Source organism: Cynocephalus volans, chromosome 4, assembly GCF_027409185.1.
Source record: "Cynocephalus volans isolate mCynVol1 chromosome 4, mCynVol1.pri, whole genome shotgun sequence".
NCBI classification, from domain to species: Eukaryota; Metazoa; Chordata; class Mammalia; order Dermoptera; family Cynocephalidae; genus Cynocephalus; species Cynocephalus volans.
In genome coordinates this window covers 154426733-154570911 of record NC_084463.1, presented here as the reverse complement: position 1 = coordinate 154570911, position 144179 = coordinate 154426733, and the positions used below count along the sequence as shown (strand labels likewise).

Here is a 144179-nt window from a genome sequence, read left to right as displayed (position 1 = left end):
TTTTGGTTTCTTCCAATTGCCTAGCTATTGTAAATAGAGCTGCAATAAGCATAGGAATGCAGGTACTCCTTCGACCTGATGTTTCCCAATCCTTTGCATATATTCCTAGTGGTGGGACTGCTAGATTATATGGAAGTTCTATGTATAGTGGATTAAGGAACCTCCATACAGTTCTCCATAACAGCTGTACTAATTTAAAGTCTTACAAACAGTGCAGGAGGGTTCCTCTTTCTCTACATCTTCACCAGCATTTGTTATTCTCTGTCTTTTTAATAATAATTTTGATAGGGATTGCATTGAATCTACACATTGCTTTAGGTAGTCAGACATTATCAAAATGTTAATTTTTCAATTAATGAACAAGGGATATCTTTCTACTTACGTGTATTTTCTTCAATTTCTTTTATCAATGTTTTATACTTTTGATTATAGAGCTCTTTCAGCTCCTTAGTTATATTTATTTCTAGATATTTATTTATTTTTTGATTCTGTTGTAAAAGAAATTGCATTATTGATTTATTTTTTCAGATAGTTTTCATTGGTGTATAGAAGTGCTACTGATTTAAGATTACATACATTTTTATTTATTTGTTCCTCCAATACTTTTTATCAATGGCGAATAAGGTTTTACAGAACACTTATGGAAGAGGTAATCCTTTCCTTATTATTTAAAAAAGTAACTTTATAATATACTAATTATTTTTCTTTTTTTGATGGCTGGCTGGCACAGGGATCTGAACCCTTGACTTTGGTGATATAACACCATGTTCAAATCAACTGAGCTAATCGGACAGCCCATTTATTCAATTCTTACCAGTCCTTAAATTTATTTCTGAAATTTCTACTTGTTCTTTTGACACGGCTATTATTACCAAATAGTGAATTATTGATGCTTATAATACATTTAAAAAATTCAAGTTCTTTCTCATTACTCATTTTTTTCAAAACTTTTTTGGCTGTTATCACTGATTTACTCTTTCGATCCAAGGAAGGACAGTTTGAGCATAGAGCATAGCCAATAAGTGTTATCTGTTACAAATCCAATAGTGAGCTCTAACTTGCTAATTGTATCTAGAAGAATAAAGAATCATGCTTCTGTAGTATTTGAGAACTGAAATATTTACTTTGACACTTCCTCTACATCAAGGCACATCATAGCTTGAAGCTGGTTGCCTGTTGAGTCAGTGTACACAAAGTCAGGCAAACTAAATATAAAATGGTGTATGCGGCTTACAAGTTCATGGCCCTGGGTGGTTGGACCTGCTTAGACACTAGGAGTGAATCTACATCTGTGTAGAGGCAATGATGCCTGACTGTGGGACTGATGATATCTCAGGAATTTTCTCAAATGAACCCATAAAAATCTAGCACTCCTTGCATTCCTACATACAGATATAGCTGTCACTCATGGCTCTCCGTAAGCAATCATTGATAGCAATAGCCAACATCTATGGAACAATTCCTATGTGCTAGATTATCTGCTGAGAATTTACATGGATTTCCTTTTATACCCTTTCCGGTAACATTACAGTTCAAAGTCTCTTACTGTCCATGCTTTATTATAAGTAAATCAAGCTTAGTGTGTTTAACCAATGGGAAAAGTATATAGAGAAGAGGGTATCAGAACTAAAACCAGAAAGTCTGAACCCTTAACCATAGAAGAATGCTGTTTCTGAAGAAGCAAAATACCCTCAACATAAGACATCATTGGTGCCAAGAGTGAGCTGTGCCAGCCTCCTGTTTGAATGCTTTGGAGGAAGGCTTCCTGAAGAAGACTTATGTCACAGCTTTATGGGCACACATGCATTGGCCTCCCAAAATATTATCAGAATTACAAATTATGATATTATTTTTCAGATCAGTTTGGAGCTATTGTGTTAAATACATTTGTAAAAAGTTTGATATATTATTTTTAAAAAGGTAAGTAATTTTTCTTCAAGGTAAAAGAAGAAATTTTAAAAATCTATTTTCATGAGAGTCAAACTTATTTAGAAAAGTTGTCACTTATTCTTTCATAATTTTAAAGTAGCAGTTACAGAATGGATTATCAGAGGTCTTTTTAAAACCATTTATTAGTTGCTGAAGTGTTTCACCTATATTTTCCCTTTGTAATTTTACAGTTTCAGGTCTTATGCGTAAGTCTTTAATCCATTTTGAATTGATTTTAGTATATAGTGAGAGATGCATATCCAGTTTCATTCTTCTGCATATGGATATCCAATTTTCCCAGCACCACTTGTCAAAGAGGCCATCTTTTCCCCAATGTAGATTTTTGTTGCCATTGTCCAATATCAGATGGCTGTTAGCCTGAGGGGTGATTTCTGTTAGCCTGAGGGGAGCTTACTGGATATGAAGGTCTGTATCTCTTCCCACACTTGGGAAGTTTTCTGTTACTATTTCCTTGAATAGGTTTTCAATACATTTTCCTTTCTCCTACCCTTCTGGAATTCCCACAATTTGGATGTCAGAGCACTAGAGGTTGTCTGCTATCTTTTCTTAGATTTTCCTCATTATTTTTAATTCTTTTATTCTTTTTTCTGTGTACCTGGCTTTTAAAAAAAAGACCATCTTCTAGATCCTAAGTTCTTTCTTCTGTTGGCTCTACCCTGATGCTCAAGCTCTCAGTTGTGTTTTTTTATTTTTATTCTGTTGAATGAAACTTTCATTTCTAGGCGTTCTGCTACACTCTTTTTAACGTTCTGCTACACTCTTTGAAAATTTCCTCCTTCATATTCTGGATATATTTTCTTGTTTCATTGTGTTCTCTAATTGATTCTTCTTTTATTTCTTTAAGTTTTCTTAAGATCATTGCTCAGAATACTTTTTCCGACATTTCAAGGTTTCTCTGGAGACTGAAACTTGAGCATTACTGTAATCCTTTGGTGGTGCCATAGCTTCCTCTTTATTTATAGTTCAAGTATTTTTTTGTTGATATTTGTTCTTTTGGTAGAGTATTTGCTTCTTCTATTAGACTGAGGTTGGCTATGAGGATATAGACTTCTTCCACTATTTGCAGGCTTTCCTGGTGACTCTTCTATTAATGTTGCCGAGTGAGCCGTAGGTTTCCCGTGGAGTGGTCCTGGCTGCTACTGTGGTGGTGAATTGTCTTTGCTTGACATTAGGTCTGGTAGTGGCTATATTAGACCATGTTGGTTCCTGTTCCAGAATCTGTGGCAGTAGAATGAGCCCCAGTGCCATGAATGTCTCCTTGATTCACCTTGGCGGGGTGGGCCACAGGTCTGGGTGTTTTCCTCTGGGTCCAAGTAGAGAGGAGGGGTTCTCTGCAATGCATGTCTGCTCAGCTCTCCTTTACAGGGTTAGGCCTTTGGTCCAGGTGCCTCCCTCTGGGTCCGTGGAAATGGGAGGTGTCCTCGGTGAGTTTTTATACAAGCAGTTAAAATCAAAATTTCAGAAAAAATTAAACATATTTGTGGGGTACAGAGTTGAAGGCAACTCCTTTGTACTATGTGTGATGATCAAATCAGAGTAATTAACATGCTCATTGTTACAAAAGGTAATCATTTCCTGTGGCCCTTAACCAATATCTCACTGGCTCGCCTTTCTCTCCTCCTTTCCCACTTTTAGTAATCACAGTTCTGTTCTCTGTTGGTAGCTCAGCTCATTATTGTAATTATTGTTTCTTTCCTTCCTTCCTTCTTTCATTTCCTTCTTTCACACCTACTTCTGATTGTGGGCAGGCAGTATTTCTCTTTCTGTGCCAGGCTTATTTCACTTAACATAATTTTATCTGAACTTATCTAAATACCTGAGAATAGCATTCTTTCTTTTTATAGTTGAATAGTGTTTCATTGTACATATGCAGCACATTTTCCCTATCCAGTGTTCTGTTGATGGAAATTTAGGTTGATTCCATAGCCTGGCTATTTTAATCAGAGCTGCAATAAACACAGGAGTGCAGGTATTCCTCTAACATGATGGTTTCCTTTCCTATGGACATATACATAGTAGTGAGATTGCTGGATGGTATGGTGGTTGTCTGAGAAACCTCCATACTCTTTTCATAATGAGAACTAATTTACAGTCCTAGTAACAGTGTAAAAGTGCTCCCCCTTTCTGCATCCTCAGCAGCATTTGTAATTACCTGTCTTTTTGATAGGAGCCCATGTAGCTAGGTTGAGATGATATCATTGTGAGGTTTTGATTTTCATTTCCCTGGTGAAGAGTGATCATGAACATTTTTTCATACACTTCTTGGCCATTTTATGTCTTTTGAGAAATGTCTATTGAGGGTTTTGGCCCATTTTTTCATCCGATTATTTGCTCTACTACTGTTAAGTTGCTGGAGATCCTTGTATATTCTGGATATTAGTCCTTTGTCAGAAGTATAATTTGCCAATATTTTCTCCTATTCTGTAGAATGTCTTTTCACTCTCTTGATTGTTTTGTTTTCTGTGCAAAAGAGTTTTAGTTTGATAGAATCACATTTGTTTATTTTTCCTTTTGTTATCTGTACTTTTCAGGTCTTATTCATAAAGTCTTTGCCCAGTCCTATATCCTGAAGTATTTTCCTTATGTTAACATCTGAGAGTTTTATAGTTTCAGGTCTTATATTTCAGTCTTTAATCCATGTATAGTTGATTTTGGTGTGTGGTGAGATATATGGATTAAGTTTAATACTTTTACACATGGATATCTAGTTATACCGGCACAATTTGCTGAAGAGGTTGTTTTTTTTCCCTAATCTGTGTACTTGGTGTTATTGCTGAAGATCAGTTGTTGTACATATGAGGGTTGTTGGTTTCTGCGTTCTCTATTATGTTCCATGGGTCGACATATCTGTGTTTATGCCAGTACCATGCTGTTTTGGTTAGTATAGCAGGGTAGGATAGTTTGAAGTCACGAAATGGAATGTCTCTGGCTTTATTTATTTACTTTGTTACTCAGGATTGCTTTGGCTACTCGGTGTCTTTTTGGTGTTCCATATTAATTTTAGGATTGTTTTTTCTATTTCTATGAACAATGTCATAGGTATCCACATTAAGGGGATTGCATTGAATCTTTCGATCACTTTGGGGAGTGTGGACATTTTCACAATGTTAATTCTTCCAATCCATGAACATGGAAAGTCTTTCCATCTTTTGGTCTACACATTAATTATTTTTCAGCAGGGTTTTACAGTCCTCATTATAGAGATATTTTACCTCATCGGTAAATTGATTCCCGTGCATTTTATTCTTTTGGTAGCTAATGTGAATGGGTTAGCTTTCTTGATTTCCTCTTATGCTTGTTGTTTTTGTTATGTAAAAATGCTACTGATATTTGAACATTATGTGCCCTCAACTTTAGTGAATTTGTTTAGTAGTTCTAGGAGTTTTTTGGTAGAGTTTGTAGGTTTTACTATATGTAGGATGATGTCATCAGGCAACAGGGACAACATGAATTTGTCTTTTAATATTTCAATGTCCTTTATTTCTTTCTCTTGCCTGATATCTTTGACTAATACTACCAATACCATGCTGAATAGGAGTGGTGAGAGTGGGCGTTCTTGTCTTGTTTTTGTTATTATAGGAAAATATTTAAGTATTTTCCCATTCAGAATTATGTTGGTGGTGGGATTTTCATATATAATTTTATTGTGTTGAGCTATACCTACCTTCTATACCTAATTTGTTGAGAGTCTTTATTAGGAAGGGATGCTGAATTTCATCAGACACTTTTTCTGTACTTATTGATATAATCCTATAGTTTTTGTTCTTCATTCTGTGTATGTGGTGTATCATATTTATTAATTTGCATATGTTGAGACATCCATGCATCCCTGGCATGAATTCTAATTTATCATGGTGTACAATTTTTTGATGTCCTTTTGTATTCTGTGTTTTAATTCTTTGTTAAGGATTTTTGTACCTATGTTCCTCAGGGATATTTGTCTGTACACAATTTTCCTAGTTCTTCCTCTTCTCTTCCTTGTCTCTGCCCTGCTTTATGTGCTCATTCTTTCTTTCTCTCTCATACTCTTTTGTTATTTTAAATTCAGAAGCTAGAGTCATGGGAGAGAATGGACCTGTTTCTTTGTCTTCTTCCTGAACACACTTCTTTGTCAGGACTTTCTGAACATGATTCAACCATGGAATCTCATCTAAAAAAAAGAAAGAAAGAAAAAAGAAAGAAAGAAAGAAAGAAAAATTAGTTAAGAGTAAAAAAGTATAAATTAGAGAAACTATCTTCTGCAGAGAGTCTAACTCAAAGTTGCCAACAGTTTGCTGCTTCCTGGTGTTTCTTCCAGACAGAGATTTCTGAGCATTGTTCCCATGCTATGGTGACATAGATATAAAAATATCTCCAAAGATTAATACCCCCAAGAGAAATCTTGGAGATTAATCAAGGGACCAATTAATAGAAGTGGTCTCCCTTCTATCACCCAGGAGGGAGGTTATTTACAGATCGCATGGTTTTAATTGCACCTTTTTTGTTGTGGGTTGTACTCCCAGGTCCTCTCTCGGACATGATGGAGAAGGCTCATAAGCATTTAAAGTCCTCTTCTTCTCTAGCTGGATGATTTCTGAAGGAGGTGAGTGAGTCAAACATTGCCAAAAATCGGTGTTCTCCTCGCAGAGTACTGATGGAGTGAAACACTGTCAGAAGCCAGAGCTGAAATATCTGTTGGCCAGTTTGAACACCTGGATACACCACATAGTAAAAGGAGTTGGATCACAGGAGAGGAAATCTTTCTCAGAACTCTTAGGTGAGTCACTAGAGACTCTGCTCCAAGGAATGTCAATGGCCTAGGATCCAGGCAGAATATCATGGATTTACAAATAGCTCGGCAGCATCATCCTTGATGTCTAAGTTTCATGAGGGGCCCTCTTCCATTATGGCTTATTTATTTATTATTTTTAAATGCAGAAAGCTCATTTAAGTCACTTTATGAAAGCATTAACAGATGATTTATCCATTCCCGAACTATTTAAAGACAAAGTGAGTTAACACTAACACAAAATGTAAACAGATTGATGGATAATGAACTGCAAGAACTCAGAAACCCTACCCAAATTCATAATGATAGTTAAGAGACAATTGAAGACACAGAGTCCCAACCGTGGCTTTCTATGTGTCACAGGACAGGTCAGGGAGTGACTTTCTGCACCTCACAACAGGGCAATATGTATTGGTTGAAGGTGGGGACTTGGAGGGGCTGGCTGATATGTTAACCATGGTACATAAAACTGAATCTTTCCAAGGGGAGGAGTTAAGTGCAGAAGATACAAATCTCTATCCTGTGGGGGTCATTATTTGTACTGGTAGTTCATGCTGTGGCCTGCATTTCTGTAGTACCTGCCCTGTAAGGACAGGTAAAAGTTGGTAGAGCAGCTGTAATTCTGGCCAGACCTGGGATCATTGTACTTGGACTGTGATGAGAAGCCTTCTTCTTTGCCTTTGTATGAAGAGCCAACCCCAGAAGATCCACCTTAGTACCCCTGTGACCCTGAGTTGTAGAACCACCAGCCTGCAATATAGCTGTACCCTCCATTGCAGCCTCTACTATTGTAATCAAATTTACTCTCTTAGTTGTAGTCAGAGCCACCCCTGATGAATGGGGAAATGTAGGAGTTGGGGTAGGAGGAGTAGTTGCCTTGTCCATGGTTATAGCCTTTTTGCTTCCATGACAGCTTTTCCAGCTTGGAAACCAAATTTGTAGAGGGATGACCTAAATGTGCAGGCTCTGTCAATACACTTCAGCATAAAGTAGCAGAGCTGTGGCTGGAAAACCTTTGACTGCTTTGGTTGGTGTAGAAAGCGAGACAACATAGATCCAGAAGAAGGTTTGTGGGTTATCTCCGAGGGGCCTATACTATCTGATTGGTTTCATTTGAAAAGTTAAACTCAAGCAGTCTATAGAACACTCCTCGGAGAGTATTGTTCTTGAATTCAGTGGATCCAAGCAGCTTTGGTGAACATGGCACGTTCTAAAGTAAGAGAGTGACCACTAGTGAATAATAAATGTAATACTTGGTTTTCTGAGGCTAATCCAGTCCAAAATGTTTCTGATAGACAAAACTCTTCAGATTTTGTTTGCTGGCCTACAACATGCTTAACTTTTTCTAAGTCAGCTAAGTAAATTTAAGGAAGGGCTGCAGATGAAATATTTTAAGGGAAAGGAGCATGTCAAAGGGGCCACTTTTTCATGCTGTCTTTCCATTTTCTTCTTTTTTCCTTGACTAAACAAGACTAAATGGAGGTAAGCACAGGGAGAAGTAATACATTATACCAAGAATGCTCTGAGGAAAAGCTGAGGAAAGAGAGCCAAGATAAAATTTATCCTGATATAAACTGTATCCAAAACAGAAGAATAAAGCTGGATAAATAAGAGGCAACCAAAAGTAAGGTTTAATTGGAAGTAGTAGAATGTGGGATGGTTGGGCAAAAAAATGACAATTAAAAAGGCCCTAAAAGAGTCTCAACAGTATCACCTGATTAACACAGTTCTCTGTGTATGGCAGGCTGTGCTTTAGTAATTCTCTCTCTTAGATACCTGTAGGAACAAGCTTTGCAGTGGTTACCATCTAAATGCTGAGGTTCTCCTGTCTCTCAGTTACACCAGCATGTTTTGCAAAACAGTTTAATACCTCATGAATTTTTTTCCTGGAAGAAGATGAATTCCCTTTCAATTTGTCTCACTTCCTTGGAAAGCTGTCAGGATTACTGTTTTTCTATTCATTTCCTGAAAGAGTATCTATGCGAAGAAATTTGGTGATTGTGTTATTGATGGCATGGTCAATTATGTTGTTCTTGCCATGTTCATTTGTGCTATGATGTCTCTGAAATAGACTCTGTCATTTTAGAGACCCTTGTGAGAAATTTTTGCAAAGAATGTGCAGGAGCCTTTCTTGGTCTCTAACTCCCTGCCTACATTCAGTTTGTGATCACTCACAAGATTTTTATCCCTGTCTTTCTCACATCACACATCTTCTCTTGCTGTATTATGCCTCCATGGGCACATTTCTCATCTTACTGGGCTACAGGCTCCTTATGAGATCATTTGCCTCGTGGAAACCACCAAGTATAGTGCTTTGCACTCTATATTGTTTAACAATAAGATCAATGTAGCAATAAATATATTTTAGTGAGGCAGTGGAGAACACTATTTTAAGATGTGGTTCTGAAGCTAGAGCATCTGGATTTGAATCCCAGTTCTGTTCTTCATGGGTTGTGTAATCTTGGGCTATTTACTACTGTGACCCAGTCTTCTTCTTATTAAAGAGAAGAAGAGTACATTACTCATAGGGCTGTAGGCCAAATTAAAATGTGATAAAATGTAGCAAGATTCATAATAGTACTTGGAATAGAGTATGCACTCAGTAAATATTAGGTATCTAATACCATGCCTTGCTTGCAAGGCAACCTTAATCACACAAGGAGCAAAAAATATAAGGAAATCAAAGAGCTTTGGAGTTTTAGAAAAAAAACAGCCAGTGATAAGATGCAATGACCAAGACTTGTATAAAAACTATTGTTTGTAGACATGTTTTGGGGAATATGGTGAAGTATATATTCACAGAAACCACTAAAAAAGGAAGAAATTGGTTAATGGAGAAAAAGAAAAATTATGAATTATAGTGATTGAAAAAAACTATCTTGATGTGACCACCACACATTGTATACAACTATTGGATGTCAACTTTGTACTCAAATTGCATGTATTATATATGACATTTAAAGAATAAATAAATACAAAGAAATGTAGGTAAAATCTAAAATGCATTTTTAATTGGCTCAACCAGCACAAGTGCAAATAAATTTATGAAAGTACAAAGATGACAAGAAAACGCAGACCTCAGAAGGGAGTGAACTGGGGCCAGCATTTTCCCAGGAGGGATCTACTAAACCCTGATGGCCTAATGCCTGGGTTTTAATGGACATATATATATGGGGTAGGTGAAAAAACACTTTGTGTGTCTGGATAAGAGACAACCCCCACACCACTGAAACAGGGACTCTCAAAAGGTGGCTGGAAAGAATAGAAAAAACCTGCTTCACAAAATGAGACAGGAATATATACAATTCTCTCAGCCTTAGATAGGAGACAGAGAAGAAGAAAAAAATCACCAGATGACGCTTAACCTTAATCCTCTCCTTATTTAGACATGTTGCCTTAGTATTATTTCTATGGTGACTGAGAAAATGTCCATTTCAAAATTGTTATTTAAAGGGATTCTGGCTTCTTATTACCCCCATGGTACCTGACAGAAATAATAAAACTCATTTCTGGAGGAAGACAATTTAAACTGTAGCTTCAATGTTCCCTGCAGATAAAGTTCAAAGGAGCATGTAATTATGATCAAAATTCACTAAACACATAGGTAAACTGTGCATCTTGACCAGCAATCAGCAATAACATTAAACTGTAAAATCAAATGTGTAAAAATAGGTATTTAATTATTAAATGGGCATTTAAAAATGTTTAACTAAAGAATGCTATGATAGTGTGATGCAAGAATAAGAGAATGTCACCTCTCCCAGGGTGACGGAATACAAATGATTATTCAAAGCCCATTTCTTCTGAGCAGTGAGAGGCCCCAAAGGGGTTAATTTCCAGGAACACTTAAGAGAGAAGCATTCCTCAGAAAATTAGTCCCAAACCAGTTTTCTCTCACAGTATTTTTTCTCCAGGCCCGAAAGTTACAGAAGAGGAACATCGGTGATTACAAAAAGAACAGTAAGATAATTGTCATGGCAGCAATCATTAGGTTTAGCTGAACCAAGGACATCTGCCCTAGAGCCAGGAACTTTGCTGTGTTTCAATTCTTTATGTACAACAGAGACTTTAGCCTGTGGAAAGTTTCCTGTCTTTTGCAAGCTTAACACTTCTATGTGTAATTCTAAAATGTTAGGCCCTGTGAAATACATTTGCTTTATAAATGTTAGTATTGTCTACATATTCCCCATTTTTATTTTACTTTTTTTAAGAGAAAAAGCAAAAGCTATAGATCAAGTTTTCAAAGTTAAGACAAAGAACATTTTGTTAAAGCAAAGGTAATATCATTTTAGCATGGCAAGTCCTCTTAATTCATCCCAGGTGGGGACTGATGATGTCATTTTGTCTCAGGGCTGTTGCATTGGCATCATTCCTGGTGGTGTGAATTGGGGTGTTATTGCCATTTGTTGGAACTCTGGAATGGGGTTCTGTTCTGTGTAATAGTTGATTTTGAGTCCAGAGAGTTTGTTGGTGTTCACCCATCTAGGACATCAGTACTTCCAAAGCATCTAATCTTTGTAAAATTTCTTGATCAATTACAAATCTTTTGTTTAAGAACAGGATGTCTCATCCAAGTCATGGGCACCCCCTTTAAGGCCGTGAAACTTTAGAGAACTGCATTTGTAGAGAAGGTATTATTTTTCCCTTATCAGTAAAGAATTCCTCATAAAAGCATTGATGATCAATTTTCTGATTGAAAAGGCTTCACTTTTCTTTGTTTTGATCTCTAGGTGCAGGGAAGGCTCATTCCCAGGTTATCTTTGTATAATCCCTCAGTGCTGGGAAGGCTCATTCTCAGGTTGTCATGTCCCACATCAGGAGGAAAGATGAAACAGCAAGATGAAACAGCAGGTAGGTCCAATTAGGGCAACATGAAGAGGGGTCAGGAACTTAGAAAAGACATGCTATTTTATAACTAAAGTTTTAAATTATATCCTGTTATAAAGAGAGAGTTGACTATTACTGAACTTATGAAAATAGCCACATTGCCATAGTAATCATAAAGGTTCTCAAAGTTTTTAAATTCTGGGGGATCAGATAGAGAGAAAATGAGTGCTTTTACCTCTGTTTAAAAATATACTTTTACCAAACTGTTGTTAGTTATAGATAGCTTAAGAGAGAGAGTTGCCTTCAATCTGGAAAACAAGACACTAATGAGTGATGTTTCAAAATAAAAATTGTAAAAACCTGTAATTCCTTTCAATCAGTTCATTAGTTTTATGTAATTAACGTTGGTTGTTTTGACCTTGGTGAGTAATTTCACAAAGCCATCAGTTTCTTCATTAAAATTTTGGAAATTCAGTTCAGTGGTGTGAAATCAAAGTTTGTCAGGAAACTGTACGTGTCAGAGATTTTTTGATGAAATTTTTGGAGATGTAACGTTTTAAAATTATAATTGAGTAAAGATTATGATTGGGTAGCATTTACATCAAGACAGATTTCCAAGAACCCTACAAAATCTTGGAACACATATTAATAACATCTTAGTATAAGAAAAGGTCAAACATTATTTCTTGTTTTGACAATGTTTTTTGTAGAGTCTAATTTATCAAATAAGCCAATTGGTTTTGATACATCTCTTATACATATCCTTTGAGAAGTTCCAGGGCCCTTGGAACCCCTCAAAGTTAGTTCTAGTCAAAACGTTTTCTTTAAGAATTTGGTTTTGGAAAGTTTGTCAGATAACAAAGGCTTAAAACACTTAGTTAAATAAAATCACAAATCACTACAAAAATAAAACCAAGCGACAAAGGATTTCAAAGGCAGAGAGCACAAGAAATTATCATGACAAAACATGAAATAAGTTTCCTAGGCCAGATATCTAAAAGATAAAGAAAACCTCTTACAATTTTCTTTTAAGAGCAATTAAGTGCTTTTAAAAAATGTGGCTTTTCCAATGTAGGAGAGCAAACTTTAACTCTGTATAGAATATTTTTGGTATTAATTTTTAGAAAAAGTCCCACATAATTTGCTTTCAAATTGAGTCATTCCTTTTACTGTAAAACCTTTTTTGCAAACTTGTCCACACAAACCATTATCATGACTTACTGAGACTTTCAATGACACATTTTAGATTTTTTATTTTTTCTATACTTTTTATTTTTATTTTTTTATTTTCATTTATTTTTATCTATTTATTTTGAATATTCATGAGATACAAACCTGATTTCCCCACCTCCTGCCCATGATGTGGGGGCCAGATTCATACTGGGGACATAACCATTAGCAGAAATTGCTTTTGTACCCTTTGTCCCCTTCCAATTATCCCCCAACCTCCCTCCTCCTTCCACTCTCCTCTCAACTTCAATTTGTAGCCCTAGGAATGTTCCCTTCCTCTGTTTGTTCATGGGACTACTGTGGTCTTCTTTTCCTGCCTTCCTTTCTCTCTTAGCTCCCACATATGCATGAGAACATGAGGTATTTATCCCTCTGTGCTTTGCTTGTTTCACTAAACGTAAGTTTCTCCAGGTTTATCCATGTTGTTGCAAATGGGAGTATTTCATTCTTTTTTATGGCAGAGTGGTATTCCATAGTGTATATACACTACAGTTTCCTTATCCAATCATCTATTAATGGACATTTAAGTTGGTTCTATATCTTGGCTATTGTAAATGGAGTTGCAATAAACATGGGAGTGCAGGTTTCTCTTCTCCATGATGATTTCCTTTCCCCTGGATATATATACCCAGAAGAGAGATTACTGGATCATATGGAAGATCTATCTGTAGCTGATTGAGAAACCTCCAAATTGTTTTCTAAGGTGATTGTACTAATTTACATTCCCATCAACAGTGCCGTAGTGTTCCCTTCTCTCCACACCCTCACCAGCATTTGTTATTCACCATCTTTTTGATTATAGCCAGTCTAACTGGAGTGAGGTGGTATCTAAATGTGGTTTTAATTTTCATTTCCCTGATGACTAGTGATGTTGAGCATTTTTTCATATATCTGTTGGCCATTTGTATGTCTTCCTTTGAAAAATGCCTATTCAGCTCCTTTGCCCATTTTTTAATTGGATCATTTTTTTTTATTATTGTATAATTGCTTGAGTTCTATGTATGTTCTGTTTATTAGTCCCTTGTCGGATGCATAGCTGGCAAAAATTTTCTCCCACTCTGTAGGTTGTCTTTTCACTCTGTTGATTATTTCTGTTGCTGTGCGGAAACTTTTTAGTTTGATATAGTCCTGTTTATTTATTTTTTCCTTTGCTGCTTGTGCTTTTTGGCTCATGTTCATAAAGCTTGTGCCCTGACCTAACTGCTGAAGTGTTTCACTTATATTTTCCCTTAGTAATACAGTTTTGGGTCTTATACCTATGTCTTTAATCCATTTTCAGTTGATTTTAGTGTATGGTGAGAGATGCATATCTAATTTCTTTCTTCTGCATATGGATACCCAGTTTTCCCAGTTTTTTCTATAGTTTTTATTTTTTAAATAGCCTGTTATTTTACTCTAGGACAAGAATAAATAGTACCAGATGTCGTTTCACAAAGAAATAGTTTTTCCCTTAGCCTTTCTAAGCACAACTACATCTTTACATCCATAGCTTTTTAAAAAATATCACCTATTTTTTTACATATTTGTTTCTTTTCTATCAGTGTTAAGTTGGCCTCATTTGTTTAAAAATTATAGAAAAGATTTTCTGGTTTGGGCTGAGTTTACAACTAAAAAACCTCTAGCAAAGACAAATGTAATCCTGTTTGATTAGTAAACCCAGGCAAAGATGTGTGTTGATAAGAATATTTTTATACATTCAGCTTAGTTAATGGGGATCCATTAGTCATTAGCAGGTTACACAAAGCCCAGGTTGAGCCTCAGTTGTTTTTTCCAAATAAATATTTATGGTTTCCCAGCCAAACACTTGGTGTATTAAATCTATACCATTATCAGTTAAAGTTAACTAGGGCCTTTGACCTGTTGGTCATAGGTCCTCTTTCACTAGCTATCCTGTGTCCCAAGTACCCATGTGACATTTAAGGCCATGTAGAATCCAGAGAGGCCATGTGGAACTTAAGGCAGAGAGCAGCATTCACAAAGATAATGTCTAAGAGATATTGTTTCTCTCAGCATGGTCAAGAGGCAGAGCTGAGATAAGGAGGACACATGTTGGGTTTTGTCCTGCAGCTGATGGCCCATGTAATGTGGACACATTATGTCCTCTGATTTTACCATGGCCCTCTGCTTAGTGTTCAGAATTTAGAGGCTAAAAACCAAACACAAGCTAATAACAAGACATGTGCAGGGCTTTGGGAGAAGCCCAGAAGCCAGTGCCCTTACAGCTTTTAGTCCTAAAACAAATTAATCAAGCACTAAACATACCACAAAATGTGTTGAACTAAAGACAAATTTAGGCAAAAGGTTTTAATCAATTTTTGAAAATATATTTATTTTATCAAAACTTCAGAAAATTAAAGTCACATGAACTTGAAATGTATATTTATCTATTTAATGAGAGTGCATTAATTTTAAGCCAATTTGGTACCATGCAGACAACACAAACACACATTCAGATATGAACATATGAACATGTAGACATAACATACATTTTATATACATGTAGACATAAACAAAAACAATAAGGATTCTATAAGGTTTGTTTTGAATATAATGAGACAAACAAAATCGAAAACTCATTAGTATGAAAGGACAGTCAGATTTAAACTGTGTTTCTAATGAAAGTTAAGGCTCACATTTGAGGTCTCACCCTGTTTTAGAGAAAGTAAGATAACAAAAACAGGTTGATTTCGTTCTAGATTTCATTTTTCAAATGGGTTTCTGAGCTTAAGGGCAGAGCTCTTAAACAGATAGAGATGAATCCATTTGACTTTTGGGATTTTCAGAGAAAGGCAGCTGACCCAAAATGAGGTCCAGTTGGCACCAGGGCTGTGTTTCTCAAGAAGCCTCAGAGACCCTGGTGAAGAAGAGAAGCACACACAGTTAAAAAAAGAAAACATGCTCAAACAAAATCAACATTTCAAAGAAACATTAACTTCTTTTACTTTAATTTGTACTATTTAAAGTTTTTTCAGCTACTGGCAAAGATTAAGTTTTATCCTTTTTCGGTGACATAAACATGTCTTTGTTTTTTGTTAAGGTCTGGAATAGATCTTAGAGTGAGTTGACATAGATTCCAAGTTGTTAGATGGGAAGCCTTAACAAGACCCATTGCATAATTGACCAGTGACCAATTCATTTCCAAATTTTTACGTCTAGTCTCCCTTCCTTGGGGTACCAAGGACATTGTTTCTAATAACCACTAACAGTTTTGCAAGCTGCCATTCAGTTACTTTACAGCTGGCTGCTTTAAGGAGACATTGGAGTTGGAATTTATGTTGAGTCTCCCTTTTTGTTAAAGAATTTTCGATATTTTAAAAATGAAAGAAAAAGAAAAAAACCTTTGGGTTGAAAGCTAGCTTGACCTGGTGCAGGCTTGCAACACTAATTGAGAGCTACCTGTGATTCACTTACCGAGATGAGTATTCCCTTACCAGGATGTGCAAATGTAAATATCAGACATCCTTTGCTTTCCAAGGCTTGGCAGGTTGATCTATGATCTGTGGAGTCAAAATTCCTCACATGGGGCACCATCTGTCACCTCTCCCAGGGTGATAGAGATGCAAAGGATTATTCACAGCCCATTTCTTCTGAGCAATGAGAGGACCTGAAGGGTTTAATTTCTAGGAACCGTCAAGAGAGAAGCATTCCTCAGAAAAATAACCCCAAACTTGGGTTTTCTGTCAGTATTTATTCTCCAGGCAAGAAAGTTACAGAAAGGGATCATAGGTGATTACAAAAAGAACAGGAAGATAAATGTCATGGCACCAATCATTTGCTTTAGCTGCACCAAGGACATCTGCTCTTAGAGCCAGCAACTTTGCCGTGTTGCAATTCTTTATCTACAACAGACACTTCAGCCTGTGGAAAGTTTCCTGTCTTTTGCAAGTTTAACATTTCTATGTGTAATTCTAAAAAGTTAGGCCCTGTGAAATACCTTTGCTTTATAAATTTTAGTATACTCCACATATCCCCCATTTTTATTTTACTTTTTTTAAAAGAAAAGGAAAAGCTATAGATCAAGTTTCCACAGTTAAGACCAAAAAATATTGTTAAAGCAAAGTTACTACTATTTTATTTAACATTTACATGTGTAATACTAAAAAGTTAGGGCATACCTGAAACTATAGGGCCTTGAAAGCTAGACCCTGTGAAATACATTTGCTTTATTAATGTTAGCATATTCCACAAGAGACTATCAAAATGGACTATTTGAGAAAAGAACAGAATGGAAATTCTAGAAGAGAAAAACGAATCATTATTATTGAAATGGGAAACACATGGATGGATTAAATGTCAAATTAAAAAAACTTATTATAGAATGAAACTATTAGAAGAAAGATCTGTTAAACTAAAAAAGAACAAAATAGAGAAAGAAAAATAATGGATATTTTAGTGATGTGGAGGGTAGAGCATGAAGATCTAATTTTGGTTCCAGAGACATATAATAGAAATATAAATGCAATTTTTAGAATACTAATACTTTATTTGCTAAACAGCACAACATCGCTAAGTTTACAATATTGAGTGAGTGAAAATTAGAGTAAGTTGTACGTATTTTCATGATTAAATATTTTCAGGATAAGATGAGTATTATTATCACTACTCAATAAATCTTTTGCTGTCATAGCTTTGTTGATGAACAATAATGAATAAAATTTCCTGCTCTTTCAAACAGATTCGCTCTCCATTCAGTCCTGCTGTGGACAGAATCAGCCTCTAATTCTGGGATAATAAATGAATTTCTTGTCTGCTACCATTCTGCCCTTCCGTGTTAGTTGCAATTTCACTTTGTTCTTTGATGAATCACCAAATTTCTTCAGAATTTTTCTCAAAAAAGTGCTCCAGGTATCAATGACTGATCTGATTTTGGAAAAAGAACATTAAACCTTTTCTGAATATAAGTCTAAGCTTTTATGAGGACTTTCTATTTTTATTCATTTTTGTAACTAGGAAACTGGGAAATGGTTGGGGAGAAAGAAGACATTTTGGAAGACTATTGTTAGAAAATATTTGTAGTTCACAGACTTAGTTTATTCCATGATTGTCCTAGCCTTTCTCAAGGGAAATGCTCAATACTTGAACTTCTACATTTAAACAAAATTCCCAGGCTGTATTTAACACCTGTTTTCCACCTCTCAAGGCTTTTCATGATTTTCTTTGTAACTTCCGCTGATCTCAATAAAAATGTGTTTGGGTTATGAGATATTCTAATGACTACTTAGAAAGAGTGACAGCTATTAGAGTCATCAAAAGAACACATAGTGATTGATATAAAAATAATCTTTCCTTTAGTTACCATTTAGCTTGAACGTTAGTGCTTTGCTTTCCCTGGACTGTCTTCAGTGTGAAAAAAGAAATGAACTTCCCAAAATCCTGCCTCAGTTTTCTAATCCCTATGTAATTGTCCAAATATCTTCAACTTTACGTGAGTTGAGGTCACTCACCCTTGTAGAAAAGTTATTAAGGTGGGCAGAAAGGATAGACATGAAGGTAATTGAGAATAAAAGAAAACTCCCAAAACAAAACAAAGCAAAAAAGCTATATTCAAAGGTTATAAGTGGTTGCAGTTTTCTGGGTCGAGGGTTCAGAGTTTACAAAAGCTTTTTAGAAGACACAATTAGAATTCCTTGAAGTCGATATAACAAGTGAACAGATAGGAGGTTGTTGGGTGGGAGGGGGGAGAGTGAAGAGGAAGGGAGGTTTTGGTAATTGGCCACAATAATCAAACACATTGTATATAGACAAAATAAAATAAAATAAATTTTTAAAAAGTGTCACTGACTGAAAAAAGATTAGGAATCTCTGTCCTAGAAAATATACCTCATTAATATCTCTGATTTGAGAAAAGAAAAATACACACATGCCAGGAAGGAGCATCATGGATCTTTCAACCCTCTATTGTTTAATTTCTCAGGGGCTTTCCTGGAGTCATTAAGTTGGTTAAGCCACATCCATTTCCAAGCTGCTTCTTAGTGTGTGATTTAAACCACTGTCCTCCCACCTTATTCTTTCATTTCTCCAGGGTTTCTGAAAGCAGAAAGGCATTTACAGAATTATCAGTTCTCCCTGATTTTCCATTAATTGAATGTAAGTTCTCAAAGATATTTTAAAGATCACCTAAAGATATTTTAAATAGCATCCTCATTATATACAGGAGGCCCAGCACAATTCACGGGTTTTGCAAAGCATTAAGTGAATAACACATTTATATCTGAGTAGAATTGTCCCTGTTTCACCATATAGAGAAATGACATTATTTTCCTCATTTGGCCTATCTCCAAAGTCTCATATATTTGCAAAATCTGGCATGAGAAAAGAAAAAATTAGGATATTTTAGGTGGTATCATACTAATGATGATTTACTGTCTTTAGTCAATATAGACAGAGTGATAATATTTATTAAAAAGAACTTTGTAGTTATGTGTGGTGAATATACATGGATAGCACAAACTCACTCAACCTTGATGATTTAAAGTTGTTTATATTGCCAGCAACAAGAATGTAAAAAAATTAAGTGTATTTCTTTTTATTTTTTTGAGAATAAAACCATTTCCTTCTCTCACCATTTCCCCAGCAGATGGCATCAAGCAGATCTATGCAAGGGGACAGAAACCACACTTCTGTGGACATGTTTATTCTCCTGGGACTTTCAGATGAAAAAGAGCTGCAGCTCATCCTCTTTCCAGTCTTCCTGGGAATCTACCTTGTGACCCTCATCTGGAATCTAAGTCTTATCATTCTCATCAAGATCAACTCTATCCTGCACACTCCCATGTACTTTTTCCTCAGTTCCCTGTCATTTATAGACATCTGCTACTCTTCTTCCATCAGCCCAAGGATGCTGTCAGACTTGTTACAAGCTGAGAAAACAATTTCCTTCATGGCCTGTGCCATTCAGTATTTTGTTGCTGCCTGGATGAGTCTGGCTGAGTGCTGCCTCTTGGCCACCATGGCCTATGACCGGTATGTTGCCATAGGCAGCCCTCTGCAGTACTCAGCCATCATTGTCCCTGGCCGCTGTTGGAAGATGATTGCTGTGGCCTATGGGACTGGTTTTCTCTGTAGCTTTATTGAAACAGTCTCTTGCTTTCATGCCTACTACTGTGGGCCAAATATAATTCAACATTTCTTCTGTGACATACCTCAGGTTATTTCTTTGTCTTGCTCCAATCCCTTCATCTGCCAAATGATTGTTTTTCTGGTAGCTATTTCTGTGGGTTTGGGTTCTTTGCTTGTTATCCTCTTATCCTATGGTTTCATTGCAGCTTCCATCCTGAAAATATCCTCAGTGAAAGGAAGTGCCAAGGCCTTCAACACCTGTGCCTCCCACCTGGCTGCTGTGATACTGTACTATGGCACAGCCCTCTCTGTGTACATGCATCCTGGCTCTAGCCACTCCATGAAGCACAAGGTGCTGTCTGTTTTTTATCTTATCTTTGTCCCCATGTTAAACCCTCTGATCTATAGTCTGAGGAACAAGGACATCAAAGAGTTCCTCAAAGGGGTGACAAAAAGGTTGCATCTTTACCTCAGTAGGAATAACATTTGGACAGCTTTTATTATTACTATAAGAAAGATGGAAGTAAGAATAGTTAAGTGACCTTTTCAGACCACAAGAATAGCTAGGTAAAGAAAGGTGTGCATCTGGCTTCCTTGATTCTTGGTGCCATTGTGTTTACCTGCCCCTCCCAAGTGATCTGTCTTATGAAGTGCCACCCACATTAAATACCATTTAGAAAGTCAGTTTTTGTGATTAGAATCCAGGAAGATTAATCCATAAAAGTGATTATGTTTTATAGAACAGAGATGCTGATATATACTTTATATGTAGAGAAGTGACAGGAACCCAGGATGCTGCACACCCTATTCTTTTCTTAACACAGTTTTAATTTCATTTTTCCTTTTAAATGTCTATTTATATTCAAAAAAATAAAACCAATGTGTGCATAAAACTAAATGTATAATTATTAAAAATATTTTTAGTTTATCTTTGAATTGAAGCATAATTCTTCATACAAATTTACGTGGTACAGAATTGACTCAGAATTTGTGTACAATATATCATGATGGAATCAATATTATTGGCATGTTCATTAATACAAGTAAAAATTATTTTTTGTGTCCCTTACCCAGTTACTCCCTAACCCTCTCCCCATTTCCACCTCTGTTAATGATAGGTTTATTCTCTCCTTCTAGAATTTCAACATTTTATTGTGGTCTCTCTTTCTTTCTTAGCTCCATCTTGTGAATGAGAACATGCAGTATTTCCCTTTCTGTGCCTGGCTTATTTTTAAACATTAACCAATTATGTTTAATTCCTAAAAGTAATTTTCTCCCTGCTCATACTTATTGCTACTAGTGGCAGAATTTCATTCTTTTTTATGGCCAAGTAGTATTCTGTTATGTATGTATACCACATTTTCCTTATCTAGTCATCCATCGATGGATATTTAGGTTGGCTCCATATCTTGGATATTGTAAATAGAACTGTGATGAACATGGAAGTACAGGTATCTCTTCAACATGATGGTTTGCACTTTTTTGTAAATATACCTAGAAGTGGGATTGCTGGATTATATGGAAGTTTTATCTGTAGTTATTTGAGAAACATCCATAATGTTTTCCATAATGACTGTAGTAATTTACTGTCCAACCAATTGAAAAAGAGATCCTTTTTCTCCACATCCTTGCCAGCATTTGTTATTCTCAGTCACTTCAATAATAGCCAGCTTAGACAGGGTAAGATGATATCTCAGTGTGGTTTCGATTGCATTTCCTTGATGATTAGTTATGTTGAGCATATTTTTCACATACCTGTTGCTCATTTTTCTTCCTTTGATAAATGTCTATTCAATTCCTTCACACATATTTTAATTGGATTATTCGTTTTTTTAAAGTGAAGTTTTTGATTTTCTTGTATATTCTGGATATTAACTCTTTGTTGAATGTATAGTTTGCAAATATTTTCTCCTATTACTTATGGTGTATTTTCACTCTGTTAATTGTTTCCTTTTCTGTACACAAGCTTTTTAGTGTGATATAATCCCATTTTTAAAATTTTCTTTCTTGTGCTTTTGTGGTCTTATGCATAAGTCTTTGCCCAATCCTACATCCTGAAGTATTTCTCTCTTTTTTTTTTTCATTTAAGAGTTTTATACTTTAAGGTGTTACACTTAAGTATTTATCCCATGTTGAGTTGATTTCAGTATATGGCAAGAAGAATGGATTTCGTTTCATTCTTCTCCACATGGATAACAAAAGAGGTGAAAATATCTAAATTGAGAACTACACAATAGTGCTCAGAGAAATTAAATGACACCGAAAGATGGAAAGACATTGTAAGTTCGTTGGTTTGAAGAATTAATGTGGTGAAAATGTCACTACCCAAAGCTATGTACAGAGTTAAAACAATCTTTTCAAAGTACCAATGGCATCCTTCACAAAAATAGAAAAAAAAAAAAATACCCAAATTCATATGGACCAACGAAAGACCCTGAATAGCCAAAGCAATTCTGAACCAAAAAACAAACAAACAAAAAACAAACAAAAAACCCTTGAGGCATTACACCACTTTACTTAAACCTATACTACAAATTTGTAGGAACCAAAGCAGCATTGTACTGGCATAAAAACAAACACATGGATGAATGGTACAGAATAGAGATCCCAGAAATCAACCCAGGTACTTACAGCCAACTGATCTTTGACAAAGACACCAAGAACAGACACTGCAGCAAGGACAGACTCTTCAGTAATTAGTGTGGGAAACTGAAAATTAAAAATAATCTCAAAAAGAAAATTTTATTGCAATGGCCTCAACCAGAGACACAAAAAGAAAATGTCAGTGAGGGAGAGAACAAGAGAAAGAAGAAGGAGAAGAAAAGAGGAAGAAAGAGACAGAGCGAGAGAGAGAGGGAGAGGGGATGGGTGAGGGCAGTGTTCATCCGTGTTTACCCCTCAAAAACCTTGCTCCTTCCACTCTACCCTTGAGCCTGTAGTAGAAAGTAATTTGTGAAAAAGGAATGGGAAGAAAGAATGGTAGAAGGAAGTGGGCACTTTTAAGTCAGTTGTTGGTCATATTCCTTGAGGCTACAAAGAAGTTAAAGTCAGCAATTTCTGGGTATAGGTGAGCCTGGAGCATGCTCAATGGTAGCTTCCTAGAGTCCATGCAAGGCTCAGAAATGATGGCTGTCCTGTGTGTATAGGAAATCAGGACCCAAGTCCCAGAGACCTGAGCCTCAATACAATAGAAAATACAACACAATAGAAAAAATAAAATAAAATAAGTATTTGTTTTTGAAAAGAAAAGCAATATTGAGAAACCTTTAAATAGACTACTTAAGAAAAGAAGACTCAAATAAATAATCTCAGAAATGAAAGAGAAGATATTACAACTGGTAACACAGATATAATAGTATCATGAGACTACTATGAGGGAGTATTTGCTAATAAATTGATCAATTTTGCAAAAGAGATAAACATCTAAAAATACATAACGTACCCAGATTAAGTCACAAAGAAACTGTAAATCTAAAGGAGAGTAAGGAGATATAATAAGTATTTAAAAGTCTCCCATCAGCAAAAAAGCCCAGGACTAGATGGCTTCCTGTCTGAATTCTACCAAACTTTTAAAGAAAAAGTAACAATAAATTTTCTCAAAATATTTCAAAAAGCCAAAGAGAAGAGAACACGCTGAAACTGATTTTACAGACAAGATCACCCCTAATACTAAAGAAAAAAAGACACAGATAAAGAAAACCACAGGCGAATATCAGTGATGAACATAGATGCAAATTTCCTCTACAAAATTCTAGTGAACTACATTCAGAAGTTCATCAAAAGGATGATTCACCATGTTCAAGTAGGATTTATTACTGAGATGCAATTTTGGTTCAACATACACAAATCAATAAATATGACCTACCGCATTAAGCGAATGAAAGACAAAAACCACATTATCATCTCAATAGATGTAGACAAAATATTTTACAAAATTCAACATCTTTTCATGACAAAAGCTCACAGCACATTAGACATAAAAGGAAAATAACTTAACACAATAAAGGCCATAAATGACAAGCCCTCAGCTGACATTATACTCAACAGTAAAAAGTGGCAGGCTTTTCCTCTAAAATCAGGAAAAAGACAAAAATGCCCAGTCTCACCTCTTCTGTTTAACATAAAAGGCATCCAAATAGAAAAGGATGAACTAAAATGTTCTTTGATTGATGACCACATGATATTATATACAGAAAATCCCAAAGACTTCACCATAAACTGTTAGAACTGATAAATACAGTAAACTTTCAGGATAAAAAAATCACCTTACAAAAATCAGTAGTGATTTTACACGTTAAAAATGAATGAAAAAGAAATTAAGAAAACAATTATCTTTATAATAGCACAAAACCCAATTCCTAGGGGTAAATTAACAAAAGTGAAAGATCTGTATACTGGCAGCTATAAAACATTAATGAAAGAAATGGAATAAGACATAAATAAATGGAAAGATATCCTGTGTGCATGATTTGGAAAAAATAGTATTGTTAAAATGATCATACTACCGAAAGCAATCTACAGATTTAATGCAATCCATATAAAAATCCCAATGTCATTCTTCACAGAAACAGAAACAGGTTTATTTTTCCACATATAGATTTGCAGTTTTCCAAGCACCACTTATTAAAAAGGCAGTCTTTTCCCCAATGCATGTTCTGGTTGCCTTTGTCCAAGATCAGTGAGCTTTAAGTATGTGGGTTAATTTCTGGGTTCTCTATTCTGTTCCACTGGTCTGTCTGTATTTATGTCAGTACCATGCTGTTTTGTTCCTATAGCTTTGGAGTATAGGTTGAAGTAAACTATTGTAATGCCTCCAGTTTTACTTTTTTGTTGTTCTGAATTGCTTTGGCTTTTGAAGGTCTTTTGTTTTTCCACATAAGTGTTAGGATTGTTTTTTCTATTTCTGTGAAGAACGTCATTGGTATTTTGATGGGGATTGTCCTGAGCCTATAGATCAGTTTGGGTAGTGTGGACATTTTCACAATGTTCCTTCTTCCAATCCAAGAGCATGGAATGTCTTTACATCTTTTGATGTCCTCTTTAATTTCTTTCAGCAGTAGTTTGTAGTTTTCGTTGTAGAGATTTTTCATCTGTTTGGTTAAATTGATTCCTAGGTATTTCGTTTTTTTTGAGACTAGGTTAAATGGGTTTGATTTATTCATTTCTTTTTCTGCTAGTTTGTTACTGGAGTACAAAAATGCTACTGATTTTTGCATGTTGATTTTATATCTTGGAACGTTACTGAAGTCTTTTATGAGCTCTAAGAGTTTTTTGATAGAGCCTTTAGCTTTTTCTTTAAATGAGGTCATGTCATCTGCAGATAGAGACAGTTTGAATTGGTCTTTTCAAATTTAGATGCCCTTTATTTCTTTTGCCTGATTGTTCAGGGTATTATTTCCAATACCATATTAAATAGGAATGGCATTCATGGGCATCTTGTATTCTTGTCCTTAGGATGATATCGGCAGTGGGTTTGTCATATATGGCTTTTATTGTGTTGAGATACTTTCCTTCTATATCTAATTTGCTAAGAGTCTTTATTATGAAGCAATGTTAAATTTTGTCAAATGTTTTTTCTGTATCTATCGAGACAATTATATGTTTTTTTGTTCCTGACTTGGTTGATGTGGTGTATCACATCTATTGACTTTCGTACTTTGAACAATCCTTGCATATATCAATACGTTTGGTTATATATCCTGTAGTGGGATTACTGGATCATATGATAAATATTTGAGAAACCTCCATAATGTTTTCCATGATGATGGTACTAATTCACAGTCCCACTAATAGTGTAGAAGTTTTCCCCTTTTCTGCATCCTCACGAGCATTTGTTACTGTCTGTCTTTTTGATAGCAGCCCATCTAACTGAGTTAGATGATATCCCAATGTGGTTTTGTTTTTCATTTCCCTGATGAATAGCAATCTTAGCATTTTTGAAGATATTTATCTGCCATTTGTATATCCTGTGTTGAGAATTATCTACTGAAATCCTTTGCCCATTTTTTTATTGTGAATAATCATGAGATACAAAGCTGATTGTTACCCCACATGCTCATCATGTGAGGGCCAGATTGATACTACAGCTTACCCACTACCACAAATCCCATTTGTACCCTGTGTCACACACCCAATTATTCACAGTCTGCCCCTCTTCCCCACCCCACCCCCTTGACTTTTGAGCCCAAGAAATGTTCTCACCCTCTGCAATACCAATGCACTACTGTGGTCTTTCTTTCCTTCCTTCTTTCTTTCTTAGCTCCCACATGTGTGTTGAGTACATGTGGTATTTATCCCTCTGTGCTTTGCTTATTTCACTCAACATAAGTTTCTCCAGGTTTATTCATGTCATTGCAAATGGGAGCATTTCATTCTTTTTTATGGCAGAGTAGTATTGCATGGTGTATGGATACCACAGTTTCCTTATCCAGTCATCCATTGGTGGACATTTAGGTTGGTTCCATACCTTGGCTATTGTAACCAGAGCTGCGGTGAACACGGGAGTGCAGGTATCCCTTTGACATTATGATTTCCATTCCTGTGGGTATATGCTATCAAGCACATGGTAAAAAAAAAAACCCAAATACCCCAATTAAAATATGGGCAAAGATATGAATAGTCATTTTTCAAAGGAAGTCATACAAATGGCCACCAGGTACATGAAAAAATGCTCAGCATCACTAGTCATCAGGGAAATGCAAATTAAAACTACATTGAGATAGGATCTCACTCCAGTTAGACTGAGTATAATTAAAAAGATGGTGAATAAAAAATCCTGGCAAGGATGAGGAGAGAAGGGAACAATCCTACACTGTTGGTGATATTGTAAATTAGTACAACCACTATGGAAAACATTACGGAGGTTACTAAAACAACTATAGATAGATCTTCCATATGATCCAGGAATGCCCATTTTTTAATCACATTGTTATTATTATTATTATTTTACTGCTAAGTTCCCTGTATAGTCTGGATATTAATCCTTGCCAAATGTAAAGTTTGCAAATATCTCCAACTGTTCTGTAGGGTGTCTTTTCACTCTGTTGATTGTTTCCTTTACTGTGCAAAAGGTTTTTAGTTTTTTATAATCCCATTTGTTTATTTTCCCTTTTGCTTTCTGTGCATTTGAGGTCTTATTCATAAATTCTTTGCCAAGTTCTATATCCTGAAGTGATTCCCTTATGTTTATTTCCAGTTTTCTAATTTAAGGTCTTATATTATAGTTTTTAATCCATTTTGAGTTGATTTTGGTATATGGCAAAATGAGTGGGCCTAGTTTCATTTTCCTACACATGGATATTCAGTTTTGACAGCAACATTTGCTGAAGAGGTTGTCCTTTCCCTAATGTATTTTCTTGGCACTTTTGTTGAAGATCTGTTGGCTGTAAGTATGAGGGTTGATTTCTGAGTTCTCTATTGTGTTCCATTGGTCCATGCATCTTTTTTTATGCTAGTACCATGCAGTTTTGGTTCCTGTAGCTTTGTAGCCTAGATTGAAGTCAAAGTATAATACCTCCAGCTTTACTTATTTAGTTTTTATCAGAGTTACTTTGGCTATTCGGTGTCTTTTGTTGTTTCACAGATATATTAAGATTTCTTTTTTTTTTTGCTTGAATCTGTAGATTGTTTAGGGTAATAGGGACATTTTCAGAATGTTCATTTCTCCAAAGCATGAACATGAAATGTCTTTCCATCTTTTGGTGTTCTCTTTAATTTCTTTCCACACTGCTTTTCGTTTCTCATTGCAGTGATCTTTAACTTCCTTGTTAAAGTGATTCCTAGGTATTTTATTCTTTTGGCAGCTATTGTAAGTGGACTTGCTGTCTTTATTTCTTTATCTCCTTATTTTTTTGTTCACATATAAAAACACTACTGTTTTTTGTGCATTGATTTTGTATCCTGCAACTTTCCTGAATTTGTTTATCAGTTCTAGGAGTATTTTTTGGTAGACTTTATAGGTTTTTCTATATACAGGATGATGTCACCTGTAAACAGAGACAATTTGACTTCCTCTTTACCTATTTGGATGCCCTTTATTTATTCCTTTTGCCCGATAGCTCTGGATAATACTTTCCATTACATGTTGAATATGAATGGTGAGAGTGGGAATTCTTGTCTGGTTCCCATTATTAAAGAAAAAATTTTCAGCTTTACTCAGGATGATTTTGGTGATATACATATGTTTTGTCATATATGTCTTTCAGAGATTTTGAGATACCTTCTTTCTATACCTAATTTGTTGAGAGTATTACAAAAGGATGCTGAATTTTGTCAAATGCTTTTTGTGTCTTTTGATGTAATTGTGTGGATTTTGTCCTTGATTTTGTTGATGTGTTGTATAACATTTATTGATTTGCAGAGGTTGCATGATCCTCATATCCCTGGGATGAATCCCACTTGATCATGATGCATAATATTTTCAATATGTTGTTGTATTCTGTTTTATAATCCTCTGTTTAGGATTTTTGTGTCTATGTTCATCAAGGATATTGGTCTCTTGTTATGTCTTTGATTTTGGTATCTGGGTAATTCTGGCCTCATTGAGTTTGGGAGAATGGCCTCTGTTTCAATTTTTTGGAATAGTTTGAAATTGACTGGTATTAATTACTCTTTAAAAGCTATTGTAGAATTCATCAGTGAAGCCATCAGAAACTGGCGTTTCTTTGTTGAGAGACTACTGATTACTGCTTCAATCTCACTGTTCGTTAGTAGCCTGTTCAGGATTTCTGTTTCTTCTTGGTTTGGTCTTGGTGGTTGGTATATGTCCAGAAATGTATCCATTTATTCCAGGTTTTCAAATTAGTGGGTTTATTGTTGTTCATAATAGTCTCTAATGAGTCTTTGTTATTTCTGTGGTATCAGTTGTAATGTCTCCTTTTTCCTTTTTTATTTTTGTTATTTAGTACTTCTTTCTTCCTTTTTTAGTGTGAAAAAAGACTTTTATTTACACCACAGGACTTAGGCTTAATCCCTGTTAGGGTCTTCAACTGCCTATGGATGTCTATTTTGTTTGTCTTCCCCCAAACCGACTTTTCTTTAATTGATTTTTTGTATCATTATTTTGGCCTGAATTTCATTTAGTTCTGCTCTCATCATAATTATTTCTTTGCATCTACTAGTTTTGTGATATGATGGTTCCTGATTTTCTATTACATTTAGGTGTGACATTAAGTTGTTTGATTGAAAACTTTCTTCTCTTTGGCTGTAAAACCATATTGGATGAACCTGGCCCTCACATCCGGGACACAAGGGGTGACCATTAGCTTTGTATCTCATGAATATTCTTAATAAATAATAAAAAATATATTGCAGTAAATTTCCTATTTAGTATTGTTTTTGAAGTATCCTACAGGTTTTAGTAAGTTTGCTTGTATTTTGAACTGTTTCAAGAAATTTTTTAAATTTCTCTCTCTATTTTGTCTTTGACCTATTTGCTGTTCAGGAGCATGTTGCTCAATTTCCATGAATTTGCAGTTTCCAAAATGTTGTTTTTTGTTAATTTCTAATTTTATTCCAGTGTGTTCTGAAATGCCAGGACATTTAGACATATCTAATGTCTTTGTACTGATGATATTAGATTAAACAGTATTGTCTGGAAGTAAGTGAGGAAAAGCCTTGATTCTCTACTGATTTCCTCTATTTATAGAATCAGGAGCACTAAGTTAAGGTAAGGTGAAGAGTAATCAGGAGAACTTTAACAATATAATCAAAAGAAAAGAAAACAACTAATAAATGCCACCCAAACAGAAAAAGGCATTTAAAATGGTGCAGAAACAAAACAAAATATAATATTTAAGACATTTCAATGATATTGGACAAAACAGATTGCATCATATTTCTAACCTACAGGACTGTTAGATAATAAATTTAAGTTGTCTTAAGCCACTATGTTTGTGGTAATATCCCTAAGATAATCTTCCCATGTAGTGTGCACTGTTTTTCCAATAGGAAGGCCAGTCTTGAATGACAACAGGACATGGGCTTAATCCCTGTTTGTGTCTTGGGCTGCAAAACTAGAATTGCTTCTAATCTTATTCAGTCAGGAGGAGAGATATTGAGGTAGAGTGGGGGGAAGTAGAAGGTTTCCTTCTTGGTGTTTGTTTGGGTGAGAGTGAATATAATTTGTTTTTCAATGTTTTCTACACACTTTGCTCGGTTCTTCCTATTTTCCTCTTTGTCTCGGTCCTGTTCTATATGATTCTATTGTACTTTTCTCCGACTCTTTTATTTCTTTAATCCAAGCATCTAGAGCCATGAAAGAAGAGAAAGAACCTGTTTATGTTTCTTTCTTCCTACTTCAAATCCCTTTAATTGCACAGTCTTTCTGAATATGATTCTTCTATGAAGTCCCATCTAAAAGGAAGGAAGGAAGGAAGGAAGGGTAAAAAGGAAAGAAAGAAAGAAAGAAAAAGAAAGAGAGGGAGGAAGGAAGGAAGGAAGGAAGGAAGGAAGGAAGGAAGGAAGAAAGAAAGAAAGAAAGAAACAAAGAAAGAAAGAAAGAAACAAAGAAAGAAAGAAAGAAAAAGTTTATACAGAATAAGAAAGTAGAGAATTGAGAACCCTTCTGCTGTGGAGAGTCTGTCTTAGATTTGCCGAGAGTTTGCTACTTCCTGGCATTTATTCCAGGAAGAGATCTATGAGGATTATTCCTATGTTCATGTGCCATAATTTATTTTATGGGTAATGAGGGTGGAATAATGCCTATATCAACTGCGTGGTTCTTTCATAGTGAAAGAGGGTTTCTTGAAATAAAAATGCCTCCAAAGATTAATAACTAAGAGGGAGTTCTTGGAGCTCAATTAAGGGACCAATTAATGGAGTTGGTCTTTCTTCTATCACCCAGGAGGGAGGTTATTTACAGCTTTCATGGTTATAATTGCTCCTTCTTTGTTGTGGGTTGTGCTTTCAAGTCCTCTCTTAGATGTGATGGAGAAGGCTCATAAGCATATAAGACCCTCCTCTTCCACAGCTGGATTATTTCTGAAGGAGCTGAGTGAGTCAAATTTGCTAATAATCGACTGTGTTCTCCTCTCATAGTACTGATGGAGTGAAACACTCTCAGAAGCCCGAACTAAAATATTTGTTGGTCCTATCTGAACACCTAGATATACCACAAAGTAAAAGGAATTGGATCACAGGAGAAGAAATCTTTCTTAGAATTCTGAGGTGAGTCACTAGGGATTCTGCTCTATGGAATATCAAGGGTTTAGGATCCAAACAGAATATCACATATACACAAATAGCTCAGTGTCATCATCCTTGAAGTCTAAGTTTAATGAGGGGCCCTTTTACCAAGGCAGCTTGTTGACTTATTTATTTATTTCTAAGTACAGAAATCTCATTTAAGTCACTTCAAAAAGGCATTAACAGAGACTTCTCCCTTCCATAACTATTTAAAGACAAACTGAGTTAACAGTAACACCAATTATAAGCAGACAGAGGGATTTTGAGCTGCCTGAATTCAAAACTCTATCCAGACAAAGTGATAATCACAACTAAGAAACCATTGAAGACAGAGAGTTAAAAACATGGCTAAATGTGTGTCACAGGATGGGTCAAGGAGTGACTTGTTGTACCTGATAACTCGGGAACACCCATGGGGTGGGAGTGGGGCCCTGGAGGGGTGACATTGATGAGATGGGGGTGGGGGTCTGAAGGGTCTGGCTGATATATTAACTGTAGTGCATAAAACTTAATCTTTCAATGGGGAGGAATGAGTGCAGAAGATACAAATATTCACCCACTGGGGAGCTTATCTGTACCAGTAGTTCATGCTGTGTTCTTCCTTTCTGCCATACCTTAACTTTAAGGAGTAGTGGGAGCTGGTTGGTTTGCTGTAAATCTGGCTTGACCATGGTGAGTTGTACTTAGGGTGTAGTGAGTAGCCTTCCTGTTTGCCTTGGTATGAGGAGTCACTCCCAGAACCTCCGACTTAGCCCCTCTGTAGCCCTGGGTTGTAGGATGACCCTCCTGAGCCCTAGCTGTTCCTGCTACTTTGGCCTCCACTACTGTAGCTGAACTTGCTCTCTTAATTGTAGTCCCAGCTGCACCCAACACCTGGGGAGCTGTAGGAGTTGGAATAGCTGGAGTAATTGCCATGTCCATGGTTATAGCATTTCTTCTTCCATGGCAGCAAATCTGTAGAAGGATGATCTAATTAGGCAGTCTGCATCAACACACTTCAGCATAAAGCAGCAGGGGTAGGGGCCGGAAAACCTTTGACTCATTTGATTTGTCCTTAAAGCCAGACAACATAGACTCAGAAGAAGAGTTGTGAGTTACTTTTGAGGAGCCTGATTTGTTTCATTTAAAGAGTTAAATTTGAGCAGCCTGAAGAAGACTCCATGGAGGGTATTGTTCCTGAATTGAGTGGATCCAAAAAACCTTTAATGAATAAGTCTGGTTCATCATATTTAGAGACCACTAGTCAATAATAAATGTAATATTTGATCTTCTGAAACTAATCCAGTCCACAGTGTTCCTGACAGACAAAATTTTTCCAATCTTGTTTGCTGGACTACAACACGTTGAACTCCTTTAAGGCAGCTCACTAAATATTTACAAGGGCTGTGGATGAAATAATGTAAAAGAAAGGAGCATGTCAAAGGGGCTACTTCGTCATGTTACCTTTCCGTTTTCTTCTTTTTTTAATTTGGTGAGCAAGATTAAATGGAGGTAAGCATGGAGAGAAGGAATATATGATAACAAGAATATTGCGAGAAAAAGCTGAAGAGAAGCAAGATAAAATCTATCCCAAAATAAACTTTATCCAAAACAGAAGAAAGCTTAGGAGTCCTTGTTAAATAAGAAATAACCAAACATAAGGTTTGATCAGAAGGGGTAGAATATTGGACGGATGAGAAAAACGTGGCAATTAAATGGTGCATAAAAGATTCTCACCAGTAGGACTGGATTAACATAGTTCTTTGTGTGTGGCAGGGATTGTTGTGGTAATTTTATCTCTTAGGCGTGTGTAGGAATAAGCTTTGCAGTGGTTACCATCTAAATGCAGAGATTCTCTTGTCTCTCAGTTGAACCGACACATTTTGGAAAGCATTTTAATACCAAAATAGTTTTTCTTCCTGAAAGAAGATGAATTCTCCTTCAATTTGTCTCACTTCCTTGTCAAGCAGTTAGCATGACCACTTTTCTGTTCATTTCCTGAAAGAACGTCTATGTGAAGAAATAGGGTGATTGTGTTATTGACAGCAGCTTCAATTACATTGTTCTTACCATGAGGATTTGTACAACAATGTCTCTGAAATAGACTCTGGCATTCTGGAGATCTTTGTCAGGAATTGTTACAAAGAATGAGCAGGAGCCTTCTCTGGTCTGTAAATTCTTGCTTACATAGAGGTGATTACCTGATTTTATCTCTGTCTTTCTCATGCCATACATCATCTCTTGCTGTATTATGACTCCGTGAGCACATTTCTCATCTCATTTAGATGAGATCTTTGCCTCATGCAAACCACCAAATATAGTGCTTTTCAGTCTCATGGTATTTAGAAAAAGATTAATATAACAATTAATACATTTTAGTGAGACATTGGAAAGCAGTGTTTTAAGATGTAGCTCTGGAGCTAGAGTTGGATTTGAATCCCAGTTCTTTCCTTCATGGGTTATGTAACCTTGGGCTATTTACCAGTCGGACTTACACCCTCATTATCACTGAAGAAAGAATAAAAAGAATACATAACTCACAGGGCTGTTGGCCAAATTAAAGTGAGACAGAATATAAAAGAATTCTCAAGAGCACCTGGAATAGAGTATGCACTTAATAAATGTTAGCTACCTAACACCATGCCTTCCTTTTATGGCGAATTTAATTATATTTTGAATGAAAAATATAAACAAGTCAAAGAAGTTCACAATTTTTAGAAAAACTGGCTAGTGAAAAGCTGGAGTAACCAAGATGTGGATTGAAACGTTATTTGTAGACATGTTTTTGGCAATATGGCATGCTATACCTTCAAAGAAACTACTAAGAAAGCTAGATATAATCTAAAACAGTTTTTAAATGGCTAAGCATGTGAGGAAGCAAATAAATTCATGAAAGAACAAAGACGACAAGAAAACACAAACCTCAGAAGGTAGTGAACTGAGGCCAGCATTTTCCCAGGAGGGATCTACTAAACCCTGATGGTGTAAGGCCTGGGTTTTAATGGGCATGTTTATAAGGGGTAGGTGTGTATGGTAGGATAAGAGACTACTCCCCACAGTACTGAAATAGGGTCTCCCAAAGGGTGACACTCTTGGGAAAACAGAAAAAAACAAACCCTAGAAAATGAGTCAGAAGTACAGACAACTCTCTAAGTCTTGGATGGGAGGCATAGGAAAAGAAAATATTCTCACGATAATTTTTTTATTGTAACATAGTTGATTGTACATATCTGTGGGGTACAGAGTTGAATATCAATACCCATGTGCAATATGTGATATTAGAATCAGGATAATTAGTATATTCAACAACATTCAATGTAATCGTTCTTTGTGACCCTCTACCTGTTCCTTCCTCACCTCCCCTTCCTTCTTCAAACCCTTGGCAACCTCAGTTTTGTTCTTTTCTTTTGAAAGTTCAATGCATTATCGGGATTGTTGTATGTTTCTTTCTTTTGTTTTTCTTATAATTTATTTGCTGATTTTTTAGCTCTTACTTATGAGTGTGGACATGTGGTATTTCTCTTTTAGTGACTGGCTTATTTCACTCAATAGGATTTTCTCTAAGTTCATCCGTGTTGCTGTGAATGGTAGGATTTCATTCTCTTTTATGGCAGAATGGTATTCCATTGTGTAAATATAATGCATTTTCCTTTTCCAGTTATCTGATAATAGACATTTAATTTGGTTCCAACTCTTGGCTGTTGTAAATAAAGCTGTGATACACATGAGAGCACAGGCATCCCTTCAACATAATGATTTCCATTCCATTGGGTATATACCCTACAGTGGAATTACTGGATTGAACGGCAGTTCTGTCTGTAGGTCTGAGAAATCTCCGTACCATCTTCTATAACAACTGCACCAATTTACAGTCCCACCAATAATGTAGAATGCTTCCCCATTCCACGCATCCTTGCCAGCATTTATTTTTCCATCTTTTGGATAATAAGCAGTCTACCTGAGGTGAAATGATATCTCAATGTAGTTTTCATTTGTATTTCTCTGATGCTAAGTGATGTTGAGCATTTTTTCATGTGTCCATTGGCCATTTATATATCTTCCTTTGAGAAATGTCTGCTAAACTCCTTTGCCCATTTTTCAATTAGGTTACTTGTTTTGTTACTGTTAAGTTGTTTGAGTTCCTTGTATATGTTGGAAATTAGTCTTTTGTCATTTGCATAGTCTGCAAATAGTTTCTCCCAATCTGAGGGTGGTCTTTTCACTATGATAATTGTTTCTTTTGTTGTGCAGAAGCTTTTTAGTTTGACATGATCCATTTGTTTAGTTTTCCTTTTGCTGCCTGTGCTTAGGGGGATCATATTCATAATATCTGTGCCCATCGATACTTCCTGATTTGCTTCTCCTATGTTTTCTTTTAGTAGTTTTATGGTTTCACATCTTATATTTAAATCTTTTATCCATTTTGAGTTTGTTTTTTTATATGGAAAGAGGTATGGATCTAGTTTCATTCTTCTGTATATGGATGTGTAGTTTTTCCTGCACCGTTTAATGAAGAGGCAGTCTTTTCCCCAGTGTATGTTCATGGTGCCCTTATTGATGATGATTTGGTTGAAGGTTTGTGGGTTGGTTTCTGGGTTCTGTATTCTGTTCCATTGGTCTGAGTGTCTTTTTATGTCAGTACCATATTGTTTTGGTCAAGCAGTCTTATGCCTCCAGCTTTATTTATTTTTGTTGCTCAGCATTGCTTGGTCTGTTAAGTATATTGTTGTTCCATATGAATGTTAGGAATTGTTTTTCTACTTCTGTGAAGAAAGTCATTTGTAATTTGATGGGGATTGCATTGAACCTGTAGATTGCTTTGGGTAGAATGGACATTTTCGCAATGGTTAATTCTTCCATTCTAAGAGCCTGCAATATATTTTCATTTTTTGTGTGTCCTCTTTATTTCTTTCAACAGTGATTTGTAGTTCTCAATTGTAGAGCTAGGGCTGGGTCTGGTGCTCACAGAGCCTAGCTCTAGCTCTATGATTGGTGTAGTCAGCAGGATTCTGAGCAGGTACAAGAGCCAAAAAGCCCTTGGAAGAAGGAGGAAATGTGGCTACTTTTGACCATGTTGTGCCCCGTGGTCACTTTCCTGTTGACTGGGATCTGCTGTTGCTCACTGTAATGCAAGGCAGCATAGACCAGGCACTGAAGCAGAAAGCCTCTTGGGAGGGGGTGGAAGTGTGTCTGTCTTTGAGCATGTGGTGCCCAGTGGCAACTTTTCTGCCAACTGGAGCTTGGTGTCTGCTCACTCTGTTGCAAGTTGATCAAGATTTGAAACAGAAGGCAGAGTTGTTGGTGGATGACGTGCAGCTACTGGAAGATTCAAAGAGGAAAGCAGAGTTGTTGGAAGCATGGACAGATGTCCTAGAGGATGACATGTGGTGACTGGCCACTCTTGCTTCTCACACCGAGGAAGACAATGAACCCAGTGATGAGTTGGGGGGGACCATGCATCCCCAGGCACAACCTGTCATGCATCAGAAAGTGAAACATGAGCAGCCTATGGGACCAGGAAGATGACCAGTGGGCAATCCACAGGTGACCCAATTTAACGCCTATGTCCCATATACCCAGGTTGAGTTAGTTGACATGGGGAGACAGTTTGGTCAGAAACAGTGGTAGCCCTTGGCTGCTTTGCTGTTGCAGTTATGGGACCTAGTGGTGGATAGTGTCATATTCTCCGGTGAGGAGATAGAAATATTGGCTTCCATCACCATGCACCCATCCCTAAGGCAGTGGCTGCAGAATAGCCGCAGGTATGCAGAACGGACATGTAATCACTCCTTAATGGAATAGGTGAGTGCAGCTTCCCAAACTGTGTGGGCAAATGTTGGAGAACTGCCCAAGATTGTTAGTAAATGGCAAATGTATGCTGAGGTAGGTCAAATAATTTGAGAGCTGAGAATGCAACTGTCCATGTTTAATGTGAACACTTGTGGCCCGGATGACAAAAACTTTACAGGCAGCATGAGAGACATAGTGCTGCAGAATGCCCCCATTAATGTCCTTTGGGTCACTGATGCCCATATTGGCCGCATACACTGGTCATCCTATACATGAGGTAATGATCATGATAGCCAGCTTGGATGAAGCAGAGGATAGGAGATAAGTAAAAGAGGTCTGAAAGGTGGCTAAGACCAAACTCCCAAGAAATACTTGGGATTTTACCCAGAAGGGACCAAGCAAGACTAGCCATAATCACATGTGGCCTGACTTGCTTGCAGCGGGAGTTGATAGCAAGAAAATTGACTGGCAGACAAATGCAGTTCTGTTTGCCTTGTGGCAGTAATTGTGCCCTGAACAGCATTTTGCTAAACATCTGGAAAAAGGTAATAAGGTACATTCAGTGGATTTAAAGGACTTTTTGATTGCTCCTGAGGAGGTGGATGAAATGTTCCATTTTTGACTAGGGAGCTGGCCAAGGTGTTCATCTTTTGGGGGCAGGTGAGGACTGGAGGCCTCATGTTGAATTGGCAATAATGTAGCTGATGCACTGGCTAAGGTAAGATGGCTGGAGAGAATCCAGCAGCTGATGTAGCTGGTAGCTACACTGGAGAATGCAGCATGCTTGCTACAAGACCGGGTGGTTGATGGCTTGCCAGGTGTCACATAAACCTGAGAAAAAGTGCCCCTGATGGGCAGTTGTGCTCCTGATGATCAGACGGGTGCCCCTGATGGGCAGATAACTCATGTGAGAGTGCCACTGACACAGTGGCAGGTGGATATTGTGGGACTACTGCCAAAATCAGAGAGTTACTGGTCTTCTGTTTGTATGAACTTGTGGGGCCCCAAACCAAGTAAGATACCTATTTCCACAACCATCCTTTCTTAGGATGGCAAAGTGGCATGTATCTTACCAGAGAGGTGAGAACTTCCCCTATCGGTACCAATAACCCTTCTGTCTTTTCACCCATAGTGTTCTGGCTACAGACAATGAACCAGAGGCAAGTGGGTACATACATATGTTGACGTGATCATCTACTGAATATGCACCGAACTTCACATCAGTATGACTACAAGATTCTCATGGAAAATCACACCAATGATGACTATTAACTGGACATGTGAGGCTAAAGGACAGAACTACAGGACAAGTCTTAAGGCCTATTAAAAAGACAATAGATTGTATAAATTTAAGTGTCATTTACTTGGTAAGGGAACATTGTGGAAGATGTTGAATGCACAGATTGTATGGTGAGGGATCCTGAATGGGTAGATTGTGGGGAAAATAGAATAGTTTGGTCAGGCTCCTTCTAATGAGGTCTGATTCGTGGTCGAGCAGCACATTTCTTGTAAACAAGTTGTGTATGGGTAGAGTTAGTGTGCACGTGCAGCTATATATCTTTTTAGTTAATTGCTCTTGTGTGTTCTTCAGTTTGGAAGCAGAGCTGGCTGGCAGAGCTCAAGTCTAAAAATAGAGCATGGTTACTCTGCTGGCAGCTGCTCAGTTTTCCTTTGGACTTTGCTGGTAGCAGTTGAGTGTCTGAGTTTCTCCTTTGAAGTGCCTAGGCCTGGCATTGCTTCTGTTGAATAAATCCTATTTCTACTTCAGCCAAGGCTCCAAGGACTGTTTTGTTCTGGTTACCTAGCTTGTAGACCTGCATGTGAAGGGTTTGTGAATGGGCTCGAGGGGTCTGTGAGTTCCAAACCCTATCTCTAGCTCTACACCATTGTAGAGATCTTTTGCTTCCTAGGTTAAATTCATTCATAGGACTTAATTTATTTTTTGTTTACTATTTTAAATGTGCTAGCTTTCTTGATTTCTTTTTCCTGTGTTCATCGGTGTAGTATAAAAATGCTTCTGATTTTTGCATTTTGATTTTGTATCTTGCAAGTTTACTGAAATTATCAACTCAAAGAGTTTTTTTTTTTTTGAAGAGTCTATAGCCTTTTCTATACATGGCATCATGTAATCTGAAAACAAGGACTATTTGAGTTTTTTTTTTTTTTTTCCATTATGGATGACTTTTATCTCTTTCTCTTGCCTGATTGCTATGACTAGTTTTTCCAATAGTACATTAAATAGGCGTGGGCATTCTTGTTTAGATCCCATTTTCAAGACATCTTTCAGTTTTTCCCCTTTCAGTATGATATTGGTCATGGGTTGGTTGTATATGGCTTTTACTTTTTTGTGATACTCTCCTTCTGTACCTAATTTGCTGAGAATTTTTCTCAAGAATCAGTGTTGGATTTTGTCAAATTCTTTTTCTGTGTCTATTGAAATAATAATATGGCTTTTGTCCTTGATTTTGTTGATGTGGTTTATCACATTTATTGACTTGAGTGTGTTGAACCATCCTTACATCCCTCGAATGAATCCCACTTGATTGTGGTGTATATTTTTTCTGATGTGTTGCTGTATTCTATTTGCTAACTCTCTATTAAGGAGTTTCACATCTATGTTTATCAAGATATTGACCTGTAGTTTTCTTTTCTTGTTGTATCCTTGTCTGGTTTTAGTGTCAGGGTGTTGCTGTCCCATAGAATGAGTGTGGGAGAATGGCTTCCATTTCAATTCTTTAGAATAGTTTGATTTGAATTGGCATTAATTCCTCTTTAAAGGTTTACTAGAATTTTGCGGTAAAGCAATCTAGTCCTGTGCTTTTCTTTGTTTGGGGACTGCTGATTGCTGCTTCAATTTCATTGCTTGTTGTTGGTCTGTTCAAATTTTCTTAGTTTTTTCATTGTAGTTTTGGAAGTATTTTTGTGACCAGAAATTTATCCATTTCCTTCTGGTTTCCTGATTTGTTGGCATATTAGTAGTGTCTAGTGATTCTTTGTATTTCTGTGGTATGAGTTGCAATGTTTCCTTTTTCGTTTCTAGTATTTTTCCTTTTTTTGTGGGGGGCAGTCTTTGCTTTTTTTTGGTTAAGCAAGCTAATTATTTGTATATTTTATTTCTCAAAAAACCAAATTTTTATTTCATTGATCTTTTAATTCATTTTCTGGGTTTCTATTTTATTTAGTCCTTCTCTGATCCTTATTTCTTACTGTGTACTAATTTTGGGATTGGATTGTTCTTGTTTTCCTAGTTCATTGAGGTATAGAGGTAGGTTGTGTATTTGAAATCTTTCCATTCTTTCGGTATAAGCATTTATTGGAATAAACTTCCCTCTTAGTACTGCTGTTGCAGCATCTCACAGGTTTTGTTATGATGTGTATTTATTGTCATTAGTTTTGAGAATTTTTTTACATCTTGTGTTATGTATTCTTGGATCCTGATGTTATTCAGGATTGTATTGCTTAATTTCCATGTGTTCGTGTAGTTTCCAGAGTTTCACTTGTTATTGATTTCTAGCTTAGTGAGAAGATACTTGAAATGATTTCAATTTTTAAAAATTTATCGAGTTTTGATTTTTGACCTAATATATGTTGCATCCTGGAGGATGTTCCATGTGCTGATGAGAAGAATGCACAATTCTCTGGTTTTTGAATGAAATATTCTATATATATATTGCAAAGTCTATTTGGTCTAAGATGTGGTTTAAATACAGTGTTTCTCTGTTGATTTGTTGCTTAGATTATATGTCTAATGTTGAGAGTGGTATTCAGTTTCCCAACTCATACCATATTTTGGTGTACCTATTTCCTTAGGTCTAATAGTTTTTGCTTTACATACCTGGGTGCTCTGATGTTGAGTACATGTATATTCAGATTGTTATGTCTTTTGGCTGGATAAATTCCTTTATCATTATATAGTGGGCTTCCCTGTCTCTTTCTATGATTTTTGTTTGAAGTCTTTTTTATCCAATATAAGAATAGCTACTCCTGCTGAGTTTTATTTCCATTTGTGTGGTATGTCTTTTTTCATCCCTTCACCATTAGTCCATGTGTGTCTTTACAAGTGAGGTGAGTCTCTTGTAAACAGCATATAGTTGGATCTAGCTTTTTAATACAATCAGCCAGTCTGTCTTTGGAGTGGTGGATCTAATCCATATACATTTAGTGTTGTTACTGTAAGGTAGTGTCTTAATCCAGACATTTAACTGATTTTTAAATGGTTGATTTAATTATATTTTGTTCCTTTCTTCCTCTTTCATTGTTTGTCTATGGTACTCATTTGTTTTTCAAGGAGGTATGGTACAGTTTCTTTCTCCTTCTCATTTGCATATCTGCTCTAATAGTGGTGTTTGTTCTTCCTTGTGTATACACAGTAGTGATTACCATTTGGGGGGTTTCAGGTGCAGGACTCCCTTAAGAATTTCTTGTAGAGCTTGTCATGTGGTAGTGATTTCCCACAGTGTTTGTTTGTCTGGGAAATACACTATTTCCCTCTCATTTCTGATGGATAACCTTGCTGGGCATAGTATTCTTGGCTGGCGGTTTTGTTTTTTCTTTTAGTACTTTGAATATTTTATATTAATCTCTTCTGGCCTGCAGAGTTCCTGTTGAGAAGTCTGCTGTTAGTCTGATTGGGATTTCCATATAGGTAACTTGATGCTTTTCTCTTGCTGTTTTTAAGATTGTCTCTTAATCTTTGACTTTTGGCAGTTTGAATATAATGTTTCTTGAAAAGGACCTTTTAAGGGTTGAATCTGTTTAGGGTCCTTTGAGCCTCTTGGCTTGGAATAACTTATCTCTGACAATACCTGAGACTTTTCTAGTATTATTTCACTGAATATATTTTCAATGCCTTTTCCTTTCTCCTCCCCCACTGGAGCACCCATGATTTGAATGTTTGTGTGCTTAAGGTGGTCTGTTATCTTTCTTTGATCTTCCTTATTTTTTGGATTCTTTTTTTTTCTTCTGTTTTTTTTTTTCTTTCGGTCTACTTGGGTTATTTCAAAAATACTGACTTTCTGATCAGAAATTATTTCTTCCACGTGCTCTAGCCTTCTGCTCATACTCTCAATTGTAAATTTTATTCCATTAAATAAGTCTTTCAGTTTGAGGACTTCTGCTATGTTCTTTTTTATGATATTTATCTCTTTGTAAATTTCCTCCTTCAAGTCCTGGATTATTTTCCTCATTTCATTGTGTTGTCTAACTGAATCTTCTTGTATCTCATTGAGTTTGTTTAAGATTGTTCCTTGGAATTCCTTTGCAGGCATTTCAAGGGCTTCCTGCTCTGTGGGGTCTGGTACTTGAAAAGTATTTTGTTACTTTGGTGGTGTCATATTTTGTTGACTTTTTATATTTCTAGTCCCTCTGTGTTGATGTCTAGTCAGCTAATAGAGCATTTGCCTCTTCTATGACTGTAATTTGGTCTTTGAGGATAGATATTTCCTCTTGTAGATGTATTTTGTATTGACTGCTGAGTAAGGTGTTTTAGTATTTGTTCTTGACAGCCACAGTAGTGCAGTGTCTTTGTGGATCATTCTGCCATATTTAATGTTTGAGTGCCTCCATGGTGTAGGCACCAGGGCATTTTGTGATTTCTTGTGGTGGTTAGTGACACTGTGTTGGGACATTGAGGACTCGAGTGAGCTCTTGAGGTCTTGGGCAAAGTGCCAGAGTTACTTGTCACTATTAAATTGGGGTGCGTGATGCTAGGCAAACTGTTGGCTCCTCAGCTAGTATCTTGTGACCCTGATGGGTGCACTGAACTATACTGTATCTCCCCATTTTGAATGGATGACCCTGGGTGAGCTTTCTCTTTCCTTGTTCCTGTAGGCCAAGGCTTCTCCTGGAACCTTGTTTCCGCTGGTTGAGGGATGGGTTGGTGGTGGCTGGAAATTTTCTCTGTACACTATTTGGCTATCCTGGGTTTTTGTACTCTCCAGGTTCTCTGTGTGTCTCTCCCTAGGTCAGGGCAGTTGTGCTTACTGCACATGAGTGTAATTCTCCCTGTGGTTTTGGCTGCTGAGATGTGGGTTTGTGCTGGCTTACCTCTTTCTGGAGGCTCTGTTTGTGAGTTTTCCTGTGTCAATGCATGGTGCCAGTTGTGGGTCCTGCTCATTGCAAGTCTGATTGGTGAAGTGGCAATGTTTGTAGTGTGTATGGCTTCCAGAAGTGGCAGCAATGGAAGCACTGGTGCAGGCAGTAGTAACCTGGGTCCCACACCCAGGGCTGGCTACTGCTTCAGTGCCAACATCAAGTCCCACCCATCACCAGTCTGACTGCTGCAATGATATGGGCAGAGATCGCACACATGGCCAGACTTGTTGGTGTGATGGTGGAGGCAGCAGCCATACTGAAAGTGGCTATGGTGGGAATTCAATGCTCAGCCTGTCTGGCTTGTGCAACAGCTTGGGCAGGGGATCTCACATACAACCTGGCTGGCTGGTGCAATGATGTGGAGAGGGATTGCATGTGGGTCGTCTGATTGGTGCACCGGTGACATGGCAGCTGTGGGAGAGCACTGTAGGTGGTGGCAGGTTGGCCCATTTCCTGTTGATCCACCTGGTGTAATTGCTAGAGTGGTAGCAGCTGCACTGCATGCAACTAGGTCTAGGGTCCACAGTATAGCAGGGCTTACTGGTGAGGCAGATTGGCGGGGGTCTGGTGCATGACTGGCCTGGCCTGGGCAGAGATGTGGACAGCTTCTGACAATGGCTGTCACTCTTCAGGCAGGTGTGGCAGGAGAACCATGTATTGTTGGGTTGGCTGGGTAGGCAGCTTGTGCAGGGGTCCTGCATGCAAATGGTCTAGTGGATGTGGAGATGTAGATGGCTGCTGGGGATGGGCCCTGCACTGCGGGCAGTGGTCCCAGGCCAGTCAGGCTGGCTACTACTTCAGCATCATCAGGGAGTCCCACACCCAGCTGGTCTGGCTGGTGTGATGGCTATGGTGGGGGAAACCACACTGTATGCAACTATGGCAGGGATTCCCATGCATAGCAGGGCTGTCTGTTGCGGCAGCTTTGGCAAAGGTCCCCAGTGTGGCTGATGTGTCTGTGGTGGCAGCGTGGACTCTAGAGATGGCTGCTGCACTTCAGGAGGCTGTGGCAGAGGTCCCAATCATGGCCATGCTGACTGGTGCAGCAGAATGTGCAGGGATCCTGTAAAAAGCTAGCCTGGGCAGTGCTACAGCACCAGTTGGGATGGCTACCAGAGGGAGCAACATTGTAGGTGGTAGCAGCCATGGACAGTGCAAAATTCACTGTGGGAAGGTGGGCGATGGTACTGGATCCTGACCAAGTCACCAGCGAGTTCAGCAGTGAGTGTAGTGGTAGTAGCACTGGGCCTATTCTGCTCTTCTTCTGAGGAAAGGACACATCCTGGGTTCCTCTTCTTCAACAACTTTCCATAATCTTCTCAGCTAAGTATCTTAACCTTTACATGAGTTCGAGTCACTCACCATTGTAGGAGAAAAGTCTTTAACTTGAGCACCAAGGATAGACTTGAGGGCAATTGAGAATCAAAAAAACAAACAAAACCCCCCCAAAAAACCCAAAAACAAAAACAAAAACGAAAAACAAAAAAACAACAGACAGAAAAACTGTATGGAAAAGTGGCAAGTAGTCACAGTTTCCTGGATAAAGGGTTCAGAGATTACAAAAGTTTTTTAAAAGTGTCAATGACGACAAGAAGACTAAAAATCACTGTCCTAGAAAATATACCTCATAAATATCTCTGATTTGAGAAAAGAAAAACATGCACCTGCAAGTTGTGATCATAATGGCTCCTTCATCATCTCTTTTTAACTTCTCAGGAGCCTTTCTAGAGTCATTAAGTCAGTTAAGTCACATCTATTTCTAAGCTGATTCTTGGTACGTCACGTTTCACATCATCCTGCTACATTATTCTTTTATCTCTCCAGGCTTTATGAGAAAAGAAAAGCAGTAAGAGAATTGTCAATACTCCCTGATTATAAATATATTGAATGTTAGTTTTTGAAGACATTTTATAGAGGACCTACTCCAGCATCGTCATTTTACACAGAAGGCACAGAATAATTCTGGGGTGTCTCCAAGCATTGAGTGAATGGCAGATCCATGCCTGAGCAATATTGTTCTATTACACCATATAGAGAAATGACAGTATTTTCCTCATTGACCAATCTCCAAAGTCTCATATATTTGCAAAACCTGGCACGAGAAACACAAAATTTTACATGGTATCATACTAATGATGATTTGCGGTCTTTTGTCCCATAGACAGAGTGATAATATTTATCAAAGTTTTAAAGTTACAGTTGTTGATTATGCATGGACAGCACAAGCTAACTCAACCTTGATGATTCAAGGTTACATATTTAGCCAGGAGCCTGACTGAAAAAAATTATTTGTATTTCCTTTTATTTATGGGAATAAAAATACTTCCTTCTCTGCCCCTTTTCTCAGCAGATGGCACCAAACAAATCTATGGAAGTGGTTGAGAACCACACCTCTGTGGCCATGTTTATTCTCCTGGGACTTTCAGATGAAAAAGAGCTGCAGCTCATCCTCTTTCCAGTCTTTCTGGGCATCTACCTTGGGACTCTCATCTGGAACCTGTGTCTTATCATTGTCATCAAGATCAATTCCAACCTGCACACACCTATGTACCTTTTTCTCAGTTCCCTGTCATTTATAGACATCTGCTATTCTTCCTCCATCAGCCCAAGGATGCTCTCAGACTTCTTAAGAGATGAGAAAATAATTTCCTTCATGGCCTGTGCCACTCAGTATTTTGTCGGGGCCTGGATGGGTCTGGCTGAGTGCTGCCTCTTGGCTGCCATGGCCTATGACCGGTACGTTGCCATAGGTAACCCTCTGCAGTACTCAGCCATCATGGTACCCGGCCGCTGTTGGAAGATGATTGCTGGGGCCTGTGCTAGTGGTTTTCTCAGTAGCTTAGTTCATGTAGTCCCTTGTTTTCATCTCTCCTACTGTGGACCAAATATCATTCAACATTTCTTGTGTGACATAACTCAGGTTATTTCTCTATCTTGCTCCAATCCATTCATGTGCCAACTGATTGTTTTCCTGGTAGCTATTTTTGTGGGGTTGGGTTCTTTGTTTGTTATCCTCTTATCCTATGGTTTCATTGCAGCTTCCATCCTGAAAATATCCTCAGTTAAAGGAAGTGCCAAGGCCTTCAACACCTGTGTCTCCCATCTGGCTGCTGTGATGCTCTTCTATAGCACATGCCTCTCTGTGTACATGCATCCTGGCTCTAGCCACTCCATGAAGCACAAGGTGCTGTCCATTTTCTATGTTATCTTTATTCCCCTGTTGAACCCTCTGATCTATAGTCTGAGGAACAAGGATATCAAAAAGGCCCTCAAGAGGCTGATAAAGAGGCAACATATTTACTTGAGTAAGATTAATATTTGGGCAGCTATTATCACTATAAGGAAGATGGAAGCAAGCATATGTAAGTAAGCTCTTGCAGATCACAAAAATTGGTAGGTAGGGAAAAGTGGGAACCTGGATTCCTTGATTGTTGTTGCCATTGTTTTGAGTTGCCGCCACTAAATGATCTGTTGCAGGTAGCGCCACCAACATTAAATCCCATTTAGAAAGACAGTTTTTGTGATTAGAACCGAGATATATTATACCCTAAAAGTGATTTGGAGTTTTGAAAACAGAGATGCTGACAGGTACTATATGTAGCAGAATGACAAGACCCCCGGATGCTGCGCATCCTGTTCTCTACTTCACAAACATTCTTGATTTCTTATATTTATTTTTAACTTTTGAGCCTTTACTTGTATTTCAATAAAAATATAGTCAATTAATGCACAAAATTAGATATACAATTATAAAAAAAATAAAGAAATATTTTATAACTTTGGTCTCAAACAGAGACACGGAAAGAAAGTGTGTGAGTGAGAGAGAGATCGAGAGAGAAAAAGAGAAGGGGAAAGAGAGAAAGAGCAGGAGTGGGACAATATTTGTCTGTGTTTCCTCTCAAATGACTTTGTTTTTCCACCCTACCCTTTGAGCATGTTGAAGGAAGAAATTAGTAAAAAAGGAATGGGAGGAAAGAATGATAGGAGGAAGGAAGCTCTTTTAATTCAATGGTAGGGCATATTCTTTGAGGTTAAAAAGAAATCATAGTCAGGAATTGCTGTGTATAGGTGGGCCTGGAGCATGCTCCATGGTAACTTCGTAGAGACTGTGCATGACTTAGGAAATGATGAGTGTCATGTGTGCAGGGAGGAAGTACCCCTGTTCCAGAAAACCAAATCGCAATACAACAGAAAATACGACATGATTGAAAAGATTAGCAAAACTCTTTTCTTTTTTTTAAAAAAAAATAAACTGTATTGAGAAATCCTTCAATAAACTAATTAGGAAAAAAGGAGAAGACTCAAATAAGTAAAATCAAAAATGAAAGGTAAGTCATCACAACTGGTAACAGAAATAAAAGGATCATAAGAAACTGCTATACACAATTATATGCCAATAAGTTGGACAACCTAACAGAAATGGATAAATTGTTAGAAATATATGCCTACCAAGACTGAATTACAAAGAAAATGGAAATCTAAATGAGAGTAAGGAGATGGAATGTGTAATTAAAATACTCCCATCAGGACAAAATAAAATAAAATGCCCAACAGTGGATGTCTTCATTGATGAATTCTACCCAACTTTTAAAGAAGTGCTAACATGTGCAGGATACCAACATGAATAATGCAAATGTATTTCATAGGGCCTAACACATAGAAATGCTAAGCTTGGGAAAAAGCAGGACACTTTCCCAGGACTAAAGTCTCTGTTGTAGATTTTTAAAAAATTGTAACACAGCAAAAATGCTCTAAGAGCAGATGTCCTGGGTGCAGCTAAATCTTATGATGCAAAAGTACGAAGATTCTCTGATTGTTTTTTTGTAACCACCTATGTTCCTTTTCTGTAACTTTCTTGACTGGAGAATAAAAACAGAGAGAAAAGCTGATTTGGGGCTATTCCCAGGATCTTTCTTCTATTGAACGAATTATTCCTGGGGGTAACCGCTTCGGGCTTCTCACCGCTCAGGAGAAATGGGTTTTGAGTAATCCTTTGCATCTCCATCACCCTGAGAGAGGTGACACTCACATAACTGAATTAAGTAATGTTGCAGGAAACAAAATCAATGTACAAAAATGAACAGCATTCTTATAGACCAACAAAGAACAAGGAGCAAAAGAAATCAAGAAAGAAAGCTCACTTATAGTAGCTACCAAAGAATAAAATACTTAAGAAAAAAATTAACCAGAGAGATGAAAGTACTCTACAATGTATGCTACAAAACTCTGTTGAAAGGAATTAGAGAGGACACGAAAAATGGAAAGACATTCCTTGTTCATGGATTGGAAAAATTAATGTGAATGTCCATACTACGAATGGAGACCTACAGATTGAGTGCAATCCACAACAAAATACCAGCAACATTCCTCACCATAATAGAAAAAACAATCCTAAACTTCATGTGAAACAACAAAAGAGCCTGAGTAGCTAAAGCAATCTGAAAGAGAAAAAATATGGAGGCATTATGCTATTTGATATCAAATCACACTTTAAGCTATAGTAACCAACACAGCATGTTACTGGCATAAAAATAGCCACATAGACCAATGGAATAGAATACAGAGCACTGACGTCACCCAAGTTCTTACAGTCAACTGGCCTTTGACAAAGGCTCCAAGAACTTACATTGGGCTTCTTCAGTAAATGGTGCTGGAAAAGCTAGATATCCATGTGTAGAAGAAAAAACCTAGAATTATAGCTCTTACCATACACAAAAATCAACTCAAAATGTATTAAAGACTGAAGTAGAAGACCTGAAACTATAAAATTTCAAGGTGCAAACAAAGGGGAAACACTTCAGGACATAAGACTAGGCAAACAATTTATGAATAAGAAAGAAAAAGCACAAACAACAAAATAAAAAAATAAATAGAACTATATCAAACTAATAAGCTTTTGCGCAGCAAACGAGACAATCAACAGAGTGTAAAGGCAACCAACAGAACGGGAGAAATTATTTGGAAGCTATCCGTTTCAACAAAAAATTAATATCCAGAAAAAGAAAAAACTTAAATAAGTTCACACTAAAAATCAAAAGATTCAATAGAAAAATAGGCAAAAGAGCTGAATAGATATTTTTCAAATGAAGAGATACAAACGAACAGCAGTTACATAAAAAAAAAGCTCAGCATAACTAATCATCAGGGAAATGCAAATCATAACCACACTGAGATAACATCTCACCCCAGTTAGACTGTCTATAATCAAAAAGAGAATAACAAATTGTTGAAAGAATTTGGAGAAAGTGGAACTCTTCTACACTTTTGGTTGGACTGTAAATTAGTACAGTCATTACGAAAAACATGGAGGTTTCTCAGACAGCTACAGATGCAACTATCATATGATCCAGCATTCCACTCCTGGGAAATCATCATGTCGAAGGGAAACCTTCACTCACATGTTCATCGCAGCTTTATTTACAATAGCCAAGATATGAAACCAAGCTATATGTCCATTGACAGATGACTGGATAAGGAAAATATGGTATATATACACAACAGAATACTACTCAGCCAAAAAGGAACAGAATTCTGACATCTGCAGCAACGTGGATGAGTTTAGAGAAAATTATTTTAAGTGAAATAAGCCAGACACAGAAAGAGAATTACCACATATCCTCACTCTAATGTGGGAGCAACAAAATAAAGAACGAATGAACCACAACATAACATTGAACTTTCTGAAGGAGAGAACAGGCTTATAACTACTAGAGACAGGAAATGGGAGTGGAGGGCTGTTAGGAAGTAATTGGGTAAGGGACACAAGTGTAATTACAATTTGTAATGATGAACATGCTAATAATACGGATTTGATCATCACATACTGTACCAAAATACTGACAGTTGACTCTGTATCCCATAAATAAGTAAAATTTTAAAAAGTGTAGAAAAAAATAAAAATAAAGAACAGCTAATACCAATTTTTCTCAAAGTATTCAAAAAAATTCAAGAGGCTGAGTACACTCACATTTTTCAAAACAGGATTATCCCTGATTCCAAGACAAACATAGACACTGCAAGAATAAAAAACTACAGGCCAATATCACAGATGAACATAGATGCAAATAACCTCAACAAAATTTTAGCAAACCATATTCAACAGTACTTTAAAAGGACCATTTACCGTGATCAAGTTGGATTTTTCCTTCGATGCAAATATGGTTCAACATACACAAATCAATAAATGTGATATACCCCATTAACAGAATAAAAGACAAAAGTGACATGATCATCTCAGTAGACATACAAAACTATTCTTCAAAATTCAACATCTTTTCATGACATAAGCTCTCAACACATTAGGCATGGAAGCAATATATCACTGCACAATAAAGGCCATATATAACAAGCCCACAGCTAATATATCTAATGGTGAAAAGTTGAAGGCTTTTCCTTTAAGATCAGGAAGGAGAAAAAGATGTGCACTCTCACCACTTGTATTGAATGCAGCACAGGAAGTCCTAGGCAGAGCAATTAGGCCAAAAAGAAATAAAAAGCATTCAAATAGGAAAGGATCAAGTGAAATTATCTCTGATTGCTGACTACATGATGTTATATATAGAAAATTTCAAAGGCTCCACCATAAAATATTATAACTAATGAACAAATACAGTGAAATTTCAGGATAATAATCAACTTACAAAATTGAGTAGAGGAGACGCCCAGTCAGAGAGGTCCAAGATCCATGGGCCACGTGCCCTGTGGTGCCAGTGTGTGACCCTGCAGGTAGGCCTCACTGTCACAGCCCGACTCCATCCCAAGCCTGGCCGAGTGCACACCAACCACAGAAGCACCCAGCCATAGAGGCCTAAGATCCATGGAGACCAGGTGCCCTGTGGTGCCAGAACATGCCCCTGTAGTTAGACCCACCACTGCTGCCTGAATCAATCCCCAGCCTGGCCAAGTGAACCAATCAGAGAAGTGCCCATGTAGAGAGGTCCAAGATCTGCAAAGACTATATACCCAGAGAGTCACCTCCTGAAAGAGGCCCAAGGCCCAAGGCGACCACGCACCAGAGGCACCAGCAGGCAACCGAGCAGAAACTGAGGCACTGATGCAGCCATGCTAAACTGGCAACCCCAGCAGCATCCTAGCCAGACAATAGTGTCGAACCAGTGGACCATGAAATCCCATGCCACAGTGACTAAACATCAAAGGAAAGATACCAGAAATATGAAAAATCAAGAAAGTACACCAACAAATGGTAATAATTCTCAAGCACTCCTATAGAACAAGAAGCCCTTGAAATGTCTGACAAGGAATTTCAAGTGATCATTCTAAGGAAACTAAATGAGATACAAGAAAACCAAGCTAGACAACACAATGAAATGAGGAAAAGAATATAGGATCTGAATGAAATGGACAAGGAATTGAATACCCTGAAAAGAAATGTAGCAGAGCTTGCCAAGCTGAAGAATTCATTCAACAAAATAAAAAACACAACAGAGAGTTTAACCAGCAGACTTGCAGAAGCAGAAGAGAGAACTTCTGACCTTGATGATGGGCTTTTTGAAATAACACAGACAGTCAAAAAAAAAAAAGAAAGAAAGAAAGAAAAAGAAAAAAGAATTAACAACATTGAAGAAAATGTAAGAGATATATCAGACAACCTTAAGTGCTCAAATATCTGAGACATGGGCATTCCAGAAGGGGAGGAAAAAGGAGATTGCACTGAAAACATATTCAACAAAATAGTTGCAGAAAACTTCCCAGGTATAGGAAAAGACACATATCTTCAGATTCACGAAGCTCAAAGATCCCCAGACAGATTCAACCCAAAAAAGTCTTCTCCAAGACATGTTATAGTCAATTGGCAAAATTCAAAGACAAAGAGAGAACCTTAAAAGCTGCAAGAGAGAATCATCAGGTCACCTATAGGGGAGCCCCAATCAGACTAACATCAGACTTTTCATCACTACCCCTAAAAGCCAGAAAGGAATGGGATAATATACCGAACACAGTAAAAGACAGAAATTGCCAGCCAAGAATACTCTATCCCACAAGGCTATCCTTCTGAAATGAAGGGCAAGTAGTATAATTCTCAGACAAAGAAGTAGTGCAGGAGTTTGCTACCACAAGACCACACTTACAAGACATTCTCAAGGGAATACTGGGTTTGGTACCTGAAAAATAAGTATAACTGCCAAAAAAAAAACTTAAGGAAAATCAAAACCCACAAGTAAAATTCAAATGCCAACAATGAAGAGAAAAAAAATGTTTATCTACAACCCAAGGAACAAACAAATACAGAAGACAAACATTAAATCAGAACGAAAGGAACAAAGACACTCAAGACAATCAAACAAAAATTAATGAAATGCTAGGTGTAAATCAACACTTTTCAACAACAGCTCGATGTAAAAGAATTAAATTCCCCAGTCAAAAGACACAGACTGGCTGGCTGGATTAAAAAGGAGAAACCAAGTATATGCTGCCTTCAAGACACCAACCTCACCTATAAAGACTCACATAGACTAAGAGGAAAAAGATGGAAAAAGATTTACCATGCAAACAGAAATGTAAAATGAGCTGGAGTAGCTATTCTTGTCTCTGATAAAATACACTTTAACCTAAAAACCATAAAAAGAGATAATGAGGCACACTACGCAATGATAAAAGGATTGATCCATCAAGAACACATAACAGTCATAAATACATATGCACCCAATGTTGGAGCAGCAAGATTTATAAAGCAAACTCTATTAGACCCAAAGAAGGAAATACCACAATAGGAGGCAAACTGAACAGCCCACTAACAATACTGGAAAGTTCATCCAAGAAAAGAATCAGCAGAAAAACACAAGATCTAAATAACACTCTAGACCCATTGGACTTGGCATATATCTACAGAACATTCCATTCAACCACCTCAGAATATTCATTCTTCTCATCAGCACATGGATCATTCTCCAGGATAGATCACATGTTAGGTCACAAATCAAGTCTCAACAAATTCAAAACAATTGGAATTATAACATGTATTTTTTTCAGACCATGATGAAGTAAAATTAGAAATCAATAACAAATGAAACTCTGGGAACTATACAAACACTTGGAAATTAAACAGCATTCTACTTAATGATGTATGGGTCCAAGAAGAAATCAAACAGGAAATCAAAAAATTACTGAAACTAATGAAAACAATGATACATCATATCAAAACCTATGGGATACTGCAAAAGAAGTACTAAGGGGGAAATTTATTGCATTAAATGCTTACTTCAGAAGAATGTAAAGATGGCAAGTGAACAACCTAATACTTCACTTTAAAGAACTAGAAAATAAGAACAATCCAAACCCAAAGTTAGCAGACAGAAAGATGTCATTAAGATCAGAGCAGAACTTAATGACATTGAAACCCAAAAATGATATCAAAAAAATGAATGAAAATTTGGTTTTATGAAAAGATAAATAAAATTGACAATCCATTAGCAGGGCTAACTAATAAAAGAAGAGAGAAGACACGGAAAACAAAAATTAGAAATAAAAAAGTGATATTGCAGCTGATATATCTGAAATACACGAATCATTTGATACTACTATAAACAGCTATATGCCAACAAATTTGAAAATCTGGAGAAAATAGATAAATTTCTGGACACACGCAAATGACCAAAACTTAGCCAAGAAGATGTAAAAAATCAGACCAGACTAATAACAGTAAAAGAGATTGAAGATGTTATCAGAAGACTCCAAAAAAAGAAAAGCCCAGGACCAGATTTATTCACATCAGAATTCTACCAAACATTCAAAGAGTAACTGACACCAATTCTCTACTAATTATTCCAAAAGATTGAAAAAGTACCAATTCCCCAAACTCATTCTATGAAGCAAACTTAACCCTGATATCAAAACCAGGTAAAGATACAAGTAAAAAAGGAAAACTACAGACCAATATCCTTGATGAATATACATGCAAATATCCTCAATAAAATACTAGCTAACAGAATACAGCAACACGTACGCAAAATTATTATACACCACGATCAAGGGAGATTCATCCCAGGGATGCAAGGTTGGTTCAACATACACAAATCAATAAATGTGATACACTATATCAATAAAATCAAACAATAGGACCATATGATCAACTCTATAGATGCTGGAAAAGCATTTGATAAAATTCAACACTCGTTCATTTAAAGACTCTCTATAAGGTAGGTATAGATGGAAAGTATCTCAATATAATTAAAGCCATTTATGATAAACCCACTGTCAATATAATGTTGAAAAGCTTTCAGCTTTTCCTTTAAGTACAGGAACTAGAAAAGGATGCCCACTCCCACCACTTTAATTCAATATAGTGTTGGAAGTACTAGCCCGAGCAATCAGAGAAGAGAAGGAAATAAAGGGCATCCAGATTGGAAAAGATGAAGTCAAACTGTCCCTGTTTGCAGATGACATGATCCTATATATCAAACAGCCTAAAACCCCCACACAAAAATTCTTGTAATTGATAAACAATTTTCACAAAGTAGCAGGATACAAATTCAACACACAAAAACCAGTAGTATTTCTATTCTCCAAAAGTGAACATGCAAAAACAAAAATCAATAAAGCTTGCCTATTTACAATAGCCACCCCAAAAAATAAAATATGTAGTGATAGAGTTCACAAAGGATGTGAAAAATCTCTATAATGAGAACTACAAAGCACTGCTGAGAGAAATGAACGAGGACACAAGAAGATGGAAAGATGGCCCATGCTCCTGGATTAGAAGAATCAACATTGTGAAAATGTCCATACTACCCAAAGTGATATATAAATTCAATGCAATACACATCAAAATTCCAATGACATTTTTCTCAGAAATGGAAAAACCTATCCAGACATTTATATGGAATGACAAAAGGCCACACATAACCAAAGCAATTCTGAGCAAAATAAATAAATAAATAAATAAAGCTGGAGTCATAACACTACCTGGCTTTAAATTATACTACAAAGTTATAATAACCAAAACAGCATGGTTCTGTCATAAAAAACAGACACACTCATCAATGGAATAGAATAGAGAATCCAGAAATCAACCCACACACCTACAGAAATCTGATCTTTGACAAAGGCACCAAGCCTAAACACTAAGGAACATACTGGCAATTCAGCAAATTGTTCTGGGATATCTGGATATCCATATGCAGGAGAATGAAACTAGACCTATACTTGCCACCATATACTAAAATCAACTCCAAATGAACTAAAGACTTAAATATACACCCTGAAACAATAAAACTTTTTAAAGAAAACATAGGAGAAACACTTCAGGAAGTAGGACTGGGCACAGACTTCATGAATACACCTCCAAAGGACAGGCATCCAAAGGAAAAATAAATAAAATGGATTATATCAAACTAAAAATCTTCTATTAACAGAGTTAAAGGACAACCAACAGAGTGGGAGAAAATACTTGCAAAATATACATCTGACAAAAGAGTAATACCCAGAGTATGCAAGGAACTCAAACAACTTTACCATAGAAAAACAAGTAACCTAATTAAAAAATGGGCAAAAGAGCTAAATAGGCTTTTCTCAAAGGAAGATATACAGATGGCCAACAAACACATGAAAAAATGCTCAACATCACTCAGCATTCGGAAATGCAAATTAAAACCACATTGAGATACCTTCTCACCCCAGTTAGGATGGCTGATATCCAAAAGACTGTGAATGATACATGCTGTAAAGGTTGCAAGAAAATGGAACTCTCATACACTGTTGGTGGGATTGCAAAATGGTGCAGTCTCTTTGGAAAATGGTATGGAGGTTATTCAAACTATTGCAGATAGATCTACCATATGACCCAGCTACCCCACTGTTGGGAATATACCCAGAGGAATGGAAAACACGAAGTCGTAGCTATACCTGTTCTCCAATGTTCTTTGCAACACCCTTTACAGTAGCTAAGTGTTGGAACCAGCCCAAATGTGCATCATCAGATGAGTGGATATGGAAAACGTGGTATAGCTACACATTGGAATACTACTGTGCAATAAAAAAGAATGAAATACTGTCATTTTCAAAAACATAGATGGACCTAGAGACAATTATTTAAAGTGAAACAAGTCAGGCACAGAATGAGAAATATCATATGTCCTCAAATATGTGTGGGAGCTTAAAAAAGATAAATACACAAATAACCTGGGGTGGGGGAGGGAAGGATACACAGCAATTACAATTCCTTGAAGTTGATATGGCAAGAGAACTGAAAGGATGTTGTTGGGAGGGAGGGGGGAGAGAGGAGGATAGAGGGAGGTTTCAGTAATGGGCCACAATAATCAACCACATTGTATATTGACAAAATAAAATTAAATTAATAAAACTCAGTAGAAATTCTATACATTAACAATGATGTATCTATGAAAGCAATTAAGAAAAAAATTCAATTTAAAGTAGCATAAAAAATGTTTAGGGATAAATTTTTTAAAACGAAATAAAAGATCTGTATACTGAAAGCTATAAAGCATTAATGAAAGGAATTGAAGTGGAAACAAATAAATGGAAAGTCATCCCATGTTTATGAATTGGAAAAGTTAGTATTGTTAAAACATTTATACTACCTGTATTAGTTCGTTTCTGTTTCTTATAACAGAATACATGGTACTAGGTGATTTATAGAGAAAAAAAATATTCCTTACAATTTTGAAGCTTGGTAAGATCAAAGTCCAGGGAATTCTTCTAGTGGTGGTGACCGTGACACAAAGTGTCACAATGCAAGGTGATGGAAGCACAGAGAGAGACTCTCATGTGCTCAGCTTTTAAAACAATCAGAACCATGCCCGTGACCACCATTAAACTATCAGCTTTATAAATTCTTCAAGACCCTGCCTTTCACTTTTTATAATAGGATTTCCCACCCTCGACAGTTAAAACAGGTTTTAAGCTTCAGTGTGTTGGGTGGCGGGAAGTTTATTGCACTGCACTTTCCAAGGAATTCAAGAAATTGAATGCTACCTGTTCAAAAAAACCAATGTTATTTTTCACAGAAAAAAAAAAACAAAACAATTCTAACATTTGTATGAAACCATAAAAGGCCAAAAAAGCCAAACAATCTTGACTAAAATGGACAAAGCTGGAGACATTACACTTCCCAATTTCAAAATATGTTACAGAACCCAACCATAAAATTCACTTAATAGTTACATGTCATTATTGGTTCTGTCCAGTTCAAATCAGTGTTGGTAAGTAAGGAAAGGAGCCAGGCAATGGGTTTGAGGCAAGCTTTAATGGAAGCACTCTCGGGTGAGGTTCTGTGGCTGTCAAGGCAGTGAGGCCAGATAATTCTCGCCCTTGGTAGATACAAACAGGTATTTATAAGGGAGGGCTGTTGGTGGGTTTTTTGCCCACATATGGTATGGAATTGAGCAGGGCTGAGTTTCTGATTCCCGCCTTCAGGGGAGGGTAAAGGGGTGGAGGGGTGCAGTTAACAAGATGGAGGCTGGTGGGGTTAACAAGATGGAGGCTCTGTTGCTACTTTGTTGCTGCCTTCCGGTCCCCCCAGTCCCATTGGCCCAAAATTGCAACCTTTTTGTTGTTATAGAGCGATGACTCAGATCTGTCTACTTCCTGCTGAGTAAGGGGCATCATAGGGGCTGTCGGAAGTGGGCACGTGGAAGTAAGAGTGGGGAGAAACTGGTTGATGGATACCCTAGTCACTTCTCAAATTTGTTCCTGAATGAAGCAAAGGAGACAAGGGACTGCAGTTAAAAATATCCCGAAAATAAGGAGTGGGCTTAGTTCATGGAGTAGCCGTGTGTTTAATGGGTTTTGCCACCAATGATGTGAGGTAGGGTCTCTTGGGTGGTACCAGGTCAGAAGGGCCTCACGAACTTTGGTGAGAGTGTGGAGATTGGTTTCGACCATGCCTGTTTCATTGATGTAGTAACAGCATTCTTTGTTGAGGAACATGCAGGTGCCACCTCTATCTGCAGTGAGGAGGTCCAAGGTGCATTGGTTCTTTAGGGCTATTCGAGCTACCGATGTGATCTGGCACTGCAGGGAGGCTAGAGACTCCGCTGTGGCCTCAATAGCCACCTGGAGTCTTTTGGAAACGTCCCTGTGGAATCTACAGAGTGGAGAAGAGCCCCTATGCCCGGCTCCATGGCCACGGGGTAAGAAGCCAGAGAGACCCAGAGGACTAGGGGGAGAAAAGCTGCATGTTTTTGTTTTTCTGGGGGATTAACTAGGACAATAATTTTGGCCTGGCTATAAACAGTGAGCTGTGGGACCAATGAAACAAGCTGGCAAAAGAGGGAGGCAGAGGCATTGAGAGACTTGGAGAGGTTGCCATTGCACCAAAAGAAAACTGCAATGGAGGCAAGTTGGCTGGTGGCATTTGGTTGGATTGTATTGCAAAGAGAGGAATTAGGGGAAGAGTAGAAGAAGGGCAAAATTGGAGCTTGGGGGTTAGTAAACAAGTGAATGTTTTGGAGAAAGGGTGAAAACCCCTGAGGAGTTGGAGTGGGAGTGGATAGATTAAATGGGCCAGGAAGGGGGACAGCCACCAATGGGGATTTACCTAAAGCCGCACACAGAATGCAGTGAGACAAGTTACCCATGCCACAAAGGTTGGTGATAGTGATGCCCTGTTGAATGAGCTTTACCCAGGAGAAGACGTCTTGACCTAGATGAGGGCCAAGCTGCAGGTATTCTTGGAGGAGTTGCTCCTGTGCCAGGATAACACTAGTCTGGTTACTGAGAACAGAAAAGACCTGAGGGATGACCTGTGTGTAGGCCCTGTAAATGTTAAGGGAAGTGGCGGGGTAAGACTGGAAAGGCCAACGGTACAGTTTGGCATTGACTCCAGTGGCCCAGCCATCATCCCATGGGTCTGGAATTGTTAAGTAATAGGTGTTTCTTCTGTTAGAGGTGAGGCAGTACTGGGCCCATTTGGTACCTGCAATATCCAGCTGGGCGGTGTGCATTGTGCAATAATGATAAAGGGCAACCACCATTAGATTGAACCCAGTAAGTGTGGCAGTTGTAATGTGTTTGGTCATAAACAAAACAGATAGTGGGGTTTGAGCTTCCTCATGGGGCAGAGTTAAAAGCGGGGATAGAGAAATTAACTGAGTACTGGCATCCCTGCAGTTGGCAGTCAGTAGTAGAAATAAGTCTGGCATGGGTCTGATGATTGATCTTCCAGGTTTCTGGTAAACAAAACTGATATCTGTACCCTGAATCAGTAGCAGTGGGACTAAGAGACAGGGTCAGGAGGAGAATGGTGATGTGATAGCTGAACCCGGGTAGGCCCCAAGGGCTGGGCTGTCCATACATCTTGGGAGGGGGCCTCAGAGAGGGGGTGCTCAACTTTGGAAAGGTGTACCCAGGGATGGTGTCCCAGGAGTTTTGCAGCTGTAAGTGTGGTTAGAACCACTGTGTAGGGACCAGTCCACCTGGGCTGTAGGGTTTTTGGATATGGTTCTTTTAGTAGGATGCCATCCCCTCGGGTTAAAGCCTGGAGAGTATCCACATTGGGGCCCACAGGGGTGGGAGTAATTGAGTCAGCATGAGCCCACAAAAGGGCCCTTAAAAGGGTTAGGTAGGGTAGGTAGGATAAAAGGGGCGGGGGTGAGGCTGGAAAGTTGTGGGTCAGCAGGAAGGGCCATCCATAGAGGAATTCAAAAGGGCTGGGGCCTGATGGTTCCTTAGGGGTGGTCCTAAGCATTATAAGTGCCAACGGGAGGAGGGTTAGCCAAGATAAGTGGGTCCCGAGGGAAAGTTTTGTAAGATGTTCCTTGAGAAGGCCATTGGCTCTCAACCTTACTCGATGATTGGGGATGGTAAGAAATGTGGAGTTTCCAGGTGACATTCAGAATTTTGGAGACCTGCAGGGTGACACTGGAGGGGAAGGCTGGGCCATTGTCAAATTGTATTGTAAGGTCTGTGGGAGGCCAAACCTTGGGATGATATGTTCAGTGAGTACAGTGGCTACCATGTCCGCTGTTTCTTGAGCTGTGGGGCAAGCCTCTATCCATCCTGTAAAGGTGTCCACCAAAGTTAGTAAGTAATGACAGGTTTTGTGATGTGGCATGTGGGTGAAATCAAGCTGCCAGTCCTCCCCCGGTTGATGGCCTCAGAGTTGATGGTTAGGTCCCACTCTGCAAATTCCCCCTTGAGAGTTAACAGCAGAACAGGTGTTGCAAGACTGATGAACCTCCTCAATGAGCTTTCGGGGGTGTGGGTTATGGAAAAAGGGTTCGAGGAACCGATATAAAGCTTTCGGGTCAATGTGGAGGGATTGGTGGACATCTGTAATGATGCTGCAGGCTAGATGTCCCAGGAGGGGGGCCTTATTTTGGATAAAAATCCAACCCTTGTCCCCAGTAATTCCCCCCAACTGCTTGAGTGTCTGAGTTTCTTCTTCGGTATATGAAGGGGAATGGGGTGTACTGAGGAAAATGAGAGGAGCTGGGGTGGAGCCTAGAGCTGTAGCCCAGGGCTGTGGAATCAGCTTTGTTGTTGCCTTTAGATATAGGGTCTTTAGAGTACTGGTGGCCACGACAGTGAATGATAGCCACCTCTGTAGGGATGCTAAGGGCCTCAAGTAGCTTTGAGATGAGGGGCTCATTGATTATTAGGGTCCACTTAGTAGTGAGGAATCATCAGTCTTGCCAGAGGACAGAGTGAGTATGGGTGATGAGGAAAGCATATCTGGAATCTGTGTATATAGTGACCCGTTGTCCCTTGGACAGGTGGAGGGCCTGAGTGAGGGCTATCAGCTTTGCCTTTGGAGAGGTTGTTCCGAGGGGAAGGGGTACAGTCTCTGAGGTGGTATCTAGAGTAATGACAGCATAGGCTGCATGCCTCTGGCCATCCAGGGCAATGAAAGAACTACCATCTATGAAAAGCACATAGTCAGGATTAGATAGGGGCATGTCAGAGAGCCCTGAGTGTGAGGGAATAAAGTCCTCTAAAAGTTGAGGACAGGAATGTAAAGGGTCGTGAGTAGTGCAGGGAGTAGGCAGAAGGGTTGCAGGGTTTAAGTGGTGTGAGGTGGATAAAGAAATCTGGGGATTTTTGATGAAAAGTAGGTGGTACAGTTGGATTCTGGAAGGAGTCAAATGGGCAAGGGATTTGTGGCTGACCAGGTTCCCCAATTGATGGGAGGAAAAGACAGTGAGGGTTTGGCCCAAGGTAAGCTTGAGAGCTTCTTTGGTCAGAGAGGCAGCAGCTGCTAACGCCCTGAGACATGGCTGCCATCCTTGGACCGTGACATCTAGCTGTTTTGATATGTATGCCACTGCCCGATAGGCCAGTCCTATAGGCTGGGCCAGGAGGCCGGTAGCCAAGCCAGAAAGCGCATCTGTAAATAGATGAAAGGGATTTGAAAGGTCTGGGAGAGCCAGAGTGGGTCCTGCAGTGAGACAATCCCATAGCCTATAGAAAAGGTGTTTAACTGTGGTGGGGTCAGTTAATGGTCCCTGCGGGTGTCCTTAGCTGCCTTGTATAAGGGTCATGCTAGGAGGGAGACACCGGGGATCCACTGTTGGAAGATACCCACAAGGCCCAGAAAGGAGAGGATGCCATCGGCACTCTGGGGAGGTTAGAGATCCTGGAGGAGGTAGATATGGTCCCCTGTAAGAGACTTGGAAGTGGGGATTAGGGATATGCCTAGGTAAGAAACTGTGGGGGTGCTAAGTTGAGCTTTGGAAGGAGTGACCTGATAACCCCTATACACAAGGAAATTGAGAAGGGTGGCAGTTTCCTCTTGGGTAGAGAATAATGAGGGGCTGCAAAGAAGGAGGTCATCCACATATTAGAAGAGGGTGCTGTACTTCAGAGTGTAAAGATTGCGATCTTTGGCTAAAGCCTGGCCAAAAAGATGGGGACTGTCTCTAAAGCCTTGTGGCAAAACAGTCCAGGTAGTTTGTTGCAAAGTATGAGTGTCAGGTCCTCCCAAGTGAAGGCAAAAAGGAAATAAGAGTCAGGATGAAGGGAGACAGAGAAAAAAGCATCTTTCAGATCTAAAATGGAAAAGTGGGAATTGGTAGGGGGAATTTTGGAGAGCAGGGTATATGGGTTGGAGATGCCTGGATGGAGTGGGACTATGGCATCATTAATAGTTCTTAAATCTTGCACTAGGCAGTAGGCTCTGGTGGGCTTTTTTACGGGGAGGATGGGGCTGTTGCAGGGGGAGCTAATGGGTATAAGGACTCCCTGCTAGTGGAGCTGATCTATGATGGGTTTGAGTCCTATTTGGTGGGTTTCTGAAATGGGGAATTGAGGATGGGAAGGAAAGGTGGTTTGATGTTTTAATTGTATTTTTACTGGGGAATGGTGAGAAGCTACTATTGGCTTAGAAGTATCCCAGACCTGGGGGTCTATCGGCAATGGGAAGTGGGGCAGTTGGGAAAGGTCAGGTGAAAGTAGGACCAAAATAAGGTGGGTGCAAACAGTGGGTGAGAGGGAAAGACAAATGGTGGCCTAGAAATTGTAAAGGATATCCTGGCCAAGGAGGGGGATGGGGCAGGAGGGTATTATTAGGAGGGAATGAGAAAAGGGAAACCCATCCAGGCTACAGGAAAGGGGTGGGGTGGTCCGTGGATTAGAAGAGGTGGCATCAATTCCCATGACTGCCACTGGGGAGGAGAAGCTGGTGCCCGAGTAGGAAGGTAGCCCCCATGTCCAACAGGAAGGAAATGGACTTACCTGCTAGCTGGAGCATGACCCTGGGCTCGGTGTGGGTGAGAGGGGTTTCTGAGTCTGGGACCCATCAGTTGTCATCCAGGCCAAGGAGATGGAAGGCAGGACTTACCTGCTCAGAGTTTCCTCTGTGTGGAGTTGCTGGGTACTTGCGATGCTGGGGCAGTCAGATTTCCAGTGGCTCATCCTCCAGCATTGAGGGCATGGGCACGTTGGTTCCTTTGGATTTGGACATTGACGGGCCCAGTGTCTGCCAGTGCCACACTTGAAGCAAGCCCCCAGGGGGGTGCACTGGGTTACCCCTTTCTGATGGCTCCCAGAGCCAGCCGGCCACAGGGCTGCTACCAAGGCTTGGGGTTGGAGTTGGACCTTCTGTTGGACCCAGGCCTGTCTTTTAAGTTCGGCTGTTTCCTCCCGGGCATTAAAAACTTTACATGCCATTCTCACCAGGTCGGGAATGAGAGTTTGAGGGTCCTCTTCAGTCTTTTTTAATTTTTTTGCAAATATCAGGGGCTGACTGAGAGATAAAATGGTTGGCCATGACAGTGGCTTCTGCTGGGGTAGAGGGATATCCTGGAGTAGGACTTCAGTGAATCCACTCAGAAAAACAGCGGGATTTTCATCTGGACTTTGGGTGATTTCCGGCAGTTTGTCATAATTGACAGCCTTATTAGCAGTCGCCCGCATTCCAGTGATGAGGCACTGAACCATGCGGTCATGGAGTCGGGGCCATCTTGGCCATTCTGATAGTCCCACACAGTGTTTGCGGTGGGAACTGCCTAAGCCCCTACTGGATCAGTTAAATGGACCTGATCTGCATGTTCTTGGGCAGCAGCCTAGATGTGATCCCTTTCCTTGGCTGTGAGGGTAGTAGTCTGGACGACATGTAAGTCATGCCATGTTAGGTCACATGCTTGGGCTAAATATTGAAACTCTTTGGTATAGTTTCCCAGGTTAGCAGTGTAGGAACCCAGCCACTTTTCAATTTAGGAGAGGTCTTGGAGTGAGAAGGGTGCATGAACTCGAACAACTCCCTCTGCACCAGCGACCTCCCTTAAGGGGCAAACTAGGTCGGGGGTAGGTGGGATTACTTGGGATGTGTCCAGGCAGAAATGAGAGGCAAGCAAGGGGGTGAAGTTACGGGGGGTGAAGGTGCTGGGTTGGCATGAGGCAATGGGGCAGGTGCTGAAGGAGCAGGGGAAGGGGGAGAAGGAGGCTCTGAATAGGGAGGAGGAATTTGCCCCCGAGCCAGCAGACTGGCCGGGTTTTCAGGGTGTTTGGACAGAGGAGAAGGGGGAAGGATTCAGGGGTTTTCAGGGCTGATGGAGCGGTGTGGTCTGAGCAAGGAGGACATGGCAATGGGTGGGTAGGTAGGGAGGGGTGTGAGCACAGCGGGGGCAAGGCTGTCAGAGGAGCAATATCAGAAACAAGTAGGAAGTCAGAGAAACAGGTAGAGGGGTCAGGAGGAAAAGGTCAAGTAGATAGGAAATCAAAGATGAGCTCCAGGAGCTCAAAGGCAAACAGGTAGGAAGTCAGAGTTGAGGTCCAGGAGCTCCAAGGAGAAGGAAGAAGTTAAAGTTGAATTCAGAAAGAAGACAGTTATTTGAAAATGAAACCTGGTCTGGTTCCAAAGCGGAAGTAAAAAAAAAGGGTCAGGAGGTTAACAATGTCTGTAGAAGATGGAGGAAGGAGAAACAGACAAGAAGTTATGATTGAGCTCCAGGAGCTTGGAAATGTAAGCAGAACTCCAGGCGTTTAAGAAGGAGAGGCCGGTGCACCCTAAAGGAATTTAGATTGGACAGTTTCCATAATTCCTGCTGGGCAACCCCAGAAAAAAGGCTCAAAACCGGTAAAGGTAAGGAAAATAACTGTGGATCCTGGCTAAGACAAAGAAGAAGAGAGAGAAAGGGAAAAAGAAAGTAAAAAATGTGGTCCAATCCAGGTGGGGGAACTTAAAAGACAAGAGTAGGGGAGAAACCAGCGAGCACATGTAAAATAGGTAAAGGGAGCTCCAGGAGCTCTGGAGATGGGGACAAAATAGTTACAGTAAACTGAAAGTAAAACAGGTAATGGATAAAGGGAGCTCCAGGAGCTCTGGAGACAAGGGCAGAGCAGTTACAGTTGACCGAAGGTGAAACAGGCAGTGAGTAAAAAGGGGGTAACAGATAGTGGATAAAGGGAACTCCAGAAGAAAGAATGAAGCAGTTGCAATTGACAAAAAACAAGACTAAAAAGGGGAAAGAGACCTCCAGGTGCCAGGAGTGGTGTAGCCAAAACTGAGCTAAGAACCCAGAAGACAGAGGGTACAGGAGAAAGGGGTGAGAGCATAGCCTCCAAAAGCCCACCTGTAAAAACTTTGGACCACTTGTCCTGTGGACCACAGAAATTATTTAAATTTGTGAAAACCTGATAGCTGGAAATACCCCAAAGGAGTCATTGAGACTGATTGTTTAATTGATATTGGAGGGTCTGGCCCCCCTCACACCCAAACAGCAATGCCTGAGGTGTCCCTCAAATCCTGTGAGAGGCCAACCAGTGTTCAGCCCGAAAGGGGTTTTAGGGTTAGATTTTTCTTGAGCAGTTTTCATGATTCCTTGTTGTGCAGGCCAGGGATTCAAATAGGCATCCCCGTTTGGATTCCCAGGCTACTAATGGATTAAAAGAAGCTACTGTGAAGATTGGGACATCTCACCACCTTCAGGTGCCAGATGGGTGTCACCTGGTGACTTGGTTGAATTGCCCTGATGTGGCCACGTTTTCAGGCAGGGCCACCCAGGTTGGTTCGTGGAATTGGGAACTTACCCAGTGTCTTGAGGCATGGGGCTCAAATAAGGTCCTGGTAACGAGAGGAGAGAGGCCTTCCACTGGAGTGGGGCATCAACCTCCTTCCAGGTTTTAGCACCAGATGTCAAGTTCAAATCAGCAGTAGTAAGTAAGGAAAGGAGCCAGGCAATGGGTTTGAGAAAAGCTTTAATGGAAGCACTCTTGGACAAGGCTCCATGGCTCAGAAGGGAGTGAGGTGGGGGAAGTCACGCCCAGGGTGGGGTGGGTATGGGAATTATCTGTGCTTTTTGCTCAATTTCTTCATAAATCTAAATTTTCTTTAAATGTAAAGTCTAGGGAGAAACAGATATATCACAAAGCTCTAGTAATCAAAACAGTGTGGTCCTGGAATAAAAACAGACATGTTGACAATAGTATAGGATAGACAATGCAGAAATAAACCCACACATCTATGGCCAATTGATTTTTGACAAAGGTGCCAAGAACACATATTGGGGAAAGGACAGTATCTTCAATAAGTTCTATGTGGATATCCACCTTTCACAACTGGATATCCACATACAGAACAATGAAAATTGACTCATTTCATCCCCTGTAGTAGAAGCAGTTAAAAATGATTTAAGGCCTAAATATAAGACCCAAAACTATAAAACTAGTAGAAGAGAACACAGGGGAAAACATTCATGATATTGGTGTGAGCAATGATTTGTTAAATAATATCACAAGCAACAGAAGCAGAAATGGACATATGAGATTTTATCAAACTTGAAAGGTTCTCAACTGCAAAGGAAACAATCAACAGAGTGAAGAGACATTCCATGGATAGAGAAAATGTAATTGTAGATTACACATTGAATAAGGGACTAATATTTATAATAAGAAAGGAACTCAAGCTATTCAATCACAAGAAAAAAACCTAATACAAATGGGCAATGAACTTGAAGAGACATTTCTTAAAAGAAAACATACAAATGGCCAACATATATATGAAAAATGCCTAAAATCTCTAACTATTACAGAAATGCATTGTTCTAATAGTAAGATAATTGATTATATATTTGTGGGGTATAGAATCTTATGTCAATACATGTGTAGAATATGAGGTGACCAAATCAGGATAATTAGTAAACTCATGTTTACAAAATGTAATCTATCATCGTGACCCTTAACTAGTTTCTCCCCAATTCCCCCCCAACACTTTTCCACCTCTAATTACCACAGTCTGTTATCTCTCTCTCTCTCTCTTTTTTTTTTTTTTTGGAAAGTTTAATGTATCATTATGATGCTCTGTGTCTGTCTGTCTGTCTATGTCTCTCTCTCTCTTTCCCTCTCTCTCTTTCTTTTATCTTCCACTGATGATTGAGGATGTGTACTATTTCTCTTTCTGTGCCTGTCTTAATTTACTTAACGTAATGTTCTCTAAGTTCATCTATGTTGCTGCAAATGGCAGAATTTCACACTTTTTTCATGACAGAGTAGTAATCAATCAGTATATACACTACAATTTTTGTACCGTCATCTGTTTATTTCTAATTTTTATTATTTATTATTAGCATATTCATTATTACAAATAGTGGCTTTTCTTTATTCCCTTTACCCTACCTATCACTCCCCAACCCATTCCCTCAATCCCCACCATTCCTAGTATCCTTATGTTTGTTCAATCCTTCTGTATGTTCAATGTATTTTTGTGGTCTTTTCTTAATTTGCTTCTTTCTTCCTTTCCTTCTTTTTTAGCACCAAATTAAGCCTGAGAACAGGTAGTATTTCTCTTTCCTTTTCTGACTTATTTCACTTAATTTTCTCCATACTCATCCATGTTGCTGCAAATGGCAGAATTTCATTCCTTTTTATGGCTGAGTAGTATTCCATCATGTATATTATACCACATTTTCCTTACCCAGTCATCCGGCAGTGAACACTTAGGATGGTTCCACAATTTGGCTATTGTAAATAGAGATGCAATGAACATGGGAGTGCAGTTATCCCTTCATCATGATGATTTCCAATCCTTTGGAAATATTCCCAATACTGGGATTGCTGGATCACATGATTGTTCTATCTATAGTTATTTGAGAAACATCCATACTGTTTTTTGTAATGGCTGTACTAATTTACAGTCCCCACAACTGTGTGGATGAGTTCCCCTGATTCTGCATCCTCCCCAGCATTTGTTAGTCTGTCTTTTTAAAAATAGCTCATGTAACTTGGGTGAGAAGACATCTAAAAGAGATTTTGATTTGCATTTCCCTGATGTTTAGTGATGTTGAACATTTTTTCATCTATCTTTTGGCCAGTCATATATCTTCCTTTGAGAAATGCCTATTCAGCTCCATTGCCCATTTTTTAACTGTGTTGTTTGTTTTCTTATTGTTAGTTTTTGAATTCCTTGTATATTCTGAATATTAGTCCTTTGTGGGTTGCATAGTTCACAAATATTTTCTCCCACTGTGTACGTTGTCTTCTCACTCTGTTAACTGTTTCTTTGGTTGTGCGGAAGCTTTCTAGTTTAATGGAATCACATTTGTTAATTTTTCCTTTTGTTCTCTGTACTTCTGGGGTCATGTTCATAAAGTTTTCCCGTCCTACTTCCTGAAGTGTTTCCCCTATATTTTCTTTTAGGAGTTTCATAGTCTCAGAATATGTATTTAAATCTTTGATCCATTCTCAGTTGATTTTGGTATATGGTGAGAGGTATGGGTTTCATTCCTCTATATATGGGTGCCAAGTTTTCCCATCACCATATATAAAAGAGGCAGTCTTTCCCCAAAGAATGCTCTTGATTGCTTTGTCAAAGATCAGAACTGGCCGTAAATGGCTTTGTCAAAGACCGGTTAGCTGTAGGTCAAAGATCAGTTGAGTTCCCAGTTGTCTATTCTGTTCCATTTGTGAGCTTTTATGCTGGTACCATGCTGCTTTTAGTTACTACAGCTTTGTAGTATAATTTGAAGTTATATAGTGTAATACCTCTGACTTTTTTTTCCCTGAGATTTGCTTTATCTCCTCAGGTTTTTGTTTTCATTCCATATGAATACTAGGATTGTTTTCTCATGTCTTCTCCAAGCAGGGACAGTTTAACTTCATCTTTTCCAGTATGGATGACCTTTCTTTCTTTCTCTTGTCTGATTGTTCTGCTAGTATTTCCAATACTGTGTTAAATAGAAATGGTGAGAGTGGGAATCATTGTCTTGTTCCTGTTCTTAAGGGAAAGCCTTTCAACTTTTCCCCATTCAGGATAATATAGGGGGTGGGTTTGTCATATATGGCTTTTATTGTGTTGAGATATTTTCCTTTTATACCTAATTTACTGAAAGTCTATATCATGAAGGGATGTCAAATTTTGTCAAACGATTTTCTGCATCTATTGATATAATCATATGGGTTTTGGCCTTGATTTTGTTGATGTGGTATATTGCCTTTATTGACTTGGTGAATGTTGAAACATTCTTGTGTCCCTGAGATAAATCCCATTTGATAGTAGTGTATATTTAAAAAAATATGTTGCTCTATTCTATTTGCTAATATTTTATTGTGGATGTTTGCATGTATGTTCATCAAAGACATTGGCTTATTGTTTTCTTTTTTGTTGTATTTTATCTGGTTTGGGTATCAGGGTGATGTTAGCCTCATAGAATGAGTTTGGGAGAATGGCCTCTGTTTCAATTTTTTAGAGTCTTTTGAGGAGAATTGGTATTAATTTCTCTTTAAAGGTTTAGTAGAATTCAGTAGTAAAGCCATCCAGTCCTGAAATTTTCTTTGAGTGGGCTTCTTATTTCTGCTTCAATCAACTATGCTTTTTCTTGTTCTGTTCTGGTTTTCTATGTCTTTTTTGCTCAGTCTTGGTAGTTTTTTATGAGTCCTGAAATTTATCCATATCCTCCAGGTTTTAAACTTGTTGGCATATTTTTGTTCGTTACAATCTCTAATGATCCTTTATATATCTGTTGTATCCGTTGTAATGTCTCCTCTTTTATTTCTAAATTTTTTCCATTTCAGTCTTCTCTCTTTTTTAGATAACCTAGCTAATGGTTTGTGTATTTTGTTTGTCTTCTCAAAAAACAACTTTTTAAAAATTGATCTTTTATATTATTTTGGGGGTTTCTATTTCACTTAGTTCTGCTGTGATCTTAATTGCTTCTGTCTACTCATTTTGGAATTGGATTACTCTTGTTTTTCTAGTTCTTTGAGATGTAATTTATTTGAAATATTTGTATTGTTTGATTTAAGGGTTTATTGCAATAAATTTCTCTCTTAACACTGCCTTTGCAGTATCCTACAGGTTTTGGTATGTTGTGCCTTTATTTTTATTAGTTTTGAGAATTGTTTTTAATTTCTTGTTTAATTTTTTCTTCGATTTGTATGTCATTTAGGAACTTGTTATTTAATTTCCATTTGGTTTTTTTTTTCATTTTCAGAGTTTTGGTTGTTATTGATTTCTAGTTTTCATCTATTGTGGTCTTAAAAGATACTTGAAATGATTTCAATTCTTAAAAAATTGTGAGGCTTGATTTGCGACCCAACAGGTTCTGTATTCTGGAGAATGTTCTATGTGCTGATGAGAAGAATGTATGTGCTGTGGTTTTATTATGAAATATTCTATAGATATCTGCCAAGTCCAATTGGTCTAAAGTGTGGTTTACATCCTGTGTTTCTTTGTTGTTTTGTTGCCTAGATGATCTCTCTAATGTTAAGAGAGTGTTGTTCAGGCCCCAGCTATTGTTGTATTTGTGTTTATCTTTTTTAGGTCTTGTAATTTATGCTTTATTTGGTGGGTGTTCAGATGTACGATGCATATATATTTATGTCTTCTTGCTGGATACATTAGTTTGTCATTATAATTTCCTTCTTTTTGTCTTTTAATTGTTTTTGGTTTAAAGTCTATTTTATCTGATATAATAATAGTTACTCCTATTTGTTTTTTATTTCCATTTGTTTGGTATATCATTTTCCATCCTTTCATTCTTAGTCTGTGCATGTCTTTAAAGGTGAGGTGAGTTTCTTGAGGACAGCACATTGTTGGGTCTACCTTTTTAATACAATCGGTCAGTATGTGTCTTTTGAGTGAGGAATTAAATCCATTTATGTTTAGGGTTATTATTGAAAGGCATTGATTTACTCTTGGAAGTTTGTTGATTTTTGTGTGCATGTTTTAAATATCTTTTGTTCCTTTCTTCCCCTTTTATTGCTTGTGTTTTATGTTTGTTGGTATTTCCAAGTTGATTAGAGAAATTTTCTTTCTTTTTGTTTGCATTTTGTTCTACTAGTGGGTTGTTTTCTTTCTCATGTATTCATGATAGTGATTATTGTTTTTCAGATTCTACATTCAGTACTTCCTTGAGAATTTCTTGTAGGGATAGTCATGTAATGATGAACTTTCATAGTTTTTGTTTTCCTGGATAATACACTGTTTGTCCCTCTTTTCTAAAGGATAGCCTTGCTGGGTATAGTATTTTTGTCCGAAAATTTTTTCATTGTTGTATTTTGAGCATATCATTCCATTCTTTTCAGGCCTGTAGGGTTTTGTTGAAAAGTCTGCTGTTAGTCTGATGGGGACTCCCTTTTGGTGACATGACACTTTTCTCTTAGTGTTTTTAAGATTCTTTCTTTGTCTTGGAGCTTTGTCAATTTGATCATAATATCTCTGAGAGGACCTTTTCGGATTGAATCTGTTTGAGGATATTTGAGCTTCCTGTATGTAAAGTTCCATATCTCTCTGTATACCTGGGAATTTTTTCATTATTTCATTGACTATGTTTTTAATGCCTTTTCCCTCTTCCTCCCCTTCTGGAACACCCTGATTAAAATGTTTGTTCCCTTCAGGTTGTCTGCCAGCTGTGTTAGATTTTCTGCATTGTTTGTTCTTTTTTCTTTTTTGTCCACTTTTCTTATTTCAAAAAGACCATCTTCAAGATCAGAAATTCTTTCTTCTGCTTGTTCTAACCTGCTGTTTAAGCTCTACATTGTGTTTTTATTTCACTGAGTTAATTCTTCAGCTCCAGGGGCTCTGCTAAATTCTTTCTTAAGGCGTTGATTACTTTATTCATTTCTTCCTTCAGATACAAGATAATTTTTCTCATTTTGTTGTGCCATCTAAGTTAGTCTTGTATCTCATTGAGTTTCCTTAAAATTGTTTTTCAGAATTCTTTTTCAGTCATTTCAAGGACTTCTTGCTCTATACGAGGTACTTGAGAATCGTTATATTCCTTCAGTGGTTTCATATTTCCTTTTTTTGTTATTGTTTTTTGTATTCCTTGTATCTCTACACTGTTGTCTAGTCAACTGGTAGAGCAGTTGCTTTTTCTATTACTCTGAAGTGTGCATTGAGGAGAGGGAACTCCTCTTGTAGGTATTTTTGATAATGACCATTGAATGGGGTGTTTTATTGTTGGTTCCAGGTAGACACAGTAATGCAGTCTCCATGTGGATTCTTCAGCCCAATTTAATGTTGGAATTGCATGTGAGTGCCTCCTTGGCCAGGGGTACTTAGTGATACTTTGCTTAGTTTGGTGACATCATGTTGGTTTCTCCAGGATTTAGACAATCTCTTAAGTTCTTAGGGGAAGTACTTCAGTGCCCTGTAACTCTTTTGCTGTGATGGGTGACCATGTGTGGGCATGTTGGCACCCTAGCTAGCATCCCATGATCCTGCAGTGGGGTATACTGGTGTTCCTCATTTGAATGGGTGATGCAGTGTGGGTTTTCTTTTCTTCCTTCCTGCAGGCAGAAGCTTTCCCTGTGACCTTGCTTCTCCTAGTTTGGGGATGTGTTGGTGTTGATTGGGAATGTTCTTCCTTCCTCTGTTTGTGTATCCTGGGTTTCTGTACACTCTGGGGTTCCATGTGTCTCTCTACCTGGATGAAGGCAGGTCTGTGAGGTGCACACATACCTCCCACCCCCTGATGTGCTACCACCTGTGACAGTATAACTCTCCCTGTGGTTTGGGCCACTGGGTCACAGGTCTGTCCTCTCTCACTTCTTCCCTTGTTTCCACATTGACTCACTTTCTTTTTATGCTGATGAATAGAGTGTGGGCCATCTATAAGGTGGCAGTGGCTGGCTGCTGGTGTGGCAACAAGGTACCCTTGTGGTGGTAGTTGCTGTGGCAGTGGCTGCTGTGGACCACTCATTCTGCAGCAATATCTGCAGCAGTGGCAGGAAGTGCTGTGGCTGGCAAGGTGGCCAATGAGCTGTATCTGTTAGTTCATGCTGGATGGGGGGCAGGGCCATTTTCTGGAGGGTAGCAGGGTGGTAGGATGCACTGCTGGCATCAGTCAGGGCTCTCATTATACGTATTAAAACTACTTGACTTTTTAAATTATGTACAACTAGTATTTACTACATGGGTAGTAATATCACAAAGATTGTTCATTTATTTATTTATTTTTGCTGCTTAGTAATCATAGTCAGTCTTCTCAGAGGATGATCTTGGAAGTTTTTAGGGGGGAGGGCAAAGGTCCTTTTATGCTCTCAGCCATCATTGTTTGAGTAGTATTGGTTCCAACTTTGGGTACAGGGATGAAACCTGGTCTTTAAGCCAATCAGAAAATATCTTCCAATAGCCATTGCAATTAGGTTGGGGCAGAAGTGGGGGATATAGCACAGTCAAAGCCATACAGATGCAAGGAGATGATCACAGGAGTTCGGGAATCAAAACATTCTCTCATCTGTAGTAGCTATCAGAAGAGATTCTCCATTCTTTTGGAAGTTGTGAAGGGGAACAGTGAGATCTTGAACTTGTACAGAAGTTTTGCTACCACTAGGAAAACTGGTGATAGGATGGAAAATTATTACATTAGGCATACTAAACCAAACACAAGAAACTTGACATTTGGTAATATTGTTTGAGCTACTGGATTAAGTTTTCTCTGACTACCTCCATTTCATGGGCCAACAAATTCACTTTATTGCTTCAGCCAATTTTTTTTTCCTGCTTCTAAAGATGAAAGAATTCTAAGTTTGAAAATAGGTTTGTAATCTATATCAAGAATCACAAAAATATGACTCCTTTTGAGTAAGTGGAGTGGGTTTTTTTTGCATATTAATTATCTACTGCTGTGCAACAAATTACTACAAAACTTTGTAGCTTAAGACATAAATAGAAATAAATGATTAAATAAATAAAGTTATAATCAGTTGTTCTATTATAATGCACCTGGAGAACAATAAAAGTTATCATGCACTCAAGGTATTTTGAGAATTAATTCACAAATTCAGGTATTCAAGAATTACAATTCTCATTATCACTCTGTAACTCCATTTCTACACTGGGAAAAAGTACTCAATTCTAGGTTCTTTCCTCGTCTCCCCAGGTTTGTGTCTAAGTTCTATAGGGCTTGAATGATGCCAAGCACTGGGAGTATTTGGTCTTTGACCTTTCCATACCAGTAATTCCTGAACTGTCTATTGCTTCCTCACATTCCCAGCTGTCAAATCACAGATGGATTGCTGCTGAATTCCATTTTTGTCATCTTCAAGATTTATTTGGACTGAGGCTCTGAGACTCTTACCCACTCTTGGTTAAGTGGCAATTGTACTGTTGCTTCCATCCTAAACTATGGCACAGGAAACTGCAGAACTTAAACCCTCACTACCAAAATTGATAAAGGGCCACAAAAATGATTACAGTGTATGAGGTTGAGTATAGTAATTATCCTGATTTGAGCATCACAGATTGCACAGAGGTATTGATATTCAATGTTGTACTCCACAGATATGTACAATCAAGTGTTTCCATAAAAAATAAAAACAAAATAATATTCCATTTCTCTCTTAAAAAATAAAAAAAAGGAAAACACTCTTTGTCCAGTGGCTGTCCAACCTGATACCCCATGACCATATTTCTCAAATTTGTGCCTGACAATCCAAACCCTAAATGATAGTTAGGGCCTATCTTCTTCAATGTCCCCAAACATATGTGATAGTTGTGCTTTCTCTCTTGGGCTATGTCTTAAACTCTTCTGAAGTCTCACTCATGTTTTTAACCTTATCACTTGTGCTTCAACTTCCTTTTACCGTCACATTTCTTCTGTGAGGCTTGAGAATCGAACCACTTACTGACATGAAAGAGAATGGTCAGAGATGCAGGGAAGGAAATATTAGGTAAATAGCTAGACAATATTTCCAAAATATTATCTTATTATATACAGCGAAGTAAAAGTTTTAAAAAGAGGGTTGGATGTGGATACAAGAGACTAAAGACATGTTGGAAACAAGGAGAACTTATTTTGCAATATATTATAACAGGCTGTTTTGTCTTCACCATAGCCTGATCTCTTTTATTGTCTCTAAGATTTTCTTTTCATCTAGTATCCACTGTTTTCAAAAAGAGAAGCCATACTTTGAGATCCCCAGGACATGGGCTTAATCTCTCTCTATTAGAGTCTTTGCCCAAAAAGTGAGAATTACTTCTCTTCTTTTTCAACTGGAGAGAGAAATTATCCAGGTAGAGTGGGGAGGAGGTAGAAAGAATCTTCTGGGGCTTTGTTTTGGTGAAGTTGACTATTATTTATTTTTTCAAAGTTTCCTATACGTTTTGCACAGTTATTTCTCTTTTCCTCCTTCTCTCTGCCCTTCTTTAGATAATAACTCCCACCTTCTCTCTCTTATTCTCTGATTCCTTTAATCCAAGCAGATGGAGACATGGAAGAGCAGAAGTGACCTGCGTCTGTGTCTTCTTACCTACCCCAATGTCTTCAAGGTCTTTCATCCTTCCATGGAGACACATCTAAAAGTTAAAAAAAAAAATTGCTCCAGAATATGAAAGTAGAAAATTGAGAACCCATCTGCTGCAGAAGGTCTGATTCAGAGTTGCCAGGAGTTTTCTGCTTCCTGGTGTTGTTCACAGACAGTGGTCTCTGAGGATTATTCCTATCCTATGGTGACATAATTTGTTTCATGGATAAAAAGGTTGGAAGTAACCTCTATATCAGCTGCATGATTCCTTGGCATGAAATTGTCTCAAAAGATTAATATCCCCAAGGCAGATCTTGGAGCTTAGTCAAGGAACCAATTAATAGAGTTGGTCTCCTCTCTATCACCCAGGAGAGAGGTTATTTACAGCTTGCATGGTTTTAATTTCTCCTTCTTTGTTATGGCTTTTGCTCCTATATCCTCTCTTAGATGTGATGGAGAAGGCTCATAAGCATTTAAGGCCATCTCCTCCCATAGCTGGATGATTTCTGAAGGAGACAAGTGAGTCAAATATTGCTAACGGCAAACTGTGTGCTCCTCTCAGAGTACTGATGGAGTGAAACACTCTCAGAAGCCCAAACTGAAATATATGTTCTTTATTTCTGATCACTTGGGTACACAACAAATGAAAGGAGTTGAATCACAGGAGAAGAAATCTTTCTCAGAACTCTGAGGTGAGTCACTAGAGACTCTGCTCTGAGGAATGTCAGGGGCTTAGGATCCAGGCAGATTATCACAGATTTACAAAAAGCTCAGTGTCATCATCCTTGAAGTCTAAGTTTCATGAGGGGTCATCTTCTATAGCAGCTTTTTTAGCCTGAAAAGCAATGGCCTAGAAGGATGATCTTAATATGCAGGCTCTGTCAATATACTTCAGCATAAAGTGGTGGGGGTGGAGGCTCAAAGACCTTTGAATCATTTGATCGGTGTTTAAATTGAGACAACATAGAACCAGAAGAAGAGTTGTAGGTGAATTTTGAGGGGCCTATACTACCTGATTTGTTTCATTTAAAGGGTTAAATTTGAGTAGTCTATAGGAGATTCACTGGAGGTATTGTTCCTGAATTCATTGGATCCTTCATAGCTTTGATGAACATGTCTGGTTCTAAAGGAATTGAGAGAGAATTAGCCAAGAATAAATGTAATACTTGGTCTTCAGAGACTAATCCTGCCCCCCTTGTCCCTGATGGAAAAATTCAGATTTTGTTTGCTGTGGATGAAATATCTTCAGGTAAAGAAACATGTAAATGGGGCCACTTCTTCATGTTCTCTTTCCATCCTCTTCTTTTATCATTTGATAAGCAGGGTTAAATGAGGGTAAGCATGGGGAGAAGGAATGTATTATATCAAGGATGGTGTGAGAAAAAGCTGAAGAAAGAGAGCAAGATAAACTCTATCCCAAAATAAACTTTTTCCAAAACACAGGAAGAAAGCTTAAGAATTCTTGATAAATAAAAAGCATTTTTTTTAAAGGTTAAATCGGAAGTGGTAGAATGTGGGATGGTTGAGAAAAACAGTGTAGCAATTAAAAGGTGCCTCTAAGATTCTCACCAGTATCACTGGATTAACATAGTTCTTTGTGTTTGCCAGGCTGTGCTGTGGTAAAGCTCTTAGGCATCTGTAGGACCAAGTTTTCCAGTGGTTTCCATCTAAATACTGAGATTCCTCTGTCTCTAGTTAAACCAGCGCATTTTGTAAAACATTTTAATATCTCATCATTTTCTCTTCCTGGAAGAAGATGAATTCTCCTTCAATTTTTCTCTCTCCCTTGGCAAACAAAGCATTGCTGTTTTTCTGTTCATTTCCTGATAGAGTATCTATGTTAAGAAGTGTGGTTATTGTGTTACTGACAGCCTGTTCAGTTTCTTTGTTCTTGCCATTTTCATTTCTACAAGAATGTCTTGGAAATTGTCTCTGTCATTCTAGAGACTTTTGTGAGATATTCATTCAAAGAATGTGCAGGAGCCTTCTCTGGTCTCTAAATCCCTGCTTACATCCAGTTGGTGATCTCTCACAGAATTTTCTCTCTGTCTTTCTCATGCCACGCATCATCTCTTGCTGAAATATGTCTTTATAGGGCACATTTCTCATCTCACTCAGCTATAGACTTCTTATGAGATCTATTGTTTCATGCAACCACCCAGTTTAGTGTCTTGCACTCTGTAGTGGTGTAGTGGATTGAATTATATCCACCCCGAACTCACAGAAGCTTGAAGTGTGTCCCCTGAGTTTTATGTATTAGAAACTTAGCCCCCACTATGACTGTTAAGAGGATGGGAAATCTTATTCTGGTAAGTGAAAGGTGGCACCTTGAAGAAGAGATTAGATTACAGGGTGATGCCACCACAAATGTATTTAAAATGGTGGTCAGAGGCGTAGCTCTGAGGGCTTTAAAAGAAGACTGAGGAGAGTCTGTCTCTCTCTCTGCTCCCTCTGTCTTCCACCATTTTCACAGTGTGATATTCTGCCATCACTGTCACCACCACCAGGGACTTCACCAGATGTATTCCCTGGGCTTCTGAATTCTCAGCCTCAGAAACTGTAAGCAATAAATTTTGTTTTCTTGAATTATATCCACCCAAAACTCACAGAAGCTTGAAGTGTGTCCCCTCGTGTTTTATGTGTTATAAACTTGGCTCCCACTGTGACTCTTAAGAGGGAAGGAAATCCTATTATGGTAAGTGAAAGGTAGGACCTTGAAGAAGTGATTAGATTATAGGACCACACCATAGTGAATGGTTTAAAAATCGTGGTCAGGGCCATAGTTCTGAGGGCTTTAAAAAAAAGAGAGAGGAGAGTCTGTCTCTCTCTCTGCTCCCTCTCTGGCTCCATTCATAGTGTGAAATTTTGCCATCACAGTCACCACCACCAAGGCTTTCACCAGATGCATTACCTGGACTTTGGACTTCCAAGCCTCAGAAACTGCAAGCAATATATTTTTTTTCTTTATAGATCACCCATCTTCTAGTATTTTGTTATAAGCAACAGAAATGGACTATAACAAGTGGTTAGAAAGAAAATTAATGCATGAATGAGCACATTTTAGTGAGGCAGTGGGGAGCAGTATTTTAAGATGTATCTCTGGAGCTAGAGCATCTGAATTTGAAGCCCAGGACTGTACCTCATGGGTTGTGTAACCTGGGGCTATTTACCACTCTGATCCACAGTCTCCTAATCATTACAGGGAGAATAATAAGAGTACATGTATCATAACGTTATCGGCCAAATAAAAATGTGATAAAAAGTAAAAGAATTCAGAACAAAAAATAGAAAGAATATGCACTCAATCAACTGTAGCTATCTAATACCATCCCTTCCTTTTAAGGCAAATTTAATCATACTGGGAGGAAAAAACTGAGCACGTCAAAGAGCTTTGGATTTTTAGAAGAACTGGTCCATTATAAGCTGGAGTAACAAAGATTTGCATAAAAATATTTTTTGTAGACATGTTTCTATCAATATTGTAGGTTATATAGCCAAAGAAACTATGAAGATAGCTAGATATATTCTTAAGCACATTTTTAAATAAATCACCCAGTGAGAAAGCAAATAAATCCTTGAAATTACAAAGATGACAAGAAAACACAAGGCTCAGAAGGTAGTGAACTGGGGCCAGCATTTTCCCAGGAGGGATCTACTAAAACCTGCTGACCAAAGACCTGGGTTTTAATGGACATGTTTATAAGGGGTAGGTGAAAAAACAGTGTATAAAGTTGGATAAGGGACAACCCTTGACCCCCACACACTACTGAAAGGGGTCTCCCAAAGGGACACACTCGGGGAAAATAGAAAAAAAAACCTACCTCAGAAAATAAGAGAGTTATGTGCATAGCCCACTCAGCCTTAGATGGGAAAAAGAGAAAAAGAAAAAGTCTTCTGATAATTCTTAACCTCACACCTCTACTTATTTAAATATGTAACTTAAATCTTATTAATGTGCTTATCCTGAAAAATCTCAAGTCAAGATTTTTGTTTAGATGGATTCTGGGTTGACATTGCCCCCATGATACCTCACAGAAGTAATATAACTCATTTCTGGAGGAACACATTTTAAACTAAAGCTTCAATGCTTTCTTCAGTTAAAGTTCAAAGGAACATGAAATTATCATCAACATTCACTAAACAAACAGGTAAATAGTACCCCTTGAACAAGTCAGTAATAACATTACAATGTACGATCAAACTTGCAAAACTTGGTTTTTAATTATTAAATGATAATATAAATAGGTTTGTTTAATATATATAAATAAAGGATGCTATTGAAAGTGTGATGAGAGAACAAGAGACTATGAAAACGGACAATGTGGGAAAAGAAGCAAATGGAACCTATAGAAAACAAAATGTTATGATTAAAATTTGAAACACGATGGTTGGGTTAAATGGCAAACTAACACAAGTTATGGTAGAATGAAATTATTGTTTTGTATCTCATGAATTTTCTTTTTTCTTAAATTTTACTTTATTTTGTCAATATACTATCTGGTTGATTATTGTGGCCCATTACCGAAACCTCCCTCCCTCCTCCCTCTCCCCCCTCCCTCCCAACAATGTCCTTTCTCTTTGCTTGCCGTATCAACTTCAAGGAATTGTAATTGTGTGTCTTCTGCCCTCCACCCCCCGCCCCAGGTTACTTGTGTATTTATTTATTATTTTTAGCTCCCACAAAGAAGTGAGAACATGTGGTATTTCTCTTTCTGTGCCTGACTTGTTTCACCTATAATTCTCTCTAGGTCCATGCATGTTGGTGCAAATGGCAGTATTTCATTCTTTTTTATGGCTGAGTAGTATTCCATTTTGTAGATATAACACATTTACCGTATCCACTCATCTGATGATAGACATTTGGGCTGGTTCCAACTCTTAGCTATTGTAAATAGTGCTGCAATGAACACTGGAGAACAGGTATACCTTCGACTTGATGATTTCCATTCCAATGGGTATATTCCAAGCAGTGGAATAGCTGGGTAATATGGTAGATCTATCTGCAGTTGGTTGAGGAACCTCCATAACATTTTCCATAGAGGCTGCGCCATTTTTTGCAGCCCCACCAACAATGTGTGAGAGTTCCTTCTTCTCCACAACCTTGCCCGCATTTATCATTGGCAGTCTTTTGGATATTAGTCATCCTAACTGGGGTGAGATGGTATCTCAGTGTGGTTTTGATATGCATTTCCTGAATGCTGAGTGATTTTGAGAATTTTTTCATGTTTCTGTTGGCCATTCATGTATCTTGCTTTGAGAAATTCCCATTTAGCTCTTTTGCCCATTTTTCTAAATTTGGTTACTTGTTTTTTTCTTGTTAATTTGTTTCAGTTCCTTGTATATTCTGGATATTAACCCGTGGTCAGATGAATATTTTTCAAATATTTTCTCCAACTCTGTTAGTTGTCTTTTAACTCTGTTAATTGTTTCTTTTGCTGTGCAGAAGCTTTTTAGTTTGATATAATCCCATTTGTTTATTTTTCCTTTGGTTGCCCATGCTTTCGGGGTCATATTCATGAAGTATGTGCCCAGTCCTACTTCCTGAAGTGTTTCTCCTATGTTTTCTATAAGAAATTTTTTTGTTTCAGGGTGTATTTTAATTCTTTACCGCATTTTTTTGTTGATTTTAGTATATGGTGAGAGGTATGGGTCTAGTTTCATTCTCCTGCATATGGAAATCCAGTGATCCTAGCACCATTTGCTGAAGAGGCAGTCTCTTCCCCAATGTATAGGCTTGCTGCCTTTGTCAAAGATCCGATGGTGGCAGGTGTGTGAGTTGATTTCTGGATTCTCTATTCTATTCCATTGATCAGTATGTCTGTTTTTATGCCAGTACCATGCTGTTTTGGTTCATATTCCTTTGTAGTATAGTTTAAACTCAGGTAGTGTTATGCTTCCAGCTTTCTTTCTTTCTTTCTTTCCTTTCTTTCTTTCTTTCTTTCTTTCTTTCTTTCTTTCTTTCTTTCTTTCTTTCTTTCTTTCTTTCTTTCTTTCTTTCTTTCTTTCTTTCTCTCTCTCTCTTTCTTTCTCTCTCTCTCTCTTTATTTGTTTATTTATTTATTTTGCTCAAAATTGTTTGGCTATGCATGGTCTTTTGTTATTATATGTTAATGTCTGGATAGTTTTTCCATTTCTGAGAAAAATGTCATTTGGAATTTTGATGAGGATTGCATTGAATTTGTATATCACTTTGGGTAGTATGGACATTTTCACAATGTTGATTCTTCCAATCCAAGAGCATGGGATATCTTTCCATCTTCTTGTGTCCTCTTTAATTTCTCTCAGCAGTGGTTTGTAGGTCTCATTAGAGAGATTTTTCACAACCATGGTTAACTCTATTCCTAAGTGTTTTATTTTTTTCGTGGCTATTGTAAATGGGCAGGCTTTCTTGATTTCTCTTTCTGCATGTTCACCATTGGAGAATAGAAATGCTACTGAATTTTGTGTGTTGATTTTGTATCCTGCAACTTTGCTGAAATCAATTATCTACTCCAGCAGTTTTTTTTGTAGAGGCTTCAGGCTGTTTGATATACAGGATCATGTCATCTCCAAACAGGGACAGCTTGAATTCATCTTTTCCTATCTGGATGCCATTTATTTCCATCTCTTCTCTGATTGCTCTGGCTAGCATTTTCAACACTATGTTGAATAGGAGTGGTAAGAGTGTGCATCCTTCTATAGTTCCTATTCTTAAAGGAACAGCTTTCAGCTTTTCCCCATTCAAGATGATGTTGGCAGTGGGTTTATCATACATGGCTTTAATTATTTTGAGATACTTTCCATCTATACCTAACTTATGGAGAGTCTTGATCATGAATGAGTGTTGAATTTTATCAAATGCTTTTTCAGCACCAATAGAGATGATCATATTGTCCTTGTGTTTTATTTTATTGATATGGTGTATCATGTTTATTGATTTATATATGTGGAGCCAACCTTGCATCCCTGGGATGAATCCCACTCGATCATGGCATGTAATTTTGCATATGTGTTGCTGTATTATATTAGCTAGTATTTTATTGAGGATTTTTGCATCTACATTCATCAAGGATATTGGCCTGTAGTTTTCTTTTTTAGTTGTATCTTTACCTGGTTTTGGTATCAGGGTGCTGTTTGCTTCATAGAATGAGTTTGGGAGAATTGCCTCTGTTTCAATCATTTGGAATCATTTGGAGAGAATTGGTGTCAATTCCTCTTTGAATGTTTGGTAAAATTCTGCTGTGAATCCATCTGGTTCTGGGCTTTTCTTTTTAGAGAGCCTTCTGATAACAGCTTCATTCTCTTTTATTGTTATTCATCTGTTCAGATTTTCTATATCTTTTTGGCTCAGTTTTCGTAGTTTGTGTGTGTCCAGAAATTTGTCCATTACCTCCAGATTTTGAGTGCTTAAGGTTGTCTGATTTCTCTCTTAGATTTTCTGTAATGTTTTTAGTTCTTTTCTTTTTCTTTTTGTCTGCCTGTGTTATTTCAAACAGCCCATCTTCAAGGTCAGAAGTTCTCTCTTCTGCTTCTGCAAGCCTGCTGGTTAAACTCTCTGTTGTGATTTTTATTTCATTGAATGAATTCTTTAACTTCACAAGCTCTGCTACATTCTTTCTCAGGGTATTGATTTCCTTGTTATTTTCTTCTTTTAGGTCCTGTATACTTTGCCTCAGTTCATCGTGTTGTCTACCTGAGTTTTCTTGTATCTCATTTAGTTTCCTTAGAATTATTACTTAAAATTACTTGTCAGACATTTCAAGGGCTTCTTGTTCTATAGGATCTGGAGCTTGAGACTTATTACCCTTTGGTGGTGTACTTTCTTGTTTTTTCATATTTCTGGTATCTTTCCTTTGATGTTTAGTCATTTTGGCAAGGGATTTCAGTTCACTTGTTTGACACTATTGTCTATCTAAGAAACTGCTGGGGCTGCCAATTTGGCACAGCTGCCTCAGTGTCTGCTCGGTCACATTCTTGCACAGTGGGCATGTGGTCTCTGCAGGACTCAGACCTCTTCAGGGAGGCTCCTCTCTGGCAAGTGCACACTTGTCCAGATTGGAGATGTAGTCTGGCAGTGGCAAGGCCTACCTATTTGGCCATTAGCTGGCACTGTAGGGTGCGTGGTCTCCACGGTTCTTGGGCCTCTCTGGGGATGCACCACTCTGGTCGGCACGCAGTAGACCAGGCTGGGGATGGGGTCTGGCGGCAGTGAGGCCTTCCTGCTAGGTTACACACAGGTGCCATCGGGGTGTGGTCTCTACGTATCTCAGGCCTCTCTGGGGAGACACCTCTCCGGTCAGTATGCATTCTGCTAGGCTGAGGATCCTCTTGAATATTCTTAATAAACAAATAACTTAAATAAAAAGAGATTACTGGAATAGAAATCTGTTAAAACAAAACAGAACATAATAGAGAAATGTGAATAATGGATGTTTTAGTGATGTGGAGGATAGAGCAAGAAGATCTAACAAACACCTAATCTTGGTTCAAGACATATAATAGAAATGTAGTGTCAATTTTCACAATGCTAATACCTTGTTTAGTAAACAGCACATCACGCCTACGTTTACAATATTGAATGAGTGGAAATAAGAGCAAGCTGTGTATATCTTCATGATTACAAGGGTAAGATCAGTATGTATTGCAGACTCCCAATAAATCTTTTTGATGACATGGCTGTTGGTGGTGATGATAATGAAAAAAATAAGGAATGCACTTTTCTGCTCTCATTGCACAAGAGTCTCTCTCCATTCAGTCTCAGTATGGACAGAATCAGCCACTAAGTCCGGGATGGAAACTACACTTTCTGTCTGCTATCATCCTGCCATTCCCTGTTGATAGCAAACACCTTCAGTTTGTTCTTCAATTAATCACCTCATTTCTTCAAAATTTTTCTCAGAAAAGTGCACCAGGAATCAATGACTGATCTGATTTTGGAAAAAGATCACTTTGATTTTAATTCTGTGACTATAGTCTGTGCTTTTACGGGGACTTTCTCTTTTCATTCTTTTTTTCATGTGGGAGACTGGGAAATAGTTGCACAGAAGGAAGACATATAAGATGACTAATGTTGGCATATGTTTGTAGTCCATAGACATAGTTTATTCCATGAATGTCCCAGCTTTTCTCAAGGGCATTGCTCAAGACTTTTACTTCTGCCTTTAAACAAAACTCCCAGGCTGTATTTGACAGCTGTTTTCCCCCTCTCAAAGCTTCTCATGATTTTCTTGAAAACTTGAGGAGTTGATCTGAATAAAAACATGTTTGGGTTAGGTTATGTTCTAATGACTACCTAGAGAGAATGACAGCCATAGCACCATCAAAAGAACACATAGAGGCTGATACAAAAATATTCTCTTGTATAGTTACCATTTGGCCTGAATCTTAGTGCTTTGTCTTTCCTGGACTGGCTTCAACATGAAAAAAGAAAAGAACATCCCAAAAGCCTTCCTCAGCTTCCTAATCCTCATGTAATCTCCTAAGTATCTTAACTTTGAGTTTAAGTCACTTGCCCTTGTAGGAGAAAAACCTTTAACCTGGGCAGCAAGGAGAGACCCGAGGCTAATTTAGAATCCAAAAAAAACTATGTGCAAAAGTGGTAGGTAATTGGTTTCAGTTTTCTGGGTAGAGGGTTCAGAATTTTCAAAAGTTTTAAAAAGTGTCATTGACCCAAAGGAGATTAACAATCACTGTCTTAGAAAATACACCTCATAAATATCGCTGCTTTGAGAAAAGAAACACATGAACATGCAAGGAAGGAGCATAATGGCTCTTTCACCTTTGTCTTATTTAACTCCCCTAGAGTCATTAGTTGGATAAGTTATATCCGTTCACAAGCTGCTTCTCTTTGTGTGATTTTTTGCACCATTCTTCTGCATTACTCTTTTAAATCCCTTTTGGCTTTGTGAATGCAAAAAGGCAGTTACAGAATTATTGATACTAACTAATTTTAAGTAAGTTGAATTTTAGATCTCAAAGATACTTCAAAAAGCACATACTCCAACATCCTCATTTTTCACATTAGCCCCAGGATAACGCAGAGTGTCTCCAAGCATTGAGTGAATAGCAGACCCATGCCTGTTTAACCATATAGAGAAATGACAGTATTTTCCTCATTTGGCCTATCTCCAAAGTCCCATATATTTGCAAAACCTGGCATGGGAAACATAAAATTGAGACATTTTAGGTGGTATAGTACTATTGATGGTTTGTTGTCTTTTATCCCCATAGACAGACTGATAATATTTATTGAAGAGGATTTTTTAGTTACAGTTGGTGAACGTACATGGACAGCACAAATTAACTCAGAATTTATGATTCAAGGTTGTATATCTAGACAGCAGCCTGACTGAAAAAATTAAGTGTAATTCTTTTTCTTTTGGGGGAATAAAACCACTTCCTTCTCTCCCTCTTTTCTCAGCAGGTGGCACCAAGCAGGTCTATGGAACAACATGAAAACCACACCTCTGTGGACATGTTTATTCTTCTGGGACTTTCAGATGAAAAAGAGCTGCAGCTCATCCTCTTTCCAGTCTTCCTGGGCATCTACCTTGTGACCCTCATCTGGAACCTGGGTCTTATCATTGTCATCAAGATCAACTCCAACCTGCACACACCCATGTACCTTTTTCTCAGTTCCCTGTCATTTATAGACATCTGCTACTCTTCTTCCATCAGCCCAAGGATGCTCTCAGACTTCTTAAGGGGTGAGAAAAGAATTTCCTTCATGGCCTGTGCCACTCAATATTTTGTCATCGCCTGGATGGGTCTGGCTGAGTGCTGCCTCTTGGCCACCATGGCCTATGACCGGTACATCGCCATCGGTAGCCCTCTGCAGTACTCAGCCATCATGGTCCCTGGCCGCTGTTGGAAGATGATTGCTGGGGCCTGTGCTAGTGGTTTTCTCAGTAGCTTAGTTCATGTAGTCCCTTGTTTTCATCTCTCCTACTGTGGGCCAAATATCATTCAGCATTTCTTCTGTGACATACCTGAGGTTGTTTCTTTATCTTGCTCCAATCCCTTCATGTGCCAAATGATTGTTTTCCTGGTAGCCGTTTTTGTAGGCTTGGTTTCTTTGCTTGTTATCCTCTTATCCTATGGTTTCATTGCAGCTTCCATCCTGAAAATATCCTCAGTGAAAGGAAGTGCCAAGGCCTTGAACACCTGTGCCTCCCACCTGGCTGCTGTGATACTGTACTATGGCACAGCCCTCTCTGTGTACATGCATCCTGGCTCTGGCCACGCCATGAAACACAAGGTGCTGTCCATTTTCTATCCTATCTTTGTTCCCATGTTAAACCCTCTGATCTACAGTCTGAGGAACAAGGACATCAAAGAGGCCCTTGAGAGGGTTAGAAAGAGGAAACACATTTACCTCAGTAAGAATAACATTTGGGCGTCTATTATTATTAATATAAGGAAGATGGAAGTACGAATATGTTAGTGACCTTTTGTAAACCACAGAATAGCTAGGTAGAGAAAAGAGGGAACCTGACTTCTTTGATTCTTGGTGCAATTCTGTTTTGCTGTCCTCACCAAGTGATCTGCCTCAGGCTGAGTAACCAACTTTAAATACTGTTTAGAAAGCCAGTATTTGTGAATAGTACCCAGATTGATTAAATTATAAAGGTGATTATATTTTTGGAAATAGAGATGTGGACAGATGTAGAGAAATGACAAGAACCAAAGACGCAACACAACCTGTTTTCTTCCTTCACCAACATTTTAAATTTATTTTTGACTGTTAAATATTTATTTGCATTACAATAAAAATAAAATAAAATACTGCATAAAATTAAATATATAAGTGATAAAATAATTTTTTAAAAAAACATTTTATAACTTTTGTGTCTGAGACAAAGATTCAGTGTATAAGAAGGAGACAATTAGAGAAAAAAAAGAAGAGAAGAGAAGGGAAGTCAGAGAGAGAAAGAGAGATAAAGGTAATGGGCATGCTGCCAGTATGAATCCGGTCTTCACATCTTGGGCAGAAGGGGTGACAATCAATTCTGTATCTTATTAATATTCATAACCAATAAAAAATAACAGTTGAAGTAGACATCAATACAAACAATATTATCAGAGATAAAGAGGGTCATTTTATAATGATAAAGGTGTCAATTTAACAAGAGGATGTATCATTTCTAAATGTTTCCAAACATAAAAAAATCCAAAAAACAAAAAACAAAAAAAAAAAAAAGAAAGAAAGAGAGAGGCAGAATCTTTTTGTTTTTATTCCCAAATAAGGTTGTTCTTTTTATCCTACCTCTTGATCCTGCAGAAGGAAGTAATTTTTGAAAAAGGAATTTGAGGAAAGAATCATAGAAGCAAGGGGGCACTTTTCAGTCAAGGGTTTGGCAGATTCCTCAAGGCTAGAAAGAAGTCAAAGTCAGCAATTTCTGGACATAAGTGGGCCTGAAGCATCCTCCTTCATGGCTTCCTAGACACCACGCAAGACCTCAGCAATGATGTCTGTCCTGTGTGTCTCGGAATACAGGACCCAAGTTCCAGAGATACGAGCCTCAATACAATGAAAAATATAACATAAGAGAAAAAATCAACAAAACTAAGTGTTGGTTTTTTTGAAAAGATAAACAATATTGAGAAACCCTTAAATAGACTAATTAAGACAATAGAAGACTCAAATAATATCAGAAATGAATGAAAAATACATTACAATTGGTAACACAGAAATACAAGGATCATAAGTAACAATTATGAACAACTATATGCCAATAAATTCGGCAACCTAGGAGAAACATATTAATTCCTAGAAATACATAACCTGCTTTCCTTGGGTTGGATGTCTTCCCAGAACTTAATTACTGCTATAACTGTTGAGGGTAGGAAATCCTATTATGGTAACTGCAAGGTGGGCCCTGAAGAGGTGATTAGATGCTGAGGACCATCCCTGGTGAATGGCTTAAAAACGGTGGTCATGGCCATGGTTCTGAGGGCTTTTAAAAGGAGAGGGCATGAGGAGCTCTCTGCTCTCTCTGTCCTGCCATTTTCTGCCATGTGAGACCCCTGGGTCACTGTCACCATCATCAAGAACTTCACCAGATATGTTCCCTGGAATTTGGACTTCCCAGATTCATAAAGTGTAATCAATAAATTTTATTTTCTTTATAAATCACCCAGTTTAAGGTATTTTGTTAAAATAACAGAAATGGAGTAATACACTAACCAATACTGCATAACAAAAAAAAAACTGGAAATCCAAAGGAGAGTAAGAAGATGGAATCAGTAATTAAAAGCTTCCCATCAGAAAAAGCCCAAGGCTGGATGGTTTCATAACTGAATTCTACGAAACATTTAAAGAAGAAGTAATACCAGTTTTTCCCAAACTCTTCCAAGAAATTGAGTAGGAGAGAATACACTCCAACTCATTTTACAAGACAGTATCACCCTTGATAGGCAAACAAAGATACTACAAGAAAGGAAAACTACAGGCCAATATCATTAGTGAAAATAGACACAAAAATCCTCAACACAATTCTCCCAAACCATATTCAACAGCACTTTAAAAGATCATTTACCATGATCAAGTCAGATTTATTGCTGTGACGCAAGTTTGGTTCAACACACACAAACAATGAATGTGGTATAGCTCATTAACAGAATGAAAGGCAAAAAACACACGATCATTTCAATAGATGCAGAAAAAGTATTTGACAACATTCAATATCTTTTCAAAATTCTCAACATGTTAGATATGGAAGGAATGTACTTCAACACGATAAAGGCCATGTATGACAAGCCAACATCTAACATCATACTCAGTGGGGAAATGGTGAAGCCCTTTCCTCTAAGATCAGGAACAAGACAAAGATGCCCACTCTTACCACTTCTGTTAGGCATAGTACTGCAAGTCCCAGGAAGAGCAATTAAGCAAAAGAAGAAAATAAAAGGCATGCAAATAGGAAAGGATGATGTTAAATTGTCTCTTATTGCTGACCACATGATATATTGTATAGAAAATTCCAAAGATTCTATTATAAACTATAAGAACTGATAAACTAATGCAGTAAATTTTCAGGATAAAAAAAATCAGCTTACAAAAATCAGTAGCAATTCTAGACATTAACAATGAACTATCTGAAAAAGAAGTTAAGAAAACAATTTCATTTCCAATAGCATACAAAATAAAATATTTAGTAAATTTAACAAAGGATGTAAGAGATCTGTATACTGAAAGCTATAAAACATTGATGAAAAAATGGAAGAAGACACAAATAAAAGGAAAGATATCCTGTTCATGAATTGGAAAAATTAGTTCTGTCTAAATGTTCATGCTATTCTTATCAATCTATAGATTAATACAATCTGTATAAAAATTCAAATGTCATTCTTAACAGAAATAGAAAAACATACTTCTAAAATTTGTATGGAACCACAAAAGATGCCAAATATTCAAAACACACTTGACCAGAATGGAGAAAGCAGAAGGTATCGCACTTAAAGATTTCAAAATATATTACAGAATGCTAATGTAAAATTGTGTTAATATGTCATCATTGGTTCATGATTTGAACAGATGTACCACAATAATGTAATGTGTTAATAATAGGAGAAACAGGGGGTGAGGTAGGGTGGGGGGGTATGGTGGTAAGAGAAATATCTGTACTTTCTGCTCCATTTCTCTGTAAACCTAACAGGTATCTAAAAATAAAGTTTATTACTTAGAAAAAAACAAGATATATTCTGAAGTTACAGCAAACAAAATAGTATGGTAGTTGCATAAAAACAGACACATTGACCAATGGAGTAGGATAGAGAGCCAAGTAATAAACAAACGTCTACGGTCAATTGATTTTTTGACAAAGGTGCCAAGAACACACACTGGGAAAAAGACAGTCTCTTCAACAATTGAAGAACAGTGAAAATGCACTCATTTCATCCCTTGTATAAAAATCACTTAAAAATGGAATAGAGACTTAAAAGTAAGACATGAAATTAAAAAACCGAGGGGAAAATGCTTCTTGACACAGGTCCGGGCAGAGATTTTTTGGTTATGACCACAAAAACACAGACAGCAAAAGCCGAAACAGACAAACGAAATTGCATCTAATTAAAAAGCTTCTGCACAGCAAAGGAAGAACAGAGTGAAGAGACAATCCATGGATTGAAAAAAAATTTTTACAAATTATACATTGGATAAGAGGCTAATGTTGCAATATGAAAGGAACTCAAACTATTCAGTAACAAGAAAATAGATAACCCTTTTAAAAATGGGCAAAGAATTTGAAAAGACATTTCTCAAAAGAAGACACACAAATCACCGATGTATATATAAAAAATGCTTAACATGTCTAATTATTATAGAAATTCAAATTAAAGGCACAAGAGAACACCTCACACTTGTTAGATTGATTATTACCAAAAAGACAAAAGATATCTAATGTTGGTAAGAATATGGAGAAAAGGGAAGACTTAAACACTGTTGATGACGTAAATTAGTACAGCCATGCTGGAGAACAGTATGAAGGTTCCACAAAAACCTAAAAATAGGATTATAGTATGATTCAGCAATCCCACTACTGGGCATGCATCCAAAGTAAATGAAATTAGCATGCCAAGGGGGGCGTGTGCATGACCATGTTTACTGCAGCATTATTCACAATATCAAAGATATGGAACCAGTCTATGTGTCCATAAACATGATGTGTGTGTGTGTGTGTGTGTGTGTGTGTGTGTGTGTGTGTGTGTGTGTGTGTGTGTATTATACATGCACAATAGAATACTACTCAGTCATAGGAAAAATAAAAAATAAAAAAACCAGAAAATTTTACCATTTATGAAAACATGCCTGAAACTAGAGGACCTTATGTTAAATGAAATAAGCCAGGCACAAAGAGTCAAAAGTACTGTATGACCTCACTTATATGTAGAACCTAAAAAAATCAAAGTCATTGAAGTAGAGAGTAGAGTGATGTATGTTTACCAGAGGCTGGAGAACAGGGGAGGGTGAATGGTGAAAGGGAAGACATTAGGCAACAGATACTAAGTTACAGTTAAATAGGAAGAATGAGCTCTGTACTGCACAGCAAGGTGCCTGCAGTTAATAATCGTGTATTGTATATTTCAAAATAACTAAACGAGAGGATTTTAAATGTTCTTACCACAAAGAAATATATTTGAGGTGATGGATATGCTGATTGCTCTGACTTGATGTTTTTATAGAAGATACTATGGTCTGTCAAAATACCACTGTGTACCCCATAAATACAATTGTCAATTAAAAATAAACTACAAGTACATTTTTAAAAAATGACAAGAACCTGGGGCGCTATGCAGCCTATTCCTTTCTTCATCTATTTCTTATTTCTTTTACTTTTTTTTAGTTGTTGAGCATTTATATACATTCCCATCAAAAGTTACAAAACAATGAATAAAATTAAATTATATAAAAATTAGAAATACATTTTCTGTAGAGGCCTTTTTCCATTTTATTTATTTTTCATTTGTGTTTATTTTTAGCTGTCATAATAATCGTTCATTTTTATGAGGTACAGTGTGATGTTTCTACAAGTGCATACAATGTGTAATAATCAAATTAGGGTAGTGGGCATGTTTATTACCCCAGATTTATCATTTCTTTGTGGTGAAAACATTCATACTCTTTTCTTCATGTTATTTGAAATGCATACTATATGTGGGTACTTCAAAATTTCGTGGAAAATGGAACTGAAAGGTACTATGAGTGACTGCGTGAAATTTTGAAGATGATTGGTAACTGTTGTTGACTGTGAGTATAGTCACCCTCCTGTGCAACGGAACACTAGAACATGTTTCTTCTATATAATTGTAATTTTGTACCCATTGACCATCCTTTTCCCATCTTCCCTTCTCTTCTCCCTTTCCCAGCTTCTCGTAACCACCATTCAGCCTTCGACTTCTATGAGCTTAATTTTTTCTTTTTTTTTTTTTAGTTTTTAGATTCCCCAAATGAGTGAGATCATGCAGTATTTGTCTTTCTGTACCTGGATTATTTCCCTTAACCTAAAGATCTCTAGTTCCATCTGTGTTACTGCAAAATACAGGATTTCACTCTTTTATGGATGAGTAGCATTTCATTCTGTGTATACACCACATTTTTCTTATGCAGCTCTTTGTCGATGGACATTTATGTTGGTTCCATACCTTCGCTGTTGTAAATGCAGCTGTGCTGAACGTGGGAGTGCAGGTATCTCTTCGATTAACGATTTCCATCATTTGGGGTATATACCCAGAAGTGGAATTACTGGACTATACGGTAATTCTACCTGTAGTTGTTCGAGAAACCTCATACTGTTTTCCATAATGGCTGTAGTAATTTGCATTTCAGTCAAAAGCTTATGAGTTCCATTTTCTCCACAACCTCTCCAGCATTTGTTGTCTTTTTCATAATAGCCATTGTAACTGGAGTGACTTGAAACTTCATTATGATTATTTATTTAGTTATTTAGAATATTCATGAGATACACAGCTGATTGTCCTCCCTCCTGCCCATGATGTGGGGGCCAGACTCATATTGGGGACATACCCATTACCAGAAATTGCTTTTGTAACCTTCGTCCCCTTCCAGTTATCCCCAAACCTCCCTCCCCTGCACCTCTCAACTTCAATTAGTAGCCCTAGGAATGTTCCCTCCTGTTCACTATGATTTTGATTTATGTCTCCCTGATGATTAGCATATTGAGCATATTTTCATAAACAATTGATCTTTTCTATGTCTTCTACTGAAAAAATGTAGATTTAGATATTTTGCCTATTTTTCAATCAGATTTTTTGTGTTTTATTATTATTATTTTTGCTATTGAGTTGTTTGAATTCATTACATATTCTGGATATTGACTTATTGTCAGATGCATAGTTTGCAAATACTTTCTCTCATTCTGTAGGTTGTCTCCTCACTTTGTGGTTTGTTTCTTTTGCTTTGCAGAAGCTTTTTAGTTTGGTGTAATCCCATGTGTCTGTTTTTGCTATTGTTTCTTGTCCTTTTGAGTTGTTATTTGAAAAATCCTTGCCCATTTCAATGTCATGAAGCATTTTCTCTATGTTTATGAATATATGCATATGTTTTCCCCATCTTCATGTATACGTATACTGAAATATCACTTTGTAAATAATGGACAGAATATAGGAGGCCCTAGAGACTGTTCTGTTCTTCACTGATTTTCTTTGTTTTTCATAGTTAAGCATTTATTGACATTCCAATAAAAATAAAATAAAACAATGCAGTGTAATATGTTGAAAGATCCTCATATTAGAACGCATAAACTATATCTACTATTAACAATTAGAAAGCATGATGTAAACTACACACTCTGAGAAGTATTTTGTAATCTGTTTTAAAATGAATCTTGTATATTTAAGGTATATGACATGATGTTATAAGACAAATATATATAGTAAAATGGTTACTATAGTGAAACCTTTTATCGTATCTTTTATCTCCTGTATTTACTCAATTCTTCACCCTTTGGTAAGAACAGGTATAATGTTTTTTGACGAGGTTGTAAGCTGCTGTTTGTTTGTTTGTTTATTTATTTATCTGCAGATAATAACTGAACATACTGTATTTTGGGGTTCAATGTGATGTTTCAGTACATGTGTACAATGTGTAATGATCAAATGATAGCGATTAGCATTTCTACCACCCAGATATTTATTATTTCTGTATTTTGAAAACACTCAAAATCTTCTCTTGTGGCTATTGGGAACATACAATGCGTTGTTGCTAACTGCAGTCACCCTACCATACAATAGAATACCAGGACCTCCTTCTATCTAACTGTAACATTGTACTCATTGACCATCCTGTCTCCATCACCCCCTTCTCTCACCCTGTTCTTTCCACTCTCTCAGCTTCTATGAGATTTTTTTTTCAATTTTAATTGACACATTGCAATTATACATAATTATGGGGTGCAATATAATGTTTTAGATTCAACAGATGAGTGAGACCATGCAGTATTTGTTTTTCTGTGCCTGGAATATTTCACTGAACATAATGTCTTCCAGGCTCATCCATGTTGTCACAAATAACAAGGTTTCTTTTTTTTTTTATGGCTGAATAGAATTCCATCGTGTATATATCACATTTTAAAAGTATCTTTACAGAACGTTTTAAAATTTTAATTGATACATATTTATGGGGTACAAAAATAAGATCCTAAGAGTAATAAAACAACCATAGAGAAATTAATAAAATGGCAGGAATAAAGTAATACCTTTTAGCAATCCTGAGTGTAAATGGACTAAATTTCCCACTTAAAAGACAGACTGGCTGAATGGATTAAAACACTAGACCCAGTTATGTGGTGTCTGCAAGAAACTCACTTCACCGATAAAGACACACATAGACTAACAGTGAAGGGATGGAAGAAGACATTTCATGCAAACAGAAACCAAAATTGAGCAGGAGTTGACATACTTATATCAGATAAAATAGACTTCAAACTAAGAACTATAAAAAGAGACAAAGTGGACATTATATAATGACAAAAGGATCAACGGAGCAAGAAGATGTAACAATCATAAATATTTATGCACCCAACATTGAGCACCCAGATATATAAAGCAACTCTTATTGTATCTAAGGGGGCAATAGACCAACGCAGTAATAATTAGGGACTTTAACTTGCCACTCTTGGCATTGGACAGATCATCTAGAAAAAGAACCAGTAGAGAAGGATTGGATTTAAACAATGCCTTAGACCAAATGGACTTGACAGACATATACAGAACATTTCATCCAAAAACAACAGATCATACATTCTTCTCATCCGCACACAGTCACCTCCAGGATAGACCACAAGTTAGGTCACAACTTAAGTGTCAACAAATTTAAAAGATTAAAATCATATCAAGTATATTTTCAACCACAATGGGATACAATGAGAAATTAACAACATATAAAACTATGGAAACTACACAAATTCATGAGAATTAAACAGTATGCTCCTGAATAACTAGCAAGTTAAAGAAGAAATAAAGCAGGGAGTTACAAAAAATCCTTGAAACAAATGGAAATGCAAGTAAAATTACCAAAACCTATATGATACTGCAAAAACAGAACTAAGAGGGAAGTGTATTGCAATAAGTTCTTATATCAAAAGAATAGAAAGACTTGAAACAAACAACCTAACATTAAATCACAAGGAACGAGAAACACCTTTTGTTTTTTACATATTTATCCCTTGATGGGCATTTAGGTTGAGTCTATTTCTTAAGTATTACAGCAGTAAACATGGGTATGCCAATATCTCTTTGACAAACTGATTTTCTTTCTCTTGGATGTATAACCATTACTGGGATTGCTGTATCATATGGTAGTTCTATTTTTAATTTTTGAGAAACTTCATACTGTTTTCCAAAATTACTGTACTAATTTCCATTCCCACCTACAGAGGATAAGAGTTTCCCTTTCTCCACATCCTCTCAGGCATCTGTTATTTTCTGTCTTCTTGATGATAGCCATTCTAACTGGAGTGAAGTGGTATGTCATTTTGGTTTTCATTTGCATTTTTCTAATGGTTAATTATATTGAGAATATTTTCATGTACCTGTTGGCCACTTATATATCTTCTTTGTTTTTTTGTGGCTTTGTTTTAATTTATTTATTTTGATGCCTGCTAGTGCAAGGATGTATGTCTTCTTTGGAGAAAGGTTCACTAAGAGCTATTATCATATCCAACACCCCAACATTGGTCACGTCTTTGTGCTGTAAACATTCAAAAACCTCTCTACTAGCTACTAACAGTTATGCAACAATTTTTTGTTGACTGTAGTCTTCCTAAAGTGCTATAGGACACTCGATCTTATTCTTCCTGTCTAACTACAATTTTGTGCCCATTAAACCACCTCTCCAACTTACCCTTTGTTCTATTCTCCCCAGTCTCTGGTAACCACCTTCTTACTCTCTATTTCTATGAGATCAACTTACATAGCTTCCACATGTAATGAGAACATGTAGTATTCTTTTTCTGTGCCTGGTCTATTTCACTTAGCATAATTTACTCCAAGTTCTTCCATGTTGCTGCAAATGCCAGAATCTCATTGTTTTTTATGGATGAGTAGATTCCACTGTGTGTATATATACCACATTTTCTTTATTCAATCATCTGGTGATGGATATTTGGTTGGTTTCATATCTTGGTTATTGTGAATAAAACCATGATAAACATGAGAGTGCAGGCATCCCTTTGACATGTTGATTTACTGTCTTTTAGATATATACCCAGTAGTGAGATTACTGGATTGTATGTCAGTTCTATTTGCATTCATTTTTTTGAGAAATCTCCAAAATGTTTTCCATAATTGCTGTACTAATTTACATTCCCACCAATATGTGAGTTCTCTTTTCTTCACATTCTCACCAGCATGAGTCATTTTTCTTCTTTTTGCAACTATCCATTCCAACTGGAGTGAGATGATATCTCACTGTGGTTTTGATTTGCATTCCTTTGATAATTAGAAATGTTGGGCATTTTTCCATATACTTCTTTGCCAATTGAGGCCTTCTTTTGAGAGATGACTATTGAGTTCATTTGCGCATTTTAAAATCTGAGTATCTTCTTACTACTGATTTTTTTTTTAAATATTGAACTCCTATTTAGTGGAATTGTATATTCTGGATATTAATCCCTTGTCAGATGAAAGGTTTGCAAATATTTTCTCCCATTCTGCAGATTCACTCCTCACAGTGTTGATTGTATCCTTTGCTGTTGTATCAAATCTTTTAGTTTGATATAATCCGTTTTGCATATATTTGCTTTTGTCACTTGTGCTTTTGAGGTCTTATTCATAAAATAGTTGCCCAGTCGTATGTCCTGAAACATTTCCCCTGTGTTTTTCACGCTGTCTTCTTCTAGAAGTTTTATAGCTTCAGTTCTTACAGTTAAGTCTTTAATTCATTTTGAGCTGATTTTGGTATATGGTGAGAGATGGGGGTCTAATTTCATTCTTCTGCATATGGATATCCGGTTTTTGCAGCCCCATTTATTGAAGAGGCTGTTATTTTTCCAATGTATGTTCTTGACTTTGAAAATGATTTGGCTGTAGGTATGTAGATGTATTTCTGGATCCTCTATTCTGTTCCTTTGTACTATATTTCTGTTTGTGCCAGTAACATGGTCTTTTGATTAATTGATTAGAATAGCTTTGTGATATATTTTGAAGTCAAGGAGTGAGATGCCTCCCATTTTGTTATTTATGCTCAAAACTGCTTTTACTATTTGGGGTCTTCTGTTATTCCATATAAATTTTAGAATTTCATTTTCTGTTTCTGTGAACCACATCATTGGTTGTTTGATGGGAATTTGTTTGAAACTATAGATTGCTTTGGTAGTTTGGTCATTTTGAAAATATTGTTTCTTCCAGTCTGGAAGCATGGGATGACTTTCCAGTTTTTGCGTCTTCTTTAATTTCTTTAATCGGTGTTTTAGAGTTTTCCTAGTAGACATCTTTTACCAATTTGGTTAAATTTATTCTGAGAAGTTATATGTTTTTGGTGCTCTTTTAAATTGTATTGCTTTCTTGATTTCTTTTTCCGCAAGTTTGTTATTGATGTATAGACATGCTACTCTTTCATATGTTGATTTTGTATTCTTTAACTTTATTGAATATCTTTATCAATTCTAGGAGATTTTTGGTAGAATCTTTTGATTTCCCTGTATATAAAATCATGTTATCCTCAAACAGGGACAGTTTGACTTCTTCCTTCCCAATTTGAATGCACTTTATTTCTTTCTTTTGCCTAATTGCTCTAGCTTGGACTACTAATACTATGTTGAAATAAAGTGGTGAGAGTGGGCATCCTTATCTTGTTACAGTACTAAGGGTAAAAGTGTTCAAGTTTTCTATGTGCAGTATGATGTTAGCTGTGGTTTGTCATATGTAGTCTTTCTTATGCTAAGATAATTTTCTTATATACCTAATTTGCTGAGAGTTTTTATCATAAGGGATGTTGAATTTTATCAAATGCTATTTCTGTGTCAACCAAGTTTTTTTCTTTCATTATGTTGAGTTGTTGTATAAGACTTATTGATTTGCATATGTTGAAAATTCTTGCATCTCTGAGATAAATCCCTCTTCATCATGATATTTAATTTTTTTGATATGCTGTTGAATTTGGCTTCCTAGCATTTTATTGATGATATTTACATCTGTGTTCATCTGGTTGCTGGCCTGTAGTTTATCATTGTTGTTGTGTCCTGGTATATTTTTGATATCAGGGTAATTGGGGTAATGTTCAGAATCATTTTGTTTCATTTTCGTATTTGTGTAGTTTTGAAAGTTCCTCATGTTTGATTTTTAGTTTTATTCTATTGTGGTCAGAAAAAACACCTGACATGATTTCAAGGTTGTTGGAACTTGTTGAGACTAGTTTTGTGACCTAGCATACGGTCAGTCCTGGAGAATGTTCCATGTGATGATGAGAAGATTGAGTTTTCTGAAGCGGTTGGATGAAATTTTCTGTAAATGTCTGTTAGATCCGTCTGGTCTATGTTGTCATTGAAATCTGATCTTTTGTTGTTGACTTTCTATATAGCTGATGGGTTCAATGCTGAGAGCGGAGTGTTTCCTTTTAGATCTGTTAATGTTTCCTTTATATATCTGGGTGGTCCAAAGTTGGGTGGATATATATTTATTATATCCTCTAGTTGTATGGATCCTTTTATCATTATATAACACCATTCATCATCACCCTTTACAGATTTTATGTGTGTAAGTATAGCTGATCATTCTCACTTTTTTTCCATTCATGTGAGAAAGCTTTTTCTATGCCTTTACTTTCAGTCTATGTTGGTTTTTATACTTTAGGTGTGTTTTTAGTAGGCAGCATATGGCTGAGACATGTTTTTTAAATGCATTCAGCCAGTGTGTGTCTTTTAACAGGGGCATTTAATCCATTTACAGTGAAGATTATTATTAATATATAAGGTTTTACTTCCGTCCTTTTGTTTGTTGTTTACTGATTATTTGATGTGTACTTTGTCCCTTTCTATTTTTGTTTATCCTTACAGCATGGTGGCTTTCTGTAATGATAAGGTTTGAATTTTACATTTTCTATTTTGTGTATAATTTTTCCAATAGGGTTTATATTTTAGGTTTTTTTATTATGATGGTTATCATTCTTACCATTTTATATGTAGGACTATCCGAAACATTTTTAGTCGGGCTGAACTGGTGGTGAGCAATTTTCACAGATTTAGCTTGTCTGAGAAAGAATTTATATCTCCTTCATTTCCAAAGGATAGCTCTGCTGGGTATATCAAGGGTAGCAGTTTTCTTCTTTCAGTACTTTGAATATAACATCCCATTCTCTCCTATCTTTAGGGTTTATTCTCAGAAGTCTGCTGTTAGTCTCATGGGGATTCTCTTATATGCAACTCGATGCTTTTGTTTTTTTCAGAATTCTCTTTGTATTTAATTTTTGACAGTTTGACTGCAATGTGCCTCTGAGAGGGCACTTTTGGTTTGAATGTTTTTGGGGACCTGTGAGGTTCCTGGATTTGGATGTTCACATCTCTCCCAAGAGTAGGGAAATTTTCAGCTATTATTTCATTAACTAGGTTTTGATACCTTTTTATCTTTGTTTTCTTCTTCTTCTGGAATTCCCATAATTCAAATATTTGTTGACTTAATGTTACCCTATAAAATTTACAAGTCTTGTTTACTCTTCTTTGTTCTTTTCTGTCTGCCTCCGTTATTGCCAAACAGCTGTATTTGGGATCAGAAGCTATTTCTTATGCTTGATCTAGTCTGTTGTTGAGAGTGTTAAATTTGTTTTCATTTCACTCAAAGTAGTTTTCAGTTCCGAGATTTCTGTTTGGTTTTTTAATGATAGCAATTTATGTTAAATAAATTGTTGAGATGATGTGTTTTTCTGATCTCATTCACTTGTTTGTTGGTATTCACTTGAATCTCAGTGAGTATTCTTAAGATTATTAATTTGGAATTTTTGGCAAGTGAGTAATTTCCAATTCTTTGGGATCAGTTACTGCAGTGCTATTGTGTTTCTTTTTTGCTGCCATGTAACCTTTTTTTTTTTTCATGTTTCTTGTTTCCCTGTGTTGCTATCTTTGCATTTGGTGGAATAGCTGCCTCTTTGACTGTTGCAGAGTGGCTTGTGTGGGGGAAAACACTCACCTTCAGTTGTGTCCTAGGTTGCCAAGTGGGTATGGTAAAATTTCTTTCTTCTGGATCAGGGTGGTAGTGTACACGCACTGTGGTGTCTTCAGCTGTAATACACATTTTGTAGGTCTCCAAGTGCTTCAATGGCCTAGGTCTGGGAGGTTTGCTGAGGTGGTGACACAGCTTTGCTGGTGTTGGCTTGTTATGTTGGCTCTCAGTTCATGGTATGTGCATGCACACTGTGGTCAGTCATCCCAGGAGATGACACACTGGGGATGGTGTTGCTGAGCAGATTCTCAGGCAGGGAGTGTGAGCATCTGTTATTTCAGAGTCTCTGGGAGTGACAAAATAATGGCATGGTCACTGTGCTGATTTTCTGACTGGTGGCAGGCATGCCAGGGGCACATGATTTGGGCTGTTTCTCACTTGAATGTGTGTGCGTGCGATGGCTCAGTGACTTAAGAGTTGGTCTGCTTGGGGCATGATAGCTGGGCTGTTTCTCTGAGTTGGGGGTGTGTTCAGGCTTTGGTTTGGTTAGCAGAGCGTGGGTTTCCTGGGAGCGATCTACTGAGCCACTTCTCAAAAACATGTGTGAGGTTTTGCTTCCCTTGGTCATTTGAGTGGGTCTGGCAAGGGTGGGGACACTGATCTCTTTCTCAGGTGGTGGGCATGATCATGAGATGGGCCTTCTGAGAAGTGGGCCAACCAGCCATTACTTGAGTGGTACAAATGATTGTGGTATGGCCAACTGAGAGGGGGGCTGGCCACCTCATGGGGACCTGTGAGCGTTTTGTTTCATTTTTATTTTTCATAGTGATCTGCAGCTTGCTGAGTTCACCAGGTGTGCCTACCCAGAGAGGGCCCAGCTAGCTGCTTCTCGGGTGACTGACATGTTATGAGGTAAGTCTGCTGATAGGAGAGGCCTACCAGCTGCTTATTTGCTGGTGGATGAGACTGGGATTTGGACATGTCTAGGGGGAAACAACCTGGCCACTTCTCTGTGAGGGTGAGGATGAGCTTAATTAAGATCCACCTGCTAAACTGAACACATCAGCTGAGCCCTGTTCTGCATCCAATTAAAAATTTTCTTTACAGCAAATATTTTCTCCCGTTGTTCACTTTGTCTCTTCCCTCTGCTCATTGTTTCCTTGGCTGTATGAAAGCTTTTTTGTTTGATGTAGTCCCATTTGTTTATTTTTGCTTTTGTTACTCATGATTTTGATGTCTTGTCAAAAATATCCTTGTCCAGACTGATATCTCATAGTATCTTCCCAATGATTTTTTTCTAGCAGTTTCATAGTTTTGAGACACAACGTTAAGTCTTTAATGCATCCTGTGTTGATTTCTGTATGTGGTGAGAGATAGGGGTCTAGTTTCAGTCATTTACATGTAGATACAGTTTTCTCAGTACCATTTTGTGCAGAGACTCCTCTTTCCCCACTGTTCTTCGAAACTTAGTTGAAAATCAGTTGGCCGTATATGCATAAATTTATGCCCGTGTACTCCATTTTGTTCTATTCGTCTATATGTCTGTATTTGTGCCAAAATCATGCTGCTTTAGTTACTAAACCTTTGTAGCTTATTTTGAAATCAAGTAGTGTGATGCCTCCAGCTTTGTTCTTTTTGTTCAAAATTATTTTGGCTCTTTTTTTTTGTGGCTTTACATGAATTTTAGCATTTTTTTTTTATTTCTGTGAAGAATGACATTGTAATTATTTATTTATTTATTTATTCATTTTATTATACATACATGTGGGGTACAAAATTGATTTTCAGTAATTGTGTGCAAAGTGCGGTGGTTAGATCAGTAGTTAGCTTATTCATCATTACAATACACAATCGTTCTTTTTGTGTGTTGACCAGTTGCTCAATAGACCCTCCCTCTCACCATCTCCTCCTGTTTTCCACCTCTAGTTTCTAAAAGTTCAATGTATTACAGTGATTTTTGTTTCTTTCTTTCTCTCTCTCTCTCTGCTCTCTTTATTGTTCATTTGTTTATTTATGGATTCAGCTCCCAGTTATGAGTAAGAACATGTGCTATTCCTCTTTCTGTACTTGGGTTATCTCACTAAGAATAATTGTCTCCAGGCTCATGCACATTGTTGAAAGTAGTAGTCTTTCCTTGTTTTTATGGCTGAGTAGAATTCCATTGTGTATGTATACCACAATTTCATTATCCGGTCATCCATCAATGGACATTTCGGTTTCTTCCAATTGCCTAGCTATTGTAAATAGAGCTGCAATAAGCATAGGAATGCAGGTACTCCTTCAACCTGATGTTTCCCAATCCTTTGCATATATTCCTAGTGGTGGGACTGCTAGATTATATGGAAGTTCTATGTATAGTGGATTAAGGAACCTCCATACAGTTCTCCATAACAGCTGTACTAATTTAAAGTCTTACAAACAGTGCAGGAGGGTTCCTCTTTCTCTACATCTTCACCAGCATTTGTTATTCTCTGTCTTTTTAATAATAATTTTGATAGGGATTGCATTGAATCTACACATTGCTTTAGGTAGTCAGACATTATCAAAATGTTAATTTTTCAATTAATGAACAAGGGATATCTTTCTACTTACGTGTATTTTCTTCAATTTCTTTTATCAATGTTTTATACTTTTGATTATAGAGCTCTTTCAGCTCCTTAGTTATATTTATTTCTAGATATTTATTTATTTTTTGATTCTGTTGTAAAAGAAATTGCATTATTGATTTATTTTTTCAGATAGTTTTCATTGGTGTATAGAAGTGCTACTGATTTAAGATTACATACATTTTTATTTATTTGTTCCTCCAATACTTTTTATCAATGGCGAATAAGGTTTTACAGAACACTTATGGAAGAGGTAATCCTTTCCTTATTATTTAAAAAAGTAACTTTATAATATACTAATTATTTTTCTTTTTTTGATGGCTGGCTGGCACAGGGATCTGAACCCTTGACTTTGGTGATATAACACCATGTTCAAATCAACTGAGCTAATCGGACAGCCCATTTATTCAATTCTTACCAGTCCTTAAATTTATTTCTGAAATTTCTACTTGTTCTTTTGACACGGCTATTATTACCAAATAGTGAATTATTGATGCTTATAATACATTTAAAAAATTCAAGTTCTTTCTCATTACTCATTTTTTTCAAAACTTTTTTGGCTGTTATCACTGATTTACTCTTTCGATCCAAGGAAGGACAGTTTGAGCATAGAGCATAGCCAATAAGTGTTATCTGTTACAAATCCAATAGTGAGCTCTAACTTGCTAATTGTATCTAGAAGAATAAAGAATCATGCTTCTGTAGTATTTGAGAACTGAAATATTTACTTTGACACTTCCTCTACATCAAGGCACATCATAGCTTGAAGCTGGTTGCCTGTTGAGTCAGTGTACACAAAGTCAGGCAAACTAAATATAAAATGGTGTATGCGGCTTACAAGCTCATGGCCCTGGGTGGTTGGACCTGCTTAGACACTAGGAGTGAATCTACATCTGTGTAGAGGCAATGATGCCTGACTGTGGGACTGATGATATCTCAGGAATTTTCTCAAATGAACCCATAAAAATCTAGCACTCCTTGCATTCCTACATACAGATATAGCTGTCACTCATGGCTCTCCGTAAGCAATCATTGATAGCAATAGCCAACATCTATGGAACAATTCCTATGTGCTAGATTATCTGCTGAGAATTTACATGGATTTCCTTTTATACCCTTTCCGGTAACATTACAGTTCAAAGTCTCTTACTGTCCATGCTTTATTATAAGTAAATCAAGCTTAGTGTGTTTAACCAATGGGAAAAGTATATAGAGAAGAGGGTATCAGAACTAAAACCAGAAAGTCTGAACCCTTAACCATAGAAGAATGCTGTTTCTGAAGAAGCAAAATACCCTCAACATAAGACATCATTGGTGCCAAGAGTGAGCTGTGCCAGCCTCCTGTTTGAATGCTTTGGAGGAAGGCTTCCTGAAGAAGACTTATGTCACAGCTTTATGGGCACACATGCATTGGCCTCCCAAAATATTATCAGAATTACAAATTATGATATTATTTTTCAGATCAGTTTGGAGCTATTGTGTTAAATACATTTGTAAAAAGTTTAATATATTATTTTTAAAAAGGTAAGTAATTTTTCTTCAAGGTAAAAGAAGAAATTTTAAAAATCTATTTTCATGAGAGTCAAACTTATTTAGAAAAGTTGTCACTTATTCTTTCATAATTTTAAAGTAGCAGTTACAGAATGGATTATCAGAGGTCTTTTTAAAACCATTTATTAGTTGCTGAAGTGTTTCACCTATATTTTCCCTTTGTAATTTTACAGTTTCAGGTCTTATGCGTAAGTCTTTAATCCATTTTGAATTGATTTTAGTATATAGTGAGAGATGCATATCCAGTTTCATTCTTCTGCATATGGATATCCAATTTTCCCAGCACCACTTGTCAAAGAGGCCATCTTTTCCCCAATGTAGATTTTTGTTGCCATTGTCCAATATCAGATGGCTGTTAGCCTGAGGGATGATTTCTGTTAGCCTGAGGGGAGCTTACTGGATATGAAGGTCTGTATCTCTACCCACACTTGGGAAGTTTTCTGTTACTATTTCCTTGAATAGGTTTTCAATACATTTTCCTTTCTCCTACCCTTCTGGAATTCCCACAATTTGGATATCAGAGCACTAGAGGTTGTCTGCTATCTTTTCTTAGATTTTCCTCATTATTTTTAATTCTTTTATTCTTTCTTCTGTGTACCTGGCTTTTAAAAAAAAGACCATCTTCTAGATCCTAAGTTCTTTCTTCTGTTGGCTCTACCCTGATGCTCAAGCTCTCAGTTGTGTTTTTTTATTTTTATTCTGTTGAATGAAACTTTCATTTCTAGGCGTTCTGCTACACTCTTTTTAACGTTCTGCTACACTCTTTGAAAATTTCCTCCTTCATATTCTGGATATATTTTCTTGTTTCATTGTGTTCTCTAATTGATTCTTCTTTTATTTCTTTAAGTTTTCTTAAGATCATTGCTCAGAATACTTTTTCCGACATTTCAAGGTTTCTCTGGAGACTGAAACTTGAGCATTACTGTAATCCTTTGGTGGTGCCATAGCTTCCTCTTTATTTATAGTTCAAGTATTTTTTTGTTGATATTTGTTCTTTTGGTAGAGTATTTGCTTCTTCTATTAGACTGAGGTTGGCTATGAGGATATAGACTTCTTCCACTATTTGCAGGCTTTCCTGGTGACTCTTCTATTAATGTTGCCGAGTGAGCGGTAGGTTTCCCGTGGAGTGGTCCTGGCTGCTCCTGTGGTGGTGAATTGTCTTTGCTTGACATTAGGTCTGGTAGTGGCTATATTAGACCATGTTGGTTCCTGTTCCAGAATCTGTGGCAATAGAATGAGCCCCAGTGCCATGAATGTCTCCTTGATTCACCTTGGCGGGGTGGGCCACAGGTCTGGGTGTTTTCCTCTGGGTCCAAGTAGAGAGGAGGGGTTCTCTGCAATGCATGTCTGCTCAGCTCTCCTTTACAGGGTTAGGCCTTTGGTCCAGGTGCCTCCCTCTGGGTCCGTGGAAATGGGAGGTGTCCTCGGTGAGTTTTTATACAAGCAGTTAAAATCAAAATTTCAGAAAAAATTAAACATATTTGTGGGGTACAGAGTTGAAGGCAACTCCTTTGTACTATGTGTGATGATCAAATCAGAGTAATTAACATGCTCATTGTTACAAAAGGTAATCATTTCCTGTGGCCCTTAACCAATATCTCACTGGCTCGCCTTTCTCTCCTCCTTTCCCACCTTTAGTAATCACAGTTCTGTTCTCTGTTGGTAGCTCAGCTCATTATTGTAATTATTGTTTCTTTCCTTCCTTCCTTCTTTCATTTCCTTCTTTCACACCCACTTCTGATTGTGGGCAGGCAGTATTTCTCTTTCTGTGCCAGGCTTATTTCACTTAACATAATTTTATCTGAACTTATCTAAATACCTGAGAATAGCATTCTTTCTTTTTATAGTTGAATAGTGTTTCATTGTACATATGCAGCACATTTTCCCTATCCAGTGTTCTGTTGATGGAAATTTAGGTTGATTCCATAGCCTGGCTATTTTAATCAGAGCTGCAATAAACACAGGAGTGCAGGTATTCCTCTAACATGATGGTTTCCTTTCCTATGGACATATACATAGTAGTGAGATTGCTGGATGGTATGGTGGTTGTCTGAGAAACCTCCATACTCTTTTCATAATGAGAACTAATTTACAGTCCTAGTAACAGTGTAAAAGTGCTCCCCCTTTCTGCATCCTCAGCAGCATTTGTAATTACCTGTCTTTTTGATAGGAGCCCATGTAGCTAGGTTGAGATGATATCATTGTGAGGTTTTGATTTTCATTTCCCTGGTGAAGAGTGATCATGAACATTTTTTCATACACTTCTTGGCCATTTTATGTCTTTTGAGAAATGTCTATTGAGGGTTTTGGCCCATTTTTTCATCCGATTATTTGCTCTACTACTGTTAAGTTGCTGGAGATCCTTGTATATTCTGGATATTAGTCCTTTGTCAGAAGTATAATTTGCCAATATTTTCTCCTATTCTGTAGAATGTCTTTTCACTCTCTTGATTGTTTTGTTTTCTGTGCAAAAGAGTTTTAGTTTGATAGAATCACATTTGTTTATTTTTCCTTTTGTTATCTGTACTTTTCAGGTCTTATTCATAAAGTCTTTGCCCAGTCCTATATCCTGAAGTATTTTCCTTATGTTAACATCTGAGAGTTTTATAGTTTCAGGTCTTATATTTCAGTCTTTAATCCATGTATAGTTGATTTTGGTGTGTGGTGAGATATATGGATTAAGTTTAATACTTTTACACATGGATATCTAGTTATACCGGCACAATTTGCTGAAGAGGTTGTTTTTTTTCCCTAATCTGTGTACTTGGTGTTATTGCTGAAGATCAGTTGTTGTACATATGAGGGTTGTTGGTTTCTGCGTTCTCTATTATGTTCCATGGGTCGACATATCTGTGTTTATGCCAGTACCATGCTGTTTTGGTTAGTATAGCAGGGTAGGATAGTTTGAAGTCACGAAATGGAATGTCTCTGGCTTTATTTATTTACTTTGTTACTCAGGATTGCTTTGGCTACTCGGTGTCTTTTTGGTGTTCCATATTAATTTTAGGATTGTTTTTTCTATTTCTATGAACAATGTCATAGGTATCCACATTAAGGGGATTGCATTGAATCTTTCGATCACTTTGGGGAGTGTGGACATTTTCACAATGTTAATTCTTCCAATCCATGAACATGGAAAGTCTTTCCATCTTTTGGTCTACACATTAATTATTTTTCAGCAGGGTTTTACAGTCCTCATTATAGAGATATTTTACCTCATCGGTAAATTGATTCCCGTGCATTTTATTCTTTTGGTAGCTAATGTGAATGGGTTAGCTTTCTTGATTTCCTCTTATGCTTGTTGTTTTTGTTATGTAAAAATGCTACTGATATTTGAACATTATGTGCCCTCAACTTTAGTGAATTTGTTTAGTAGTTCTAGGAGTTTTTTGGTAGAGTTTGTAGGTTTTACTATATGTAGGATGATGTCATCAGGCAACAGGGACAACATGAATTTGTCTTTTAATATTTCAATGTCCTTTATTTCTTTCTCTTGCCTGATATCTTTGACTAATACTACCAATACCATGCTGAATAGGAGTGGTGAGAGTGGGCGTTCTTGTCTTGTTTTTGTTATTATAGGAAAATATTTAAGTATTTTCCCATTCAGAATTATGTTGGTGGTGGGATTTTCATATATAATTTTATTGTGTTGAGCTATACCTACCTTCTATACCTAATTTGTTGAGAGTCTTTATTAGGAAGGGATGCTGAATTTCATCAGACACTTTTTCTGTACTTATTGATATAATCCTATAGTTTTTGTTCTTCATTCTGTGTATGTGGTGTATCATATTTATTAATTTGCATATGTTGAGACATCCATGCATCCCTGGCATGAATTCTAATTTATCATGGTGTACAATTTTTTGATGTCCTTTTGTATTCTGTGTTTTAATTCTTTGTTAAGGATTTTTGTACCTATGTTCCTCAGGGATATTTGTCTGTACACAATTTTCCTAGTTCTTCCTCTTCTCTTCCTTGTCTCTGCCCTGCTTTATGTGCTCATTCTTTCTTTCTCTCTCATACTCTTTTGTTATTTTAAATTCAGAAGCTAGAGTCATGGGAGAGAATGGACCTGTTTCTTTGTCTTCTTCCTGAACACACTTCTTTGTCAGGACTTTCTGAACATGATTCAACCATGGAATCTCATCTAAAAAAAAGAAAGAAAGAAAAAAGAAAGAAAGAAAGAAAGAAAAATTAGTTAAGAGTAAAAAAGTAGAAATTAGAGAAACTATCTTCTGCAGAGAGTCTAACTCAAAGTTGCCAACAGTTTGCTGCTTCCTGGTGTTTCTTCCAGACAGAAATTTCTGAGCATTGTTCCCATGCTATGGTGACATAGATATAAAAATATCTCCAAAGATTAATACCCCCAAGAGAAATCTTGGAGATTAATCAAGGGACCAATTAATAGAAGTGGTCTCCCTTCTATCACCCAGGAGGGAGGTTATTTACAGATCGCATGGTTTTAATTGCACCTTTTTTGTTGTGGGTTGTACTCCCAAGTCCTCTCTTGGACATGATGGAGAAGGCTCATAAGCATTTAAAGTCCTCTTCTTCTCTAGCTGGATGATTTCTGAAGGAGGTGAGTGAGTCAAACATTGCCAAAAATCGGTGTTCTCCTCGCAGAGTACTGATGGAGTGAAACACTGTCAGAAGCCAGAGCTGAAATATCTGTTGGCCAGTTTGAACACCTGGATACACCACATAGTAAAAGGAGCTGGATCACAAGAGAGGAAATCTTTCTCAGAACTCTTAGGTGAGTCACTAGAGACTCTGCTCCAAGGAATGTCAATGGCCTAGGATCCAGGCAGAATATCATGGATTTACAAATAGCTCGGCAGCATCATCCTTGATGTCTAAGTTTCATGAGGGGCCCTCTTCCATTATGGCTTATTTATTTATTATTTTTAAATGCAGAAAGCTCATTTAAGTCACTTTATGAAAGCATTAACAGATGATTTATCCATTCCCGAACTATTTAAAGACAAAGTGAGTTAACACTAACACAAAATGTAAACAGATTGATGGATAATGAACTGCAAGAACTCAGAAACCCTACCCAAATTCATAATGATAGTTAAGAGACAATTGAAGACACAGAGTCCCAACCGTGGCTTTATATGTGTCACAGGACAGGTCAGGGAGTGACTTTCTGCACCTCACAACAGGGCAATATGTACTGGTTGAAGGTGGGGACTTGGAGGGGCTGGCTGATATGTTAAGCATGGTACATAAAACTGAATCTTTCCAAGGGGAGGAGTTAAGTGCAGAAGATACAAATCTCTATCCTGTGGGGGTCATTATTTGTACTGGTAGTTCATGCTGTGGCCTGCATTTCTGTAGTACCTGCCCTGTAAGGACAGGTAAAAGTTGGTAGAGCAGCTGTAATTCTGGCCAGACCTGGGATCATTGTACTTGGACTGTGATGAGAAGCCTTCTTCTTTGCCTTTGTATGAAGAGCCAACCCCAGAAGATCCACCTTAGTACCCCTGTGACCCTGAGTTGTAGAACCACCAGCCTGCAATATAGCTGTACCCTCCATTGCAGCCTCTGCTATTGTAATCAAATTTACTCTCTTAGTTGTAGTCAGAGCCACCCCTGATGAATGGGGAAATGTAGGAGTTGGGGTAGGAGGAGTAGTTGCCTTGTCCATGGTTATAGCCTTTTTGCTTCCATGACAACTTTTCCAGCTTGGAATCCAAATCTGTAGAGGGATGACCTAAATATGCAGGCTCTGTCAATACACTTCAGCATAAAGTAGCAGAGCTGTGGCTGGAAAACCTTTGACTGCTTTGGTTGGTGTAGAAAGCGAGACAACATAGATCCAGAAGAAGGTTTGTGGGTTATCTCCGAGGGGCCTATACTATCTGATTGGTTTCATTTGAAAAGTTAAACTCAAGCAGTCTATAGAACACTCCTCGGAGAGTATTGTTCTTGAATTCAGGGGATCCAAGCAGCTTTGGTGAACATGGCACGTTCTAAAGTAAGAGAGTGACCACTAGTGAATAATAAATGTAATACTTGGTTTTCTGAGGCTAATCCAGTCCAAAATGTTTCTGATAGACAAAACTCTTCAGATTTTGTTTGCTGGCCTACAACATGCTTAACTTTTTCTAAGTCAGCTAAGTAAATTTAAGGAAGGGCTGCAGATGAAATATTTTAAGGGAAAGGAGCATGTCAAAGGGGCCACTTTTTCATGCTGTCTTTCCATTTTCTTCTTTTTTCCTTGACTAAACAAGGCTAAATGGAGGTAAGCACAGGGAGAAGTAATACATTATACCAAGAATGCTCTGAGGAAAAGCTGAGGAAAGAGAGCTAAGATAAAATTTATCCTGATATAAACTGTATCCAAAACAGAAGAATAAAGCTGGATAAATAAGAGGCAACCAAAAGTAAGGTTTAATTGGAAGTAGTAGAATGTGGGATGGTTGGGCAAAAAAATGACAATTAAAAAGGCCCTAAAAGAGTCTCAACAGTATCACCTGATTAACACAGTTCTCTGTGTATGGCAGGCTGTGCTTTAGTAATTCTCTCTCTTAGATACCTGTAGGAACAAGCTTTGCAGTGGTTACCATCTAAATGCTGAGGTTCTCCTGTCTCTCAGTTACACCAGCATGTTTTGCAAAACAGTTTAATACCTCATGAATTTTTTTCCTGGAAGAAGATGAATTCCCTTTCAATTTGTCTCACTTCCTTGGAAAGCTGTCAGGATTACTGTTTTTCTATTCATTTCCTGAAAGAGTATCTATGCGAAGAAATTTGGTGATTGTGTTATTGATGGCATGGTCAATTATGTTGTTCTTGCCATGTTCATTTGTGCTATGATGTCTCTGAAATAGACTCTGTCATTTTAGAGACCCTTGTGAGAAATTTTTGCAAAGAATGTGCAGGAGCCTTTCTTGGTCTCTAACTCCCTGCCTACATTCAGTTTGTGATCACTCACAAGATTTTTATCCCTGTCTTTCTCACGTCACACATCTTCTCTTGCTGTATTATGCCTCCATGGGCACATTTCTCATCTTACTGGGCTACAGGCTCCTTATGAGATCATTTGCCTCATGGAAACCACCAAGTATAGTGCTTTGCACTCTATATTGTTTAACAATAAGATCAATGTAGCAATAAATATATTTTAGTGAGGCAGTGGAGAACACTATTTTAAGATGTGGTTCTGAAGCTAGAGCATCTGGATTTGAATCCCAGTTCTGTTCTTCATGGGTTGTGTAATCTTGGGCTATTTACTACTGTGACCCAGTCTTCTTCTTATTAAAGAGAAGAAGAGTACATTACTCATAGGGCTGTAGGCCAAATTAAAATGTGATAAAATGTAGCAAGATTCATAATAGTACTTGGAATAGAGTATGCACTCAGTAAATATTAGGTATCTAATACCATGCCTTGCTTGCAAGGCAACCTTAATCACACAAGGAGCAAAAAATATAAGGAAATCAAAGAGCTTTGGAGTTTTAGAAAAAAAACCAGCCAGTGATAAGATGCAATGACCAAGACTTGTATAAAAACTATTGTTTGTAGACATGTTTTGGGGAATATGGTGAAGTATATATTCACAGAAACCACTAAAAAAGGAAGAAATTGGTTAATGGAGAAAAAGAAAAATTATGAATTATAGTGATTGAAAAAAACTATCTTGATGTGACCACCACACATTGTATACAACTATTGGATGTCAACTTTGTACTCAAATTGCATGTATTATATATGACATTTAAAGAATAAATAAATAAAAAGAAATGTAGGTAAAATCTAAAATGCATTTTTAATTGGCTCAACCAGCACAAGTGCAAATAAATTTGTGAAAGTACAAAGATGACAAGAAAACGCAGACCTCAGAAGGGAGTGAACTGGGGCCAGCATTTTCCCAGGAGGGATCTACTAAACCCTGATGGCCTAATGCCTGGGTTTTAATGGACATATATATATGGGGTAGGTGAAAAAACACTTTGTGTGTCTGGATAAGAGACAACCCCCACACCACTGAAACAGGGACTCTCAAAAGGTGGCTGGAAAGAATAGAAAAAACCTGCTTCACAAAATGAGACAGGAATATATACAATTCTCTCAGCCTTAGATAGGAGACAGAGAAGAAGAAAAAAATCACCAGATGACGCTTAACCTTAATCCTCTCCTTATTTAGACATGTTGCCTTAGTATTATTTCTATGGTGACTGAGAAAATGTCCATTTCAAAATTGTTATTTAAAGGGATTCTGGCTTCTTATTACCCCCATGGTACCTGACAGAAATAATAAAACTCATTTCTGGAGGAAGACAATTTAAACTGTAGCTTCAATGTTCCCTGCAGATAAAGTTCAAAGGAGCATGTAATTATGATCAAAATTCACTAAACACATAGGTAAACTGTGCATCTTGACCAGCAATCAGCAATAACATTAAACTGTAAAATCAAATGTGTAAAAATAGGTATTTAATTATTAAATGGGCATTTAAAAATGTTTAACTAAAGAATGCTATGATAGTGTGATGCAAGAATAAGAGAATGTCACCTCTCCCAGGGTGACGGAATACAAATGATTATTCAAAGCCCATTTCTTCTGAGCAGTGAGAGGCCCCAAAGGGGTTAATTTCCAGGAACACTTAAGAGAGAAGCATTCCTCAGAAAATTAGTCCCAAACCAGTTTTCTCTCACAGTATTTTTTCTCCAGGCCCGAAAGTTACAGAAGAGGAACATCGGTGATTACAAAAAGAACAGTAAGATAATTGTCATGGCAGCAATCATTAGGTTTAGCTGAACCAAGGACATCTGCCCTAGAGCCAGGAACTTTGCTGTGTTTCAATTCTTTATGTACAACCGAGACTTTAGCCTGTGGAAAGTTTCCTGTCTTTTGCAAGCTTAACACTTCTATGTGTAATTCTAAAATGTTAGGCCCTGTGAAATACATTTGCTTTATAAATGTTAGTATTGTCTACATATTCCCCATTTTTATTTTACTTTTTTTAAGAGAAAAAGCAAAAGCTATAGATCAAGTTTTCAAAGTTAAGACAAAAAACATTTTGTTAAAGCAAAGGTAATATCATTTTAGCATGGCAAGTCCTCTTAATTCATCCCAGGTGGGGACTGATGATGTCATTTTGTCTCAGGGCTGTTGCATTGGCATCATTCCTGGTGGTGTGAATTGGGGTGTTATTGCCATTTGTTGGAACTCTGGAATGGGGTTCTGTTCTGTGTAATAGTTGATTTTGAGTCCAGAGAGTTTGTTGGTGTTCACCCATCTAGGACATCAGTACTTCCAAAGCATCTAATCTTTGTAAAATTTCTTGATCAATTACAAATCTTTTGTTTAAGAACAGGATGTCTCATCCAAGTCATGGGCACCCCCTTTAAGGCCGTGAAACTTTAGAGAACTGCATTTGTAGAGAAGGTATTATTTTTCCCTTATCAGTAAAGAATTCCTCATAAAAGCATTGATGATCAATTTTCTGATTGAAAAGGCTTCACTTTTCTTTGTTTTGATCTCTAGGTGCAGGGAAGGCTCATTCCCAGGTTATCTTTGTATAATCCCTCAGTGCTGGGAAGGCTCATTCTCAGGTTGTCATGTCCCACATCAGGAGGAAAGATGAAACAGCAAGATGAAACAGCAGGTAGGCCCAATTAGGGCAACATGAAGAGGGGTCAGGAACTTAGAAAAGACATGCTATTTTATAACTAAAGTTTTAAATTATATCCTGTTATAAAGAGAGAGTTGACTATTACTGAACTTATGAAAATAGCCACATTGCCATAGTAATCATAAAGATTCTCAAAGTTTTTAAATTCTGGGGGATCAGATAGGGAGAAAATGAGTGCTTTTACCTCTGTTTAAAAATATACTTTTACCAAACTGTTGTTAGTTATAGATAGCTTAAGAGAGAGAGTTGCCTTCAATCTGGAAAACAAGACACTAATGAGTGATGTTTCAAAATAAAAATTGTAAAAACCTGTAATTCCTTTCAATCAGTTTATTAGTTTTATGTAATTAACGTTGGTTGTTTTGACCTTGGTGAGTAATTTCACAAAGCCATCAGTTTCTTCATTAAAATTTTGGAAATTCAGTTCAGTGGTGTGAAATCAAAGTTTGTCAGGAAACTGTACGTGTCAGAGATTTTTTGATGAAATTTTTGGAGATGTAACATTTTAAAATTATAATTGAATAAAGATTATGATTGGGTAGCATTTACATCAAGACAGATTTCCAAGAACCTTACAAAATCTTGGAACACATATTAATAACATCTTAGTATAAGAAAAGGTCAAACATTATTTCTTGTTTTGACAATGTTTTTTGTAGAGTCTAATTTATCAAATAAGCCAATTGGTTTTGATACATCTCTTATACATATCCTTTGAGAAGTTCCAGGGCCCTTGGAACCCCTCAAAGTTAGTTCTAGTCAAAACGTTTTCTTTAAGAATTTGGTTTTGGAAAGTTTGTCAGATAACAAAGGCTTAAAACACTTAGTTAGCCCGTGGCGCACTTGGTAGAGTGCTGCGCTGGGAGCGCAGCAACGCTCCCGCCGCGGGTTCGGATCCTATATAGGACTGACCAGTGCACTCACTGGCTGAGTGCCGGTCACGAAAAAACGACAAAAAAATAAAAAAATAAAAAAATAAAAATAAAATAAAATCACAAATCACTACAAAAATAAAACCAAGCGACAAAGGATTTCAAAGGCAGAGAGCACAAGAAATTATCATGACAAAACATGAAATAAGTTTCCTAGGCCAGATATCTAAAAGATAAAGAAAACCTCTTACAATTTTCTTTTAAGAGCAATTAAGTGCTTTTAAAAATGTGGCTTTTCCAATGTAGGAGAGCAAACTTTAACTCTGTATAGAATATTTTTGGTATTAATTTTTAGAAAAAGTCCCACATAATTTGCTTTCAAATTGAGTCATTCCTTTTACTGTAAAACCTTTTTTGCAAACTTGTCCACACAAACCATTATCATGACTTACTGAGACTTTCAATGACACATTTTAGATTTTTTATTTTTTCTATACTTTTTATTTTTATTTTTTTATTTTCATTTATTTTTATCTATTTATTTTGAATATTCATGAGATACAAACCTGATTTCCCCACCTCCTGCCCATGATGTGGGGGCCAGATTCATACTGGGGACATAACCATTAGCAGAAATTGCTTTTGTACCCTTTGTCCCCTTCCAATTATCCCCCAACCTCCCTCCTCCTTCCACTCTCCTCTCAACTTCAATTTGTAGCCCTAGGAATGTTCCCTTCCTCTGTTTGTTCATGGGACTACTGTGGTCTTCTTTTCCTGCCTTCCTTTCTCTCTTAGCTCCCACATATGCATGAGAACATGAGGTATTTATCCCTCTGTGCTTTGCTTGTTTCACTAAACGTAAGTTTCTCCAGGTTTATCCATGTTGTTGCAAATGGGAGTATTTCATTCTTTTTTATGGCAGAGTGGTATTCCATAGTGTATATACACTACAGTTTCCTTATCCAATCATCTATTAATGGACATTTAAGTTGGTTCTATATCTTGGCTATTGTAAATGGAGTTGCAATAAACATGGGAGTGCAGGTTTCTCTTCTCCATGATGATTTCCTTTCCCCTGGATATATATACCCAGAAGAGAGATTACTGGATCATATGGAAGATCTATCTGTAGCTGATTGAGAAACCTCCAAATTGTTTTCTAAGGTGATTGTACTAATTTACATTCCCATCAACAGTGCCGTAGTGTTCCCTTCTCTCCACACCCTCACCAGCATTTGTTATTCACCATCTTTTTGATTATAGCCAGTCTAACTGGAGTGAGGTGGTATCTAAATGTGGTTTTAATTTTCATTTCCCCGATGACTAGTGATGTTGAGCATTTTTTCATATATCTGTTGGCCATTTGTATGTCTTCCTTTGAAAAATGCCTGTTCAGCTCCTTTGCCCATTTTTTAATTGGATCATTTTTTTTTATTATTGTATAATTGCTTGAGTTCTATGTATGTTCTGTTTATTAGTCCCTTGTCGGATGCATAGCTGGCAAAAATTTTCTCCCACTCTGTAGGTTGTCTTTTCACTCTGTTGATTGTTTCTGTTGCTGTGCGGAAACTTTTTAGTTTGATATAGTCCTGTTTATTTATTTTTTCTTTTGCTGCTTGTGCTTTTTGGCTCATGTTCATAAAGCTTGTGCCCTGACCTAACTGCTGAAGTGTTTCACTTATATTTTCCCTTAGTAATACAGTTTTGGGTCTTATACCTATGTCTTTAATCCATTTTCAGTTGATTTTAGTGTATGGTGAGAGATGCATATCTAATTTCTTTCTTCTGCATATGGATACCCAGTTTTCCCAGTTTTTTCTATAGTTTTTATTTTTTAAATAGCCTGTTATTTTACTCTAGGACAAGAATAAATAGTACCAGATGTCGTTTCACAAAGAAATAGTTTTTCCCTTAGCCTTTCTAAGCACAACTACATCTTTACATCCATAGCTTTTTAAAAAATATCACCTATTTTTTTACATATTTGTTTCTTTTCTATCAGTGTTAAGTTGGCCTCATTTGTTTAAAAATTATAGAAAAGATTTTCTGGTTTGGGCTGAGTTTACAACTAAAAAACCTCTAGCAAAGACAAATGTAATCCTGTTTGATTAGTAAACCCAGGCAAAGATGTGTGTTGATAAGAATATTTTTATACATTCAGCTTAGTTAATGGGGATCCATTAGTCATTAGCAGGTTACACAAAGCCCAGGTTGAGCCTCAGTTGTTTTTTCCAAATAAATATTTATGGTTTCCCAGCCAAACACTTGGTGTATTAAATCTATACCATTATCAGTTAAAGTTAACTAGGGCCTTTGACCTGTTGGTCATAGGTCCTCTTTCACTAGCTATCCTGTGTCCCAAGTACCCATGTGACATTTAAGGCCATGTAGAATCCAGAGAGGCCATGTGGAACTTAAGGCAGAGAGAAGCATTCACAAAGATAATGTCTAAGAGATATTGTTTCTCTCAGCATGGTCAAGAGGCAGAGCTGAGATAAGGAGGACACATGTTGGGTTTTGTCCTGCAGCTGATGGCCCATGTAATGTGGACACATTATGTCCTCTGATTTCACCATGGCCCTCTGCTTAGTGTTCAGAATTTAGAGGCTTAAAACCAAACACAAGCTAATAACAAGACATGTGCAGGGCTTTGGGAGAAGCCCAGAAGCCAGTGCTCTTACAGCTTTTAGTCCTAAAACAAATTAATCAAGCACTAAACATACCACAAAATGTGTTGAACTAAAGACAAATTTAGGCAAAAGGTTTTAATCAATTTTTGAAAATATATTTATTTTATCAAAACTTCAGAAAATTAAAGTCACATGAACTTGAAATGTATATTTATCTATTTAATGAGAGTGCATTAATTTTAAGCCAATTTGGTACCATGCAGACAACACAAACACACATTCAGATATGAACATATGAACATGTAGACATAACATACATTTTATATACATGTAGACATAAACAAAAACAATAAGGATTCTATAAGGTTTGTTTTGAATATAATGAGACAAACAAAATCGAAAACTCATTAGTATGAAAGGACAGTCAGATTTAAACTGTGTTTCTAATGAAAGTTAAGGCTCACGTTTGAGGTCTCACCCTGTTTTAGAGAAAGTAAGATAACAAAAACAGGTTGATTTCGTTCTAGATTTCATTTTTCAAATGGGTTTCTGAGCTTAAGGGCAGAGCTCTTAAACAGATAGAGATGAATCCATTTGACTTTTGGGATTTTCAGAGAAAGGCAGCTGACCCAAAATGAGGTCCAGTTGGCACCAGGGCTGTGTTTCTCAAGAAGCCTCAGAGACCCTGGTGAAGAAGAGAAGCACACACAGTTAAAAAAAGAAAACATGCTCAAACAAAATCAACATTTCAAAGAAACATTAACTTCTTTTACTTTAATTTGTACTATTTAAAGTTTTTTCAGCTACTGGCAAAGATTAAGTTTTATCCTTTTTCGGTGACATAAACATGTCTTTGTTTTTTGTTAAGGTCTGGAATAGATCTTAGAGTGAGTTGACATAGATTCCAAGTTGTTAGATGGGAAGCCTTAACAAGACCCATTGCATAATTGACCAGTGACTAATTCATTTCCAAATTTTTACGTCTAGTCTCCCTTCCTTGGGGGACCAAGGACATTGTTTCTAATAACCACTAACAGTTTTGCAAGCTGCCATTCAGTTACTTTACAGCTGGCTGCTTTAAGGAGACATTGGAGTTGGAATTTATGTTGAGTCTCCCTTTTTGTTAAAGAATTTTCGATATTTTAAAAATGAAAGAAAAAGAAAAAAACCTTTGGGTTGAAAGCTAGCTTGACCTGGTGCAGGCTTGCAACACTAATTGAGAGCTACCTGTGATTCACTTACCGAGATGAGTATTCCCTTACCAGGATGTGCAAATGTAAATATCAGACATCCTTTGCTTTCCAAGGCTTGGCAGGTTGATCTATGGTCTGTGGAGTCAAAATTCCTCACATGGGGCACCATCTGTCACCTCTCCCAGGGTGATAGAGATGCAAAGGATTATTCACAGCCCATTTCTTCTGAGCAATGAGAGGACCTGAAGGGTTTAATTTCTAGGAACCGTCAAGAGAGAAGCATTCCTCAGAAAAATAACCCCAAACTTGGGTTTTCTGTTAGTATTTATTCTCCAGGCAAGAAAGTTACAGAAAGGGATCATAGGTGATTACAAAAAGAACAGGAAGATAAATGTCATGGCACCAATCATTTGCTTTAGCTGCACCAAGGACATCTGCTCTTAGAGCCAGCAACTTTGCCGTGTTGCAATTCTTTATCTACAACAGACACTTCAGCCTGTGGAAAGTTTCCTGTCTTTTGCAAGTTTAACATTTCTATGTGTAATTCTAAAAAGTTAGGCCCTGTGAAATACCTTTGCTTTATAAATTTTAGTATACTCCACATATCCCCCATTTTTATTTTACTTTTTTTAAAAGAAAAGGAAAAGCTATAGATCAAGTTTCCACAGTTAAGACCAAAAAATATTGTTAAAGCAAAGTTACTACTATTTTATTTAACATTTACATGTGTAATACTAAAAAGTTAGGGCATACCTGAAACTATAGGGCCTTGAAAGCTAGACCCTGTGAAATACATTTGCTTTATTAATGTTAGCATATTCCACAAGAGACTATCAAAATGGACTATTTGGGAAAAGAACAGAATGGAAATTCTAGAAGAGAAAAACGAATCATTATTATTGAAATGGGAAACACATGGATGGATTAAATGTCAAATTAAAAAAACTTATTATAGAATGAAACTATTAGAAGAAAGATCTGTTAAACTAAAAAAGAACAAAATAGAGAAAGAAAAATAATGGATATTTTAGTGATGTGGAGGGTAGAGCATGAAGATCTAATTTTGGTTCCAGAGACATATAATAGAAATATAAATGCAATTTTTAGAATACTAATACTTTATTTGCTAAACAGCACAACATCGCTAAGTTTACAATATTGAGTGAGTGAAAATTAGAGTAAGTTGTACGTATTTTCATGATTAAATATTTTCAGGATAAGATGAGTATTATTATCACTACTCAATAAATCTTTTGTTGTCATAGCTTTGTTGATGAACAATAATGAATAAAATTTCCTGCTCTTTCAAACAGATTCGCTCTCCATTCAGTCCTGCTGTGGACAGAATCAGCCTCTAATTCTGGGATAATAAATGAATTTCTTGTCTGCTACCATTCTGCCCTTCCGTGTTAGTTGCAATTTCACTTTGTTCTTTGATGAATCACCAAATTTCTTCAGAATTTTTCTCAAAAAAGTGCTCCAGGTATCAATGACTGATCTGATTTTGGAAAAAGAACATTAAACCTTTTCTGAATATAAGTCTAAGCTTTTATGAGGACTTTCTATTTTTATTCATTTTTGTAACTAGGAAACTGGGAAATGGTTGGGGAGAAAGAAGACATTTTGGAAGACTATTGTTAGAAAATATTTGTAGTTCACAGACTTAGTTTATTCCATGATTGTCCTAGCCTTTCTCAAGGGAAATGCTCAATACTTGAACTTCTACATTTAAACAAAATTCCCAGGCTGTATTTAACACCTGTTTTCCACCTCTCAAGGCTTTTCATGATTTTCTTTGTAACTTCCGCTGATCTCAATAAAAATGTGTTTGGGTTATGAGATATTCTAATGACTACTTAGAAAGAGTGACAGCTATTAGAGTCATCAAAAGAACACATAGTGATTGATATAAAAATAATCTTTCCTTTAGTTACCATTTAGCTTGAACGTTAGTGCTTTGCTTTCCCTGGACTGTCTTCAGTGTGAAAAAAGAAATGAACTTCCCAAAATCCTGCCTCAGTTTTCTAATCCCTATGTAATTGTCCAAATATCTTCAACTTTACGTGAGTTGAGGTCACTCACCCTTGTAGAAAAGTTATTAAGGTGGGCAGAAAGGATAGACATGAAGGTAATTGAGAATAAAAGAAAACTCCCAAAACAAAACAAAGCAAAAAAGCTATATTCAAAGGTTATAAGTGGTTGCAGTTTTCTGGGTCGAGGGTTCAGAGTTTACAAAAGCTTTTTAGAAGACACAATTAGAATTCCTTGAAGTCGATATAACAAGTGAACAGATAGGAGGTTGTTGGGTGGGAGGGGGGAGAGTGAAGAGGAAGGGAGGTTTTGGTAATTGGCCACAATAATCAAACACATTGTATATAGACAAAATAAAATAAAATAAATTTTTAAAAAGTGTCACTGACTGAAAAAAGATTAGGAATCTCTGTCCTAGAAAATATACCTCATTAATATCTCTGATTTGAGAAAAGAAAAATACACACATGCCAGGAAGGAGCATCATGGATCTTTCAACCCTCTATTGTTTAATTTCTCAGGGGCTTTCCTGGAGTCATTAAGTTGGTTAAGCCACATCCATTTCCAAGCTGCTTCTTAGTGTGTGATTTAAACCACTGTCCTCCCACCTTATTCTTTCTCCAGGGTTTCTGAAAGCAGAAAGGCAGTTACAGAATTATCAGTTCTCCCTGATTTTCCATTAATTGAATGTAAGTTCTCAAAGATATTTTAAAGATCACCTAAAGATATTTTAAATAGCATCCTCATTATATACAGGAGGCCCAGCACAATTCACGGGTTTTGCAAAGCATTAAGTGAATAACACATTTATATCTGAGTAGAATTGTCCCTGTTTCACCATATAGAGAAATGACATTATTTTCCTCATTTGGCCTATCTCCAAAGTCTCATATATTTGCAAAATCTGGCATGAGAAAAGAAAAAATTAGGATATTTTAGGTGGTATCATACTAATGATGATTTACTGTCTTTAGTCAATATAGACAGAGTGATAATATTTATTAAAAAGAACTTTGTAGTTATGTGTGGTGAATATACATGGATAGCACAAACTCACTCAACCTTGATGATTTAAAGTTGTTTATATTGCCAGCAACAAGAATGTAAAAAAATTAAGTGTATTTCTTTTTATTTTTTTGAGAATAAAACCATTTCCTTCTCTCACCATTTCCCCAGCAGATGGCATCAAGCAGATCTATGCAAGGGGACAGAAACCACACTTCTGTGGACATGTTTATTCTCCTGGGACTTTCAGATGAAAAAGAGCTGCAGCTCATCCTCTTTCCAGTCTTCCTGGGAATCTACCTTGTGACCCTCATCTGGAATCTAAGTCTTATCATTCTCATCAAGATCAACTCTATCCTGCACACTCCCATGTACTTTTTCCTCAGTTCCCTGTCATTTATAGACATCTGCTACTCTTCTTCCATCAGCCCAAGGATGCTGTCAGACTTGTTACGAGCTGAGAAAACAATTTCCTTCATGGCCTGTGCCATTCAGTATTTTGTTGCTGCCTGGATGAGTCTGGCTGAGTGCTGCCTCTTGGCCACCATGGCCTATGACCGGTATGTTGCCATAGGCAGCCCTCTGCAGTACTCAGCCATCATGGTCCCTGGCCGCTGTTGGAAGATGATTGCTGTGGCCTATGGGACTGGTTTTCTCTGTAGCTTTATTGAAACAGTCTCTTGCTTTCATGCCTACTACTGTGGGCCAAATATAATTCAACATTTCTTCTGTGACATACCTCAGGTTATTTCTTTGTCTTGCTCCAATCCCTTCATCTGCCAAATGATTGTTTTTCTGGTAGCTATTTCTGTGGGTTTGGGTTCTTTGCTTGTTATCCTCTTATCCTATGGTTTCATTGCAGCTTCCATCCTGAAAATATCCTCAGTGAAAGGAAGTGCCAAGGCCTTCAACACCTGTGCCTCCCACCTGTCCACTGTGATACTGTACTATGGCACAGCCCTCTCTGTGTACATGCATCCTGGCTCTGGCCACGCCATGAAGCACAAGGTGCTGTCTGTTTTCTATCTTATCTTTGTCCCCATGTTAAACCCTCTGATCTATAGTCTGAGGAACAAGGACATCAAAGAGTTCCTCAAAGGGGTGACAAAAAGGTTGCATCTTTACCTCAGTAGGAATAACATTTGGACAGCTTTTATTATTACTATAAGAAAGATGGAAGTAAGAATAGTTAAGTGACCTTTTCAGACCACAAGAATAGCTAGGTAAAGAAAGGTGTGCATCTGGCTTCCTTGATTCTTGGTGCCATTGTGTTTACCTGCCCCTCCCAAGTGATCTGTCTTATGAAGTGCCACCCACATTAAATACCATTTAGAAAGTCAGTTTTTGTGATTAGAATCCAGGAAGATTAATCCATAAAAGTGATTATGTTTTATAGAACAGAGATGCTGATATATACTTTATATGTAGAGAAGTGACAGGAACCCAGGATGCTGCACACCCTATTCTTTTCTTAACACAGTTTTAATTTCATTTTTCCTTTTAAATGTCTATTTATATTCAAAAAAATAAAACCAATGTGTGCATAAAACTAAATGTATAATTATTAAAAAATATTTTTAGTTTATCTTTGAATTGAAGCATAATTCTTCATACAAATTTACGTGGTACAGAATTGACTCAGAATTTGTGTACAATATATCATGATGGAATCAATATTATTGGCATGTTCATTAATACAAGTAAAAATTATTTTTTGTGTCCCTTACCCAGTTACTCCCTAACCCTCTCCCCATTTCCACCTCTGTTAATGATAGGTTTATTCTCTCCTTCTAGAATTTCAACATTTTATTGTGGTCTCTCTTTCTTTCTTAGCTCCATCTTGTGAATGAGAACATGCAGTATTTCCCTTTCTGTGCCTGGCTTATTTTTAAACATTAACCAATTATGTTTAATTCCTAAAAGTAATTTTCTCCCTGCTCATACTTATTGCTACTAGTGGCAGAATTTCATTCTTTTTTATGGCCAAGTAGTATTCTGTTATGTATGTATACCACATTTTCCTTATCTAGTCATCCATCGATGGATATTTAGGTTGGCTCCATATCTTGGATATTGTAAATAGAACTGTGATGAACATGGAAGTACAGGTATCTCTTCAACATGATGGTTTGCACTTTTTTGTAAATATACCTAGAAGTGGGATTGCTGGATTATATGGAAGTTTTATCTGTAGTTATTTGAGAAACATCCATAATGTTTTCCATAATGACTGTAGTAATTTACTGTCCAACCAATTGAAAAAGAGATCCTTTTTCTCCACATCCTTGCCAGCATTTGTTATTCTCAGTCACTTCAATAATAGCCAGCTTAGACAGGGTAAGATGATATCTCAGTGTGGTTTCGATTGCATTTCCTTGATGATTAGTTATGTTGAGCATATTTTTCACATACCTGTTGCTCATTTTTCTTCCTTTGATAAATGTCTATTCAATTCCTTCACACATATTTTAATTGGATTATTCGTTTTTTTAAAGTGAAGTTTTTGATTTTCTTGTATATTCTGGATATTAACTCTTTGTTGAATGTATAGTTTGCAAATATTTTCTCCTATTACTTATGGTGTATTTTCACTCTGTTAATTGTTTCCTTTTCTGTACACAAGCTTTTTAGTGTGATATAATCCCATTTTTAAAATTTTCTTTCTTGTGCTTTTGTGGTCTTATGCATAAGTCTTTGCCCAATCCTACATCCTGAAGTATTTCTCTTTTTTTTTTTTTTCATTTAAGAGTTTTATACTTTAAGGTGTTACACTTAAGTATTTATCCCATGTTGAGTTGATTTCAGTATATGGCAAGAAGAATGGATTTCGTTTCATTCTTCTCCACATGGATAACAAAAGAGGTGAAAATATCTAAATTGAGAACTACACAATAGTGCTCAGAGAAATTAAATGACACCGAAAGATGGAAAGACATTGTAAGTTCGTTGGTTTGAAGAATTAATGTGGTGAAAATGTCACTACCCAAAGCTATGTACAGAGTTAAAACAATCTTTTCAAAGTACCAATGGCATCCTTCACAAAAATAGAAAAAAAAAAACAAACCCAAATTCATATGGACCAACGAAAGACCCTGAATAGCCAAAGCAATTCTGAACCAAAAAACAAACAAACAAAAAACAAACAAAAAACCCTTGAGGCATTACACCACTTTACTTAAACCTATACTACAAATTTGTAGGAACCAAAGCAGCATTGTACTGGCATAAAAACAAACACATGGATGAATGGTACAGAATAGAGATCCCAGAAATCAACCCAGGTACTTACAGCCAACTGATCTTTGACAAAAACACCAAGAACAGACACTGCAGCAAGGACAGACTCTTCAGTAATTAGTGTGGGAAACTGAAAATTAAAAATAATCTCAAAAAGAAAATTTTATTGCAATGGCCTCAACCAGAGACACAAAAAGAAAATGTCAGTGAGGGAGAGAACAAGAGAAAGAAGAAGGAGAAGAAAAGAGGAAGAAAGAGACAGAGCGAGAGAGAGAGGGAGAGGGGGTGGGTGAGGGCAGTGTTCATCCGTGTTTACCCCTCAAAAACCTTGCTCCTTCCACTCTACCCTTGAGCCTGTAGTAGAAAGTAATTTGTGAAAAAGGAATGGGAAGAAAGAGTGGTAGAAGGAAGTGGGCACTTTTAAGTCAGTTGTTGGTCATATTCCTTGAGGCTACAAAGAAGTTAAAGTCAGCAATTTCTGGGTATAGGTGAGCCTGGAGCATGCTCAATGGTAGCTTCCTAGAGTCCATGCAAGGCTCAGAAATGATGGCTGTCCTGTGTGTATAGGAAATCAGGACCCAAGTCCCAGAGACCTGAGCCTCAATACAATAGAAAATACAACACAATAGAAAAAATAAAATAAAATAAGTATTTGTTTTTGAAAAGAAAAGCAATATTGAGAAACCTTTAAATAGACTACTTAAGAAAAGAAGACTCAAATAAATAATCTCAGAAATGAAAGAGAAGATATTACAACTGGTAACACAGATATAATAGTATCATGAGACTACTATGAGGGAGTATTTGCTAATAAATTGATCAATTTTGCAAAAGAGATAAACATCTAAAAATACATAACGTACCCAGATTAAGTCACAAAGAAACTGTAAATCTAAAGGAGAGTAAGGAGATATAATAAGTATTTAAAAGTCTCCCATCAGCAAAAAAGCCCAGGACTAGATGGCTTCCTGTCTGAATTCTACCAAACTTTTAAAGAAAAAGTAACACCAAATTTTCTCAAAATATTTCAAAAAGCCAAAGAGAAGAGAACACGCTGAAACTGATTTTACAGACAAGATCACCCCTAATACTAAAGAAAAAAAGACACAGATAAAGAAAACCACAGGCGAATATCAGTGATGAACATAGATGCAAATTTCCTCTACAAAATTCTAGTGAACTACATTCAGAAGTTCATCAAAAGGATGATTCACCATGTTCAAGTAGGATTTATTACTGAGATGCAATTTTGGTTCAACATACACAAATCAATAAATATGACCTACCGCATTAAGCGAATGAAAGACAAAAACCACATTATCATCTCAATAGATGTAGACAAAATATTTTACAAAATTCAACATCTTTTCATGACAAAAGCTCACAACACATTAGACATAAAAGGAAAATAACTTAACACAATAAAGGCCATAAATGACAAGCCCTCAGCTGACATTATACTCAACAGTAAAAAGTGGCAGGCTTTTCCTCTAAAATCAGGAAAAAGACAAAAATGCCCAGTCTCACCTCTTCTGTTTAACATAAAAGGCATCCAAATAGAAAAGGATGAACTAAAATGTTCTTTGATTGATGACCACATGATATTATATACAGAAAATCCCAAAGACTTCACCATAAACTGTTAGAACTGATAAATACAGTAAACTTTCAGGATAAAAAAATCACCTTACAAAAATCAGTAGTGATTTTACACGTTAAAAATGAATGAAAAAGAAATTAAGAAAACAATTATCTTTATAATAGCACAAAACCCAATTCCTAGGGGTAAATTAACAAAAGTGAAAGATCTGTATACTGGCAGCTATAAAACATTAATGAAAGAAATGGAATAAGACATAAATAAATGGAAAGATATCCTGTGTGCATGATTTGGAAAAAATAGTATTGTTAAAATGATCATACTACCGAAAGCAATCTACAGATTTAACGCAATCCATATAAAAATCCCAATGTCATTCTTCACAGAAACAGAAACAGGTTTATTTTTCCACATATAGATTTGCAGTTTTCCAAGCACCACTTATTAAAAAGGCAGTCTTTTCCCCAATGCATGTTCTGGTTGCCTTTGTCCAAGATCAGTGAGCTTTAAGTATGTGGGTTAATTTCTGGGTTCTCTATTCTGTTCCACTGGTCTGTCTGTATTTATGTCAGTACCATGCTGTTTTGTTCCTATAGCTTTGGAGTATAGGTTGAAGTAAACTATTGTAATGCCTCCAGTTTTACTTTTTTGTTGTTCTGAATTGCTTTGGCTTTTGAAGGTCTTTTGTTTTTCCACATAAGTGTTAGGATTGTTTTTTCTATTTCTGTGAAGAACGTCATTGGTATTTTGATGGGGATTGTCTTGAGCCTATAGATCAGTTTGGGTAGTGTGGACATTTTCACAATGTTCCTTCTTCCAATCCAAGAGCATGGAATGTCTTTACATCTTTTGATGTCCTCTTTAATTTCTTTCAGCAGTAGTTTGTAGTTTTCGTTGTAGAGATTTTTCATCTGTTTGGTTAAATTGATTCCTAGGTATTTCGTTTTTTTTGAGACTAGGTTAAATGGGTTTGATTTATTCATTTCTTTTTCTGCTAGTTTGTTACTGGAGTACAAAAATGCTACTGATTTTTGCATGTTGATTTTATATCTTGGAACGTTACTGAAGTCTTTTATGAGCTCTAAGAGTTTTTTGATAGAGCCTTTAGCTTTTTCTTTAAATGAGGTCATGTCATCTGCAGATAGAGACAGTTTGAATTGGTCTTTTCAAATTTAGATGCCCTTTATTTCTTTTGCCTGATTGTTCAGGGTATTATTTCCAATACCATATTAAATAGGAATGACATTCGTGGGCATCTTGTATTCTTGTCCTTAGGATGATATCGGCAGTGGGTTTGTCATATATGGCTTTAATTGTGTTGAGATACTTTCCTTCTATATCTAATTTGCTAAGAGTCTTTATTATGAAGCAATGTTAAATTTTGTCAAATGTTTTTTCTGTATCTATCGAGACAATTCTATGTTTTTTTGTTCCTGACTTGGTTGATGTGGTGTATCACATCTATTGACTTTCATACTTTGAACAATCCTTGCATATATCAATACGTTTGGTTATATATCCTGTAGTGGGATTACTGGATCATATGATAAATATTTGAGAAACCTCCATACTGTTTTCCATGATGATAGTACTAATTCACAGTCCCACTAATAGTGTAGAAGTTTTCCCCTTTTCTGCATCCTCATGAGCATTTGTTACTGTCTGTCTTTTTGATAGCAGCCCATCTAACTGAGTTAGATGATATCCCAATGTGGTTTTGTTTTTCATTTCCCTGATGAATAGCAATCTTAGCATTTTTGAAGATATTTATCTGCCATTTGTATATCCTGTGTTGAGATTATCTACTGAAATCCTTTGCCCATTTTTTTATTGTGAATAATCATGAGATACAAAGCTAATTGTTACCCCACATGCTCATCATGTGAGGGCCAGATTGATACTACAGCTTACCCACTACCACAAATCCCATTTGTACCCTGTGTCACACACCCAATTATTCACAGTCTGCCCCTCTTCCCCACCCCACCCCCTTGACTTTTGAGCCCAAGAAATGTTCTCACCCTCTGCAATACCAATGCACTACTGTGGTCTTTCTTTCCTTCCTTCTTTCTCTCTTAGCTCCCACATGTGTGTTGAGTACATGTGGTATTTATCCCTCTGTGCTTTGCTTATTTCACTCAACATAAGTTTCTCCAGGTTTATTCATGTCATTGCAAATGGGAGCATTTCATTCTTTTTTATGGCAGAGTAGTATTGCATGGTGTATGGATACCACAGTTTCCTTATCCAGTCATCCATTGGTGGACATTTAGGTTGGTTCCATACCTTGGCTATTGTAACCAGAGCTGCGGTGAACACGGGAGTGCAGGTATCCCTTTGACATTATGATTTCCATTCCTGTGGGTATATGCTATCAAGCACATGGTAAAAAAAAAAAAAACCCCAAATACCCCAATTAAAATATGGGCAAAGATATGAATAGTCATTTTTCAAAGGAAGTCATACAAATGGCCACCAGGTACATGAAAAAATGCTCAGCATCACTAGTCATCAGGGAAATGCAAATTAAAACTACATTGAGATAGGATCTCACTCCAGTTAGACTGAGTATAATTAAAAAGATGGTGAATAAAAAATCCTGGCAAGGATGAGGAGAGAAGGGAACAATCCTACACTGTTGGTGATATTGTAAATTAGTACAACCACTATGGAAAACATTACGGAGGTTACTAAAACAACTATAGATAGATCTTCCATATGATCCAGGAATGCCCATTTTTTAATCACATTGTTATTATTATTATTATTTTACTGCTAAGTTCCCTGTATAGTCTGGATATTAATCCTTGCCAAATGTAAAGTTTGCAAATATCTCCAACTGTTCTGTAGGGTGTCTTTTCACTCTGTTGATTGTTTCCTTTACTGTGCAAAAGGTTTTTAGTTTTTTATAATCCCATTTGTTTATTTTCCCTTTTGCTTTCTGTGCATTTGAGGTCTTATTCATAAATTCTTTGCCAAGTTCTATATCCTGAAGTGATTCCCTTATGTTTATTTCCAGTTTTCTAATTTAAGGTCTTATATTATAGTTTTTAATCCATTTTGAGTTGATTTTGGTATATGGCAAAATGAGTGGGCCTAGTTTCATTTTCCTACACATGGATATTCAGTTTTGACAGCAACATTTGCTGAAGAGGTTGTCCTTTCCCTAATGTATTTTCTTGGCACTTTTGTTGAAGATCTGTTGGCTGTAAGTATGAGGGTTGATTTCTGAGTTCTCTATTGTGTTCCATTGGTCCATGCATCTTTTTTTATGCTAGTACCATGCAGTTTTGGTTCCTGTAGCTTTGTAGCCTAGATTGAAGTCAGGAAGTATAATACCTCCAGCTTTACTTATTTAGTTTTTATCAGAGTTACTTTGGCTATTCGGTGTCTTTTGTTGTTTCACAGATATATTAAGATTTCTTTTTTTTTTTTTGCTTGAATCTGTAGATTGTTTAGGGTAATAGGGACATTTTCAGAATGTTCATTTCTCCAAAGCATGAACATGAAATGTCTTTCCATCTTTTGGTGTTCTCTTTAATTTCTTTCCACACTGCTTTTCGTTTCTCATTGCAGTGATCTTTAACTTCCTTGTTAAAGTGATTCCTAGGTATTTTATTCTTTTGGCAGCTATTGTAAGTGGACTTGCTGTCTTTATTTCTTTATCTCCTTATTTTTTTGTTCACATATAAAAACACTACTGTTTTTTGTGCATTGATTTTGTATCCTGCAACTTTCCTGAATTTGTTTATCAGTTCTAGGAGTATTTTTTGGTAGACTTTATAGGTTTTTCTATATACAGGATGATGTCACCTGTAAACAGAGACAATTTGACTTCCTCTTTACCTATTTGGATGCCCTTTATTTATTCCTTTTGCCCGATAGCTCTGGATAATACTTTCCATTACATGTTGAATATGAATGGTGAGAGTGGGAATTCTTGTCTGGTTCCCATTATTAAAGAAAAAATTTTCAGCTTTACTCAGGATGATTTTGGTGATATACATATGTTTTGTCATATATGTCTTTCAGAGATTTTGAGATACCTTCTTTCTATACCTAATTTGTTGAGAGTATTACAAAAGGATGCTGAATTTTGTCAAATGCTTTTTGTGTCTTTTGATGTAATTGTGTGGATTTTGTCCTTGATTTTGTTGATGTGTTGTATAACATTTATTGATTTGCAGAGGTTGCATGATCCTCATATCCCTGGGATGAATCCCACTTGATCATGATGCATAATATTTTCAATATGTTGTTGTATTCTGTTTTATAATCCTCTGTTTAGGATTTTTGTGTCTATGTTCATCAAGGATATTGGTCTCTTGTTATGTCTTTGATTTTGGTATCTGGGTAATTCTGGCCTCATTGAGTTTGGGAGAATGGCCTCTGTTTCAATTTTTTGGAATAGTTTGAAATTGACTGGTATTAATTACTCTTTAAAAGCTATTGTAGAATTCATCAGTGAAGCCATCAGAAACTGGCGTTTCTTTGTTGAGAGACTACTGATTACTGCTTCAATCTCACTGTTCGTTAGTAGCCTGTTCAGGATTTCTGTTTCTTCTTGGTTTGGTCTTGGTGGTTGGTATATGTCCAGAAATGTATCCATTTATTCCAGGTTTTCAAATTAGTGGGTTTATTGTTGTTCATAATAGTCTCTAATGAGTCTTTGTTATTTCTGTGGTATCAGTTGTAATGTCTCCTTTTTCCTTTTTTATTTTTGTTATTTAGTACTTCTTTCTTCCTTTTTTAGTGTGAAAAAAGACTTTTATTTACACCACAGGACTTAGGCTTAATCCCTGTTAGGGTCTTCAACTGCCTATGGATGTCTATTTTGTTTGTCTTCCCCCAAACCGACTTTTCTTTAATTGATTTTTTGTATCATTATTTTGGCCTGAATTTCATTTAGTTCTGCTCTCATCATAATTATTTCTTTGCATCTACTAGTTTTGTGATATGATGGTTCCTGATTTTCTATTACATTTAGGTGTGACATTAAGTTGTTTGATTGAAAACTTTCTTCTCTTTGGCTGTAAAACCATATTGGATGAACCTGGCCCTCACATCCGGGACACAAGGGGTGACCATTAGCTTTGTATCTCATGAATATTCTTAATAAATAATAAAAAATATATTGCAGTAAATTTCCTATTTAGTATTGTTTTTGAAGTATCCTACAGGTTTTAGTAAGTTTGCTTGTATTTTGAACTGTTTCAAGAAATTTTTTAAATTTCTCTCTCTATTTTGTCTTTGACCTATTTGCTGTTCAGGAGCATGTTGCTCAATTTCCATGAATTTGCAGTTTCCAAAATGTTGTTTTTTGTTAATTTCTAATTTTATTCCAGTGTGTTCTGAAATGCCAGGACATTTAGACATATCTAATGTCTTTGTACTGATGATATTAGATTAAACAGTATTGTCTGGAAGTAAGTGAGGAAAAGCCTTGATTCTCTACTGATTTCCTCTATTTATAGAATCAGGAGCACTAAGTTAAGGTAAGGTGAAGAGTAATCAGGAGAACTTTAACAATATAATCAAAAGAAAAGAAAACAACTAATAAATGCCACCCAAACAGAAAAAGGCATTTAAAATGGTGCAGAAACAAAACAAAATATAATATTTAAGACATTTCAATGATATTGGACAAAACAGATTGCATCATATTTCTAACCTACAGGACTGTTAGATAATAAATTTAAGTTGTCTTAAGCCACTATGTTTGTGGTAATATCCCTAAGATAATCTTCCCATGTAGTGTGCACTGTTTTTCCAATAGGAAGGCCAGTCTTGAATGACAACAGGACATGGGCTTAATCCCTGTTTGTGTCTTGGGCTGCAAAACTAGAATTGCTTCTAATCTTATTCAGTCAGGAGGAGAGATATTGAGGTAGAGTGGGGGGAAGTAGAAGGTTTCCTTCTTGGTGTTTGTTTGGGTGAGAGTGAATATAATTTGTTTTTCAATGTTTTCTACACACTTTGCTCGGTTCTTCCTATTTTCCTCTTTGTCTCGGTCCTGTTCTATATGATTCTATTGTACTTTTCTCCGACTCTTTTATTTCTTTAATCCAAGCATCTAGAGCCATGAAAGAAGAGAAAGAACCTGTTTATGTTTCTTTCTTCCTACTTCAAATCCCTTTAATTGCACAGTCTTTCTGAATATGATTCTTCTATGAAGTCCCATCTAAAAGGAAGGAAGGAAGGAAGGAAGGGTAAAAAGGAAAGAAAGAAAGAAAGAAAAAGAAAGAGAGGGAGGAAGGAAGGAAGGAAGGAAGGAAGGAAGGAAGGAAGAAAGAAAGAAAGAAAGAAACAAAGAAAGAAAGAAAGAAACAAAGAAAGAAAGAAAGAAAAAGTTTATACAGAATAAGAAAGTAGAGAATTGAGAACCCTTCTGCTGTGGAGAGTCTGTCTTAGATTTGCCGAGAGTTTGCTACTTCCTGGCATTTATTCCAGGAAGAGATCTATGAGGATTATTCCTATGTTCATGTGCCATAATTTATTTTATGGGTAATGAGGGTGGAATAATGCCTATATCAACTGCGTGGTTCTTTCATAGTGAAAGAGGGTTTCTTGAAATAAAAATGCCTCCAAAGATTAATAACTAAGAGGGAGTTCTTGGAGCTCAATTAAGGGACCAATTAATGGAGTTGGTCTTTCTTCTATCACCCAGGAGGGAGGTTATTTACAGCTTTCATGGTTATAATTGCTCCTTCTTTGTTGTGGGTTGTGCTTTCAAGTCCTCTCTTAGATGTGATGGAGAAGGCTCATAAGCATATAAGACCCTCCTCTTCCACAGCTGGATTATTTCTGAAGGAGCTGAGTGAGTCAAATTTGCTAATAATCGACTGTGTTCTCCTCTCATAGTACTGATGGAGTGAAACACTCTCAGAAGCCCGAACTAAAATATTTGTTGGTCCTATCTGAACACCTAGATATACCACAAAGTAAAAGGAATTGGATCACAGGAGAAGAAATCTTTCTTAGAATTCTGAGGTGAGTCACTAGGGATTCTGCTCTATGGAATATCAAGGGTTTAGGATCCAAACAGAATATCACATATACACAAATAGCTCAGTGTCATCATCCTTGAAGTCTAAGTTTAATGAGGGGCCCTTTTACCAAGGCAGCTTGTTGACTTATTTATTTATTTCTAAGTACAGAAATCTCATTTAAGTCACTTCAAAAAGGCATTAACAGAGACTTCTCCCTTCCATAACTATTTAAAGACAAACTGAGTTAACAGTAACACCAATTATAAGCAGACAGAGGGATTTTGAGCTGCCTGAATTCAAAACTCTATCCAGACAAAGTGATAATCACAACTAAGAAACCATTGAAGACAGAGAGTTAAAAACATGGCTAAATGTGTGTCACAGGATGGGTCAAGGAGTGACTTGTTGTACCTGATAACTCGGGAACACCCATGGGGTGGGAGTGGGGCCCTGGAGGGGTGACATTGATGAGATGGGGGTGGGGGTCTGAAGGGTCTGGCTGATATATTAACTGTAGTGCATAAAACTTAATCTTTCAATGGGGAGGAATGAGTGCAGAAGATACAAATATTCACCCACTGGGGAGCTTATCTGTACCAGTAGTTCATGCTGTGTTCTTCCTTTCTGCCATACCTTAACTTTAAGGAGTAGTGGGAGCTGGTTGGTTTGCTGTAAATCTGGCTTGACCATGGTGAGTTGTACTTAGGGTGTAGTGAGTAGCCTTCCTGTTTGCCTTGGTATGAGGAGTCACTCCCAGAACCTCCGACTTAGCCCCTCTGTAGCCCTGGGTTGTAGGATGACCCTCCTGAGCCCTAGCTGTTCCTGCTACTTTGGCCTCCACTACTGTAGCTGAACTTGCTCTCTTAATTGTAGTCCCAGCTGCACCCAACACCTGGGGAGCTGTAGGAGTTGGAATAGCTGGAGTAATTGCCATGTCCATGGTTATAGCATTTCTTCTTCCATGGCAGCAAATCTGTAGAAGGATGATCTAATTAGGCAGTCTGCATCAACACACTTCAGCATAAAGCAGCAGGGGTAGGGGCCGGAAAACCTTTGACTCATTTGATTTGTCCTTAAAGCCAGACAACATAGACTCAGAAGAAGAGTTGTGAGTTACTTTTGAGGAGCCTGATTTGTTTCATTTAAAGAGTTAAATTTGAGCAGCCTGAAGAAGACTCCATGGAGGGTATTGTTCCTGAATTGAGTGGATCCAAAAAACCTTTAATGAATAAGTCTGGTTCATCATATTTAGAGACCACTAGTCAATAATAAATGTAATATTTGATCTTCTGAAACTAATCCAGTCCACAGTGTTCCTGACAGACAAAATTTTTCCAATCTTGTTTGCTGGACTACAACACGTTGAACTCCTTTAAGGCAGCTCACTAAATATTTACAAGGGCTGTGGATGAAATAATGTAAAAGAAAGGAGCATGTCAAAGGGGCTACTTCGTCATGTTACCTTTCCGTTTTCTTCTTTTTTTAATTTGGTGAGCAAGATTAAATGGAGGTAAGCATGGAGAGAAGGAATATATGATAACAAGAATATTGCGAGAAAAAGCTGAAGAGAAGCAAGATAAAATCTATCCCAAAATAAACTTTATCCAAAACAGAAGAAAGCTTAGGAGTCCTTGTTAAATAAGAAATAACCAAACATAAGGTTTGATCAGAAGGGGTAGAATATTGGACGGATGAGAAAAACGTGGCAATTAAATGGTGCATAAAAGATTCTCACCAGTAGGACTGGATTAACATAGTTCTTTGTGTGTGGCAGGGATTGTTGTGGTAATTTTATCTCTTAGGCGTGTGTAGGAATAAGCTTTGCAGTGGTTACCATCTAAATGCAGAGATTCTCTTGTCTCTCAGTTGAACCGACACATTTTGGAAAGCATTTTAATACCAAAATAGTTTTTCTTCCTGAAAGAAGATGAATTCTCCTTCAATTTGTCTCACTTCCTTGTCAAGCAGTTAGCATGACCACTTTTCTGTTCATTTCCTGAAAGAACGTCTATGTGAAGAAATAGGGTGATTGTGTTATTGACAGCAGCTTCAATTACATTGTTCTTACCATGAGGATTTGTACAACAATGTCTCTGAAATAGACTCTGGCATTCTGGAGATCTTTGTCAGGAATTGTTACAAAGAATGAGCAGGAGCCTTCTCTGGTCTGTAAATTCTTGCTTACATAGAGGTGATTACCTGATTTTATCTCTGTCTTTCTCATGCCATACATCATCTCTTGCTGTATTATGACTCCGTGAGCACATTTCTCATCTCATTTAGATGAGATCTTTGCCTCATGCAAACCACCAAATATAGTGCTTTTCAGTCTCATGGTATTTAGAAAAAGATTAATATAACAATTAATACATTTTAGTGAGACATTGGAAAGCAGTGTTTTAAGATGTAGCTCTGGAGCTAGAGTTGGATTTGAATCCCAGTTCTTTCCTTCATGGGTTATGTAACCTTGGGCTATTTACCAGTCGGACTTACACCCTCATTATCACTGAAGAAAGAATAAAAAGAATACATAACTCACAGGGCTGTTGGCCAAATTAAAGTGAGACAGAATATAAAAGAATTCTCAAGAGCACCTGGAATAGAGTATGCACTTAATAAATGTTAGCTACCTAACACCATGCCTTCCTTTTATGGCGAATTTAATTATATTTTGAATGAAAAATATAAACAAGTCAAAGAAGTTCACAATTTTTAGAAAAACTGGCTAGTGAAAAGCTGGAGTAACCAAGATGTGGATTGAAACGTTATTTGTAGACATGTTTTTGGCAATATGGCATGCTATACCTTCAAAGAAACTACTAAGAAAGCTAGATATAATCTAAAACAGTTTTTAAATGGCTAAGCATGTGAGGAAGCAAATAAATTCATGAAAGAACAAAGACGACAAGAAAACACAAACCTCAGAAGGTAGTGAACTGAGGCCAGCATTTTCCCAGGAGGGATCTACTAAACCCTGATGGTGTAAGGCCTGGGTTTTAATGGGCATGTTTATAAGGGGTAGGTGTGTATGGTAGGATAAGAGACTACTCCCCACAGTACTGAAATAGGGTCTCCCAAAGGGTGACACTCTTGGGAAAACAGAAAAAAACAAACCCTAGAAAATGAGTCAGAAGTACAGACAACTCTCTAAGTCTTGGATGGGAGGCATAGGAAAAGAAAATATTCTCACGATAATTTTTTTATTGTAACATAGTTGATTGTACATATCTGTGGGGTACAGAGTTGAATATCAATACCCATGTGCAATATGTGATATTAGAATCAGGATAATTAGTATATTCAACAACATTCAATGTAATCGTTCTTTGTGACCCTCTACCTGTTCCTTCCTCACCTCCCCTTCCTTCTTCAAACCCTTGGCAACCTCAGTTTTGTTCTTTTCTTTTGAAAGTTCAATGCATTATCGGGATTGTTGTATGTTTCTTTCTTTTGTTTTTCTTATAATTTATTTGCTGATTTTTTAGCTCTTACTTATGAGTGTGGACATGTGGTATTTCTCTTTTAGTGACTGGCTTATTTCACTCAATAGGATTTTCTCTAAGTTCATCCGTGTTGCTGTGAATGGTAGGATTTCATTCTCTTTTATGGCAGAATGGTATTCCATTGTGTAAATATAATGCATTTTCCTTTTCCAGTTATCTGATAATAGACATTTAATTTGGTTCCAACTCTTGGCTGTTGTAAATAAAGCTGTGATACACATGAGAGCACAGGCATCCCTTCAACATAATGATTTCCATTCCATTGGGTATATACCCTACAGTGGAATTACTGGATTGAACGGCAGTTCTGTCTGTAGGTCTGAGAAATCTCCGTACCATCTTCTATAACAACTGCACCAATTTACAGTCCCACCAATAATGTAGAATGCTTCCCCATTCCACGCATCCTTGCCAGCATTTATTTTTCCATCTTTTGGATAATAAGCAGTCTACCTGAGGTGAAATGATATCTCAATGTAGTTTTCATTTGTATTTCTCTGATGCTAAGTGATGTTGAGCATTTTTTCATGTGTCCATTGGCCATTTATATATCTTCCTTTGAGAAATGTCTGCTAAACTCCTTTGCCCATTTTTCAATTAGGTTACTTGTTTTGTTACTGTTAAGTTGTTTGAGTTCCTTGTATATGTTGGAAATTAGTCTTTTGTCATTTGCATAGTCTGCAAATAGTTTCTCCCAATCTGAGGGTGGTCTTTTCACTATGATAATTGTTTCTTTTGTTGTGCAGAAGCTTTTTAGTTTGACATGATCCATTTGTTTAGTTTTCCTTTTGCTGCCTGTGCTTAGGGGGATCATATTCATAATATCTGTGCCCATCGATACTTCCTGATTTGCTTCTCCTATGTTTTCTTTTAGTAGTTTTATGGTTTCACATCTTATATTTAAATCTTTTATCCATTTTGAGTTTGTTTTTTTATATGGAAAGAGGTATGGATCTAGTTTCATTCTTCTGTATATGGATGTGTAGTTTTTCCTGCACCGTTTAATGAAGAGGCAGTCTTTTCCCCAGTGTATGTTCATGGTGCCCTTATTGATGATGATTTGGTTGAAGGTTTGTGGGTTGGTTTCTGGGTTCTGTATTCTGTTCCATTGGTCTGAGTGTCTTTTTATGTCAGTACCATATTGTTTTGGTCAAGCAGTCTTATGCCTCCAGCTTTATTTATTTTTGTTGCTCAGCATTGCTTGGTCTGTTAAGTATATTGTTGTTCCATATGAATGTTAGGAATTGTTTTTCTACTTCTGTGAAGAAAGTCATTTGTAATTTGATGGGGATTGCATTGAACCTGTAGATTGCTTTGGGTAGAATGGACATTTTCGCAATGGTTAATTCTTCCATTCTAAGAGCCTGCAATATATTTTCATTTTTTGTGTGTCCTCTTTATTTCTTTCAACAGTGATTTGTAGTTCTCAATTGTAGAGCTAGGGCTGGGTCTGGTGCTCACAGAGCCTAGCTCTAGCTCTATGATTGGTGTAGTCAGCAGGATTCTGAGCAGGTACAAGAGCCAAAAAGCCCTTGGAAGAAGGAGGAAATGTGGCTACTTTTGACCATGTTGTGCCCCGTGGTCACTTTCCTGTTGACTGGGATCTGCTGTTGCTCACTGTAATGCAAGGCAGCATAGACCAGGCACTGAAGCAGAAAGCCTCTTGGGAGGGGGTGGAAGTGTGTCTGTCTTTGAGCATGTGGTGCCCAGTGGCAACTTTTCTGCCAACTGGAGCTTGGTGTCTGCTCACTCTGTTGCAAGTTGATCAAGATTTGAAACAGAAGGCAGAGTTGTTGGTGGATGACGTGCAGCTACTGGAAGATTCAAAGAGGAAAGCAGAGTTGTTGGAAGCATGGACAGATGTCCTAGAGGATGACATGTGGTGACTGGCCACTCTTGCTTCTCACACCGAGGAAGACAATGAACCCAGTGATGAGTTGGGGGGGACCATGCATCCCCAGGCACAACCTGTCATGCATCAGAAAGTGAAACATGAGCAGCCTATGGGACCAGGAAGATGACCAGTGGGCAATCCACAGGTGACCCAATTTAACGCCTATGTCCCATATACCCAGGTTGAGTTAGTTGACATGGGGAGACAGTTTGGTCAGAAACAGTGGTAGCCCTTGGCTGCTTTGCTGTTGCAGTTATGGGACCTAGTGGTGGATAGTGTCATATTCTCCGGTGAGGAGATAGAAATATTGGCTTCCATCACCATGCACCCATCCCTAAGGCAGTGGCTGCAGAATAGCCGCAGGTATGCAGAACGGACATGTAATCACTCCTTAATGGAATAGGTGAGTGCAGCTTCCCAAACTGTGTGGGCAAATGTTGGAGAACTGCCCAAGATTGTTAGTAAATGGCAAATGTATGCTGAGGTAGGTCAAATAATTTGAGAGCTGAGAATGCAACTGTCCATGTTTAATGTGAACACTTGTGGCCCGGATGACAAAAACTTTACAGGCAGCATGAGAGACATAGTGCTGCAGAATGCCCCCATTAATGTCCTTTGGGTCACTGATGCCCATATTGGCCGCATACACTGGTCATCCTATACATGAGGTAATGATCATGATAGCCAGCTTGGATGAAGCAGAGGATAGGAGATAAGTAAAAGAGGTCTGAAAGGTGGCTAAGACCAAACTCCCAAGAAATACTTGGGATTTTACCCAGAAGGGACCAAGCAAGACTAGCCATAATCACATGTGGCCTGACTTGCTTGCAGCGGGAGTTGATAGCAAGAAAATTGACTGGCAGACAAATGCAGTTCTGTTTGCCTTGTGGCAGTAATTGTGCCCTGAACAGCATTTTGCTAAACATCTGGAAAAAGGTAATAAGGTACATTCAGTGGATTTAAAGGACTTTTTGATTGCTCCTGAGGAGGTGGATGAAATGTTCCATTTTTGACTAGGGAGCTGGCCAAGGTGTTCATCTTTTGGGGGCAGGTGAGGACTGGAGGCCTCATGTTGAATTGGCAATAATGTAGCTGATGCACTGGCTAAGGTAAGATGGCTGGAGAGAATCCAGCAGCTGATGTAGCTGGTAGCTACACTGGAGAATGCAGCATGCTTGCTACAAGACCGGGTGGTTGATGGCTTGCCAGGTGTCACATAAACCTGAGAAAAAGTGCCCCTGATGGGCAGTTGTGCTCCTGATGATCAGACGGGTGCCCCTGATGGGCAGATAACTCATGTGAGAGTGCCACTGACACAGTGGCAGGTGGATATTGTGGGACTACTGCCAAAATCAGAGAGTTACTGGTCTTCTGTTTGTATGAACTTGTGGGGCCCCAAACCAAGTAAGATACCTATTTCCACAACCATCCTTTCTTAGGATGGCAAAGTGGCATGTATCTTACCAGAGAGGTGAGAACTTCCCCTATCGGTACCAATAACCCTTCTGTCTTTTCACCCATAGTGTTCTGGCTACAGACAATGAACCAGAGGCAAGTGGGTACATACATATGTTGACGTGATCATCTACTGAATATGCACCGAACTTCACATCAGTATGACTACAAGATTCTCATGGAAAATCACACCAATGATGACTATTAACTGGACATGTGAGGCTAAAGGACAGAACTACAGGACAAGTCTTAAGGCCTATTAAAAAGACAATAGATTGTATAAATTTAAGTGTCATTTACTTGGTAAGGGAACATTGTGGAAGATGTTGAATGCACAGATTGTATGGTGAGGGATCCTGAATGGGTAGATTGTGGGGAAAATAGAATAGTTTGGTCAGGCTCCTTCTAATGAGGTCTGATTCGTGGTCGAGCAGCACATTTCTTGTAAACAAGTTGTGTATGGGTAGAGTTAGTGTGCACGTGCAGCTATATATCTTTTTAGTTAATTGCTCTTGTGTGTTCTTCAGTTTGGAAGCAGAGCTGGCTGGCAGAGCTCAAGTCTAAAAATAGAGCATGGTTACTCTGCTGGCAGCTGCTCAGTTTTCCTTTGGACTTTGCTGGTAGCAGTTGAGTGTCTGAGTTTCTCCTTTGAAGTGCCTAGGCCTGGCATTGCTTCTGTTGAATAAATCCTATTTCTACTTCAGCCAAGGCTCCAAGGACTGTTTTGTTCTGGTTACCTAGCTTGTAGACCTGCATGTGAAGGGTTTGTGAATGGGCTCGAGGGGTCTGTGAGTTCCAAACCCTATCTCTAGCTCTACACCATTGTAGAGATCTTTTGCTTCCTAGGTTAAATTCATTCATAGGACTTAATTTATTTTTTGTTTACTATTTTAAATGTGCTAGCTTTCTTGATTTCTTTTTCCTGTGTTCATCAGTGTAGTATAAAAATGCTTCTGATTTTTGCATTTTGATTTTGTATCTTGCAAGTTTACTGAAATTATCAACTCAAAGAGTTTTTTTTTTTTTGAAGAGTCTATAGCCTTTTCTATACATGGCATCATGTAATCTGAAAACAAGGACTATTTGAGTTTTTTTTTTTTTTTTCCATTATGGATGACTTTTATCTCTTTCTCTTGCCTGATTGCTATGACTAGTTTTTCCAATAGTACATTAAATAGGCGTGGGCATTCTTGTTTAGATCCCATTTTCAAGACATCTTTCAGTTTTTCCCCTTTCAGTATGATATTGGTCATGGGTTGGTTGTATATGGCTTTTACTTTTTTGTGATACTCTCCTTCTGTACCTAATTTGCTGAGAATTTTTCTCAAGAATCAGTGTTGGATTTTGTCAAATTCTTTTTCTGTGTCTATTGAAATAATAATATGGCTTTTGTCCTTGATTTTGTTGATGTGGTTTATCACATTTATTGACTTGAGTGTGTTGAACCATCCTTACATCCCTCGAATGAATCCCACTTGATTGTGGTGTATATTTTTTCTGATGTGTTGCTGTATTCTATTTGCTAACTCTCTATTAAGGAGTTTCACATCTATGTTTATCAAGATATTGACCTGTAGTTTTCTTTTCTTGTTGTATCCTTGTCTAGTTTTAGTGTCAGGGTGTTGCTGTCCCATAGAATGAGTGTGGGAGAATGGCTTCCATTTCAATTCTTTAGAATAGTTTGATTTGAATTGGCATTAATTCCTCTTTAAAGGTTTACTAGAATTTTGCGGTAAAGCAATCTAGTCCTGTGCTTTTCTTTGTTTGGGGACTGCTGATTGCTGCTTCAATTTCATTGCTTGTTGTTGGTCTGTTCAAATTTTCTTAGTTTTTTCATTGTAGTTTTGGAAGTATTTTTGTGACCAGAAATTTATCCATTTCCTTCTGGTTTCCTGATTTGTTGGCATATTAGTAGTGTCTAGTGATTCTTTGTATTTCTGTGGTATGAGTTGCAATGTTTCCTTTTTCGTTTCTAGTATTTTTCCTTTTTTTGTGGGGGGCAGTCTTTGCTTTTTTTTGGTTAAGCAAGCTAATTATTTGTATATTTTATTTCTCAAAAAACCAAATTTTTATTTCATTGATCTTTTAATTCATTTTCTGGGTTTCTATTTTATTTAGTCCTTCTCTGATCCTTATTTCTTACTGTGTACTAATTTTGGGATTGGATTGTTCTTGTTTTCCTAGTTCATTGAGGTATAGAGGTAGGTTGTGTATTTGAAATCTTTCCATTCTTTCGGTATAAGCATTTATTGGAATAAACTTCCCTCTTAGTACTGCTGTTGCAGCATCTCACAGGTTTTGTTATGATGTGTATTTATTGTCATTAGTTTTGAGAATTTTTTTACATCTTGTGTTATGTATTCTTGGATCCTGATGTTATTCAGGATTGTATTGCTTAATTTCCATGTGTTCGTGTAGTTTCCAGAGTTTCACTTGTTATTGATTTCTAGCTTAGTGAGAAGATACTTGAAATGATTTCAATTTTTAAAAATTTATCGAGTTTTGATTTTTGACCTAATATATGTTGCATCCTGGAGGATGTTCCATGTGCTGATGAGAAGAATGCACAATTCTCTGGTTTTTGAATGAAATATTCTATATATATATTGCAAAGTCTATTTGGTCTAAGATGTGGTTTAAATACAGTGTTTCTCTGTTGATTTGTTGCTTAGATTATATGTCTAATGTTGAGAGTGGTATTCAGTTTCCCAACTCATACCATATTTTGGTGTACCTATTTCCTTAGGTCTAATAGTTTTTGCTTTACATACCTGGGTGCTCTGATGTTGAGTACATGTATATTCAGATTGTTATGTCTTTTGGCTGGATAAATTCCTTTATCATTATATAGTGGGCTTCCCTGTCTCTTTCTATGATTTTTGTTTGAAGTCTTTTTTATCCAATATAAGAATAGCTACTCCTGCTGAGTTTTATTTCCATTTGTGTGGTATGTCTTTTTTCATCCCTTCACCATTAGTCCATGTGTGTCTTTACAAGTGAGGTGAGTCTCTTGTAAACAGCATATAGTTGGATCTAGCTTTTTAATACAATCAGCCAGTCTGTCTTTGGAGTGGTGGATCTAATCCATATACATTTAGTGTTGTTACTGTAAGGTAGTGTCTTAATCCAGACATTTAACTGATTTTTAAATGGTTGATTTAATTATATTTTGTTCCTTTCTTCCTCTTTCATTGTTTGTCTATGGTACTCATTTGTTTTTCAAGGAGGTATGGTACAGTTTCTTTCTCCTTCTCATTTGCATATCTGCTCTAATAGTGGTGTTTGTTCTTCCTTGTGTATACACAGTAGTGATTACCATTTGGGGGGTTTCAGGTGCAGGACTCCCTTAAGAATTTCTTGTAGAGCTTGTCATGTGGTAGTGATTTCCCACAGTGTTTGTTTGTCTGGGAAATACACTATTTCCCTCTCATTTCTGATGGATAACCTTGCTGGGCATAGTATTCTTGGCTGGCGGTTTTGTTTTTTCTTTTAGTACTTTGAATATTTTATATTAATCTCTTCTGGCCTGCAGAGTTCCTGTTGAGAAGTCTGCTGTTAGTCTGATTGGGATTTCCATATAGGTAACTTGATGCTTTTCTCTTGCTGTTTTTAAGATTGTCTCTTAATCTTTGACTTTTGGCAGTTTGAATATAATGTTTCTTGAAAAGGACCTTTTAAGGGTTGAATCTGTTTAGGGTCCTTTGAGCCTCTTGGCTTGGAATAACTTATCTCTGACAATACCTGAGACTTTTCTAGTATTATTTCACTGAATATATTTTCAATGCCTTTTCCTTTCTCCTCCCCCACTGGAGCACCCATGATTTGAATGTTTGTGTGCTTAAGGTGGTCTGTTATCTTTCTTTGATCTTCCTTATTTTTTGGATTCTTTTTTTTTCT

General features: G+C 37.3%; 4 protein-coding genes across 4 annotated transcripts; all 4 read left to right on the top strand.

The window, feature by feature from the left end:
• Positions 1-19352: 19352 nt before the first annotated feature.
• On the top strand, positions 19353-23527 carry LOC134376641 (olfactory receptor 5AN6-like). Its single transcript, XM_063095128.1, has 2 exons — positions 19353-20290; positions 23491-23527. Exons 1-2 carry the CDS (start codon positions 19353-19355, stop codon positions 23525-23527), a joined length of 975 nt encoding a protein of 324 aa, XP_062951198.1.
• Positions 23528-45230: 21703 nt separating this feature from the next.
• On the top strand, positions 45231-46250 carry LOC134376640 (olfactory receptor 5A1-like). Its single transcript, XM_063095127.1, has one exon. It carries the CDS (start codon positions 45231-45233, stop codon positions 46248-46250), a length of 1020 nt encoding a protein of 339 aa, XP_062951197.1.
• A 17937-nt stretch (positions 46251-64187) lies between these two features.
• LOC134376639 (olfactory receptor 5A1-like) lies at positions 64188-86399 on the top strand. The gene is made up of 3 exons (XM_063095126.1): positions 64188-64256; positions 65127-65297; positions 85380-86399. The coding sequence occupies exons 1-3, from the start codon at positions 64188-64190 to the stop codon at positions 86397-86399; spliced, it is 1260 nt and encodes a 419-aa protein (XP_062951196.1).
• Positions 86400-121778: 35379 nt separating this feature from the next.
• Positions 121779-125955, top strand: LOC134376637 (olfactory receptor 5A1-like). Its single transcript, XM_063095125.1, has 2 exons — positions 121779-122716; positions 125919-125955. Exons 1-2 carry the CDS (start codon positions 121779-121781, stop codon positions 125953-125955), a joined length of 975 nt encoding a protein of 324 aa, XP_062951195.1.
• The last annotated feature ends 18224 nt before the right edge of the window (positions 125956-144179 follow it).

Excerpts from the sequence above, each read along its gene's own strand:
- LOC134376641 (XM_063095128.1), top strand. The coding sequence starts at position 19,353 with ATGGCATCAAGCAGATCTATGCAAGGGGACAGAAACCACACTTCTGTG. Across the intron at positions 20,291-23,490 it reads CTCAAAGGGGTGACAAAAAG|ATCACCCCTAATACTAAAGA; the intron begins GTTGCATCTTTA and ends TTTACAGACAAG.
- LOC134376640 (XM_063095127.1), top strand. The coding sequence starts at position 45,231 with ATGGCACCAAACAAATCTATGGAAGTGGTTGAGAACCACACCTCTGTG.
- LOC134376637 (XM_063095125.1), top strand. The coding sequence starts at position 121,779 with ATGGCATCAAGCAGATCTATGCAAGGGGACAGAAACCACACTTCTGTG. Across the intron at positions 122,717-125,918 it reads CTCAAAGGGGTGACAAAAAG|ATCACCCCTAATACTAAAGA; the intron begins GTTGCATCTTTA and ends TTTACAGACAAG.
- LOC134376639 (XM_063095126.1), top strand. The coding sequence starts at position 64,188 with ATGTCTGTAGAAGATGGAGGAAGGAGAAACAGACAAGAAGTTATGATT. Across the intron at positions 64,257-65,126 it reads AGCTCCAGGAGCTTGGAAAT|GCCAGGGATTCAAATAGGCA; the intron begins GTAAGCAGAACT and ends CTTGTTGTGCAG. Across the intron at positions 65,298-85,379 it reads TTTCAGGCAGGGCCACCCAG|GTGGCACCAAGCAGGTCTAT; the intron begins GTTGGTTCGTGG and ends TTTTCTCAGCAG.